Source organism: Eretmochelys imbricata, chromosome 5 (assembly GCF_965152235.1).
Source record: "Eretmochelys imbricata isolate rEreImb1 chromosome 5, rEreImb1.hap1, whole genome shotgun sequence".
NCBI lineage: Eukaryota > Metazoa > Chordata > Testudines > Cheloniidae > Eretmochelys > Eretmochelys imbricata.
The window spans coordinates 120,111,421-120,254,595 of record NC_135576.1 but is presented as its reverse complement, the minus strand read 5'-3'; the positions used below and the strand labels follow the sequence as shown (position 1 = coordinate 120,254,595).

At 44.8% G+C, this 143,175-nt stretch overlaps 3 protein-coding genes across 5 annotated transcripts; 2 read left to right on the top strand and 1 right to left on the bottom strand.

The window, feature by feature from the left end:
* Positions 1-2,978: 2,978 nt before the first annotated feature.
* On the bottom strand, positions 2,979-12,020 carry GNG10 (G protein subunit gamma 10). Its single transcript, XM_077817778.1, has 3 exons — positions 11,877-12,020; positions 6,574-6,705; positions 2,979-3,966 (listed from the first exon to the last, which is right to left on the bottom strand). Exons 1-2 carry the CDS (start codon positions 11,955-11,957, stop codon positions 6,580-6,582), a joined length of 207 nt encoding a protein of 68 aa, XP_077673904.1. The 5' UTR covers positions 11,958-12,020; the 3' UTR covers positions 2,979-3,966; positions 6,574-6,579.
* Positions 12,021-17,600: 5,580 nt separating this feature from the next.
* On the top strand, positions 17,601-31,117 carry DNAJC25 (DnaJ heat shock protein family (Hsp40) member C25). Its single transcript, XM_077818050.1, has 4 exons — positions 17,601-17,927; positions 25,370-25,522; positions 28,285-28,755; positions 30,817-31,117. The coding sequence occupies exons 1-4, from the start codon at positions 17,601-17,603 to the stop codon at positions 30,937-30,939; spliced, it is 1,074 nt and encodes a 357-aa protein (XP_077674176.1). The 3' UTR covers positions 30,940-31,117.
* Positions 31,118-48,070: 16,953 nt separating this feature from the next.
* Positions 48,071-139,193, top strand: ECPAS (Ecm29 proteasome adaptor and scaffold). 3 transcript variants are annotated; one of them, XM_077817776.1, is made up of 49 exons: positions 48,071-48,137; positions 60,203-60,333; positions 67,263-67,379; positions 71,095-71,213; positions 72,501-72,650; positions 75,895-76,066; positions 76,662-76,801; positions 79,203-79,284; positions 79,549-79,668; positions 79,851-79,936; positions 80,223-80,301; positions 83,112-83,161; positions 83,739-83,805; positions 83,898-84,020; positions 85,915-86,018; positions 86,824-86,947; positions 90,192-90,272; positions 91,012-91,243; positions 92,080-92,171; positions 94,820-94,954; positions 96,722-96,887; positions 97,364-97,536; positions 98,218-98,319; positions 100,030-100,153; positions 101,259-101,404; positions 102,559-102,613; positions 103,252-103,366; positions 104,469-104,534; positions 104,847-104,964; positions 107,057-107,224; positions 108,324-108,403; positions 110,564-110,669; positions 111,793-111,840; positions 112,666-112,787; positions 115,123-115,273; positions 115,942-116,007; positions 118,253-118,342; positions 118,574-118,640; positions 119,608-119,699; positions 119,804-119,870; positions 120,173-120,364; positions 127,679-127,887; positions 128,689-128,732; positions 129,701-129,893; positions 130,687-130,828; positions 131,552-131,657; positions 131,846-131,934; positions 135,144-135,215; positions 136,284-139,193. In XM_077817776.1, exons 1-49 carry the CDS (start codon positions 48,116-48,118, stop codon positions 136,421-136,423), a joined length of 5,535 nt encoding a protein of 1,844 aa, XP_077673902.1. In that variant the 5' UTR covers positions 48,071-48,115; the 3' UTR covers positions 136,424-139,193. The 3 variants fall into 3 exon arrangements, with proteins under 3 accessions (XP_077673902.1, XP_077673901.1, XP_077673903.1); XM_077817775.1 differs by lacking the exon at positions 48,071-48,137 and adding an exon at positions 48,502-48,662; XM_077817777.1 differs by lacking the exons at positions 48,071-48,137; positions 60,203-60,333 and having other exon boundaries at positions 67,261-67,379; positions 72,566-72,650.
* Positions 139,194-143,175: the final 3,982 nt, after the last annotated feature.

The window sequence follows — 143,175 nt, the reverse complement described above, 5'->3', positions numbered from 1 at the left end:
CTCAACAGTGACAATGCTACCAGCAGCTTTTAACTTAAAGTGGGATCCGAAATTGTTGTTATGCAAGTTGCCTGGGAAGGAGGGTTTAGAAAAGATCTTTCATATGCAGTATTCAAAATCATTATCTTCTGTAGAACTGCAAAACAAACCACCTCTCCCGCACTTTACCCAGAATAGGAGGTGGATTTAAATAGACATTGCAGTCCATTTGCTATTTCTAGCCCATTTTTGTGGTCACTTGACCAAACCACTTTCTTTCTATTTGCATCATAGATTAGGTAGTGTTTTTGAAAACTCTCCCCCAAACTGCTAAACTCAGGATTCTGTTGCTTCAGTGTAAGACTACAGTTCTGCAAAAACTGTCGTAGATAACCACAGGGATGGGAAAAATACAGCTTCTACTCCCTAGCCTGTATTTGTTCTTTCACACATACAAAACTTTAATGTGAACATACAAGAAAAGTTTGTACAGAACATTGACGGAGAACCTACAGTGGATAACTTTAAAAACAGATACAAGCATACACTGCCTTCAGTAGCCTAGTTGCGAAGGGAGTGTAACTTGCTGTCTGTATTCATTTTATGCTGGTCTAGAAAAAAGGGAATTACAAAGCTAGCTGCTGCAACATCTTAAATAAAAAGGAAAAACCCCAACACCCAGTGTTAAACTATTTGTCTTTGGCTCTCTCTCTCCCGCACACACAAATGCCCACACAGAGGCAGTATTACTCAAAAAAGACGACTTTCCCCATGAATTTAATATTAAGAAATATTAAATGCTTTTAGCTTCTAAAAGAGATGCATTTTTAAAAAAAAATCCCAGCATGTTAACACAGAATTCACTAGTGATTTTTTGGGCAACCCATGTTGCCCAACTCATCCTTGATGACTCTGTCCCTATTTTTCTTCCACTCGTGCAGAAAACACTTACCTCATGGCACCACACTGCATCTTTTTCTCTGAGCCTGTCACCTTGCAGTCAATACCACCAACCCTCAACCAAGTCGAATGGTCACAGTTCAATGATAGACCCAAGTAATTTGTAATTTGCTTACTTTCCAGGTGGAATATACCTGAGGACTGGCAAATTTCCTATCTTTCTATAGGCTATTGGGTTGTATCGTACAAAGGGGAGGCACTTGTTGGATCATATTAAAGAAGTTCTGTATTAAAATCACAAATGAGTTTGATTCCCTATCGTTTAAATTCCAGGGTATTATAATTAAGAGGTCTCTTGGTTCTTGGTCTCTTGGTTTTACTGTTTCTCTCCCTCTCTGTGTGAAACTTGCAAGCTGCTAATTGTGTTAGTACATCCTAAGACAGAGTCTGTTCTCAAAGCAATACTTTGTAACAACAACTGTTCACACAGGGAGACTCAGAGCGATACTTTGTCACGACAGAAACAGCACACAGAGACTCTCCGCCCTTTTGTTGTATTTATCTCGCTTTGTTAACAACTGTGATTAAAATAGAGATAGAGGATGTATGTGGATGGATGCTTGGTGTGGATAATAAATGATCAGGGAGGTGCCAGCCTAAGAATCCAGTGTCAATCAGCCGAAGAAGGCGTCAAGTGGAAACAACCAGAGGACCCCCCCGGAGGGCAGAGTGGAATCCACCCAACAGCCTCAAGGATGGGAGAACCGAAGAACAAGATAACATCTGGCAGCATGGAGCCGTCAGGAATGTGCCATCTGCTGATTGATTCAGCAACAGCATGATGAAGCAATTCCCACAGACTGGCATAGGAAGAAATTCCTATAAAAATGGACTCTAGAAACTGAGAACTTTGGGGTCTGATTCTGCAATCCAACTTCCAGGAGCATCAGATGTACATCTGAGAAGGCCCTGCTCTCTCCTCGTGTCCAGGCCGCCTGGCCAGTGGCTTGGCACGAGCAACTCTAAGGCTGGTTTCAGAGTAACAGCCGTGTTAGTCTGTATTCGCAAAAAGAAAAGGAGTCCTTGTGGCACCTTAGAGACTAACCAATTTATTTGAGCATGAGCTTTCGTGAGCTACAGCTCACTTCATCAGATGCATACCGTGGAAGGCTGGTAACAATGATAACAACCTTGAAGAACCTGTGTGTGTGTGTATGAATGAATGTGTGAATAAATATGAAATTGAATGGCATGTTATAGCTATAACTAACTGCTTACTATGATTCTTTCTGTATTCATAATAAATGTGGCATTTTGTCTTATTCCCTTTAATAAGATCCTGCTGGTTTTTATTTTTTTGGTATAACACACTGATGAGGAAGAATGGTCTTGTGAGGGTCCTGCTCCGTCACAAACTACCTAAATTTGAGCAAGTCACTTTTTCCCTCTGGGCCTCAGATATCCGTCTGCACAATGGGGATCATAGAATTTCCCTGCATTGCAGCAGCATTGTGAGGTATAGACACTAACAACTGTGAGTTGTTCAGGCGACCTAAAATAGATAAGAACAGAACGGAGCATCGTGGCTGGGAGTGGAAAGAAGTCCATAAATTCTCTCCTGTGGAAGGAAGCAGAGTTCACATTGGCAGGGCATATACATAGGCACTAAACTAGTACACTCCTCTTCCGTACCTCACCAGAATGAAGGTATTTGTGAAAGATTCAGGGTGAGATCCTATGGGATTTGGATGCCCAGTTCCCAGTGACATTAATTGGAAGTGAGTGTTCAAATCCCTTAGTCCCCTTTGAAAATTTCACTCTAAGGAATCATACGCACCTTTCATATGAAATACTCTGTGCACATTTCTTCTTATAAGTTGCGTTATGATGCCTTCCCTTATTCACACAAAGAAGTTAAACATCTATAACTACTGCTTTTCTATTAACAGGAGACAAACTTTTCTGGATTCCTGCACTAACCTATGCAGCCCTAAATGCCACGTAATTCATGAGCCCTCCTTCCCATATCTAAATCAGAAAATCCTCTGATGAACAAACAGGTCTCCTCTTCCTTATAATAAAACAAAGGTCAAAGGCAGTAGGGAAAAGAATTTTATTTCCAAGCTTCTAAAAGATTAATACGAACACTGGAGAGTAAACAAAATGAAAAACTATTAAAAAAAATAAGCAGGGTCTTGTAAAAGTGCTCTGTAAAAAACCAAAGGCACACAACCAACAACATTATACACTCATAGAGGCTTAATGAGTTGTGTATTTCAAGCCTTGATAATTCTGAGTGTGAACTCAATTTGCATTCTTGTTTTTCTAGTGTTCTGTGAATATTGTTAATCATATTTTAAACATCTGTTAAGAAAATTCCAACAAAGCAATATCTTGAGAAGCACAAATAAGAAAGAGAGTAAACAGGTTGGACATTCTGTAGTGAATGTGTCATAAGAATCAAGTCTGTGCTACATACTGTCAGGCAATTTCTATGAAAGACATCACATACTGATTTAAAGGCAGCTGGAAAGCAGTCTGAGTTAGCTCCCAAGTCTTAAAAATTTAAACAAAAAAACAAAAAAAAAAAAACAACCTTTCCATTTGGCAACACTGTTCTCTTACTAAAAGCGGGTTCTTGTGTATTTCAACGTGCACTTTGTGGGTGTCTGTTTAGAAAATGTAAATACCAAGCCTGGGTAACAGGAAGAGGCAATTTAATTTAAGTGTGTAGAAAAATCCTTAATCCAGGCATCACAATTATTAAGGGGGGAGGAAAGTTATTTGGTGAAATTTTTAAAATATTTTTCCTTTCTAAAATGTAAACAACCTCATCATTAAATAACCTTGTGTAGTAACTATGGAAACAATGTTAACTCAGTTATTAAGAGTGCTTTCTCATATAAAATACTTTACACATATTAGCAAAAGATCTAGTGAACTACTGATACACCAGAATACATTGATAAATATCTAGGAGATTGTTTTGGCCACAGAAAAAGTAGGGCACAGAGATAGTGTTTTCTTGAGAAGGAAAGGCAGCTGTTATTCATTTCATGCTTGAAGAAAACTCTCCACCGACGTTCCCTACAAAAGGAAAAAGAGTTTTATTAAAGGCTGTCTTTGGTTTTCTTCTTTAATAAATTCTTCTCACAAGCTGTAACACAGAACCCTCTTCACTGTGGGTTAGGTTAAATGAGCCACTGTTGGGTGCTAGCTTCCTGGAATACTGTAAAATTTGTCCTTGCCATTTTATCCTCATGAAGCAGTAACAAAAGTGCTATGAAATATTGGTCTATTAGCAAAAGAAGAAAGACATAAAACCCAGTACCCATTTATGTACTTCTGGGATGCTTGCAATAAATCATATACTGGGCTCTTACTCCTCAAACAGGAGAAAAATCCTGTATCTTGACAGGCCAATGTAACCATATGATACTTTATTTCTTAACTCAGATGGAGTCAAGTCCTAGAAACACATATACACAAGTAGAATGGCAACCTCATAAAAGGAACAGAAAATAAAAGAGTCACTGTCATCCTAAATATCACATTTGCAGGGACACCTAAGATTATTGTAACAAAGAGAAACGAAAAAATATTTTTCTGTTTGTGCATTTGATAGCATTTTGAGCCACCAGTTGCACTTTTTCCTCAGTCAATTTCCCCTCTTTCACCCAGATCCACAGAGGTGGGTTGGCTGAATGGTGAAGGTCGCAGGTTTGAGTCTCTCTCAATCTCACAATGAAAGGCCACCTCTAGTTCACCCACCTGCAAAATAGTGCCTGATCCATAGGGTTAGAGTAGCCAAAGATAGTCAGACATGATGCTGACCACACCACTCCCTTGTGTGCCACTGGCTATGAAACAGATGTGCCTTAACCATGTCAGCCCAATGACCCATTGGCTCCAGGAGCTTTTACTTTGACACAGCTCCAGCGGAGAAAACAAATATTTAAAAAAAATAGGAAAATGTAATTTTTAAAAGCACAAAATTTGGCAGAGGGACAAAAGTACCAATTAAACCAAATAGATTTCAAGTTGACAGTGTCCTCTAACAAAGAGCAAGTAAATGGGACTCTCATCAGTCCTCCTGTCGTGGTAATTTATTTACCCTCCCTACTAGGAGTTACCACCTTATTTGTCACTTTTAAAGAATTATGAGGATGGCTGCTCTTACATTAAACATGATGACTGTGCTATGTAAGATTTTTAGGCGAGACACAAAGGCTTGATCCTACAAAGAATTACTCACGCCCTTGTAGTACCAGGGCTGTCCATATGACTACGGATGGGAATAAACACATAGGTGAGAATACCTTTGCAGGATTGGACCCTAATGATTTGTCTGCACTCAGTTTTTTTCTTAATATTCCCACTGTTACTACCAGCAGGGCCGGCAATGCAGGGAGCACTAGTGTAGACAGCGTTCAGGTGAGTGAACCACATTGTTTAGACTTGCTCAGAGCAGGTCACCGATGACAGTGGTTACCAGTCTACACTAGGCCCTCCATTGCTGCCACCTCTCATGGAGCTGCGCCAGCTGTCACAATGGTGGGAAAAAGCCTAGTGTAGACAAAGCCTAAGTGAACTGCAATACAACATGCAAGTCGAAAAGTGTTGTAACATGCGGAGAGTTATTTAAATCAGTGCCAATTTGTTTCATTTGTTTCTTTCAAGCCGCGTGCAGCCTCTTTTGGGACTGTGTTAGTTAGCAAAGAAACTAATCAAGAATGCAGTTCCATTTGATGCACTACCAGGTCCATCATCAAAAGCTGAAGAGAGTTAAAGGGTGTGAAGTAACAGGAAAAACGGTATGTTTGAAAGACTGCAAATGGCATGGAACATGTTAAATGCCGTGCTTAAGTTAATTAGAAACTGGATGATCTATTATTGGGTCAACAGAATCAACCATGTATGCTTAAGTTTACTGCACAGTCAATCCTTCCTCTAAATTTCCCTCCTATCCCCAGATAACTGACCTGCTAAAATGGTACCTCATCATCAATGCAATATCTGCTGGAAGAAAGCACCCCCTGAAATCACTTCCTAGACAATATTCATTTCTAAACCACTGTGAATGTAATGTGAAGGCCACCTCCCATAGGGAGATGACTCAACTTTGGGGGAAGGGGAACTGGGTCCCTTACTGGCCATTTTGGTAGTACGTCATGCTCCTCTGGAGGGACAGTTTCCTACCCTCAAGTGGAGGTAGCTGCCTTTTCCCTGGTCACTGCCAATGGAGGAACGGGGATTGTGAGCACCGCTGAGTAGAAACAATCTACAGTGACAGCGGGAGAAGATAAAAGCTAACTTGGAAGTGTGCCATCGACGCCTGCTGCCTTTGATCTCTAAACCCTTCCCAGACTCCAAAATGAAGGAGGGTCTTATCTGAAGTGCAGAGAATCAAATCGATTATGCACCCAACATCCTGCTGTTGCTGAAGGCTCGTTTTAAAAATAGCTACAGACACCGTATCTGCCAACAAGCAAAAGAAGAGAAGAGGGACGTCCAGAGGGAGAAACATGTTTTAACTCTAGTGCCCAGAGGGCCAGAGTAGAAAAAAAGTAAGCACTTTGCTAGAAAAGAGGTATTATTGGTATGTATGTAAGAGAACCTAATGGAAACTTGTCATTTCTAGGGCTTTGGGTTTACAGCAGGTAGCATATACGACTTCTGTTGTTGCTACCATACCTGACTTCAGAGTAAAGCACAGGATCTAGGCTCCCGGAAAGGATTGCTCCCAGCAGGAACTCCTATGAGCAGGGCATCTTTGCAGGCGTTCTGCATACAATACTGCTGAAGTTCTGCGGCTGCCTGAGAGACCTGTACAAGGAAAAAGAAATACCCTCACACAGAGGAGAAACCAGTTCATTCCCTGACATCTACTACATAGTTCCTCTTTTTAGTAACCATTACCACACAGAGTGGGAAAGCAGCCAAGCCAGCTCCCAAAGCGAAAAGTGCCGATTAAAATAACACAGATTCAAACGCGCAAAGCTCTGGCGAGACAGACGCTACGTTTTACATCAACGAGTATTTTCAATTCTGAGCCACAGCAGCGTGTGGAACGTAGGTGTTGGTGCCACAGAATTCAAGTTCCATTGTGCCACACAGAGCAATTCAATTTTCCGGTGTACTTTATTACAAAATAGTCACATAGCAATGTACACAGCGCTTCCCACCATGGAAAACATCGTTCCCATCCCAAAGAGCTTACACGCTAAATAAGAGAAGACAAATCAGGCAAGACATAGGATAGCAGCAGGGGCAGAGTGAAGGGCTTAAAATTTGAACCTCCCTTAAAAAATGAAATTTATGTCAAAATTATCAAGCTTGGGTGCCTCAGGTTAATCTCCTAAATCTAGATATAGGCACCTGAAGAGGAGTGGCCTGACAGGTCTGAAGCAAGCTCAGGAGACGGAAGGTATTGAAGAGCCTGAGGCATCCATGCTACCATCTTAGACAACAGGCTGGTTAGCCTGTGCAACTTTTGGAGCTGGACAGAGAGAGATTCAAAAATCAGATGTCAAGGATGCAGACAGCAGCGTGGATCCAGGAAATGTTTAAGGACAGGGTGTCTGTCTGCCAGCCAGCCTGGTAGGATTTTAGTCCACCAAAGGGCGGTATTGGAGAACACTAACTGGAGTCCCCAATCACCAAGTGCGACGTCCTCACTTGAAGCTACCCACTAGGCCTTTTTCTGAGCTCAGGGAATATAGCTCTCGCTCTCTGTGCGGCGCCCCAGTGCTCCCAGACGAGGGGATTGGAGGGGTTTACTTGCGGGATTGGGACAGTGACCCACATCCACAGAGCCATCCTTAGGATTTAGGGGGCTCTATGCAGTATTATGAAACTGGTGCCCTGATGCCCAATGGCAGCCTGGGCTCGCGTGTGTATTTTAGATGCAGGTGGTCTTTTGAAGGATTTATTAAAAAAACTATATTCTGAAGATCCAAGCATTTAAGGCTAAAGATGAATACTCAGATTGTGCATCTAAAAATCTAGGCAAGGATTTTTTAAGAGATGTGATTTCATAATCTTCAGCAACACACTAATGAAATATTTTTAAAGCAAATTTTAAACTAAGGTCCTGTAGACTAACATGTTCTGAGTAAATATTATGGTAATGCACAACTGTTTTGGTCAGGAAATTCAGAAACTGACAGTATATACCTGGGGGTTGGCAAATGCCTGTTAAATGGCTTCACTACCGCTTGAATGGCTCTTTAAGTTTCAATGTTGAGCTAATAGGTCTGGCAGGCTGGAGGCTTTTTCATTTTTAACGACTAAATCCCCTCCAGAGGAAGATTCACCAGGCTGCAGCAGCCAGCCGTGGTGGGTGCCTGCAGGAAGGGTCAGAACAGGGACAGGAAGTTGCGGGAGGGTAGACACTAAGACCCACAGGTGCCCCAAATTTTCAGGTGCCCTATGCAGCTGCATGTGCCTAAGGACGGCCCTGACCGTCCATCCCTAGGGCCTGGTGAGCTTGCTGCCATTCTCAGACTGTCAGATCCAGCAGCATTCTCAAGCACACGGTGTGGCTTTTCTCTTTCCTCTTACTCAGTTCCCTTTTTGGGATCTGTTCTATTCATTGCCAGCCACCACTCCCCTACAATATTAATTTTTCTGAGTATCTCCTCCCACCACGCTGTGTTCAGAGATGCTTGAGGCAGCCTCACCCAAGAGGCAATGGAGAAGTGACTCTGACTGATTGCCATTCTCCCTGATCATGGAGACTCCCCTTCTGGAATGCCTGAAGGGTTTCTTATTCTTTCTCAGTCCCTTCCTGGGACCGGCCCCATCATTTCCGAGCCATGCCATTCTCTGGACTGCAGCACCAGTCGCTACTGAGAAGCCTGAAAACTGGACCCTTTCCTGTTGTGGCACCATGCACCCAAAGAACTAATTGGCCTATTTAAGTGCCCTATATCAATACCAAAGTGCAGAAGATAAGGGCAGGGCTACACAGTGCTCTACTATGGAGTAATTAGCAGAGTGTGTCCTGCATATGCCATGTTGTACAGTGCTCAGCACCACTCTGCAGCCCTCTTCTGCCTACCTTTGCTGACACAGGCAAACTTTGCAGCCAGCCGATGAGCAAGGAGCCATGTATATCCTACTGCTGTTGATAACTATGTCTGAAGGAGGCGCACACCTTGCGTGTGGCAACAGTGCAGTAGCAGTCTCTGTGACACAGGTTAGTAGTGTTCAGTAGCAGGGCCATCTGTCACTATGGCTTGTGCGTTCTCAATGCAAGCCAAATGTACATTTCCCCCCCTCACTCCCTAATCTATCACATTTCAGCAGATGGCAATAAGTGTGCTCAGCCCAGCCGCCCGCCTTGTGCACGTCCCTGTGCGTAGGTGTCACTTTCTGACCAGGCTCCTCCTTTGCGAAAGTCTTGCTCCCTGGGCACTCATCTGGAGAGGAGGGCAAAAACCCTACCAGAGCATGCAATCGTGGGGGTGCATTTCCCTCTGATAATTCATCACATACTCTGAACAGCCAAAAAAAGCTCTCTTTTCTCCCACACAGCTCAGCATCTTTTAAAATCCCCCTGCATGTTGTTTCATCATTATATTCTCTTCCTTGGTGTTTCCTCTTTTTGTGCCTATTTTACTGCTCTGTGATCAAAATATCTTGCTAAGAGAAAATTGGTCTGAATTTTTTTTTTAGAAGAAGTCCAACAAATAAAACCAGAGAGCCCAATAAACAAACCAAACATCTTCCAACAAAGAACAAGGCTGGAAATTTCTGCCTGGTGGGTTAATGTTATCGAGAGTTGAAAACAGAAAATTGGCATGGAAATGCTTAGGCACCTTCAACAGTAATAGACAATATTGCACTGCTACAATACAGAAGAACTGGGCACATCTGTACTGTTGACCAGGCTATTCATTGCAGATTCCCAAATGTAATGAATGAACATGCAAGCAAACAAATGATAAACTATGATCCCTGTTACTGAATCAGTCCACATGTACTTTGTCATTTTAACTACTATTGTTTAGTTTTAATTACTGATAAGCCTTCTTGGTTATATTAGTAAATGTATTAGAGAGAATGGTGCATTGATGTTAAAATACCACCTTACTTTCATCATGTAATTGTACAGGTCAGGGAGTTATGCACTTGCCATTTTCACTGCGAAGCAGATGAGCATAAATTAGAAAAATCTAGTCTCAGCTGTTTCTTATTTATAAAATAGCTGGCTAAACAGCTACCATTTAAAGTATTGAAGCTGTATTCAAATATGATTTCAAGATAAGCCTGTGTTTTATGAACTGGGCAGAGTAAGTTTGTGTGCACACTTGGGGTGATGAGAGAGGAGGAAAATCCTGGATGCAAATTAATTTGACTTTCATTGCTTTACAGCCTGAAACAGAGTTGGACTTTGCACATAGCTTGAAAGAGTTCCTTTATCAAAGCTGCTGTGGAACATGGAATTCTAAAATGATCACCAGCTATAAAACAAGTCTTTTTGTTGGCAGGATTTTATAAAAGAAATAATTATAAAAACAAACATACACACATCTAGGAATTGGCAGGCATCATTACAGCCTCTCTATTCAAGTCTAATTGGAAGTGGGTGAGATCATCAGGTTTGAGGTCTAGATTATCATGTTTGTGGATCAGCAACAAGAATTAATGAGGGTCTGCTATATTATTCATTATAGCCTTTTTTCCTGGGAAATGCTCTCCTGCCACACTGATGAGTTGGATTGGCAGACACCCCGCATGCTGCATCCAAGGCTCAGAACCTGTCCCCAGAAGTACATCATTCAATCACTCTCTCCCAGTCGTTTATCAAAATACCGCAAACTGAAGAAAATTAACTCCCTCTACCCCATGCAGATAAATAAAGGTAAGCTGGCACAGACTGCTGAAAGACCTCTCCGCCCCATAGCTTTCTCCAAGTTTGCTCTTCCCACCAGCCTGGGGCTTGGCCAAGTCCTTGCCTACTTCTGTCCTACTGAGCTAGCTCAGGAAGGGGCAGCTCATTTTATTTAACACCAAACCCTACGGAACAACAGAAAATAAGCCCATGTTAAAAAGCGCAATCAACTGATGGCTTTTTTCCCTTGCAAACCACCACAGATCTGGGGGGGTGAGGGCAACTGGGCCATTGGTTTGATGAGACTTCCATGCCAGCTGTTGGCGACGTTCTCTTTGTAACATAAACAGAAGCCACCAGACCTGAAGGTATTTCTCCAGATCCCAGATCAGAAGGCCCCCACCCTAGATGAGCCCACCCGCCTGGGAACCAAGTTGTGCCCAGAAGCAGCTAGCCCCTCGGCGGCCTTGTCGAACCTACAATCGCTGTAAGAAGGCCCTTTTTTGACCCCGCCAGGTGATGAAAGCCTGATCACAAAGCTCCAGCCCTGTCCCACCAACTGATCCTTGCAGTGCAGCAAGGCTGGGGAGCAGGGATCTCTTTCCCCACATGCCCCTGTCAGCTGAACAGAGGAGCTGCTGAGTTTGTGCTGCCCAAAGGAGCCGAGCCTGTTACAGAAGAGAACCTAGAGCCATAGGCCGAGACCAACAGCATCCCTAGGTTCCCACCCCTCACAGCTGCGTCCATCAGTGGCTCGCCCCCCCCCCCGATCTCTGCAGAGTTAGTCGTCATCGCCCTTTCCTCGCCTCTGGGTGCAGAGGCCGCTGCTGTCGGAGATTGGCATAGGGTGACCAGAGAGCGAGTGTGAAAAAAATCGGGACACTTCTTTTCTGGGAGGGGGAGGGTACAGAGTCTTATATCAGACAAAGCCCCTAATGTGGGGACCTCTGGCCACCCTAGGCTGGGTGGTGGGAGCTAGTAGAGTGGTGGCTGGACCCCCCCAGCCAAGTCCCAAAAGGGGACTGAGCCCCCCCAAACCAGAGCCACGCTGCTCGCCCGCTTTCCTTGCCACTGGCCTCCGGTTTCGCAGCGGGCCACCGGAGCCCAGCCCTCCCCACCCGCTTTGCGGGCAAGCCGCCCCCTTGCCGGGGGCTCTCACCTTGATCCTCTCCACCCCCGCCTCCAGCTTGAGCTGCTCCACCAGCCGCTGCATGCTGCTCAGGCTGGCGTTGGAAGACATGCTGGCGGCGAGCTCGGCACCCAGGCGAGCCCAGCAGCCCCGAGAGACGCAGGGCAGCAGGAACTGAGCTCAGAGGGGGAGGAGGCAGCCCCGCTCCGAGCTGCCAAGCAGCAGCCGGGGCCCCGAGCACCATCTAGAGGCCGCCGCGACGCGGCACGGCGCCGGGGCCGGGGGCAGGGCCCGATCCTGCGGAGCCACGCGTGCCCCTGCTCGTGCGTGGCCACCCGCGGCGTCAGCGCTCGCCCCGCAGTTCGGCTTGTAACTGCCCCCCCCCCGCCCGGCCCCCGGGGGACGCAGCGGGGAGGGTTTGGGGCCGTGCTCGCGAAGTTGCCACACGGCTTCAAGATTGCACTGACTGGGCCGCCCGCCTTGCAAAGGGCCAGACGCCTGATCCTTGCATGCTGGCCGCTCGTGAGGCAGGAAAAGAAAAGGCTTCCTTAATTAATCAGTGCCCCGATGATGGGAGGCCTCTCTTTGTTCCAGCTGCCTGCGAACGCGGGAGGACACTGGCCCTGCCTTCCATGGATCTCTCCGAAGAACCATGTCGCCCTGGCTGGGTGGAAGTGTTGCAAGATTCCTTTTGCACACGTGTGCTGCCCTTGCACTTGGAGGCTTTCCTTAACATATAACTCTGTGTATATAATGTCTTCTGCAGTTTCCACAGTATGCATCCGATGAAGTGAGCTGTAGCTCACGAAAGCTCATGCTCAAATAAATTGGTTAGTCTCTAAGGTGCCACAAGTACTCCTTTTCTTTTTGCGAATACAGACTAACACGGCTGTTACTCTGAAACTTAACATGAGTGTAAACATTCTCCTTATTTGCTAGGCACCGGTAGTGTTCATGGAACTGTTTCAAATAAAAACAGCGTCCCTGGCCTGAAGATCTTACAGCTTCAATCCTTAGGCCTGTAAGGGGACCCAGCCATACATGTGAATCTTTAGTCTTTAAGAAAAGGAGTACTTGTGGCACCTTAGAGACTAACCAATTTATTTGAGCATGAGCTTTCGTGAGCTACGGCTCACTTCATCGGATGCATGCTGTGGAAACTGCAGAAGACATTATATACACAGAGACCATGATACAGTACCTCCTCCCACCGGGCGCCTTGTTGTTTATGTGAATCTTTGGCATTGACTGAAAGCTGTTTAAAGTCAACAGGAGTCTTTGAGTTAGCTTCAGGGTTTCGGATTAGACTTTTTTGACTGTGTAGCACTGACCTCACAGAGGTTTGCTCACGTGGATCTTTTCAGGATCTGGGCTTAAATATGTACGTTGGGTGTAGAACAGTTGTACTGCAACCAGTAGACTTAGCTAAATTCTCCAGATAACAGCTAAACAAAAATATAAATATTGGCCCTACTCAGTGGCCAAACCTGCAGAGTCTTAAGATTAATAAACATCATAAAAAAACCCAGCCACACAGCAGTTAGAAATTGTCACCTGCAGATAGAACTTGAAAGTTCTTGCAGGTACCAGTGCTCAGAAGTTACAAACTATCCTGAGGCTAAATAGACCCAACATATAAGAAAAATCAACCCCCTGAAAGGCATCCAATTCCGCACTACTATCCATGTTTAGGCCTGGATCTACATGCATAGACACCGGTGTCTGTACAGAACCCCATTGAAGTCAAGTGAAAGCATCTGTCTACACTGATCCAAATGCAGGATCAGAGACTTACACCTGGTCTACACAAGAAAATTAGGCCAGCTTAACTACATTGCTCAGCACAGAGAAATGTCATGCCCTGTATAATGTAATTAAGTCAAACTAAACTCTGGTGCAGTGGAGACACCACTAGGACAATTTTCAGAGTAACAGCCGTGTTAGTCTGTATTCGCAAAAAGAAAAGGAGTACTTGTGGCACCTTAGAGACTAACCAATTTATTTGAGCATAAGCTTTCGTGAGCTACAGCTCACTTCATCGGATGCATAAAGTGGAAAATACAGTGAGATTTATATACACACAGACCATGAAAAAATGGGTGTTTATCATACACATTGTAAGGAGAGTGATCACTTAAAATGAGCTATTACCAGCAGGAGAGTGGGATTGTGGGAGAGAAAACCTTTTGAAGTAATAATCAGGGTGGGCCATTTCCAGGAGTTAACAAGAACGTCTGAGGACCAGTGGGGGGAGAGAGGAATAAACAAGGGGAAATAGTTTTACTTTGTATAATGACTCACCCACTCCCAGTCTCTATTCAAGCCTAAGTTAATTGTATCCAATTTGCAAATTAATTCCAATTCAGCAGTCTCTTGTTGGAGTCTGTTTTTGAAATTTTTTTGTTGAAGAATAGTCACTTTTATATCAGAAGTTGAGTGACCAGAGAGATTGAAGTGTTCTCCGACTGGTTTATGAATGTTATAATTCTTGACATCTGATTTGTGTCCATTTATTCTTTTACGTAGAGACTGTCCAGTCTGACCAATGTACATGGCAGAGGGGCATTGCTGGCACATGATGGCATATATCACATTGGTGGATGTGCAGGTGAACGAGCCTCTGATAGTGTGGCTGATGTTCCATCAAACTAGGTACCGCCTCTCACAGAGGTGGCTTTACCACAGTGACAGAAGAAACCCTTCTATTGCTGTGGTGAGTGTCTACACTACAGTGGCACAGAAGCAGGGGTGCTGCTGTAGTGTTTCTAGTGTAGATCCAGCCTAAAGCCTGGCCTACACCACACCGTTTTGTTGGAAAAAGGCAACTTTTGCAGACAAAATAGTGGAGGTGTACACACTATAATGCTACTTTTGTCACCAATACTCTCCTGTTTTGCCGACAACATAAAACCACCTTGATGAGAGGCATAGAGCTTTTTGCGGTGAAGTTAAAGCAACAAAGCGTCAGTTTAGACACTGCCATTTCGTTATGTTGCTATAACTGGCCTCCCCCAGTATCCCACAGTGTCCACCGTGACTGCTCACTGCTTTGAACTTGGCTGCACTGCATACAGCTATGCATGCACCCCTCCCCTTTCAAAGCTCCAGGAAATTTTGACAGCTGAGCATGTGGTTGCAAAACAGCAAATCATTGACCTGAAATCCTGCTCTCCCAGGGCAATAGGAACATAGCAGCAGGCAGGCTGCTGCTGGGGAGTGGTGGGCGGGGGGGATGCGGAAGGACTGCTGTTCCGTGGAGAGCCATAAGAACGGCCATACTGGGTCAGACCAAAGATCCATCAAGCCCAGTATCCTGTCCTCTGACAGTGGCCAATGCCAGGTGCCCCAGAGGGAATGAACAGACAGGTTATCATCAAGTGATCCATCCCCTGTCACCCAATCCCAGCTTCTGACAAACAGAGACTAGGGACACTTTTCCTGCCCATCCTGGCTAATAGCCATTGATGGATCTATCTTCCATGAATCTATCTAGCTCCCTTTTGAACCCCGTTATAGTCAGGGAGGGAGGCGATGGCTGATAGGGGGGTGTCCCCCTGCCTCAGGACTGGTTGCTTCTGGTCACTGTCTGAACTTAAAGAGACAGCATGCTGCTGACACACTCACTCTTCCCCAACACACACTCTCTCTCACAAACACACTCCCCCAACACACACTAGTCTTTGTCTCACTCCCCCCCCACACACACACTCCCTGTCACACACTCTCGCCTCCCCCATCCTCTTCAATTGAAAAGCAGCTGGCAATCTAGTATGATGCCCATGGAATATGGGATTGAGAAACCTGCATCATGTGATGCTGTACCTGCCCCATGAGGCATTGCAAACCCTTCCCAAAGCACCCTGCAGCCAGTTGCACAGTGGGATAGCTACCCACAGTGCACTGCTCTCTGTGTTGATGCAAGAGCTGCTACTGTGGATGTGCTCTGCTAACACAAGGAGAATAGTGTGGACAACCAACAGCGGTTTAAATAAAGCGATTTAATTAAAGTGGAATAACTTTTGTTGACAAAACTCTGTAGTGTAGACATAGCCTAAGGTTGTCTGCTCTTTTGGCCAATGACTGTTTTCCTCTGTGTATGGAAAGCACCTTGCACAATAACCATCTTGCTAACTCTTAGGCTATGTCTACACTACCCCCTGGATCGATGCTCCAGGGATCGATGCACCAGGGCTGATTTAGCGGGACTAGTGAAGACCTGCCAAATTGGCCGCAGATTGCTCCCCAAACGAGAAGAGTAAGGTAAGTCGACAGGAGAGTATCTCCCATCGACCCAGCATAGCATGGACCCTGCGGTAAGTCGACCTAAGCTACGTCAACTCTGGCTACGTGAATAACATAGCTGGAGTTGCGTAGCTTAGGTCAATTTACCGTGGAAGTGTAGACATAGTCTTAGGGCTCACTTTCACTGTGGTGTTAGCTGGAGGTATAATTTGAGTGTGGCCCTTACCCTGACTCCTGTCCACACATAAAAGTCTCTAGCTTAAGTTAGTTAGTGCTTTAAACTCCAGCTAGCAGGCCCATCAGGGGGTGTGGGTGAAAGCTTGAGTGCTGCGGACAGTCAAGCTAATAATGAAATGGAAATGCAGCCACTTGGTGCTGCTGATCAGCTCACTCTGTGCAACTTGAGTGTAATTTTGCAGTGTGACTGCTCTGACTCAAGCTAACTCTGCAGGGCAGATACATCCAGGATGACAGAACCATTCACCAGCAAAATACCATGTACTAGAAAGAATTCAGGTTTGCTGGATGTGTTTGGACTTGGGCACAGCTTCTGAAACTGCTTGTGTCCATTTTTCCTGTGCTGACTCCAGTGAAGGGGTGTTCCATTTGTCAGAGATTTACTTTTCTTTCACTAGAGAACAGGCTGTAAGACACTGTCACTTTAATAAAATTGTCCAGGAGGGTAAACACTCCTCCTGTTTCCTTTATGAAGTACCTAATGTCTTTTATATATATACAATATAGGGGTATTAAGAAGCATCTGTTCTGCTTAAAAACATTATTTTCAGGCGATAATGCTGAAAGGGCTCCTATGCTGTAATAAAAAAGTATGACTGAACAGAACTAGTGCATTGTGGGGCGCTGTCCCCTATTTCCCCAAAAATTCTCTTCGGGGCTGCCCATAAATTACATAAGGCAGTATCTATGCGGATCCCTAATTTTGTGTGTTTTCTTTCAGTGTTAGGAAGTGTTACAAGGGGTGGCCGGCTGGATCTTGCAAATCACCCCAAAATGTGTGGCGTGCTTTGTGGGCAGCCCCTGACGAGCCTTGAATGGAACCGGGCTTCCTAGTTCCCAGTGGGGCTGGAGGAAGAATTTTGCCCACCTGGGCACCTGGCCGAGGCTAAGGCGTCGGACGGGAGTCGGGGCGCGTCTCCACATCGGGAAGCCACGTTGTGATTCCCCCTGGCTCCACCCCCTCGCTTGGTTCCGCCCACTTCCCAGTACCCAATAGGGCCTCCCTCTGATAGCCCCGCCCCTATCTGGCTCCGCCCTCAACCTTCCCTTTGTTCCGCCCTCCCCGTACCTCAGGCCCCGTCCGCCCTCGTCACCAAACCCCGCCCCTTTACTTCCCTGGCTCCTCCCCTCTGGCGCTGGCGCCGGCCCCGCCCCGCCCCCGCGCCAGCTCCTCCAGCCTGCACCTCCTCCCCATGGCCACGTTCGTTGGCTTGGCCCCGCCCAGGGGCAGTGCGCGTGCGCGGCGCTGGCCCGCGGCGGTTTGCTCGGGCGGACATGGCGGCGGCGGCGGCGCGGGCGCTGTGGGGCGGCGCGCGGGGCCGGCGCTGGCTGCTGTGGTGGCTGCTGGCGGCGGCGGCGCTGGCCCCGCGGCCGGCCCGGGCCCTGATCGAGGGCCTGTACTGCGGGCGGCAGGTGTGCTACGACGTGCTGGGCGTCAGCCGGGCCGCGGGCAAGGCCGAGATCGCCCGCGCCTACCGGCAGCTCGCCCGCCAGTACCATCCGGACCGGCACCGCGGGGAGCCGGCCGGGCCCGGCGGCGAGACCCTGCAGACGGCGCACGAGAAGTTCCTGCTCATCGCCACCGCCTACGAGACCCTCAAGGTGAGAGAGCGGGACCGCTGCCCCGGCCGGAGCCGCTCCGGTAAGAGACACCGCGGGGGGCGAGCGGGAGGGGAGTCCTCGGGCGTGGGGGCTCCCCTGGGGGGGGCCGCCAGCCGAGGGGTCAGGCTGGGGAAAGCTGAGGGAGAAGGAGTAGGTGGTGGGAAGGGGTGGACCTGGGCGGTGGGGTGACACTTGCTGGGGGGCGGGGGAGAAGGGCTGGGGGGTTCCCCAGACTGAGGGAGTAGGGGGCTGGGCTGGGCTGGGGGAGAGGAGGGCAGTAAGAGGGAGGCGGCAGATGGTGGTGCAGGAGGTGGGGTGTGTCCCAGGCCGGAGGGGAGCGCCCCAGGTCAGGGGCCGGGGTGGTGCCAGGGGTCGCAGTGAGGTGTATGGGGATGGTGACCGGGTGGCTCTGGGACTTGGCTCACAGCTGGGGTCCGGCCCCGGTTGGTTGCGGCGGGGATCCTGTTCCCATCAGCAGGCCTGTCTGGTCCTGGGGCAGTGGCCGGGTATCAAAATCCAGCCTCTGCAATTGGCAGTAACTCACATCTTTGTTGGCATCCTCAGCAGAGAGGGGCTGAGTCACTGTCCACTAGCTGTGTCACAGCAGGTCAGGTCTGAGAAACGGGTGGGGCAACATGGTGGAAGCAGACAGAGTAGCTGCCCTGTTTTGTGGCTAGAAGACTAGGGCTCCACTAGAGTAAATTGATGTAAAGGATGGGGCTGGGCTGGGAGGAAACATGAGAAAAGTAAGTGTAGGTAAAGTAAAATAAGAGAGGAATCATTTTGTTAATATTAATCGCACTTTTGAAATAGCTGTTAGTATGGGGACCACATCGCAACTGTGTAAAGTAAAGATCACTTGCATCCTAACCCTTTTCAAAACATGTATCTTACAATTCTGCATTTCATACATAACTAATTTACAGTGATGAAAAAGTGGGACCCATAGCTTTGTGGGGTACAGTTAAACTTGGGTGTAAAATAAGGAGGCAGGTGCATGTTTGGTGCAGATATTACCTCCTAGATGACACGGTATCATAGGAGGCTAGTTTCTAGTTGTAGGGTACATTTAAAGCCTCATGCTCCGCTCCACATCTCTGGGCTGATAAGAGCCTTCGGGATGGGTAGATACAAGATGAGTGCTGCTTCTACCTCCCCACTCTGTAGGGTTCCCCATTTTGCCTTCTGCAGAGTATGAGGAGTTAGGGGGAGGGAGCCAGCTCCATTAATCCAGATATCACTCCTTCCGCCCCCCAAAGAAATCTACAGAAGAAAACTGCATACCTGACTGTCTTTTACCTGTGTCAGAGTAGCAGCCGTGTTAGTCTGCATCCGCAAAAAGAAAAGGAGTACTTGTGGCACTTTAGAGACTAACAAATTTATTTGAGCATAAGCTTTCGTGAGCTACAGCTCACTCACGAAAGCTTATGCTCAAATAAATTTGTTAGTCTCTAAGGTGCCACAAGTACTCCTTTTCTTTTTGCCTGTGTGACAGCTATAGTGGAAGAAATCCCTAGAAGAACAGCTCCTACAGAAGTTATGCTTTTCCTCTTTCCTGGGCAGGATATTCTCACCTAGTGGATGAAAGGGTACATGTGTGAAGAATGCATTGTGGTATTTTTCTCTTAGGGTATGATTTGTGCTGATTTGTCTGGATCTTATTTGCAGCAGCCTATTAATATAATTTCTTGTAATAGGAGATTCATCATAAGTATTTGTACATTCTTTGCTTTCTCAACAAATGATTAATCTGTGCAGCTGGGAGTGAAGACTCTCCATTTTCTCTTTTTCCCCCCCAGCCCATATAAATTCACCACAAAAGATCAAATAAGTAACAATCTATTTGGATGACCCCTAAACACTTTGGATAAATGGGGTTACGCTATAGTGCAAAGTATAACATTTTGTATCTGAAAGCTATAGAAAAAGGTGCATTTTAGACATTCCAATATAGCTGTCATTTTATAATCTTATGGGAGGAACAGCGGAGAGAAAAATTAAACATCCTTGTGTGTGGAGTGGGAGAGAAATGTCAAAGAAACCTGCCACAGTAGCATTTAACTTCAAAAAGGGCAACTACACAAAAATGAGGAGGCTAGTTAAATAGAAATTAAAAGGATCAGTCAGGAGTGAAATACCTGCAAGTTGCATGGAAACTTTTAAAAATACCATAATGGATGTTCAAGCTATATATGTACCACAAATAGGGAAGGAAAAAAAAGGAAGAGGACCAAAAAAATGCCAGCATCGCTAAACAGAGTAAAAGAGGTAGTTAGAGACAAAAGACATGCTTTAAAAATTGGAAGTCAAATCCAACTGAGGAAAATAGAACGGAATATAAACTCTGGCAAGTGAAGTGTAAAAGTAAAATTAGGCAGCCCAAAAAAGAATTTGAAGAGCAGCTAGTGAAAGACAAAACCTGACAGTAACAATTTTTTAAATACATTGGAAGCAGCTAGTCTGCCAAACAATCAGTGGGGCCACTGGATGATCAAGGCGCTAAAGGAGCACTCAGAGAAGACAAGATCATTGGGGAGAAGCTAAATGATTGCTTTGGTCTTCACTGCAGAGGATGTGAGGGAGATTCCCACGTCTGAGACATTCTGTTTAGGTAACACATCTGAGGAACTGTCCCAGTTTGAGGTGTCAGTAAGAGGAGGTTTTGTAACAAATGGATAGATTAAACAGTAATAGGTCCCCAAGACCAGATGGAATTCACCCAAGATTTCTGAAGGAGCTGATATGAAAATGCAGAACTACTAACTGTGGTATGTAACCTATCACTTAAATCAGCCTCTGTACCAGATGACTAGCAGATAGCTAATGTGATCCAATTTTTTTTTTTAAAAAGCTCCAGAGGCAATGCTGGGCAAAAGGCGCTAAACCTAACTGCAGTACCAGGCAAATTGGTTGAAACTATAGCAGGGATTGCTAACCTTTGGCACGTGGTCTGTCAGGGTAAGCCTCTGGCAGGCTGGGCGGTTTGTTTACCTGCTGCATCTGCAGGTTCAGCCGATCGCAGCTCCCACTGGCCACAGTTTGCTGCTCCAGGCCAATGGGGGCTGCAGGAAGGGCAGCCGGCACATCCCTTGGCCCGCGCCGCTTCCCGCAGTCCCCATTTGGCCTGGAGCGGCGTACCGCAGCCAGTGGGAGCTGCAATTGGCCAAACCTGCGGACGCAGCAGGTAAACAAACCGTCCCGGTCCGCCAGGGGCTTACCCTGATGGGTCACATGCCAAAGGTTGCGGATCCCTGAACTCTAGCAAAGAATAGAATATCAGACACACAGATGAACACAATATGTTGGGGAAGAGTCAACACTGCTTTTTGTAAAAGGGAAATCCTGCATCACCAATCTATTAGAATTCTTCAAGGGTTCAACAAATGTATGCACGAGAGTAATCCGGTGGATGTAGTATACTTGGACTTTCAGAAAGCCTTTGACAGGGTCCCTCAACAAAGGTTCTTAAGCAAAGTAAGGAGTCATAGGATAAGAGTGAAGGTCCTCTCATGGATCAGTAACTGGTTAAAAGATAGAAAACAAAGGGTTGGAGTAAATGGTCAGTTTTCACAGAAGAGAGAGGTGAACAGTGGGGTTCCTCAAGGATCTGTACTGGGACCAGTGATGTTATTCATATTCATAAACGATCTGGAAAAAGGGTAAACAGTGAGGTGGCAAAATTTGGAGATGATACAAAATTACTCAAGACTGTGAAGAGTTAAAAAGGACCTCACAAAACTGTGTGACAAAGTAGAAGATGAAATTGAATGTTGATAAATGCAAAGTAATGCATATTGGAAAACATAATTCCAACTATATATCAAAATGATGGGGTCTAAATTAGCTGTTACTACTCAAAGTGATCTTGGGGTGATTGTGGCTAGTTCTCTGCTAAATATGCAGCAGCAGTAAAAAAAAAAAAAAAATCTAACAATTAGGAAAAGGGATAGATAAGACAGAAAACATAATGCCACTATATAAATCCATGGTATGGCTACCCCTTGAATACTGCGTGCAGTTTTGGTTGCTCCATCTCAAAAAATATATATTAGAATTGGAAAAAGTACATTATTCGGGGTATGGAACAGCTTCCATATGAGGAGAGATGAAAGAGACTGGGACTGTTCATCTTGGAAAAGAGACAAATTGGGGGCTAGGGGGAGATAAGATAGAGGTCTATAAAATCATGAATGGTGTTGAGAAAGTGAATAAGGAAGTGTTGTTTACCCCTTCACATAATAGAAGACCCACGGGTCACCCAGTGAAATTAATAGGCAACAGATTTAAAACATAAGGAAGTACTAGACACACAACTCACAGTGAACCTGTGGGACTTGTTGCCAGAGGATGTTGTGAAGGCCAAAAGTAGAACTGGGTTAAAAAAAAAATTAGATTAATTCATAGACGATATGGCTATTATCCAAGACAGTCGACCTGTGTTCTGAGTGTCGCTAAACCTCTGGCTGCTAGAAGCAGGGACTGGACGATGAGGAATGGATCGCTTGATAAACTGCCCTGTTCTGTTCTGTTCGTTCTGAAGCATCTGGCGCTGGCCACTGTTGGAAGACAGGATACCGAGGTAGCTGGAGCATTGGTCTGACCCAGTATGGCCATTCTTATGGAAAAATGACCTTTGTTTCCGCTGTATTTTCCAGATTGTCACTTTGCCATATGCTATGTGACCATATAATAATCCTCATAGAGTGCTAGCATTCAGCAGTACAGAGTTAAAATTGTGATATAACCGTAACTCTTTGAACAAGCGTCAGGAAAATCAATGTAGTTTAACTTCATTTCCTTGTTCTGTACACTTACAGAATACTTAATGAAATATTTTTTAAGAAATTGACTATAAAAAATTTCAGTCCAAAGAGGAAGTGTTCCAAAAATGAAACAAACCAGAAGCAGGAGGGTAGAATGGAAGTGCCCTTTTAATTGTAACTGAAACTGTACTTTGTAATTTTTGTTTTTGTTTATTCCTGCCAATATTGACACTGCAGACTACAGAAGGGTATCCAAATAAGCAAGCATCAGATGGATTATTTATTTGTGAAGAGTCCATTGCTGAGAGAAATTCAAGGATCTTTGCTTGCAAAAGCAAATAGGGTTATCTATTAAGCTCAAAAGCAATGTGTTTTCTCTCAAAAATAGTACTACTTGAGGCCTGCATTGCAAACTGTACAGTCTCTTCCACACCTTTTTTTCCCCCTTTGGAAGGCTTCTTCATTCCATTACCAATAAAATGAGGCATATTCAGACTGGTAGCTCTGGTTTTGCAAATAAACTACAGTAGAACCTTTAAGATACGAACACCAGAGTTACGGATTTACCAATCAACCGGACACCCTGTGGAACCAGAAGTCATCAATTCGGCAGCAGCGTAGACCAAAAAAACAGCAAATACTGTACTGCCTCGGGACTGTAGCCCTGAGGCTCAGGGCTTCAGCCTCACAGGGGGTTGGGGCTGCAGTTGTGGGGGAGGGCGCGTCGGGGCCCCTGGCAGAGGGGTGTGTGTATGTGCGTGCTCACATGCACGCTTGGGGCTTCTGACCCTCAGGAGCACCAGGGCTCAGGGCTTTAGACTGTGCGGGGGGCAGGGGCTCAGGTCTTCAGCCCTGCAGGGGGTGCTGGGGCACTGGCCTTTATCAACGAGGGGAGCGGTGGTTTCAGCACTGGCACTCCCCCTGTAGCTTAAGCCCCAAGCACTGGTGCCACCTACCTCCCCCACCCCCTGCTGAAGCCAGGAGCAGAGCTGCTGGGCTGAAGCCCTGAGGGTCAGAAGCCCTCCCTCCCCTGCCTGGAACCCTGATAACCCCCTCCCTGCAGATGCAGCCCCAACCCCCTGTATGCCTGAAGTCTGTAACCTCTTCAGAGTTACGGACAACCTCTATTCCTGAGGTGTCCATAACTGAGGTTCTACTGTACTGTCTTTCAGTTGAAACTTCCAGTAACTCCTGTAATGTACTAATCCCTAGATCTATTGTGGACACATTTGCTATATCAATATTTGAGTTATATATCATTAGCTTTAAAGTTTTTAAGCTACTAACTGGGTGGCAAGGTAAAACGTTGCTTCTGAAGGAAAAAAAAATATGAACAATGTAGAGTAAAATGTGTAAGAGCTCTAAAGGGTATATAAACATCTTGTATTTTATCTGGAAATAGTCTCCATCTCCAATTGTAGCAAACTATATTCACTGGAGTCAATTAAATTAATCTCCTGTGCCCAACTTCCAGAAGCTTAGATCGTTGCATTTGGTATGTTCATACAGGTATCCTCTCAATTTAAAAATCACAGTTCTGAATTTTTTTTAATACTAACGTTACAAGTAGTGTCTGAGATTCTTATAACTGGAAGAAAGATGAGAGAAAAAATCTACTTTTACAGTTTGTTTACTTTGTGCTTTTGGAAACACTGCAGAATCAGCACTGCTTCCCCCTGTTTGGCTTTATTACCCAGCAGTAGGGAAGAGGAAGATAGTTTTTAAAAAAGGGTAAAATGTAATCATTCATAAATTAGCAGCGGGAATTGGGGAGGACAAGCATAGTATGTGAAATGACCCAACAACTTTTAAAAGTAACATTCCAGACTTTTCAAGTTAAGCATATTCGTTTAAAACAGTGAGCAAAGTAATGAATGCAGGATCAGAATGGCTGAAGGGATTTGTGAGGAAAGATTATAATGGCCAAAGAGGTGTAGCTGGGCTTAGCCTCAGCTAAGGGATAAGGAGTGTAATCTACAGATATTTTACTGGAGAAAGAAGAGAATTATGCGGGATGGCACAAAGGGTATAACTAAGACTAAACGTAATTCAGAGATGAGATGCTTAAGCTAAAAGTGAGATCTGTTGGGCCATGGAAATCTCCCAAAGGAAATGGTAGCAGCCCAGTCACTTGGTGCATTTAATATTAGACTGCCCCCAAAAAACTGGAAAACATACTCTGTATTTTAAGAGTGTGTATTTCAAAACAAAACAAAAAACCTCACCTTGCATTTACTATGACATGGATTAGAACCAATGAATACCATCTGTCTGATACTGTGTGCTTAGTATGTGACTGTCAAATGCTTAACTGTTTCAAAATGAAATTTCTTCAGACAAGGCCAAGTGTGCATTATTCAGTCAGGGCTACATATATGTTTTAGAATAAATCCGTTTAGATTACCAGAGTACAGGAAAAGATCTGAAGAATTTTCATAATGCCTGGAAAACAGAAGCTTACTACCGAATATTAAAAATTGAAGTTCTGTATCTTCCATATAGAAATTGGGCTAACACAGATTTGACAACAGTTTTGTGGTTAATGATGTAACACTAAAGTAATTTTGGTAAATAAAAATCACTTCACTACCAAGCCATCTTATGAAATGTTCTGTGACACTGATTAAAAGCTTAAGGATACGAACCTACAAAATTTTATTTTAACTGTTTTCTTGCCAGGATGAAGAAACACGTAAAGATTATGACTATATGTTGGATCATCCTGAAGAGTATTACAGCCATTATTATCACTATTACAGCAGGAGATTGGCACCTAAAGTGGACGTCAGAATAGTGATTCTAGTCACTGTATGTGCTATCTCCGTGTTTCAGGTAAAATATTTATGCTTATTATGACTATTCTTATATTGAATTTCTAAACTGGAGAATAGTAAAATCTGAAATCTAGATTTCTTTACCATTAGTCAGTTACTGAGTTTTTTTCTTTAATTGTACAATTAGAAGGCTCCACTGTTTCTATTTAAGTGTTGTCTACTGTCGCTGGTGTACTAGACAGGTATTCACCCAGTCATATAAATCTATATCCTGGACCATGGCCGGGCAGTTAGTGGTACTAACTTGTTCGTTCGGGGATTTTTTGGTACTATATATTTAAAGGATAAGAATCTTGTACTGCTAGAGAAATAATCTAGTTCCGTGGTTCAGAAAATTAAAGGCTGAACAGTCCATCTCCACATTAGGAGCTAGATTATTTGTCAGTGTTAGACTGAGTCAATTTCTCATTTTTATATTGGTGTTTTAAGAAGCTAATTTTGAAATTCTTCTTGAAAGAATGTTCATAATGACTGATGTATTAAAACAATCATCGTGCTCCTGATTTCATATTAGCCATTCAAATAAGAATTAGCATTGATCAATGAAGTCTTGCTCTTAAAATGCATGTATTTTGCTGTGTGGAAATTTGTAAATATTGTGTTTTGGGTAAGGTAATAACTTTGTATACATCTTTGAACAATTGTTTAAATAGAATAAATTTCTTAACTCTTTTCTTTAACACTTAACAAGTAACTCCAATATATGTAATGTTCAAGACTTTTATAAAAGATAAAATGTCCAATAGTTAATATTCTGTAGCTGAAGAAATTATTGAACCTTGCTATCTAATGGTCCAGATATGTGTCGAAGCATTTTCCCCCAAATAACCCAACTAGGGGCTTTTGATTCCTTAATGCTTATGGCACCATCTACAGATCAGTAGCTGTCCTAGAGTTCTTGCCCTCCAAGCTGTGTGCACTTGAACTGGTAGATCCCTAAAGGCTTATGCATATTCTACTTCTCCTCAAGTCCACTTGGTTCTGATGGCAAAGTTGCACCTGTCTCTCCTTCTTTTCCTTGGGTATAAATGGGGAGATTAGTTTTTGCCTGAAATTTTCTAAACTGGAAATAGTAAAATCTGAAGTCTAAATCCATTTGGCTTTCTTTGGCTCTCTACTGCCTCTGCTATAGCTATTGCCTTAATGCAAGAGTTGATCTTTCCATAAGTTGCACTTCACATCTTTCACTAAGGAAGTGTTGCCCCAGTAAGACTTTGGTAACTATTTGGGTGAATTAGGCAAAGAAAAGGTTGTTTTTTCTCATCTTGCTATCCTTGTTTTGTCTGTTGTCCCCTCCTAACTCCAGAATGAAGCAAGAGATGGAGGAGGATTGAGTCTCATAAAGCAAATCCTGTCAAGCTAATAAGATTGCCCTACATAAACTGTTTAATTAACCATTTAAAAGGGTTAGTGCCACTTATGATGTACTGTACTACTGCTTTAGTTGCAAATCCAAGATAATTAAAAATCTTTAAGAACATTTTTGTCTAGTACAAAACACTGCAAAAGTTTAACGTGACATTTTAAGCTAAGATATATTGTGTGCCAATCTAAACAGTAACTTATAGACCTGTAATACCAGAATGTGGACTAGCTACTGTGGGGAAATCTCCTGATACTGAACTGGAGAATTAGAATTAAGGTCCCAAATTATTTAATGAATTGAAGTTTGAAAACCATAATTCCATTTGTATCAAACTTCTGCTGATAGTGATGTTCGTATGTGGGAGAAATGATCTCACCATAATGGAGTTCTGTTGTACTGGACAAGTATAGAATTTCTGTCAAGCAGCAAACTCAAAATATATTCCCTATTGTGCCATCATTGCTTGTGGGAGTATTTAATGGGTAAAGAAATTCTGCACATTAATCAAACAAATGTATAAGCAGCTGAACCCCACAGTGCTTAAGTAAGGAAGAGAAGCATTTTCTTAACTATTGTCATTCTGTAGCAAGACATGATGCTTCTGGTAAATTAGTTTCTCGAATATGTCCTACAAGCTTTCCCCCATTGCTCTGTAATTTCTTTGTATCTCTGTAAGAATAAACATAACAGTTGCTAGTATACTGGGTTTCATTAGTAATGTGGGGTTAAAAACCTGTCACTGAGACAGAGAAAATCAGCAGGGAAGGTTGCTAATGTAATCCACGGGATAATCCTTCAGTATGAAAATAACTTCCATCTGATATAATAAATGATTATGAAAATTAATCCTGCACTATCTTAGAACTGTCGTAAACTCACTCTACCTGTCTCATTAAAAAGAATGAAATGAAACGTTATCAGATTCTTCTTTTCCTTGTACATTCTAGATTGTGAAATATGTTTTCTTTAGCGGAATGAGCACAGGGTTGGAGCCCAAGAAGTACAGAGTTCTAATCCTGGGTTTAACAATGCTAACACATTGTGGCATTTGTTCCCCATCCAGTAGCTGGCCCACAAAAAGGTTTGTGTCTGCAACTGGTGTTAAGCCAAGGGGACCTGGTCCTTCAGTTTAGGCAGGAAAATCACACTTCAGTCTTTTCAATCCCCACAGATGACCGTTTCAGGGCAGGGATGTTTTTACATGGGTGTTGCTACTGACTTGCTCTAAGACCTTGGGCAAGTCAGTTCACCCCTCTGCATCTATAAACTGGGGATACTACCTCTTTTACTAAATATGATTATTATGTAACAGAGGTAGTGGATTTTCTTATGTTCTGTGTTCTTTGTTAAAGCTACTGCTGGAACTAACAAGCTATTACTATTTTATATTTTAGTTCTTCAGCTGGTGGAGTAGCTACAATGAGGCCATCAACTACCTAGCTACAGTGCCAAAATATCGTATACAAGCATCTGAGATTGCCAGGCAACAAGGCCTACTGAACAGAGCTAAAGAAAAAGGCAAAAACAGACGGTCTAAGGAAGAAATCCGTGAGGAAGAGGAAGAAATAATCAAAGACATTATCAAAAATAAAATAGATATAAAAGGCGGCTATCAGAAGCCTAAAATATACGATATCCTTCTATTTCAAATCCTCTTAGCTCCTTTTTACTTGTGCAAGTATATAGCTTGGTATTGTTGGTGGATTTACTGTTTTAATATTAAAGGGCAAGAATATGGTGAGGAAGAGAAGCTGTATATCATACGCAGATACATGAAAATGTCACAGTCTCAGTTTGACAGTCTGGAAGATAATCAGAAAGAGACTTTTCTGGAACGGCAGCTATGGATAAGAGAGAACTATGAGGTGAGTAGTTGTGGCATGTTGTGAAAATTAACGTTAAATGCCCAATTTACCCAGCCTAAAAATCTGGTGTTCTCCCATGGTATCTACTGTGGTTGTGCTGCATGTAAGGCTATGATTCATTTCTAGATATCACTCATTAAGATAGAGATTTTTGGCAATGAGATTCAGGTTTTCTGACCAAAGACAGTCTTTGCTCATCTGTTAATGTGCTAGAATAGCACAGCAGAGTGGTGAGATTGGATCTTTCAAACAGTGCACCTGGGAATGCTCCCATAAACCCTCCAAAGCAGTGGTTCGTAAACTTTTGTACTGATGACTCCTTTCACAAGGCAAGCAACCCCCACTTATAAATTTAAAAACACTTTTTTAACACTACCATTATAAATGCTGGAGGCAAATCGGGGATTGGGGTGGAGGCTGACAGTTTGCAACTCCCCATGTAATAACCTCGCGACCCCCTGAGGGGTCCCAATCCCCAGTTTGAGAACCCCTGCTCCAAAGTAACTGTTTGTTTGTTTTGAATTGGTAGAGTGATAAAAAAAAAACAGCTAGTTCCTGACTCTGCCCTCTTTACCCTTCAGTAGTTCCTCTGACTTTTGGTAATCCAGGGTCTGACATACTTCTTGCGGGGCAGTGGCTGTTTTATTCCAGTATGGTGCTCCATTGCTCCAGATCAGAGACTCGACAGAATACACAAGTTCTGTGCTCTGGTCCTGGGGATGTTCCAGAGCCTATTACTTTGATTTAAGTACTGACTCTCCTTGTTGTTGTACAAGACGCAAGTGAAGGATTATCCTTGTCCCAAGGAATTTGTAAGTGAGAACACATTAGGAGCCCTTATAGTTCTTTAGCACAGTAAATCTGTATTTAAAAGTTTTCTGCCTTACTGTGTTGCAGTGATGATCTTATGACTATTGAGAGCAGTACTTCGTATTTTGTAATACTGTGTGCCACATAGTGTCTACAGTTAGCCAGTCTAGGGTGCAGAGTTCTTCAAATCTCTTGTGCAGAAAAACTTCAGTTACCATTGAGACACCCTGCAATTATCCACTGTTGGAGATCAGCCCTATTGACTGTATTACTAGAAAGAGGCTAGGAACTGAAAGAATCACAGTAACAGTGGTGCCAAATTTCAAACCTAGATAAGGCTTGAAAAAGTTTGTGAAGTCTTGATAATGGGGAAATTAACTGTACAGGTGACTTCCACATGGCATGGTGGCTTTCTCATAAAGTAATGGAGGGGAAATTTGTAGTCTAGACCCAACATTTACTGGTCCTTTGAAACTTGTCTGTTTTAGTACTGTTGTATCCTCTGAGGATATTATATTTTAAAGATTAGAGTGTTGAACTAGTGCTTCCCACCCACCCAGAAATAGCTATTAGCATTTGCTTAGAATTTCCTGGCAATTAAAATATCCAGTTATAATTCTAATCCTAATGCATCAAATGTGGTGATAAAAGCATTTACTTCCACAGCTAGACAGATAAAAAATAAAAAAATCATCAGGTTTAACCACATTCCAAAATTTGTCTAATTAGTCTTGACTACAGAAGGACACAAGTATGAAAACAACTGGAGGAAACAGTTAAGCCGGTGAATCTAGCTTCTACATTTAATATTTCCTGTATAGTAAAGGGTTTGCTTAGTGTCCTGAGTATTGCCTATCTTTGTTGCTGTGAATAGTACTGTCTCCTGCACAAGCAGGCATCTTTTAGCTGAAGTTCCTGTGTGTTTTACAATGCATTCTTGTAATTGCTTAATAAATTCGAGATAAAGCCGAAGTCTGCTCTTACACCACCATTGACCCTAAATCCAAAGTAACTCAACTGAAGTTAATGGAGCTATGGGCCAAATTCTGCATCCCACCAGCAATCTGAGACTGACCTGACTCTTGTGTAGAAACCTGGAGTGTGTGGTTTTAAAAAAAAAAAAAAAAAAAAGTCAGCAGTTTGATTCATTGTAATAGCTGAAATAGCTCTTGCCTCTAGTATGAGGCTCTCCTTGAGGGCTGACCTTTTCTTGGGCTTTATTTAAAGTCACTTTTTCTTCCTCCTATCCAGGTCTACAAGCAAGAACAAGAGGAAGAGCTAAAGAAGAAAATGGCTATGGACCCCCGATGGAAGAGATATAGGCGGTGGATGAGGAATGAAGGACCTGGAAGATTAACATTTATTGATGACTGAAGGCTGCTGAACAATGTACAGTACTGATAAACCTGACTTGCAAAAAATTTTCGTAACTAAATTTTCAGAGTTTTATCTGCTGTGCCTCGGCAGTCATCTAAAACTCAGGAATAATTTCATCAGGCAGGAAATTAGTACAAGTTTACCATTTTTTATAAATAAAAGTGAATCTGTTAAACAGAGACTTAGTTCATTGTTTATGTTCTACTTGCTTGTGAAGCTGGAGTTCACTGAAGTGTTTCACATGAAATCTGTAAGAACAAATACCAACCCAACTATACCTTACACCCTTCCAAAAATTTCTTGATGAAGGCTAACTGTATTCTTGTTTTGTCCCCCCTTTAAAACCATAAGGTTTGTACATTTGGTCATTAGGGGTGTGTAAACACTCCTGTAAAATTCTATAGGCAGGGCAATTTTATGGCTCTTTATCTATCTATTTTTCCTCTCTATCCTCACCCAAAAGCTTCCAAAATCTGAGTGATCTTGCCAAATAGTATATTTGATGCAGACTAAGCATAATGGACTTATACAGGGGTGGCCAACCTGTGGTGTCAGAGCCACATGCGGCTCTTCAGAAGTTAATATGCGGCTCCTTGTATAGGCACCGATTCCACGGCTGGAGCTACAGGTGCCAACTTTCCAGTGTGCTGGGGGATGCTCACTGCTCAACCCCGGCTCTGCCACAGGCCCTCACCCCACTCCACCCCTTCCCGTCCCCTGCCCTGAGCCTGCCATGCCCTCACTCCTCCTCCCCCCTCCTGAGCCTCCTGCATGCCACAAAACAGCTGATCAGGAGGTGTGGGGAGGGAGGGGGAGGCGCTGATTGGCGGGGCTGCTGGTGGCTGGGAAGCAGTGGGTGTGGGGAGCTGATGTGGGGGACTGCTGTCATATTACTGTGGCTTTTGGCAATGTACATTGGTAAATTCTGGCTCCTTCTCAGGGTCAGGTTGGCCACCCTGAGCTTATATATGCTTTTTTCCATGCCCTGTCCAGTTGGAATCGTAGTCTTTATTCATTCTGGTGCATGATTGTTCAGCAATGTGACACAAACAGGCCTTAATTTTTGTCTTTGTTCTGCAGAATGGTACATTAAGCAGATTTTGCTAGAATCTTAAGTTTGGGTTTTAATCTTTGTACACTGAACTATAGATACTTGTTTGGAAGAAGTGTACCAGTATTCTAATAAATGTGACACATTTCTTGCACCGTAGTATTGGTATAAGGGAAACTAATCCTTTTGTTTAAAAGGGGCAATTTGATGCCTTATGTAAATAAAAAAATAGTTTATTATATTACAACCCAATCCGTTTCAAATTCTAAAGCCAAATTAAAATTTATAAATAAAATATTCTCTTTAGCTCTTGTCTGACTCTTTTGAACGTAGCTACTTCACAAGTCATCTATGAAGGGAAAAAATGGGGTATGTTTCCCTCTTACTTCTCACTTATGAAGAAGGCATGGGAGAATTTTTCATCTCTTATCTGCTTGGGAAGGTTCTGTGGCCATATCTCCATTAAGGAACCTTACTTGTGGAAAGACCTAGTGTAGTCAAGGCTCAGGTTGCTTCCACCATTTAATACAGTGCACAAAACAGCTGATGTTAGTCACGTGTATGCTATGGCTCCCACTTACACCAGTGTCTGTTCAGCTGAACAGCTGCTGGCATCTGTTGGGGACTCCTTTAAAATTTTCTCATGCAGTTGAGGCTTTGGATGGCTGGAGAGCTAGTGAAAGCTGAACAATTGGGGGGTGGGGAGTCAAACTGGTAAATTCTGCTAATAGCTATTTAATTCCAATAGCTGTCCAGTATTTTGGAGAATTGAACTTTGTTCCAGCTTTAGCATCATCCAAACTTCAGTTATGATGCAACTCTGGCTAAGACGTAGCAAGTCTTGCCAGAGAACCAGGGAAGATCACGCTTGATATTTCAAAGGTTAAAAAACGGTGTGGAGTAAAGGGGAACAACTTGATTTTTTTTGCCTTTATACATCATAAAACAATAAAATGGTTATTTAAAATCCATTGAAGACCACTTTTAAAAGTCCCTCCTGTGAAGTGAAACTTCTTAATGAGTGTAAATTCGGACTCTTATGCTACCCCATTAACGATTTAATTTGCATATGTTAACTTCAAAAGAATTGCTTTGCCACTGGACAGTGCTGCTATAAACCTGACCCTCACTTTCTCAGGAACCTTTTAACATAAAATCTTGGGGGCCCCAGAGTGAGCTGTTCTGTGCTCCTATGAGGAAACGCTGGAGACATCATTTTTAGAGATCCTAGCAGGGACCGGGATGACTGCCAAATAAAGGTGTTCAAATATGGGGATGGGAGGAGCAGCTCCAGGAGTCCAGAACTCCAGGGAGCAGGGCAGGGAGGCGGGATACAAGACAAGAGTTTGCAGGAGACAGCGCAGACTCTCTCCCTGCGAAAAAAGCTATAGCTGCTGTGAGGGAGATGGAACAGAGGCAGGAAAAGTGAAGCTTCTGCCTTCCTTGCTCAGGAAGCAGTGGGAGTGGCAGGGTGGATTTGATTTAAATCAAATTGATTTAAATCACTAGTCAGGAAGACTCGATTTAATCACGGATTTCTACATAAAAGTGCATTCTTGTCAGTTGTTATAACCTTAATACATGTTCTTCATAACTCAGAAATAGATGTAGGTTTCATTTTTAGAAGGTACACACTATATATATTTTTAAGTGATTTATTTTGAAAATTTTTCAGATTAGTTTTATAGCTATATCAGAAAATGAATGATTGGTTATTTCATTTACCAAAGGTAATTGAAACAGATGTTTATGACGTCATTGGGAGATTAACTATCTCCGATTCAATAGGTTAATCATTAATATTTGGAGGGTTTTCTTGCCATGTTGTATTAGGAGGAGACCATCACCAGACAGACATTGAAATTGTTTTATTTAACTAAAACAACAACGTTATGTATTCTGGATTTTTTTCTTCAACTGCAAACATTTTATTTTAACAAAACAAGCATATGAATTTTTGAATTTAGTTAAACATTCAAGTTTTTTAAAGTCAGGTTTGGTTTTGTTAAAATTGTTAACTAAAATAGTTAAATGAAATATGTTAAAAAAAATTAAATCAACTATGTCAGCCAGGTCAACATGAGAAACTTAAAATATTGGCTTCTGTAGCTAACTCAGTCGTCTTCACCTTCATTTTCCTGCTTGTTCATAATCTGGAAAAGAAAAACCAGCTTTCCTGCTTTTTCAGGTCCCAAACAATTTCTCAGTTTGGTATGAATTAGTCCAAAGGATGAAAATATTCTTTCTACACCAACAGAAGAAGCTACTGCTGTTAAAAGTGAGATTATTACTTCAACTGAATCTAGGTGCTTAAGTGACTTCCACCAGTTCACTGGTGTGATTTTCTTTAAAACATCATCGGCAAATATGTATTTATTGAATGGTTCTTATTCCCAACTGGGTCTCTTTTACGGCCTGCTGCCTTTATAGGTTTTCCCTTCTAGTGAGAGAATGGTATGGTAGAATTCAAATCAATGAAGGCTACACTCAGAAAGACCTCAAGACTTCTGGAATATGCTGCTCAAACAGTTTCATTTTTGTTTCTACTGCCTGTCCTTCTCCCATCTCTAGACTTCTCCTTGTCCAGATTTATTCTGCCCCCAACAATCTTCTATGTTTGAACTTTCTGAAACTTTGAACTTTTAGAGGGAAATAAGGGATGACTCCGTGTACCCAAATTTGCAGAGGGACAATAGTGTTGAGGTCTGTTATTTCTCACCTCTATATATTTAAAAACAAACATTTTTGCTGTTAACAAGCATGTTATCTCTGGAGAACTGCAAAACTAAGCATCTCTGGTGGTATCTTCTAGACTGAGCACTGAGTTCCACTGGGTAGATAGAAAGATTAACCTAAATCTATACAGAAGCCCCTGGAACCCCATAACATTGGGTCCCGAATCCATGAACTATTGGAACTCATTTACAAACTTTTTCTTAAACATTACATGACTATATTCTCTAATACTATAGAATTAGAATTTATAATCCCTATTCCATGATGCAATATCTTTGAGCTATTATGTATCTTAAAACTATCTTTAGATAGGTTTTTTTCCCTCAAAAAGCATTTTATCAAAACAATCTGATTTTTTTGATTTTTTTAAAAAAAACATTGATTTTTATCCACCCTGGTGAGTGAGGAAGAGATGGAAGGAAGAAGCAGCAAATCCTAAAGAGCAGTGGTGCCTCATCTGATGAATGGGTGAGACTGGAGACAAACAGCAGGGGGAGCTACAGGTGCTTTTACAGTTAGGGTATATCTAGGCTGCAGTTAGACACCTGTGGCTGGCCTGTGCCAGCTGATTCAGGCTTGAGGGGCTCGGGCTAAGTGCCTGTTTAATTGCAGTGTAAATGCTTTGAGACCCTCCCACCTTGAGGGTCCCCGAGACCAGACTGCACTATGAGCCTGAACATCTGTACTGCAATTGAACAGCCCCTTAGCCCAAGCCTTGTGAACTTGAGTCAACTGGCATAGGCCACCCATTGGTTTTTATTTGCAGTGTAGACACTCCCTCGGTGGAAACAAGTTAGCTGTGCTCAGATCCCCCCCTACTGGCTGAACCTAGAGTTTCCATTTTCCTTTCCTGTGAAGGGAGTGGGCTTCAGCGAGGATCTACAGGGCCCTGCTGCCCTTGACCATGTCTTGGGAATAAAAGCCAGAAACAGCCCACTGGGAATTTGCAGTGTTCTGCTGTGTATAGTAGTAGCATCCCCAGTAGCTAAGGTTGCCTGAGCATTTCCAACCTAACATCCTATTTTAAGTTCACAAAATGCCACCACCACACATTTAAAAAAAAAATTCTTGGGGTGAAGGAGAGGGTGGGATGATTTGATGAGAGACTGATAGCAGGTGAGGGGGGGTCTGGGCATAAAAGGAAAATACCAACTTCTGTTGAAGTCAATGTAAACTGGATCTGGCCTTGGAATTCAAGTAAAAACATATTTTTACATTACAGAAAGAGATCCTTACAGAGTTGGGATCAGTTATTTCCCTCCCTTGTTCATAAGCACACTTGATAACAAGTCTACCAGTTAAAACAGAAAATTATCACAGGATCAGCAGCATCTGCTTTGAAAAGAAAAATTCCCTGCATCAGCACTTCATGCTCCTATGGAATTTTTCAAAGAAATAAAAAATATGTAGAAATATCGTCTTGACTTACAAGTAAGATATCTCCCAAGATTTTTCAATGCTGGGGTCTGATCCAGTGGCTACTGAGGTCAATGGGAGTCTCCATTGACTTCTGTGAGCTTTGGATCAGTTTGAATGTGTAAGTATGGTATAAAGCAATAATACTCAATTGTGTGCTTGCAAAAAATAGCGATGAGCTACAAAATATGTGTATGTCTGTGTGCAAATGCGGACTTGGCACACATTCAGTATTTTGAAGAACCAGAGATTTAGGATATTACATTGACCAAACATATTGTACCAAAAAGGTCCTGCTATTAAACGCCATCCTCCAAACCTCTGCATGATAAAATTATTTCAGCAGTCATCCAAATAATATATAGCTACAATACTTACACAATTTCAATCAGAACAATGTCACAGTTCCCTGCACCTCCCCTGGCTCAAAAGTTCTCAAACTTTTTCCTAGTGTGGACTGCATCTCAGTGAAGAGAGAGGGTTTTGTGGGTGGCCTTCTCTTCAATTCACAACCATACAGACCATCTCTCCGTCTGTTCATAGCCATATAACATTCTTGACACAGCTATAGTAACTATTTACATGAAATATTAAATATTTTAGCTGTCTTAAATAGGTGGAAACAAAGAGCAGAGTTAGCACTATGTGACTAGCCTGATGTCTGCTGACCACATGCTGATTGTCCTTGGACAAGTGCTCTGTTGGCATAAAGTAGCAACAAAGCAACTACAGGGTCCCCCATGGTGAATTTGCCCAACCACAAGGCAGGCGTAGTACCAAGTATATGAGCTTTGCTCTTCTGTAGCAGCAGCCCTGGGTGCAATGGACATCACTATGCCCCAGTGAATCCCTGCTAGTGCAATGCCCAAATGAATTATGGCCGGAGCGGGCACAGCTCTCCAGTTTCCACAACCTGCTGTGAGGGCTCATGCAGCCCCAGCACTGGGTAGGTGCAAAACCTCCCCTCTTGGTCCCTGTGTGATCTCTGTACCAGCAGAGGGACGAATTCCCCTCTAATGCTACAATTCTGCTCTTAGTTAGAAAGGTGTAACTCACATCAATATCATGACAGTTTGGGAGAAATTCAAAGTTGTTAATGTGACCAGGCTTTGCCACAAACTTCTTGTGTGGCCTTGGGCAGATTACAGTTTCTGTCTGCTTCCAACCTCTGGTCTTCACCATACACCCCTTGAGCCTTTCTTGATGCCAGGAGAAATATTACTCACCTACCCCTCAATTCAGGAAGATATTTAAACTTCCTCCTAACTTTTAGCACATGGTGCGTGTTCAGAGTTAGGAACTTGCTTAAGTATATTCCTGAATTGGGGCCCTAGGCCTTGTTTCTGCAAACACACACATGCTTAATTTGAAGTGTGTGAGTAATCCTGTTGCCTACTTAGAGATAAGTATGTGTGTAAGCGTTTGCAGAACTGGGGCCTATGTTATCAGTGTGCTCAAGCATGAGCCATTAAAGTCAGTGCAACTCCCCACAGGTGCAGGGGTCCTTGCACAATTTACTGCTCCTATTACATTTAAAGGGAGGTTGAAACATCCTGTTGGACATTGATTAGAGTTACTGTTCATGATTTTGAAGATTTACATATGTATTATAAAATTGTAGTATTTATTGATTATATTTTATATATATCTAGATCAGCGATACTCATCAGACGGAAGCTTGGGAACCTCAAGAGGCTCTTTGCAGCATATGATATTAAAACACTGTGATTTAGTTTTTAACCAATCTAAATGATCAATTATCAATTAATCATTTTGTTGTGAGAATAATATATCTATATCTATGTAGTAAATGAAGCAATGAGTTCACACTACTGTGGCTCTTTCAGAGGGGTGAAAGTAGGGCAGTACGGGCTGGTACGGTGTACTGGTAAAAAGTGGCCACCAATACCGGCCCCTACCACCTTACTTTAAAGTGCTGCCATGGCAGCTCTTTAAGTACCCTGCCCCTTTTGCCCCCCCAGGCTGCCAACAGGGAGGCGGGGGGCAAAAGGAGCAGCTGCCCCCGGGGCCTGCGATTTAAAAGGGCCCGGGGCTCTGGCCGCTGCTACAGTGTGGGACGCTGACCCCCACAGCCCTGCCCCTTCTGCCGGAGGCCCCGCCCCTTCTGGGGGGGCCGGAGCCGGCCCCGTACCGGTAAGTTTTCAATTTTACTTTCACCCCTGCTCTTTCGGGTAATGTTGATCGCTAATTTGGCTCCTGAACCACTGAAGTCTGAGTGTCACGCATCTAGATCTAAAGCTATACAGACACCTCGATTACTTGTATTACTGTAGCACCTAAAAAGCCTGGTCATGGATTAAGACAGCTGTTCTCAACCAGGGGTCTGTGGCCCCCTGGGGATCTGTGAGACCTTTCAGGGGGGCCACAGGAAACCCAGTGCCCCGAGCCCTGGCGCCCCCCCCCCCAAAGTTGGCAGCGGCACAGCACAGAAGCCTGGAGCCCTGGTGCCCCCTCTCACCCCCAGCCAGTCTGAAGCCAGGAGCAGCGTGTGCCCCCCCGCCCCAGTCTGAAGCCAGCAGTGGCATGGGGCAGAAGCCGTGATCCCTGGTGCCTCCTCCACCCCCCGCCAGGTATGAAGCCAGCAGTGGTGTGGGGCAGAAGCTGGGAGCCCTGGTGCCCCCCCGCTCAGGGCGCTCCCCCTGGGCTGAAGCCAGAAGCAGTGCAGGTCTGAAGCCCCGAGTCCCGGTGCTGTGCGCAGGCAGAAGTCCTGAGCCCATGGGCAGAGTTGGGGGGAGCACAAAGGTGTTGCCCCCACAAACGGCAGTGCCTTACCCAGAGTGGGGCAGCCCTGGGGGCAGTTCCAGCCCCTCTACCCCTCTCATCTCCACCAGTTCCCCTCAGGCCCCTCCCTTTGGCCAGGTTGTGGGTGGGAAGCCGGAGCCAGGCAGTGTGGGAGGGCTGCTCTTTGGCTGGTGGTGCCATGGAGAGGACAGCTGTGGCTTTCCCCACATCTGCGGCTGGTGCCCAGGGTTGCGGCTGCTCCTAGCCCCCTTTGACTGCTCATGTAGCTGGTAAAGGCCGCCTGGGTAGGGGGACCCAGCTCCGGGGCTGCAGAGCCTGCGCGGAGCAGCCACCGCAAGGGGAGCCCTCCCGGCACACAGCCCCTAGCCACCCCCTCCCTGCATTCTGAACTACCCCCTTGCCCGCCCGCACACAGCCCCTAGCAACCCCCTTCCCGTACCCTGAGCTATCTCCAGCCTGCACCCTGAGCTACCCCCTGCCCACACACAGCCCCTAGCAACCCCCTTCCCACACCCTGAGCTATTCCCGCCTGCACCCTGAGCTACCCCCTGCCCACACACAGCCCCTAACTACCCCCTTCCCGCACCCTGAGCTACCCCCTGCCCGCACACAGCCCCTAGCCACCCGCTCCCTGCATTCTGAACTACCCCCTTGCCCGCCCGCACACAGCCCCTAGCAACCCCCTTCCCGTACCCTGAGCTATCTCCAGCCTGCACCCTGAGCTACCCCCTGCCCACACACAGCCCCTAGCAACCCCCTTCCCACACCCTGAGCTATTCCCGCCTGCACCCTGAGCTACCCCCTGCCCACGCACAGCCCCTAGCAACCCCCTTCCCTCACCCTGAGCCACCTCCTGCCCGCACACAGCCCCTAGCTACCCCGTGCCCACACACAGCCCCTAACTACCCCCTTCCCGCACCCTGAGCTACCCCCTGCCCGCACACAGCCCCTAGCTACCCCCTGCCCACACACAGCCCCTAACTACCCCCTTCCCGCACCCTGAGCTAGCCCCTGCCCGCACACAGCCCCTAGCTACCCCCTGCCTGCACCCTGAGATCCCCCTGCCCACACACAGCCCCTAGCTAACCTGTGTCTGCACCCTGAGCTACCCCCCTGCCTGCACACAGCCCCTAGACACCCCTTCCCTGCATTCTGAGCTATCCCCATGCCCACACACAGCTCCTAGCAACGCTCTTCCCGCGCACATCCCCTAGCTACCCCCTGCCTGCACCCTGAGCTACCCCCTGCCCCACACATCCCCTAGCTAACCCCTGCCCACACACAGCTCCGAGCTACCCCCTCTCTGCACCCTGAGCTACCCCCTGCCTGCACACAGCCCCTAGCAACACCCTTCCCGCACCCTAAGCTACCCCCTTCCCGCACACATCCCCTAGCCACCCCCTGCCTGCACCCTGAGCTACCCTCTGCCTGCACCGAGTTACCCCCTGCCCACACACATCCCCTGCCCACACACAGCCCCTAACTATCCCCTGCCTGTACCCTGAGCTACCCCCTGCCTGCACACAACCCTTAGCTACCCCCCTCCCAGCACCGAGCACTTTTCAAACTTTTTGAACCGAGCCCCCGCTTTGAGTTATAATTTTTGGTTGCGTTCCCCCTGGGTGGCCTGTTGAGGTGAGTCAGGGGGTGGAGGTGTGCTCCCTCCCTGGACTCCACTGTGTGGAGCTGGCCTGAGCCCCACCAGCCCTTGCCCCCCTCCTCCCAAATAAAAGTCAAACTATGCCTATGCCCAAGGCCCGCACCTCACTGGCCCGGAGCCCTGAGTCCCCCACTCCCTCACCCCACTGGGTCCTGGAGTTTCTATAGCATGTTGAGGGGGGCCTCAAGGGGAAAAAGGTTCAGAACCCCTGGACTAAGACACCATCATTCTAGGTGTTATACAAACCCAACAAAAGGATGGTCTGGTTTGATTTTTGCCCTTGTTCTATACTGGTGTTGGAAAATTAGTAACTAGGGCTGTCAATTAATCGCAGTTAACTCACTCAATTAACTCAAAAAAAAATCACGATTAAAAAAACTAACCATGATTAATCGCAGTTTTAATTGCACTTTTAAACAATAGAATACCAATTGAAATATACTAAATATTTTGGATGTTTTTCTACATTTTCATATTAATTGTATTCTGTGTTGTAATTTAAATCAAAGTGTATGTTATTTTTGATTACTAATATTTGCACTGTAAAAATGATAAAAAAAATAGTATGTTTCAATTCACCTCGTAGAGGTGCTGTGGTGCAATCTCTTTGTCATGAAAGTGCAACTTAAAAATTTAGATTTTTTTGTTGTTACATAACTGCACTCAAAAACAAAACAATGCAAAACTTCAGAGCCTACAAGGCCACTCAGTCCTACTTCTTGTTCAGCCAATCGCTAAGACAAACAAGTTTGTTTACATTTACAGGAGATAATGGTGCCCTCTTCTTATTTACATTGTCACCAGAAAGTGAGAACAGGCATTTGCATGGCAGTTTTGTAGCTGGCATTGCAAAGTAGTTATGTGCTAGATATGCTAAACATTCGTATGTCCCTTCATGCTTTGGCCACCATTCCAGAGGACGTGCTTCCATGCTGATGATACGCATTAAATTTAAATTCCTTGGGGAGAGTAGTATGTCCCCTGCTCTGTTTTACCTGCATTCTGCCATATATTTCATGTTATAGCAGTCTCAGATGATGACCCAGCACATGTTGTTAATTTTAAGGACACTTTTCCTGTGGAGTTCACAAAATGCAAAGAAGGAATCAATGTGAGATTTCTTAACTGACCCAAGGTTTAAGAATCTAAAGTCCCTTCCAAAATCTGAGAGGGATGAGGTCTGGAGCATCTTTTCAGAAGTCTTAAAAGAGCAACACTCCAGTGCAGGAACTACAGAACCAGAACCACCAAAAAAGAAAATCAACCTTCTGCTGGTGGGATCTGACTCAGATGATGAAAATGAACATGTGCTGGTCCACACCGCTTTGGATTGTTATCTATTAGAACCTGTCATCAGCATGGACGCATGTCCCCTGGAATGGTGGTTGAAGCATGAAGGGACATATAAATCTTTAGCACATTTGGCACGTAAATATCTTGTGACACCGGCTACAACAGTGCCATGTGAATACCTGTTCTCACTTTCAGGTGACATTGTAAATAAGAAGCAGGCAGCATTATCTCCTGCAAATGTAAACAAACTTGTTTGTCTGAGCAATTGGCTGAACAAGAAGTAGGACTGAGTGGACTTGCAGGCTCTGAAGTTTTGCATTGTTTTATTTTTGAAACCAGTTTTTTTCTACATCATTCTACATTTGTAAGTTCAACTTTTATGATAAAGAGATTGCACTACAGTACTTGTATTAGGTGAATTGAAAAATACTATTTCTTTTGGTTTTTTTACAGTGCAAATACTTGTAATCAAAAATAAATATAAAGTGAGCACTGTACACTTTGTATTCTGTGCTGTAATTGAAATCAATATATTTGAAAATGTAGAAAACATCCAAAAATATTTAAATAAATGGTATTCTATTATTGTTTAACAGTGCGATTAATCGCGATTAATTTTTTTAATCGCTTGACAACTCTTTTAGTAACAAAAATATTTAAAAGAGAAAATATACAGGGAACCATTTTTAATGGTTGCTGGGGCAGGACTTGAAAGCAAGATGGGCTTCTGATAGTGTGCAGGACCTTTTTATTTGGCAGCTGGGGATTGCCTGAGGGGGTTAGGACTTGGGAGAGCTGTCAGGGCTGGAAAGCTTGTAATTGGTGTTGTGTGGGAGAGTTTAATTTCTGGGAGGAGGGTTCAGAAGCATTAGTCCTAGGGAGAGGACTGAGAGGAAGTCTTTGCTACCATACTATGTTAACCTTGCCTTGGGCAGTCTGGCATTGCTGTTGGATTAGGATTATGTTGAGACACTTGGAACCATAAATCAGGAAGTTGGAATGCACAGAGATAAGGAGCAAATTACAAGGGCATCCTTTAGAGACAGGTTTCAGAGTAACAGCCGTGTTAGTCTGTATTCGCAAAAAGAAAAGGAGTCCTTGTGGCACCTTAGAGACTAACCAATTTATTTGAGCATAAGCTTTCGTGAGCTACAGCTCACTTCATCGGATGAAGTGCCACAAGTACTCCTTTTCTTTAGAGACAGCCACAGCCACAATTAGATGCAAAACGCAGTAGAATTGATAAGAAAGCTTCTTATTGAAAGATGGCAGTAAGTAGTCCCTCCTCCCTGCCTTTAAGAAATGTGATATACCGAGTGGAATAGAGGGGAGGGGCATGATAAAGGAAAACCAAATTGAACTGTAGTTCTTAGATGTCTGTAGAGCCTTTGTGCCCAACCTAACAGTCATGATGGGAGGGAAAGGCAGGAATTACAACATCTTTAGTTGAAATATATTATTCAGCCACTAGATGTCTCATATGTTATAGACAGGTTTCAGAGTAACAGCCGTGTTAGTCTGTATTCGCAAAAAGAAAAGGAGGACTTGTGGCACCTTAGAGACTAACCAATTTATTTAAATCTAAGATGCCACAAGTACTCCTTTTCTTTATGTTATATAGAGTTCCAGCCAGGGTATGGTCCCTTGTATACAAGGGTGACAAAGCAGGTGCTCAAACTGCGTAGAAACCCATTGTTTCTTTGTAATAATAGTTGTTTTCTTTAATAAACACCTCCTGATTAAGAAGATGGTTTATTTCATTCCTCATGACAGTGAGGACCTTGCTGGGCTGTTTTTTTCAATTGTTGGCTTTCTTTAGGGGTCTGAAACCAGAAACTAATTTTCAGTCCTTTGTACCCTTTCTGAATTCAAAGCAATGGAAATTTCACTTTAAAATCTCTTATGATTTAAAATCCTCATGATTCTGATCTACTGGTTGTGTGGGGGGTAATGCTAACACCGACACTCATTTTCCATACTAGGGATCTGAAGACCACACTTCCTTGATTGGGATTAACCTGGTGTGGAGAACTGGGAAACTTCTGACTTTTGTAATGAAAGAGTATATGTGTGACTCAGTTTCCCCTCTCACCTGGTATTGTGGTTACCTGCTGGGTGTAAAGAGGTTAATTTCTTTCTTGGAACAGAGCAAGCAATGAAGTGACGGGGGCGGGGAGGGGGATGTTGCTAAGTGTGAATGAACAATAAAAACCTAAAATCACTGGGGGGGGTGGAGGGGAGGGAGGAATTGATGCAATTCCCTAGACAGATATACAAATCTGTAGAAGTATCACTTCCTTGGGGGAAATTGTGTGTACTGGTTTTGACAGGGTTCAAGAAGCCCAGCAAACAATGACCTAAGAATTGCTTAAAGAGTCCAGCCGGATATAAATAGGGTGTGAGGACGTGTCACTCTCACTAGATGCAAGAACTGAAATGACTCTGTGACTGAGAGAGCCAGAGCCTGCAGAAAGGGTTTGAAGGACTTTGAACCCTACCAGGGTCTCCATGTGGATGATGGGTGACACCTGGCAAGACAGTCATGCATATAAATTGTTTATTGTTTTCAAGGTATGTTATCTCTGCAATGGTTTTGATCTAAATAAATACTTTGCCTTATGAAGGCTGGGTGGTCACTGGTAAACCCTGTCATAGACCCTGGGAGAGAACAGTATGACAAGTGCTGAACTAAAAACAGACTTGCTAAGGTGATCACAATGAGTTTCAGGAAGAAATTGCAGCCTAAAATCCTTGGTGTAGAAGGGGAAGAACATACGTTACTGCCCCAAGAAAGATGATAGCTAAGAGGCCTGAGGGAGGGTGCCTCGAGGAGGCCATGGAGGCCTCAGGAATAGTGACAGCTGGCTTTCCACTTTTTTTCTTTGCTGCAGTCCTTAATCTCCCAATTCCAGCTACTTGCACATCAGCCCCAGCCAACAAATCTGCTATTCCCTCCCACCCCTTCTTTTCCGTTTTTGCAGCTTGGCTCCCTAGGATCTTGTCAGTTTTCACTCCCCTGCTATTTTCTCTAGTCTCCACTAGGGGTAGAAGCACCTCTGCCGCACATGCTCACCTAATTGACTAGGATGAAGAAAGACTCCACCCTTAGGCTTGCTTTCTTTGTACTTTCACTGTCCAGTCACTTAGGTAAACTTTCCTGTCACTTTCAGTTGTGTGGTTTATGTGTTTCGTTTGCTAATGAAACTGAGGCAGGGCTAGAGCACATCCTTTCATTTCCAATCTGCTTTTCTGATTTCTTAAAGCTCTGAACTCTCAAAACTGTTTATAAAGCTTAGAGTCTAACCAATTTATTTGAGCATAAGCTTTCGTGAGCTACATGCATCCGATGAAGTGAGCTGTAGCTCATGAAAGCTTATGCTTAAATAAATTGGCTAGTCTCTAAGGTGCCACAAGTACTCCTTTTCTTTTTGAGAAGACAGACTAACACGGCTGTTACTTTGAAACCTTTATAAAGCTTGTGGTGTCAGAACACGGCCAAAACACTGGAGGGAAAAAAATCATTTAAAACTTAAAAAAAAAAAACCCCTCCGAATTCCACAAACTAGTGTTGATCTGGAATTAAAAAAAACCCTGATCAGTGAAAAATGTCCTCCTGAGCCCCAGAAAGGGTAGTCAGCTGCTTCCAAGCATTAAAATGGTTAATATTCCTTTATCATCTTGAATTTCTGATAAATATGTAATGCAGGAATACTTTTTGCCTGTGCCTTCTCCTCAGTAATTCTATTCCATCTATTCACTACTCTCTTTGCAACATAAGGCCTCTTTAAATTATCCCTGCATATGTCCTGGAATCTGATATATACCTGGTCTTGTGGGATTTATAGCCCTTTACAATCCACTGTGTATTAGAGCAAAGGGGTTTGCCACCAAGTAGATTTAAATTGATATAGAGACTAACCCTTGATTTTGGTAGAATTGGCAGGGGCTTTTTCTTAAAATCAGGTCATTTCCAGTAAATTGGGATCTAATCACTCTGTGCAGGAAATTATGTCATAAAAATACCCTCCATATTAATTTGAGCTGTGATGCTTTCGTCCACTGAAACTGTAGTCCCACCATGGTTTTTCTCACTTAGGCTTCCTACAGATTTCTTTGTCTCTTTTCTGCATTAGCAAATACTCTTGCTTGCTTCTTCCCATATCCTTAAATCCTTTTCTTGGTAGATGAACACAACCATCTCTTTTCAACCCTTTCTTTGATAGACTTGACTCTCACTGCAGGGTGATGACGTTTCACTTGTTTGGTTTGTTGCACCTCGCGACAAAAACAAAAGAGCTCGCTTGCCATTTGGCTTTTTCAATCTGAGCTGGAATCTTCTCCTTCACTTCTTTATTGCCTTTAGTCACTTTGTGCAGGAGGAAATTACTGTTGGCATTGTGAATGGGTTTCACCTAATCTCAATTTTAACTCCTGTCCTATAGCCATTCTGATTAGGGCTTGAAGCAGTATGGTGTCCATGTTGTCTTCTTGGTGGCAGCAGGCCAACTGATCGTGCGTACACACTCACTAACCCACCCGACTCCTCCTGGTACGGGATCAGTATTTGGTGTTCCAGCCACCTACTCTCCACTCCCAACTGGACTCATGTAGAGCAAACTGCAACTTCTGCTAACACCGGCAACCCTGACAAAGAAAAGCAGAACAAATTGATAGGTTATGGGTCAATGCCAGGATATTTCCAAACCATTTGTTCCTCGGTCAGTAAGGAAACAGCTGACCCAACTTTCAAGAATCAGACAAGCTGCAGCGATTATTATTTAAAAAAAGCTGACAATTGGGCACTGCTGTAAATTATGCTATGGAGAGAGATACAAAGGGTATTGCCCAAATTTTTTGGAATCCTTGGTCAATACCATCCTGTCAGATGACTAAGTTAGGTGGGGGAAGGGTGTTTGGAGAAGCATGGAAGACTAATATTTTTGCTAGGTCTTTGGTTTTCTATTACAGCAATTCAACCTTACGTTTAAATTTGCTTAGAATTAACATTTGCCTCCTCTGTTAACAGGGTTTGAAAATAATATCTCAGTGAGAATAACCTCCTGCTAAAAAAAAGCTTTCATTATGAAACTTCAATTCCTTCCCAAATATTTATTTGCAGTTTTTTAAAATATGGCCGCAGGAGGGTTGGAGACAGAGTTATTCCTTGGAGGATGTCAGTTATACCTGACACGCCATGATGCTGATACCCATTCGGGGCCAAAGCACTAAATAAGGAGTGGTGATAATGTCTTTCTTTAAAGGAGTATTTATAAACTAGAAGCACTGAGAGGAGTGGAAGCCTTATGGAGAGTGCTTTATTCCCTATAGTTTAACACACTGGAATACACTAATTTGGAATAAGGTACTCTTATTCTGGAATACGAGTGTCCACACCTGAAAAGTAATCTGGAATATGGTAGGATGTGAATTTAAAGTTGCCTAACTATTCCTGATTAAGTCCCTGTGTGGACACTCTTATTCCGGCATAGGCCAGATGAGTGTATTCCAGTGGATTAAGCTAATTCAGAATAAAGCACTCTTATTCTGGAATAAGAACATTTACACATGGAGTTTTCAGGATTAGCTATTAGGGAATAACTCCCCATGTAAACAGGTTTCAGAGTAACAGCCGTGTTAGTCTGTATTCACAAAAAGAAAAGGAGTACTTGTGGCACCTTAGAGACTAACCAATTTATTTGAGCATAAGCTTTCATGTATGCATCCGATGAAGTGAGCTGTAGCTCAGGAAAGCTCATGCTCAAATAAATTGGTTAGTCTCTAAGGTGCCACTAGTACTCCTTTTCTTTTTGCAAATACAGACTAACACGGCTGCTACTCTGAAAGCTATCAAATACATCTGTTAGTCTCTAAGGTGCCACAAATACTCCTTTTCTTTTTTCCCCCATGTAAACAAGCCCTAAATTAGATTGTAAAGAAACACTGAAGTAAGGGAGGGAAATCCCTCCCGCAGCTGTTTGAGTGTTTTGGACAGGAGCCTGGTAGCAGTGGAAGGACAGCTGGGAGGAAGTGGCACCCCCTCTGGGGGTGTTTCACACTTCCTCTAAATCTGTACCTGGCCAGCATTGGCTCCAAATCCCCGGCAGCACCTTCCCCAGTCGGAAACCCTCCAGCCTGCTACAAGCACCTACCACAGATAGGGGGAGAAAGGCAGCCGTCTTGCGGCTGAGGGACCCGTTTCTCTCCCCCCGCCCCGACCCCCTTCGAAGCGAAGCAAAGGAAGCGCCTCCTCAGCCATGGAGGTCAGCCTGGACTCAGGTCAGTTGCCCTGCCCGGGGGCAGCGGCAGGAAGAGGGGGGCAGGCGGCAGGGAAGGAGCCCGCGGACGCTGAGCACATGGGCAGCCGGCGAGGGCTGCTGGCTCGGGGCTCGCCCCTTGCAGCCCGGCGGGGCGGGGAGCCCCCGGGGCAGGGGGTTTCTCAGGAGCAGGCCGCGCCGGGGCGGGGGGGAGCAATAGGCGAGGGAGCGCGGGGCTGAGGCGATGGCTCAGCTCTTTCTAAATATAACACTGAAGCGAAGCGAGGGAGGCTGGGCTGGGGGCGGGCGCCGGAGCCGCGGGCTGCGGGGCGGGGGGGAAGCTGCGGCGCTCGCACGGTGGCCGGCGCTGGGGAGCGGCCCCGCGGCCGGGCCGAGGGGGCGCGCGGAGAGCAGGGGAGGGACCCCACCCCGGGTGACGGGATTGCTCCGCCGCCGCCGCTGCTGCTGCTCCTCCTCCTCCCTCCCCCCGCGGCGGCGGCGGCTGGCAACATGGCCGCGGCCGCCTCGGCTGCCCAGGATGAGCTGAGTAAGTGATACCGACACAGGCCCCGGGGCGGGGGGAGTTTATTGAGGGGGGGGGGGGCTCTGGGTTGACAGGACCCCTCCCCCCGCGTGTGGGTCTGTCCTTGGGGCGGGGCCGGGTCCCCTCTGTCTGAGGGGGCGGGGAGCTGGGAAAGGGGGTGGGGGGAGGCTGGTTTCTTCGCCCCGTGTGTCCCGGGGCGCCCCGGGCGAGGGGCGGGAGGGGGCCGGGGCTAGGCCTCGGCTGTGCGCAGTCACGGTGTGACATGGAAACCACAGCCTGGGGCCGGGGGTTCCCCGCCAGTCTCCGCCCGCAGCCCCCCGGGGCAGGGTCCCCTGGCGGGGGGGCTCTGCCAGGCCGGGCCTGCTGGGGACACCCGCCTCAGCCAGCGGCGCCTGGGGGCAGGGGCTGAATGTCCCGCTCCCCCCCGCCTTCCCCCGGGGATGGGCCCCAAGCCGGGCAGGCCGCAGTGACTCTGCTTTCCAGCCCCCACTGGAGACGGGGGGAGCCCCCCCCAGCAGCGGCAGGGCCGGCCCTGGGCGCTTGGCCCCGCGGGGAGGGTGGGGCTGGCTGAGCAGGGCGGGCCCCCGCTGTGGGGTGTTCCCCCCCCCCCCCCGTTTAATGCCCCCACCGGGGTGGCTGTCCCTGCACGGCGCCTGGGCCCTGCTGCGGGCGGGGTGAGTTTCTGGGCCCGGGGCCCGGAGCAGGAACTGTCCGCAGCCCGTGACCCGGGTGCCGGCTGGGAAATGTAGTTCGCAGGCCTAGCAAGCGGCTGGTGGGCGTCAGCCGAGGCTGGCTCCCGTGGTGAGAGCAGGTGCCGTCCCTGCTCGGTCATTACAGCGGGGGGTCTCTGGCTCATCTCGCCAACCTGCTCGCTGTGTGACCTTGGGCAAGTCCCTTCCTGGCTCCGTGACTCAGTTTCTCCACCTGTGAACTGCGGTTCGTTATGCTCCCTTATCAGAGGAGGGTATTGTGAAGCTTAATGATTGCAGAGTGCGTGGAGATGCTGGGATCAGAAGTGCTGCAGAGGTGCAAAGTATTTTAAAGGTCTGGTCGTTTATATTCCATCTCCAGAGTAGCGTCTGATAGATATGAATAATCCTTCGCTCTTTTCATATTTTTTCTTGTAATAATAAGTGCATATATACAAGCTCTCCCCTTCCCGAGCTTGGTATGTTTTGTTTGAATTTAAAGTCGGAATCTAGTATAAGAATAAAATATGTCGGAAAATACATTTTAATCATTTCTTCTGTTCTGCAAATGATGCCCCTGATCCAGCATTAAGAACTTCATGGCAGATCCTATGCCCGTGCACTTCTCAGTGCTGATCAGGATGGTAGTCAGAATCTGAGTGACGGAGTTCAAATTTAGATATTTCTTATTTGGAGGGAAAGGATGCCCAGTTGTGGGTGTTTTTTAAACTTCAAATCTATTGCTGAATCTGGTGCAGTACATAATAGATCTGTCTCTGAAGAAGTATAAAATGTTAAGGGAGTGTTTTCTTGTCTTGTTGCTGCATCTCCTGAGATATAACAAAACTAGTTTTCAGACAACCTTGATGAATTAATAACAACGTGATGTATAACCCAGTTGGAGGAACTGTGATCCTGATCCATGGGAGAAATCAGTGGGCTGAGGAAAGTGGTGTTTTAGACTTGGCTTGACTGTGGAATTGATTTCACCACCAGAAACTCAGCAGAAGGAAGAAAGGTTTTAATGCAGACTTTCAAGCTCCAGGCTGTCAGATTTAAACCATGCATTACTGCTTAATGTTTAACTTAATTCTTCTGTCCTCTCTTTGGAGAAAACCCCTTTAGCCTGCTTAGTTTCTACAAACTAATGCAGCAGTTCTCAAACTTCATTGGACTGTGACGCCCTTCTGACAATAAAAATTACTACACAACCGCAGGAGGAGGGACTGAAGCCTGAGCCCACCGAAGCCCTGCTGCCCCAGGTGGGGGAGCCAAAGCCTGAGCCCTACCTCCTCAGGCAAGGGAACTAAAGTCAAAGCCCAACCTGAGCCTTGCTGCCCAGGGCTGAAGCCCTCGGGCTTTAACTTTGGCCCCGGGCCCCAGCAAGTCTAAACCAGCCTTGGTGACCCCATTTTAATGGGGTCCCGACCCACAGTTTGAGAATCGCTGAACTATTGGATGAGGTGAATAGACTGCGGAACACCGAAATACTGGTGGTGGCCCTGATGCCACCAAAGAACCATAATTTCATGTAGGAATAAGAAAAACCTACAGAACTCACTGATTCTAAGGTCGGAGACAAATCTCAACATACTTATTTCAGTGACAGTTGGGATGAATCATTGTCATGACCACTGTAGTCTAGAAAAATTGATCAGACTCCATGATCACCATCAGCCATGAAATTAGTCCTGTACAGTCAACTGTACATCACCAGTGTTCCCTTCACTTGCAGACCTTGTAAAACTACTCAGGCCTGGTCTAAACTACATAGTTAGGTTGACGTAAGGCAGCTTATGTAGACCTAATTATATCAGTGTACACAGTACAGCCTTGTCCCGCTAATGTAAGTGCCCTACTACACATAAGCGGCAAAGAGTCCTGTGGCACCTTATAGACTAACAGATGTATTGGAGCATAAGCTTTTGTGGGTGAATACCCACTTCATTGGATGCATATACATAATAACTCCACCTCCATGAGAGGCTTAGGGCTTATGTTAATGTAGTTAGGGTGATGCAGTCTCAGACACTGTATTACTTACATCAGCTGTTGGTTGTCTTGTCAATTTCAGGGCTCCAGACTGGAGCCGTGAAATTGACAAGAAAGTTGGGCAGCCAGAGCCTGGCTGCCACTGGGTCCCCAATCCCAGCCAGGCTGTGTCCACCTGGCTCCCCGCTCCCAGCTAGGCTGCCCCGCCTGGATCCCTGCTCAGGAGGTGAGAACCTCAAGTGTCTGGCCCCAGCAGGGAATGGGGAGCAGAGCAGAGCTGAGAGCCTTGGCTCTCAGTCCCCCACACTGCCCCTCTCCAGTCGGCAGAAGCGCTCCTGGTAATTACTTCAGTGACTGTAAGTTGACCTAACATAGGTTGATTTAAGTCTAGCGTAGACATGCCCTCAGTGGAAGAGTTCCTGCTTGCAGACACAGCTTTATTCAATCTATGGATTGCTAGTTTCCCCCACCTACAAACTGAATGTAACTGTTGCCTGTTTTTGGCAAGGTGTCCTGTGGCTATATTGTCACTGGGTTTGCAGTCACATTTGCATTTAATCCAAGCTTGGAAGAGGGGAAAGAAGAATGTCTTACAGGGTACAGTCCAGTTTAGCAGTTTGATGTCACCCTTATCAGATGTCTCAAACTATGTAAACTATGACTTACTGGTCAGCTGTACCACTAGAGAGTGTATAGTACCACCCTTCTGACTTGAGGGTGGTGGGTTTTTTTGTGGAGAGGGAGGATGGTGATTTTTCCAGTGCCGGCTCTATGAATAAATGGAAGAGCTGTACAGTCAAAGATGAACTTTAACAGGAAGCATAAGAAATTCAGAGTGGTAAAATTGGGCAGACTTCTCAGGTAGAAGTGTGCGAGAGACTAAAATTAAATGCATCAAATTATATTTTGAAAGGAACCTGGTCTGTAGGATAATGAGCCTCCTGAAGGAGTAATTAAAATTTTCTTTTAGATCAGAAAACCAATTTGTCTCTGTTTTGTAAGCATGTAGTGATAAGAAACTTTGATCTGTAGCAGCATTCAAATAGATGAGCTGTTACTCCTTTTTGTTGTTGTTGAGAAAAGAGTGCTCGCTTAAACTTTTTATGAAGATGCTTATAATTTGATGGATGAATAATTTAAACAGTGATAGCTTGACTCCTAATTTAAAATCAGTACATTGGGCCTAGAGTGGTATGTGATCAGAAAGAAAGAAAAGCCATTTTCAAAGAGAACGGGTAATAATCTGAAGGGAATCTAAACCTGACACACTGCACATGGAAATCCAAATTTTGGCATTTCAAATCTGTATCTAAACTTTTCTCTGGTATGGAGGAATATGATGAAAACACAAAAATACATTCCCATTGTAAAAGACCATTTTTTATAAACTTGAGTAGTGACTAGGACAGGTCCCTTGTGGTGCTCCCTTAAAGTCATTTGAGATTGCGGTAGAGCCATGAATAGTACCTCCAAACCCTGACTCCTGGTCTGCTGCTATAACCACTCTAGATGTACGTTCCCCAAGTCAGAATACAATTCCAGCAAGAATTTGCCTGGTGTTTTAATGGAAGCATAATTCAAGTAGATCAGAGTTGGACTCCCAAACTGGGTATCTTGCTCCTCCAGTGCAGAGTGGTGCAGAATCAGTTGTTTAGCTTCTGGAGAAATGAACACCTCATTTTGCTTTCTGTTCTTTTAATGTTTGCCTCAGTCTCCCCTTTTTTCCCCTGAATCATCCCGGGAATGAAGTTGACTGACTGTATCCAGGTAGAAGTAAGCACTTATTTGACATGGGGCCTTTTGGAGGAAAATTCCAGGATATGTGCACAAAATAACTTCTATAAAATGGTCTTAGTGCAGTAACAGTAAGCTGTTTTTAAGGATGTGTACGTCCTCTAGAATGGCTTTAATATTAAGATCATAGTGCTCTTGCCATAAAGTGGAGTTTAGGTTGGGGAAGATGAAGAAGGTAGCTGCCTGCATCCTCTCACGGAAAGTTACTGTCACAATTCCTGGAGTTCTGTTGTGTTCCAGGCTCAGACTGTATGGCTGGGTTCCCTAGGATACTGTTGTGCTAACTAGATCTGTTGTGAAGTACATCTGGTTTGACATGTCCCAGCCTTAATAGTCCCTCAAATCCACTTTCATAAATAGAAGTATGCACCTCATGCTTGATATTCTCTTCTTACACGAATACACATCACAGAGTTCTGTAAAGAACAGCTGACATGCTGTTTACAATGGCTATAAATGCCACTGGGAGCTAATTCTTTAGTATAAGAGGAAGGGAGGAGAAACTGGACACACAAAAAATAGCATTTGAACTGAGAGCTGACTTCTTTGAATAGATGGATAAACAATGAGCTACAATGATGAGGCTGAACATCCAGAAGGGTTTATTTTGTTATTTTATTGAAGAAATAAGAGATGGGTGACAAAACTGTCTTTTAAAAGGTGCAGTATAGTAAACTTTTAAAAAATCTTCTCTTCCCCTCCCTTTCCACTATTTCTTATGGCAAATGACCATATAAGAGAACCAGAGCAAAGGCCCAATCAATCTCCTATTGGATTTTTGCTATTAACTTCAGTGGCTGAAGGGTCCAGCTCTAAGGCTACAGAGATTTAGGGGGCTACTAAACAGCATGATGTAAAGTCTGATCAGAGATCACTGTGGTACATATGGGAGACTGGGGGTCATAGAATCATAGGGTTAGAAGGAACTGCAAGGGTCCTCTAGTCTAACTCCCTGCCAAGATTTGTTGTGTCTAAACTATCCAAGACAGATGGCTATCCAGCCTGCTTTTGAAAACCTCCAGTGAAGGAGCTCCCATAACTTCCCTAATCACTTACAGTTTGTGGTTCAGGGCCTTGCCATTAATCTGGCTTTGCTATAAAAAAATGTTTATACTCGCTTGATGGCTTAAAAAGAAAGATAATACTTGTGGTTTTATACAATATGTAGTATCTGCAATTTGAAAGATATTGTTCTTTCTCCTGGCGAGATGTAGTATTTACATCAGTTCTGAAACCAATATTCTTTCACATACTTTTATCGTATAGATTGGAAAAGAACCAGAAGGGGTTAGAAATGGCATTAGAAATCCTTAAGTTACCATGGAAATGCTGTTACCTACTTGCGAGAAATTATTTCTGCTTCTAAAAATATCATCTAGCTATATACACAAATTGACCCTGGTGCTGTAAGCAACAGTCTAAAGATTTCTTCAGCTTCTCTACTTTCTTGATTCCTTAGTGCAAAATGAATGAATATGAAAGGACACACCTGAAATCTGATCAATTTTGTAAAATTAGTTCTAAAGTAGTTTCAGATATTATACCTGCTCCTGAATCCCCCACCCAATCTTTGTGGTTTTACAAACATATTTTCTTAAAACTCTCCCCCTGTTACTGAGCAAAAGATCCTACAGTAGTAGGAAAAAACAAAGCTGCAATCTTGCAAACACCTACACACATCAATAGCTCCATTGAGTTATGCGTGAGTGTTTGCGGCATTGAGACCTAACTTACTATACTGGGGGACAGAGTAGAACTGACTATAAAAAGCTATGTTAATTGCACACAGTATACAAACTGCAATGAGAGGGAAAACTGTACACACAGTTTCTTATAGTAATAGGTAAAACATTTGCAGGCTGATTTTTTTGAAAACTAACAGTTCATGTAATGATTCTGGTTTTTACTGCTTTAAAATAATCAAGCCTGTTTTAATCTTGTCATGCTACTGTTTATGCTTGTGTTTTTAATTTATTTTTGATAAATAGCCAGTGGTTATCGTTAACTGGAGCACAATTGGAAAAGGTTACACACATTGGGCCCAACTTCTGGGTTACATGGTGACTAGATTTCATCTGAAAAAACAAACTGTTTCTAGTCCTCATGGTTGGGAAGAAAAGCTTGAAAAAAGTGTCCCAAGGGTAACTAATGCCGTGATGTCTGCCGAGCATCCTAAACAATAACTCTGATTGGTGGACTGCGTCATTAATCCTAGAGGGCTGTTAATTCTGAAACCAACTGCTGGGAGAGGCCCAGCTGATACCACCCCAGCAGAGGATTGTGTGTGTCCCCTCATTGCCATGACACCATTGTGGCTGTGCGAGGGTGGTGTTGGCAGAGAGAGAGAGACGCACACACACACACTCTCTCCTTTGCTCAGGAAGGGTGGGGCTGAGACATCCCTTCTCTAGGATGGACTCCAGCCCACCTGAAGACAGGGAAGAGATGGCACATGGAGAGGGAAGGAGGAGTGGTGGTAGAGTCCCCTGCCAGCCAAACAGACCGCTCTTGTGCGGGAGGTCTCTTGCCACTTCACTCCAAACAGGGGTCATGGCCACAGTGTGGGTAATGGCCATGGAATGAACCTAGGGACCTGGAGTAACTTAGTTAATAGTCTGGGCAGACTTATATTTGAGAGGATGGTTAAAAGCTATAGAAGAGAAAAGTTATTTCTCGGACTGACTTAATACGTGATCTGGCTCCGTTAAGCAATTCTAGCTGCATCTCCTATGAATCCCTCTTTTGTTTCCTCCCCACCCACCCCCTCCTTTTTTTTTTTTTTTTTAAAAAAGACCATATTACCCTCTTGAAAAGGACAGTCCATTTTAGTCGTTTGGTCGAGTTAAATTTAATCCCAGACCTCGATCAACATTCTCTTTCCAGTGTCACTATGTGTACCAAAGAATTAGAGACATTAGACATACTGAGTACGCAAGTCAGTCCTTTATGTTAACCAGCTAGTATAATGTGTATTATAGTTGCAAACATGGGGCTAAGGGAGCAGCATATTTTTATGATCCTAAATCTGGAATGTGAGCCTGGATTTGAGATCTCGGAAATAGTCAGGTGTAGAATCTCAGAACAGTTCTCCACATGTAACTTGCATTTCAGTGATGGATGAAATGATGCTTAATTAACTTCCATACCATCATTGTAATCTTCATCCAAGGATTGCAAAATACTTTACAAATTAATACTAATAAAACACTGAGTTAACCGACCCATCAAAATAACAGTTTACAGAAAGCATATATGTCAATAGACCTGAATTAAAACCTTTAGTCTTGGTTAGCAGGGGCACAGATTACATGTCAAAGGTGTTTACTTTTTATTTATTTAATTTAATTTTATTTTTGGCTGGTGGGCTTTTTGTTTTAATTTATATATCTTACGGTCCAGTTGTGAGAAGACACTTTGTGGAGCAGATCACAGCAGTATGGAACTGCCAAGGCTAATCCAAAATGGATCCGATTACTAGGGCTGTCAAACGATTAAAAAAAATTAATCATGATTAATCACGCGATTAAAAAAATTATGATTAATCACACTTAGACTACCATTTATTTAAATATTTTGGATGTTTTCTACATTTTCAAATATATTGATTTCAGTTACAACACAGAATACAAAGTGTACAGTGCTCACTTCATATTTATTTTTGATTACAAGTATTTGCACTGTAAAAAAACAAAAGAAATAGTATAAAATGTTAAGGGAGTGTTTTCTTGTCTTGTTGCTGCATCTCCTGAGATATTATGAAACAGTTTTCAAACAACCTTGATGAATTAATAACAACGTGATGTATAACCCAGCTGGAGGAACTGTGATCCTGATCCATGGGAGAAATCAGTGGGCTGAGTGTTTTAGACTTGGCTTGAATGTGGAATTGGTTTCACCAACAGCGGTTGGTCCAACAAAAGATATTACCTCACCACCGTGTCTGTCCAATACCCTGGGACCAACATGGCTACACCAACGCAGCAAACAACTTGAGAAGTGGTCAATTTAGATAATTAAAAGTAGTTTCAGGTGATACAGGTGTCAGGGTTTGTGGCTTTACAATGACACTTGTTTTTATTAAAATGTTTTTCGTCTTCCCTGTTGCCATGTGACAAGCCCACACCAACAACAGAGGAAACTGACTCAAGCCATAATCCTGTAAACACCTATGTGCTTAACTTCAAGCATGTGAGTAGTTCCATTGCAATCAATGGGATTACTCCAGGTTTAAAGTTAAACAACTGAGTCAGCATTTGCGAGACTGGAACTTCACTGACCATACAGAGGAAACCTGTGAAAATAATGTACATGCCAAACACACAATGTAAATTCATTGGACAGAGAGGAAATCGTTCTCTTTCTCCACACTCTTTCATCTTATCATAGTAGTCTTGGGTGCTACTTATACCATTAGCAGAGGAAAAAATTGGAAAAGCAGTATACTTTTTTTGTTGTTGACCCTTCCCCTTTAAAATACCTTTTGCTTGACTGCTGCTTCACAGAATTGCTATATTTCCTGTGGCTTCTACTCTATATCTGTGCTTTTGAAAATATATATCTTTAGCTGAAGGTTACAATAAATAAACTTATCTTCTTTGCATTCACTGCAATCAAGTCCTATTCTCTACCACAGTGACCCTGGGAAGGTCTCCCAGATGTGGAGTTTGGGTGCACTGCAGCCAGTGGTGAGCACAGACACTGCAGGCATTGTTGACGGCTCTGTTAAGGTTACAGAATGCCGTAAGTGTTGTGCGTGCCCAGTGGCTCTCATTACCCCATGCTGCCCAATTCGTGAAGCATCGGAGAGTTCTCAGAAGGCAGATACTTTAGGGAAATGAAATATGACAGAAAAAGACAGGACATGAGAGAAGCTTTTTAAAAATTAGGTGGGAAGAATGTATCTTGGTTTCCTGAGGCAGCTGATAGCATGAGAAAGCAAGAAAAATCCCCATAAGACGAGAGATTCACTGACAAGTACAATATGCATTGGAGGAGCTGCTGAATTTTGACTTGTAATTCAGCTGGCATTAAAATTTTATAGTCATTTTGTCTTTTCAACTGCTTACCCTGTTTAGTTCAACCGGAAACAAAATGTTGGGAGGGAGGTGTGTACACTTGGTCTGCTGCCTGCAGAGAGATGATACTGTGGCTAAGAGGTCTACACTACCACCTTATGTCGGTATGCCTACGTCGCTCCAGGGTGGTGGAGTACCTATGCCGACAGGAGACCTTCTCCCATCGGCATCTTCGCTAAGTGCTAAAGTGGCACAGCTGTGCTGCTGCAGCGCTGCAAGCATAGACAAGCCCTGTGAGGGCTTTAACAATGGGATGGGAAAAGTTGAGATGACAGAGCATCGTTTCCAAAGGCCTTCCTATCTGAATAGTGAGTGTTCAGAAGTCACTTGAAATCTGCAGGTACAGTATTTGTACTTAAACGTCCGTGTTGCCCGTTGAGGGACTGATTCCCTCCATCCCTTGTATATCCATCCAAAACCCACTGACTTCCGTGGGAGCTTTGGGTTCCCAAGGAATACAGGGTTAAACCTTTGTGACAGGAGGGCCTCTCCCTCTCCCAAGTCTGAGCAGCCCATCCCTCAACCCATCAAAGTCCTCCTCTTAGGGTATAACCAAAGTTAAAAGAAACATTCTCTCCTTTTGGGTGTTTCAAGCAGAATCTGTAAGGGTTTTAGCTTCCCCTTGTTTTAGGCTGCGTTTTTGTTTGTAATCTCCCAATTGGATTGACCCTGTTAGCAATCCATTGTAGATCAGGTGTGCATAGTGAAGCTGCGGAGAAGAGAAGGGAACACTCCTGCCCTTGTGTATCAGAACCATCCTGCCCCCATCCCAAGCTGTGAAAGTGCTGTTGAGGTGTCTTGCCACCCATGTGGCGGTCTGCTTTTCTTCTAGTTTAGCCATCAGGTCAGCTAGATCCTAGTGATTAAAACAGTGACTTCTACATTTATTAGCCTAAAGACAGGTGGTCTTCAAGCCAATTGCTTGCGTTGTCGACAGAGGATTTTGATCTTTTTGATATTCCTAAAAGGATCCTTTCCTAGTTCATACAGGGAACAGATGCATGCTTTTTTATCTCTTCCTCCCATCCTGATCTTGTATCGTTTGCAACTCCTATGTCCTTACTGACATTCATACTGTTGTTTTATACTCCTTCCTGGGTGGGTGGTATTGAGAGGTGGTGAGAGGGATAGAGAAATGAGATTGTCAGAACATTCCAACACGTTCATGTGGGTGATAGGACCTTCACAGTCTTTTGCATTTTAAGTTATGTCAAAATATTGTTACTTTTCTGACACCCCCATTTAATTCCTATTGGTGATGACAGTCTCGCTTGAAAATTGGGTTAACAAATAATAGCAAATCCAGATAGTTCGTTCAGCTTCATAAATGCTTTTCTGATGGTGGCTCAGTGGTTTGGTAACAGAGCATAGTGCCTTTCCTCGCTAGGTTGGTGGATCAAATCCATCCCTCGTTACACTGTAAGCTCTTGGTGTGGGCCATGTATAGCACAAGGGGGTCCTAGTTCATGACAACAATATAAATAATAATAGACCAAAAGTTGTTGCCATTCAGTGGCTGTCTAGAGGCCTTTGTTATGGTCTTAGTCCAGAGTCCAGCAGACAGATGTCTGTATCTCAAAAACGACCACCACAATTGACACTTCAGTTGGCAGTCAGAGCAGCGAGGCCAAAGGATTACTAGATACGGAGGCTGAAGTACTGTCTCAGCCATGGTGGTGTTCCAGATTAGGGCTGAGGCCCATAAGTGGGGCAGTGTGTGGAAGTTTGAGCTACTTCTGTCCATGCTGAACCTGATCTGTGGATAAATGAGGGTTGAAGGCCATCAATCCAGCATCTTTCAGCAATGGAAAGTGTGCATGCAGTTTTAAAAATAGAAGAGCATGCTTTGTTGAGAGCTTTGATTGAAGATGCTCAGTCCTTACCATACTTTCATCCCAGCTGCTGTATTACAAACCCATACGGGTAGGAAAAGATTTGTCTGCTGTTTGGGTTTCTAACTCCAAATTAACTATTTATTTTTTTTAAACTACAGATCAACTTGAACGTGTATTCTTACGTCTTGGCCATGCAGAAACAGATGAGCAGTTACAGAATATTATATCCAAATTCCTACCCCCTGTCCTGCTCAAACTGTCCAGCACGCAGGAAGGAGTGCGTAAAAAGGTAAGGGTGCAGTTGTAGACTTTCCAGTCACTGGAGATGTAGACATCCATGATGTATCAATGATTTGGTGTTACTAGCTGCTTTCCACAAGAGAGAATATTCTGTGAAATGTTCATGTGATGTATAGAATGTTCATGCGATGTTACCGTGATGTATAGAGTCACTCCTCTTTGCTGTCAGACTAGGATACTTGCAGTAGTCATTGCTATCGTTTACTTAACTGGTTGTGTGTCAGTTCAGGGCACCTGCACCTGTATTTCCCCCCTTGGTGGTCCCCCCCACTCATAGGCTCCCTGCTCCTCAGCTGTCATGTCTCATAGGCAGAGACCCACGTCTCCCCCCTCCTGACTGGAGTTTTTTCAGGCTGCACAACTCCCTGCCTTACACTGTGAGTTTCCCAGTAAGTCCAATGGCCTTAATGGCCTGCGCCTACACTTTGCTTTCTCCTTGGAGGCTATACCTAGTGTAATTGCCCCCAGATATACCACACAGCCCTTCCTAAGTAAGCACGTTTGTTCTTCGGATGAAAGCAATACCGAGAAAACATTAAAGACAAAAGAAGCTACACCTATGCTAATAAGCTTACTGGAAATCACCCCCAACTCCAGCAAGGGCACTAGTAGGACTCAAAAAGAAAAGGAGTACTAGTGGCACCTTAGAGACTAACAAATTTATTTGAGCATAAGCTTTCGTGAGCTACAGCTCACTTAATCAGATGCATTCAGTGGAAAATACAGTGCGGAGATTTATATACATAGAGAACATAAAAAAATGGGTGTTACCATACACAATGTAACAAGAGTGATCACTTAAGGTGAGCTATTACCAGCAGCAGAGCTGGGTGGGGGGTACCTTTTGTAGTGATGATCAAGGTGGGCCATTTCCAGCAGTTGACAGAACATCTGAGGAACAGTGGGGAGGGGGGGAATAAACATAGGGAAATAGTTTTACTTTGTGTAGTGACCCATCCACTCCCAGTCTTTATTCAAGCCTAAGTTAATTGTATCCAGTTTGCAAATTAATTCCAATTCAGCCGTCTCTCATTGGAGTCTGTTTTTGAAGTCTTTTTGTTGAAGAATTGCCATTTTTAGGTCTGTAATCGAGTGACCAAAGAGATTGAAGTGTTCTCCGACTGGTTTTTGAATGTTATAATTCTTGACGTCTGATTTGTGTCCATTTATTCTTTTACGTAGAGACTGTCCAGTTTGGCCAATGTACATGGCAGAGGGGCATTGCTGGCACATGATGGCATATATCACATTGGTAGATGTGCAAGTGAACGAGCCTCTGATAGTGTGGCTGATGTGATTAGGCCCTATAATGGTGTCCCCTGAATAGATATGTGGACACAGTTGGCAATGGGCTTTGTTGCAAGGATAGATTCCTGGGTTAGTGTTGTGTGGTGTGTGGTTGCTGGTGAGCATTTGCTTCAGGTTGGAGGGTTGTCTGTAAGCAAGGACTGGCCTGTCTCCCAAGATCTGTGAGAGTGATGGGTCGTCCTTCAGGATAGGTTGTAGGTCCTTGGAGAGGTTTTAATTGGGGGCTGAAGGTGACGGCTAGTGGCGTTCTGTTATTTTCTTTGTTGGGCCTGTCCTGTAGTAGGTGACTTCTGGGAACTCTTCTGGCTCTGTCAATCTGTTTCTTCACTTCCGCAGGTGGGTATTGTAGTTGTAAGAATGCTTGATAGAGATCTTGTAGGTGTTTCTCTGTCTGAGGGGTTGGAACAAATGTGGTTGTATCGTAGAGCTTGGCTGTAGACAATGGATCGTGTGGTGTGGTCAGGGTGAAAGCTGGAGGCATGTAGGTAGGAATAGTGGTCAATAGGTTTCCGGTATAGGGTGGTGTTTATGTGGACCATCGCTTAGCACAGTAGTGTCCAGGAAGTGGATCTCTTGTGTGGACTGGTCCAGGCTGAGGTTGATAGTGGGATGGAAATTGTTGAAATCATGGTGGAATTCCTCAAGGGCTTCTTTTCCATGGGTCCAGATAATGAAGATGTCATCAATGAAGCACAAGTAGAGTAGGGCATTAGGGGAGGAGAGCTGAGGAAGCATTGTTCTAAGTCAGCCATAAAAATATTGGCATATTGTGGGGCCATGCGGGTACCCATAGCAGTGCCGCTGATTTGAAGGTATACATTATCCCCAAATGTGAAATAGTTATGGGTGAGGACAAAGTCACAAAGTTCAGCCACCAGGTTTGCTGTGACATTATTGGGGATACTGTTCCTGACGGCTTGTAGTCCATCTTTGTGTGGAATGTTGGTGTACAGGGCTTCTACATCCACAGTGGCCAGGATGGTGTTTTCAGGAAGATCACGGATGGATTATAGTTTCCTCAGGAAGTCAGTGGTGTCTCGAAGATAGCTGGGAGTGCTGGTAGCGTAGGGCCTGAGGAGGGAGTCTACATAGCCAGACAATCCTGCTGTCAGGGTGCCAATGCCTGAGATGATGGGGCGCCCAGGATTTCCAGGTTTATGGATCTTGGGTAGTAGATAGAATATCCCAGGTCGGCGTTCCAGGGGTGTGTCTGTGCGGATTTGTTCTTGTGCTTTTTCAGGGAGTTTCTTGAGCAAATGCTGTAGTTTCTTTTGGTAACTCTCAGTGGGATCAGAGGGTAATGGCTTGTAGAAAGTGGTGTTGGAGAGCTGCCTAGCAGCCTCTTGTTCATATTCCGACCTATTCATGATGACAGCACCTCCTTTGTCAGCCTTTTTGATTATGATGTCAGAGTTGTTTCTGAGGCTGTGCATGGCATTGTGTTCTGCATGGCTGAGGTTATGGGGCAAGTGATGCTGCTTTTCCACAATTTCAGCCCGTGCACATCGGCGGAAGCGCTCTATGTAGAAGCCCAGGCTGTTGTTTCAACCTTCAGGAGGAGTCCATCCAGAATCCTTCTTTTTGTAGTCTTGGTAGGAAGCTTTCTGTGGGTTAGTATGTTGTTCAGAGGTATGTTGGAAATATTCCTTGAGTCGGAGACGTCAAAAATAGGATTCTAGGTCCCCACAGAACTGTGTCATGTTCGTGGGGATGAAGGGGCAGAAGGAGAGGCCCCGAGATAGGACGGATTCTTCTGCTGGGCTAAGAGTATAGTTGGATAGATTAACAATATTTCTGGGTGGGTTAAGGGAACCACTGTTGTGGCCCCTTGTGGCATGTAGTAGTTTAGATAGTTTAGTGTCCTTTTTCTTTTGTAGAGAAGCAAAGTGTGTGTTTTTGTAAAGTCCAGCCATGAGGAAGTTTGTGTGGAAGGTTGTTTTTTTATGAGAGTATCCAGTTTTGAGAGCTCATTCTTAATCTTTCCCTGTTTGCTGTAGAGGATGTTGATCAGGTGGTTCCGCAGTTTCTTTGAGAGTGTGTGGCACAATCTGTCAACATAGTCTGTGTGGTATGTAGATTGTAATGGATTTTTTACCTTCAGTCCTTTTGGTACGATGTCCATCTGTTTGCATTTGGAAAGGAAGATGATGTCTGACTGTATCTGTACGAGTTTTTTCATGAAATTGATAGATTTCTACTCCATGCGGCTAAATTCAGTGCCTTGCATAATGACAGGTTTCAGAGTAGCAGCTGTGTTAGTCTGTATTCACAAAAAGAAAAGGATTACTTGTGGCACCTTAGAGACTAACCAATTTATTTGAGCATAAGCTTTTGTGAGCTACAGCTCACTTCATCGGATGCGTTCAGTGGAAAATACAGTGGTGAGATTTATATACATAGAGAACATGAAACAATGGGTGTTACCATACACACTGTAACGAGAGTGATCACTTAAGGTGAGGGATTCTTCTGTGGTTACAAGTTCCTAACAGCTGGTAGCTCAGAATAGGCTCCCCCAAATATCTATATAAAGTCACTCCTTTATATAGTTTGGGCCTTTGATCTTGGGGGACAGTCACCCCCCTTCAGGGCAAAAGGCTGGTTTTTTGCATAATTGGGGATGGGGAATTTGCATTCATCTCCCTCCTAGATGTTTCCTGGGAAATCCACTTCACATGTATTGTCCCAAGAGTTGATACTTATCTACCACATTGTGCGTTATAGTCTGTTGATCATCAAGGCCCCCAGTAATACATAATCTTTGCATTTAATACAATGGACTCCAAAGATACTTAAATTTAATTCAATATCTCCCAAAGATACTGCAGGAAACTGCCATATCTGTTACAGAGTGCACTAGAAATCTGGGAATAGCCCATCTCTCAGTTGCTATTGTGGAATTTCAAAGTTATTTTTTAATCTGCCGACCTCCCCCATCCCTACCCCAATGTTATAAATCTTCTACAAGTGGGGAAACTATTTCTCCACTATGGCCCAAGTTTTCTAAAAAGCTCGACACCTACAGTCGAGGCCAGATTTTCAAAAGAGCTCAGCTCCCATTTAAGTACCAAAACCTGGTCCCAGTTGTGGGTGCTGAACACTTGAAAATCTGGCACTAGATGTGTATTGTTGTCAACATGCTGAAGGACAAACATTTGACACAACAGGGTGTATAGTGTCAAATACACACAGCTCTGGTACACTTAGTGTTGTGAGAGAAAGCATCCGGCTAGCTAGTCTGGGTATGTGATGTGTTTTCTTCTTTCAAGTTGGAATTTGTTAACCAGATTCAACTGAATCTTGGTAGGAAAAGGCCAAAAACTGCAATTTTTAAAAATCTTATGTAATTTAAGGAAGAAACCTTTTAAAATGACAAGTGAATATTTTTATTTCGGTGTGGGCTTAACATTAGATTGTAAACCAAAAAATCTTACTCGCTTTACTTTCCTGTCTAGACCAAAGTTTGATATTTTCCATTCAAAAGCTATCATGAACATAATCTATCATTTTCCTGTGCTCCCAAGTGTTTGTAAGGTCAGCTCTCAGCAGGGAAATACAGAATCCTGAATGTTGTTCTTGACAAAAGGTGGTGGGGGAGGAATTGACTCTTCCAGTATTTTTGTTTTGAAAATTTTAAATCCCGATTTACAGATTATTCTGTTGTTGGTTTTTAATTACGTTTACGGTTCTAATCTTAAACATACGTACAGGAAAATTATTCTAAATTAAGTGTTTAGCAGCCAATCAATGGTGATTAAAAATTAATTGACCTCTCGTAAACCTCAGCAGAGATCTAATATGCACTATGCATTTGTGCAGAGAAACCTGTTCAACACAAGCTCTGCTTTTGATGCATTATTTACTTCAAAGCTTTGCTTTTCATTCTGCTGCCTCACTTTAGTCTCACTCCTAAACTACCACAAGAGACTGAGAAATATGGCACGTTTTCAGATACTGACAACTTTTCAAAATATACCGAATGGCATGCTAACGTTGGCTCTGATTCAGCAAAGAACATTGGCCTCCCTGTTCAGCGAAGCACTTAAACACATTTGAAGTCAATGGGAGCTAAGCACAAGCTTAACTTTAAGCACATGCCTAAGTGCTTCCTGAATTGTGGCCTAGATTTTTATCCCTACAAGCCCATACAATGAGAGGCTAAGTTAGATCAAAATCAGCAGCTGGAATTGCAATAAACTGAAGTGCTAATTGTCGTCAGCTCCAGCTGACTTCTGTGGATCTTTGGGGGTACTCAGCTAGCCAGTGCAGTCTCTAGAGCATAGGTATATTAGTATTTCTCACAGAAAGCATACAGGCAGACAACTGCTTTCTGCACCAGCTGAAACATCTGTTACGTCTTCAGGAGTAGCCCCAAATACAGCACATTGCAGTAATCCCCTCTGGTAGTAATGAAGGTGCGGGTAACCAAGGTGAGCTCCACATCAAAAAGAAAAGGGTTGCAACTTTCATGCCAGGCTAGATGGGAGAAAAAGCACTCGTGGCCACTGCTGCTATCTGCAGCTCCAGATGTAGCAGAGATTTTAACAAGTTATCCAAGTTGCTAACTTGGGTAACAAAAGATGTGTAGGCTCTCCCGGCTGAGATAGCACAGGTCATCTCTGCTATTTCCTCCAGTCGTTTTCCCCTAGCCGGCTGTCACTGGCTCTGTGTTCTCCATGCTGAGCTTCAGCTACCTAACTCTCATCCAAAGCCCAGTCTCAGCTAGACACCAGGAAGACTCATAGTGTATATTGGGTAGATTGTGCCCAGGTGCTTCGGGAATGGAGTTGACTGTGTGCAGTCTGGAGTGTTTGACCATGCTGGACCAGATGAGGCACTTGGCAGGGGAGGAGGTGATATACAAACAGAGCCGTCTCTTGGGTAGGGCGAATTGGGGTGACCGCTCCGAGCCCCGCGCTTTGGGGGGCCCTGTGGGCTGGTGCGATTGGCTGGCGCAGTTGGTCCTGGAAGAGACACATCCGTCACTTCCGCCCCGGGCCCCACACAATTTGCTGGTGCAGTCGATCCCGGAAGAGAGGAATCAGTCACTTCCACCCCAGGCCCTGCACCCTCCTAGGGACATCCCTGAATACAAATGTTCTAGCTCAATTTAATTACTGTCTTTTAATGTGGACCCTTTTTCTTTTCTCAGACTGATTTGGCAACTCGCACAAGTGCTAGATTTTCAGTACTAGAATCATCCTCTGTCCACAGGGTACAGCACTGATAGCGCATTGCAACCTTCCCCACATCAGTCTGCCAGCATTCCTCCATCTTGAGATGCAGCAGCCAACTATATAGAGAGACAAGTTAACTCTCCATAATCATTCCTTCCTTGACATCTCTTCCAATACTGCTAACAAGAGCACCGCTTGTGGCGGATGGTTTTGTGATGTGGATGACAGTCCGCTAGAAAGTGTCTGGAGACCACCAATGCATTTCATGCAAGCTAATGGATAATATGAGAAATGATGGCAGCCATCTTGTCAAAGAGTTGGGAACTATGTCCTGCAGAACTCTTTGGCCTGTTCTGTGTTTAATGGACCATATTGTATGTTGGGAACATATTGAACCCAAAGCTGAAGTTAATGTTTTTTTCTCCCCCACCAGGTCATGGAGCTCTTAGTTCACTTGAATAAACGCATCAAAAGTCGTCCAAAAATTCAACTTCCAGTAGAGACTTTACTAGTCCAATACCAAGATCCTGCTGCAGTTTCCTTTGTCACCGTAAGTACTGTTCTTCCAAGAACATTACCTGATTTGTATAAAGGTGAGCTCTTTCTATTCTTTAGAGGCTCCTTGTGGTGCTTATCTGTCCGTTCCCTTCAGAAACATATTATTGTGATGAGAGAGATGCTTTAAAGTGACTTAAAAATAAACAACTATATGCCACCAGCACGGGTGAAAGTAGTAGTTTTATGGCAGGTTTCAGAGTAGCAGCCGTGTTAGTCTGTATTCGCAAAAAGAAAAGGAGGACTTGTGGCACCTTAGAGACTAACCCATTTATCTGAGTATAAGCTTCCGTGAGCTACAGCTCACTTCATCGCTAAATTACTGACAACTTTTTGTGAGACCACTTCAATTATTCTCCAACTGTCATGAATACTTGAATTGACAGATTTGTTGTTTGTATTAGTCGCACATAGAGGCCCCATTGTGCCAGGTGCAGAACCAGCACCTACTGAGTGAGTCCCTGCCCTGAAGAGGTTACGGTTTAGAGCCCTGATCCTGCAAATATATAAACGTGTGTTTGCCTTTGTGTGTATGAGTAGTATGTGTAAGTGTTTTCAGGATCAGGGCCTTAATAGATGAGACAAAGCAGGAGAAAGGGAATAATATCCCCATTTTTCAGAAGGGAAACTTTATCAGATTAATTCATTTGATTTTTTTTTTTTTTTTAAAGACTAAAAACTACTAACCGCTTTGTGAAACTAGTGAAGGCAATTCTTAGCTGAACTGTAGTGTGTGTATTACAAATACCGATACCGGTTTCATGGAAAAGACTTCAGAACATTGGAAAAGACCTGTCTTCCCTCTCATTGCTCTGGTGCTAACTCATGCATGTTCTTAATGAAAAATAACACCGTGGGAGCAGAGATGGAAATGTTTAGAGTGACAGTTAAACTCATTAAGTAGAATTCACTTCCGCTGGAGCCCTGGAACCAGCTGATGGTCCAAAAGCAAGAGCTAACAATGGGAGAAATTGTACATGAGCTTTCCCTTGGATGAGGCCAAGGATTTACAAGATGTTCATATTTTGTAGAACACTGAGAAAAACATCTTGTGTGAAGGTAAACTTGAAAAACAGCTTTGTGTGCCATTGTTGTTGTCTATGGCAAAAGTCTGCTGACCATCCTATACTGAAGTGATATATGCTGTTTCTCGTAGTGTAGTCAGTTTCACAATGTTTTAATAAATACCTTGCCTACAAAGAAACATAGCACAGCTCACCTCTGCTTTGTGTTGGTCTGCTTCACAGTGCTACTTCCTTTCCATTGCGAATCACTGCTTATATTTAGTTACTGAAAATTTGCAATAAATACCACAGAGGTCACCTCAGAATGGTCTTTTGCTAACTTCACACAATGGTTTGATCTTTTAAAAAAATTATTAATCAGATTAAACTAGTCACGGTCATGTGGATGTGCAAGTTTGAGAACTGTAACCATTTCAGAAGATGATAGTAATTTAGTAGGTCCGTGCTTAACTTAATCCAGTTGGAGTAACATGGTTAGATAATTGTTGATACATATAACAAAGCCTTCAAATTTTTATGAGACACCTGGACTTAGTTTTTAGCTACCCTTTGTCATAAAAATCGTACTTGGCTCAACAAATCTTCAGCCAGGGCTCAAAATTCATGTTCACGCAGATAGAGTCCTTACTTATCCACAGATCAAATGTACTGATCCCATTATTACCCAGCCGTTACAACTAAGCTTTGACTTTGAATGACTACCTCTACACGCTAGAGCAGAAGTGGGCAAACTACGGGCCACATCCGGCCTGCGGGGCCGTCCTGCCCGGCCCCTGAGCTCCAGGCCCGGGAGGCTCGCCCCGGCCCCTCTCCTGCTGTTCGCCCTACCCCGCAGCCTCACTTCGCCGTGCCGCCAGCACAATGCTCTGGGTGGCGGGGCTGCAGAGCCCGGCCTGACCCGGTGCTTGGAGCTGCGTTGCGCAGCGCAGCTGCTGTCCTGGTGCAGCTGCCCCCCAGCCACCGGCGCTCTAGGCAGCGCGGTACAGGGGCAGGGAGCTGGGGGTGGTTGGATAGAGGGCAGGGGAGTTCAGGGGGTGGTCAGGGGCGTGGATGGGGGTTGAGGCGGTCAGAGGGCGGGGAACAGGGGGGTTGAATGGGGGCAGGGGTCCCGGGGGGGCAGTCAGGAAGGAGAGGAGGGGTTGGATGGGGCGGCGGGGGGCAGTTAGGGGCGAGGGGTCCAGGGGCAGTCAGGGAGAAGGGGTGGTTGGATGGGGCAGGGGTCCCGGGGGGGGCAGTCAGAAAGGAGTGGGGGGGTTGGATGGGGTGGCGGGGGGTCCGGGGGCGGTCAGGGGACTGAGAGCAGGGGGGTTGGATGGGGCAGGAGTCGCGGGGGGGCCGTCAGGGGGTGAGAAGCGGGGGGTCGGATGGGGTTGGGGGCCAGGCCATGCCATGCCTGGCTCTTTGGGCACTTGTGCACTGGGAATTGGATTGACTCCTGCCCCCGAACATAAAAGTTTTAACCATTAAGTTATTGAACAGCCAGCAGGTAACCATTCTACATCACTACAAACCTGAGCTGGATTTGAACCAGCACTTTAGCAGTGCAAGGGGTTCCTCTCCTGTTATCAGCCTCTTGTGCTGTCCTATCCCACAGCTCTGTATTTTTAATTTTATTTGCAGCTTTTAACAAGGAGCGTTTAGAAATGTTTTCAAAGGACCTCTTGCTTATGTTGCAGAACTCCATAGTTACCCGATAGTTCAGTTTTATTTCCTTTCAGAAATAGGGACCTGAGAAAGTGAGAGAGAGAGGGGCATCCTCCTAAGTGCCTGTCCTGGGGTGCACTCACCGCAGGTGGCGCCCCTCCTTGGTTGCGCTGGAGATTAGCTCGGGCGAGGCATTACGCCATCCTCTGGTGCTGTCTCTCTCGTCATCCTCTCAGCCTGTGGACCCAGGAACTGCAGCGTCATCTTTGTGACTTGGCCCTCTGGCTGGGTCACTACATGGTTCCCCTTCTTGAGGGCGGAGTAAAGTCTGTCCTGGAACAAATAGTTCCAGGTGGTCCACTGTCCTCTGCCTGGTATGTGCCGTGTCCCCAGTGGCTGGTAGGGGAACCCGGGCCCGCCCTCTACTTTGGGTTCCAGCCCAGGGGCCCTCTCTTCAGCAACCAAGTCTGGTCTCCTATTCCTTGCTGCTCTTCCCCTGAGCCTTCTCCTACCTTCCTGTCCCCCGGTTTGCCAGCCTCCCAACTCCCTCCTCCCAGGGAGTGACCATGGACTACCCTCTATAGTCCTGAACATACCTCTCTCCTCCCAGGGAATAACTGCAGCCTTCTTCCCTGCAGCCCCCTTCTGTGGCCAGCTATCTGACTTTATGCAGGACCTCCTGTTCTTGTCCAGCTGAGCTTCATGTCTGATTAATCTATCCCTGCTCCCTGGCTCCTCCTCCGAGTGCCACCTATGGGTTAATTGTGCCTAATTTACTCTCTTAGGGCCAGTGTGGGGAGTACACTCCATCACAGTGCCTTACTCCCATTGAAGTCAGCAGTGAAAAAGAGCGGAATAGGTGCTGAACCTGCCAGTAGAAAACTGTCAGTTAATCATCGTTAGCCCTGGAAATAATTGCTTAGTCTTTCAGACCCTCAGTTGTCATATACAACGTCAGAAACATACCATATGGGGCTAGTTTAACAAAATTGATTTTTCTTTTGTATTGATGCTACATATATTTTTTTTTTACCCTTGCAGAATTTTACTATAATTTATGTTAAGATGGGTTACCCTCGTTTGCCTGTGGAAAAACAGTGTGAGTTGGCACCTACTCTCCTCACTGCAATGGAAGGGAAACCGCAACCACAGCAAGACAGGTATGACTATGTACAGTTGGAATGAAAGAAGCTTATATTGTAAGAATAAAATGAAATGCACTTTTTCTTGGTGATCATTTGATTACCTAGCAAGACTTGCACGTTGGATTATATATGCAGAAATCCAGCTTCGCTTCCTGACCATTAGTTAGCATGGAGGACGCATCAGAGCAGGGATTGTCTCATATGTTGAATCTACATAATACCCAGCACACCAGGGCCTCAATTTGATGGGGGTGCGGGGTCTCTAGATGGTACTATAGTACAGCTATGTCTAAACTTTCAAAAGCAGCTGGTGATTTGGGGTGCCCGACTTGAGACACCTTAAAGAAACCTGACCTTCACAGAGTGCAGAGCACTGGCCCTCTGAGAACTGGGCCCTTTTAAGTGTGTCACGTTGGGCACCCAAAAATTGAGGCATCCAAACTCATGTCACATTTGGAAATTTATCATAATAGTTAAGATACTGACAATTACAGGCCAGGTATAGGAGCTGCTGTGTGCCAAGCGTTTCTGGCAGTGTAAAGGGGCCCTAAAATTAGTGTAAATTACATTTCCACTTACTTGAAGGTGCCTTTATGCTACCAGAGTGGCACAAAGTGGTTTAATTATCAACGAGAATCAGGGTAAAATCTTCGTCTTGTTGAAGTCCGTGGCAAAATTTTGGTTAACTACAGTGGGGCCAGTATTTCAACATAGGTGTGTAAGTGGGAACTGTTGGGTGCTGAGGCCTTTTGGAAATCTGGCTGTACATGTACAGAAAATGGACATGGTGTATGTATGCTTCATAACTCTGGGTCTGATCCCATGAGGTGCTAATCTCCCTCTACTCCAGTTAATTTCAATGGGACTATGAGGATGCTCAGCCCTGTGCAGGATCAGAGCCCAAGTTTTGAACAAGAGGTGTTCTCTGTGAGTCTCTCTTTGGTTGCAGTTTCTGAAGCTAGATTTTCTGTGTGTGTGTGTGTGTAAATGAATTCACATAAGTACAACGTAGTAATGTTCTTAAAAATGTGGACATAGATAATTAATTCTTATCCTTGGTTGTGGGTTTGTATTGTATTTTGTTTTGTTTAAACACAACCCCCCAATTTGCTTCCTGCCTCCCATTGTTAGGCATGTTGGGTATCAAATGAAAGCTGCCAGAATAAGATTCGGTGGATTTTCACTTAAAAAACAAAAAACAAAAAACCTTGCCTAAATCTCTGCTATACAGTTTGTGTGTGGAATGCGAAGAATCAAAAGGTGTTTTTGTAAATAGTTGCACTAAATGTAATTGTTTTTCAGCCTAATGCATCTTCTAATACCAGCCCTTTTTCACATGAAATATCCTGTGGAACCATCGAAAGCAGCTTCTCCATTTAATCTTGCTGAAAAACCAAAGACTGTACAGCTGCTCTTGGACTTTATGTTGGATGTGCTCCTCATGCCTTATGGGTAAGTGAGGGCGAGCTGCAGCAAAATCCTGTAACACTTGGAGTATCTTGTGTATGATGGATGATCAGAAGTGTGCACAAAAGAGACTTCTTTAAAGTGTGCTCCTTTACCTCTTTTTCCCAATAAAGTTGATGAGGCCCTAGGTACTTAAACAGAAACCTTATTTTAAGCTTGTGAGTAATCCCATCCCTATTCAGCAAAAGGCTTAAGTGCTTTATTGAATCTGTGTCTTACAAATCTCTCATTAACTTCCGTTGGGAGCAGGATTTAAAACTGTGGTTTTAAATACTCATGCATTTACAATAAAATAAACATCAAATTGCTTTATCATCTTCCCCCTGCACCTCCCCATTTCTGTGCTTGGTCTGTTTGGGCCCAGTCACCCAAGGTTCTGAGCACTCTCAACTGCTCTAGATCAAAATTGGCAATGAGGGCTCATATCTCACAGGATCGGCCCTGTAGTGACACGAGATTTATGTTGCGACTTTCTGCTCATTACAGATGTCGTAATCTTGATTAACAGCTGGTGTCGGTGTGTGCATCAGCTCCCAGAGCAAGTTTGTGTACACTCATTATTTATAGTGCCGTTGGGTTTTACTGATCTTGCCCTTTTGCATATTTAAACAATACTTTTCAAAAGCCACTTCCCATCTGACTCTGTGTTTGTCACTCCTTTATATTGTTCTGGAAGCATTCACTTGGAAGGACATTGGAAATTATTTTAAAAGCAGGACTCCTCCTCCACTGTCCCACTTGACTGTCACTTGACTGCAGGTGAAAGCTGGGATATTCTAATGCACCTGCGTGAGTTAGGAGGACACGCCCTTTTGTAGTACAGTGAGACTAGTGCTCTTGGTGCACTTTGGGTAGGATTTTCAAAAGCGCCAAAGAGCTCAGGCCAAGATTTTCAAAAGTGACCAGTGATTTTGGGTGCCTGACTTGAGACATCTTTAAGAGGCCTGATTTTTGGAAAGTGCTAAGAGGGTATCTCAGCATGAGCATCCAGAATCACTGGCCATCTTTGAAAACCTTGGTGTCTGTGTGGAAACTATGCATAACCTGTTGTCAAGAAGGGTAAATCAAAGTTACATAAAATTGCTCGGTGGAACTTGCTCTATGATTATGCTTCACGGGTTGGATTTGGGCCACGTGTACTGAAGCCATGATGTTGGTAAATCTATCAGGAATGAGTGCTCTCTAAATAGACCCTTATTACGTTCTGCTGTATTTAGTGGTACAGCCTGGAGGGGGAAGGAGTATCCTGGTATAAGGCTATGGCTGTTGATCAGGCAGTAGAAGGACCTGTATTCCTGTTCTGTAGGTGATATTTTGTTACAAGCTATTTTCTTTATTATGTTCTGATCTGAACTTCTGCTGGAACTGATCCTTGGAGTGAATTCCCAGGTCTGATCTCTGTTCCCAGTAGCCTACTGCATAGTTGCTTGATTGTTTTGTCTCCTTAAATTTTAGTGCTAAATCTTACTGTAAGCTGGAGCCTCCAAGAAAGATTTTAAAGGAGGGTTTAAAAGCCCAAATCACACAGTTGTTTAAACTCTGTGTGTGAAAGATTATTCTCTAGAGTTGGGATGAGCATTCGCTTGCATTCCTGAGATTTTCTGCCTCTGTGGTCTGTATGCTGAACACACATTGTTCAGAGCAAGAGCAAATTGCTCAGATAGGTCTCTGTGCCACAGTTCTCATGTTCTGATAGGTTTAGCTGGCTCGGCAGCACACGGGAGAGCGGCTGTTACTCTGGACCCTAGGCGTGCGTGTGGGTGCTCGCAGAAAAGCATGGCTGGTCACTTTCTGAGGATACGTGAACACTGGAGCTGGAGGTGTAACTTCCAGGGCAGGTAGACGTACGTGTGCTAACTGATGGAGCTAGCATGATACAAATAGCAGTGCAGCCATGGCCGCGCAGGTGCTGGGATGGGCTAGCTGCCCGAGTGAGTACCTTGGTCCTGGGTGTGAGTGTACTCGGTGGCCAGCTACGCTGCTATTGTTAGCATACAAGCTCCATCAGAGCTGGTGCAGGAAGGTTTACCCGAGCTGGCGTCAGTACACCTACCCACGCTGGAAATGAACCCTCCAGTTCCAATATCGATGTACCCTATGAAGACCGGCGCCTGAGCCCCCAAATGCCGAGTGCCTGAGAATTTGAATTCTGTTGCCTGTCTCCACTATCAACACTGCAGAGATGGGCTGTTTCCAAGGGGTATTTGTTTTTTTACCACAGCTCTCCCCTCCCTTCACATCCCGGGATTGCCCCCTGAGCAGAAAGGGGCCTGCTTTGCTGCCTTCTCTGTATTTTCATGCATCCCAGCCTCCTCTTTGAAACTGAGGGAATCACAGAATCATAGAAGATCAGGGTTGGAAGAGACCTCAGGAGGTCATCTAGTCCAGCACCCCTCATACAGGCTCCAGTTAGTACTTGTATAAGAGTTTATCGAATACAGTGTTTAATGTGTGTTGATTTCTAACACAGCAGAACCTCATTAATTCTTAATTTACTGACCCACTAACCTGCTAACGCTCACCAAAAAGCCCTGCCATCCCTCTCCTCTCTCAACAAACATTTAATAGCAGAGCGTTATTGGGAAACCTGGAGTTACTGGGCCTTTGTTCCTTTTGTAGCCTTTACGGTAGCAGACCGACTGGTATACTGAGAAGTATCGTCTGAGCTACTCACTCAATAAACTAACTACATTTTGTGACGCACTGTTGTGTTTGCTTACAGGCTAACTTGCAATGGGTCTCCCTGTCAGTAATGCAACTTGGCAAGGCTCTGCAGTGTGTTTAAATAGTCTGTCTTATGTATATATGTGACGTTGCACTCCATATGTTTTATGGAAATATGTTTAAGTGTGAATATGGTGTACCTGGAATATGCTTCATGCAAAAGGTCTCTTGTAAGGTATCGTTACAAAGCTTATAATCTACTGAGTGTGCTCATCCTATTTGTATGAATGTATCATTCTCGTTTTGAAGCTAGAAATATGAAGTATTACTCTGAAGTCCCAAGCTGGCAGGGAAGACAGGCTCAGAGGTAGTTTCAGCACTTCAGGTGACAGTCCCAAGGGGGTCTCTGTGACCGAACCCATCACAATGTGGTCAAAAAATAATATTTGAGGGGGAGGGAGGAGTGATATTTATTTTGATCTCTTCAGTGCCTGTAATGAGGAATTGACTTCAGTTCATAGGGTAGTTTAATAAGTCCACTCACGTGTTCCTTTTTTCCTTCCAGATATGTACTGAATGAATCCCAGAGTCGCCAAAATGTGCCATCGGCACAGGGCTCTTCTGCATCCAGTAGTGCTGGAAGTTCGGGGATCCCTCAACCTCCTCCAGGGATGAGCTTTTACGCAGCCAAACGGGTAATTGGAGATAGCCCATGGACACCTGAACAGCTGGAACAGGTAATGCAAATCACTTGGGCTATGCAGGGTATGAAATGGGAACTTCAGTAAAATGACTTGGTGGGTACAACATGCAAGGAATGCACAGTGTGGAAGTAAATGAAGAATTCACTCCAAAAAATGGCTTGCCCAGCTTGTATATAAAGCACACGATGCCTGAGTAGGTCTCTGTAGTCTATGTGCATGTTATTTTGAAACCTGCACTTCATGCATTAAAGCACCTACAAATTATTAGAGTGAGACAGAGGTCTAAGGCTGCCACTGTTGATCTGTCAACAATTTTTCCATCTAACTTTAAAACATATTTTCAGAACTTGCTAATAAATGCACAGCTGAGCTCTGTCCTTGCCTGTGTCTTTCTCTTTGATGTAATAGAGTTTCTGAACTCTTCTTTCAGTTATGTTAAACCTCCACTGCAAATGAACTTTTTGCCACCTAGAAAGCTTAGCTTCTCAGTTGAGGAGATGGAAAGAGTGAGAGTTTCCCTCTTTTTAGGATTACAAAAGGCCCAGATTTCAGTCTGCTAAACCTTGACATTAATGTAGCACGTCGTCTGGTCACTAATTTTTACTTTCTCTTCTACGTTGCTGAGCAGTGTAAACTGGGAATAGTAAAGTTCATTGAAGCTGAGCAGGTACCAGAGCTTGAAGCTGTCATACACCTGGTAATAGCCTCCAGCGACACGCGACACAGTGTAGCAACTGCAGCAGACCTGGAACTGAAAAGCAAACAAAGGTAATGGCTTCTGTTTAAGAACTGGGCACTGGCATGTCTAATAATAATAGTTGTAATTGATGTAGTGATCCAGAAAGGTTACACGCTGAGAGGGGACAGCAACTCCTCTGAGTGGTTGTGCTGCTGTCCTCTTAGCTCATTCATGTGGGGGGAGGCATAGCTCAGGGGTTTAAGCATTGGCCTGCTAAATCCAGGGTTGTGAGTTCAATGCTTGAGGGGGCCATTTAGGGATCTGGGGCAAAAATTGGTGATTGGTCCTGCTTTGAGCAGGGGGTTGGACTAGATGACCTCCTGAGGTCCCTTCCAACCCTGATATTCTATGATTCTATGAATACTTTTTTAGTGGGACCCAGCGTAGTTTATCAAATGGGAAAGCCACACCGCTCTCTGACAATGCATATTTATCCTGCTGGTTAATCACTTCAACATTACCCTGTGCTGTCCTCTTCCACAACAGCAGCAGCAAGGTTTTTTGCAGGATGACTGTCTCCTCCCCAGCCAGTGCTGGGTGGAAATAATGCTTCTCCTGGAGGAAAATCTGCGATTTTTGCCTCAGGCTAGCCAATATAGTTGCTATTGCCATTTCCTGAGTCACTTGCTAAGCAGAGGCTACTCCGTTCATACAGGAGGTGGCCTGGTGTTCATGCAGCTTGTGGTTAGAGCATGCACAAACTGACTTCCTTATTATTGGAGCTGGATTAGCCAGTCTTTTGAATGTGTGGGTGAATTCTGTACTGCTGATAGTGTGGGGCTAAATAGTATTGGTTTGAGCCAAGCACAGCATAAGCAAGTGACCTGATGCCTTCTCCAGTGCACCTCAGTCATGGCCAGAGAGATTATTTTAATTCATTGGAATAATTTGGTGGAGGAAATGACTCTCTGTTCTTTAGAGCCTGGTTGTTCACTCCCCTTTTGGTTGTATTGTGAGCCCTAAGAACTACCTCGGCATAAAACATGTTTGTTTAAACACATCTTACATTATGTATGCAGCTGCTAAATGTCCCATATGTTAACCCCATGTTTAGGGCTCAGTTGTTACAGGCAAAAATGTTTGTGCCCTCCTTCTTGATTACTCCGTGCCCCCCCCCCCCATTATTTTTTTGGCTCACTTGGCTGTGGACACTACTGTTCAAAGGACAACATAGGACACTGGGGTGAAAGGTCCTAGGTTAGTGATTCAAGCCCAGCTCAGGTCTACAGTGACCAAGTTGCTCTGATCAGCTGGCTGTTTGTTGGCCTGTGTTAAACAGGTTTAGACTAAATCCATTTCCCAGCTAACAAGGGTCCCTATTGCTAAAACCACCATAGTGATTGCCCTCCTGGTTGACAGTCTCATCAGAGAAGCCAAGGATGTATGGGCCTGGAGCTTGAAATATCTTCTCTCCTGTAGGAGTGTCCCACCCGGGTCAGAGTCAAGGTGCAATGGTAAGAAGCTTGTGGTCCCTGGTGCCCATGCCTGACCAGTTTTGTGGATAAGTAGGTCTTTGTATTCCAGGGCAGTCACTTGGGCTGAAAGTGATTTCCCCCACACTAAATTCACATCCCCCACACTTCAATGGGAAAGGAAGAGAAGGAAACAACTTTGGGTTTTTTCACTGCTTATTTGGGAAGTAAAAATTCATCTGTGGAGTACCTGGATGTGAGGACTTACTCTGAAGGAAATTACAAGCAACAGCCGTGTTAGTCTGTATTCGCAAAAAGAAAAGGAGTACTTGTGGCACCTTAGAGACTAACCAATTTATTTGAGCATGAGCTTTCGTGAGCTACAGCTCACTTCATCGGATGCATACCGTGGAAACTGCAGAAGACATTATATACACACAGAGACCATGAAACAATACCTCCTCCCACCCCACTGTCCTGCTGGTAATAGCTTATCTAAAGTGATCATCAAGTTGGGCCATTTCCAGCACAAATCCAGGTTTTCTCACCCTCCGCCCCCCCCCCCCCAAACTGTGTGTGTTTGGGGGGGGGGGCGGAGGGTGAGAAAACCTGGATTTGTGCTGGAAATGGCCCAACTTGATGATCACTTTAGATAAGCTATTACCAGCAGGACAGTGGGGTGGGAGGAGGTATTGTTTCATGGTCTCTGTGTGTATATAATGTCTTCTGCAGTTTCCACGGTATGCATCCGATGAAGTGAGCTGTAGCTCACGAAAGCTCAATTTATTTGAGCATGGTTAGTCTCTAAGGTGCCACAAGTACTCCTTTTCTTTTTGTAATTTTTTGTAATTCTTTATCTCATGACTGCAGATTATATGTGGGGTGAGGGTGAAATTAGGCTGCACTTGAAGCTAATTAGATTTAGATTTTTTTTTTTCACAACATTACACAGTGCTGTAAAATATATTTGTAAATAATTAAGGCATAATTTTAACATGTTGCTTTTACAATTCTTTAGCTTAATTGACTGGAATAATCCTATTATCATCAACAAAATGTACAAAGTGTACCTTGGGGATATACCACTGAAAACTAAAGAGGTAAGACTTGCGTCCAGTGCTGTGTTCCTGCTTTATTCATGAGGATCTTATTTTATTTGCCTTGGTTTGTTTGCTGGACAAAGCATCCATTTTTAGTTTGTCACTTCCTTTGATCTGTGTTTTTTGCCAGACAGTTGCTGTTGAGTAAATATTTTTTTTCTTTTTTGAAAAAAAATACACACTTTCGTGAGTTATTAACAGTAGTTAGCAGTCAAGTAGTAGTAGCTACATCCAAAGAAATATCTTTCACCTTGTTCCTGACAGGGAGTTGTTCTGAAGCCAGAACTGAAACGAGATCCAGTCAGCACCCGGGTTAAATTAAAGATCGTTCCTCATCTTCTGCGTTCCAGACAAGCTGCAGAAACATTCCCAGCTAATATTCAGGTAACGTCTTCACTCCACAGCAGCTATTCATAACACGTCTACTGTTTGTATCATTCCTCCAGTGCCTAGGAAAATGCTGAAACTTAACTACTGCATGTGATAGCTAGTGAAGGAAGGCAGTGCAAATAATATTCAAAAATTAAACCAGTCACTGTATCCAATCGTCTCGTGCTTCCCACCAGGTGGTGTATGATGGGCTCTTTGGTGCAAATACGAACACGAAACTGAGAACTCTGTCCCTGCAGTTTGTACATCATATTTGTATAAGGTAAGCCACTTACATGGTTTATGGTAATAGATGCAAAACTATTTCAAGCAATTTACGGAGACAACTTTGTATGGTAAATATGCTGTTGTGCTGAAGGCAAAGAATATTTAATTCTATTGCACATGGGTTTTTTTAAAATATTGTATAACTTTTTGTATGCTAAGCTGTAATATTGGCAGAACAGAGATGATGATGATGATGATGATGGCAGTTATAGAAAGCAATTGGTTTTTGGTAGTAGGAGGTGCAAAGAATATATTTTAACATGTTTTCTTTTAAATTCCAGTTGTCCAGAAAGTAAAATAAAGCCACTAGGCCCAATGCTTTTAAATGGACTTACGAAACTGATTAATGAATACAAAGAGGTGAGTTGAAAGGTTCTTTGTTGTAGAATCACATTTATTTATTTAGAGAGACAAGGTGGTGGGGAAATACCTTTATTGGACCAACTTTTGCTGAAGGTATTACCTCACCCAGTGCTGTCCCTAGGGTGGTTCGGGTCCCGGGACAAATCAGCCTCCCTGCTACTCTCCTCGCAGTCTGCCCACCCACTTGGTTACTGCTCACCTCCTCATCCCCCACCCTTCTGCCTGCTGTTTGCCTCCTCACCTCGCTTGCCCTCCTGCCTCACTTTCCTGCCCGCCTCCTCACCTGAATATCGGGACAAATGGCATCCTGATCTTAAATCGGTCGGGACACAGGCTAAATATCGTGACAGTCCCGATTTTATCGAAGTGCTGGGACCCTTGAAGCGCAGGCCCCGGGGCAGTCACCCTGATTGGCTCCTACCCAAGGGATGGCTCTTACCTCACCCACCATGTCTCTCTAATATCCTGGGACCATCATGGCTACAGCAACACTGCAAGGGTTGATTTGTTTAGATTTATAAAAAAGAAAAAAATGATTGGTCTGATTTGAACTGATCTGATTCTTATACCTCATTACTCTTGCATGATGTTTATTTTAAAAGAAAGTATAAGGAAATATTTTCAGCAGATAGGTCAGAGAGAGGAAAGGTGATCTCTTGGTACTGAACTGTGACCCAAGAGGCCTGGTCTACATTCCCCACTCTTCCATAAATTTCCTGTATGACCTTTGGCAAGTCATTTGGCTCCCAGTCTTGCAAACACTTATGCACATGCACGTGAGTAGTCATGTTGATTGCAAGACTTCAATGGGACTATTCATGTACTTGAAGTTAGCACATGCGTAACTGTTTGTTTGCAGGACTGGGACTTTATTCTCTGATGCCCAGATCCAGGGAGGTACTTAAGCCCATGTATAACTTTAAGTATGACCTTGGTGTCTTTCACTGCCTGATGAAACTTCCATGTAGTGGTCTTCAGGCGTAGTCCCAAGCAGAGTGCACTGCAGTTGTTTAATACAGAAGTATACAATCGCTTAATACAAAGCATTGGTTAGTGTGTGCAATCTGCATCGGAGGGGATAAAGTCCAACTTTCTACCCTAACAAAGGCAGAAGACTGCACGTAGCCACAATTGTAGCTTACCTCCCAGGAGCAGCTAATGGGCCAAACTTAGATTGTAGACCATGTTGCAAGGGTATGTCCATCTCTTGCCAACGGTGGGAGCGGAAACCACTTTTATCAGATCCTCTGGATGCTTCTCCATTGTGCATCAGCAACGTGTCACTCCTCTCTGGGTTGAACTTGCAAAGGGAAAGCTGAGGCTGTAACAAGCGAAGTTGAACCAGACACATTTAATAACCTTCTGATTCGGGGTGTTTTTGTTAACTACCAATTTAAACGTCAAAAGCCTCACAGATGGAGGTGGGGGTGGGGGTGGTGAGGACAGGAAAATAACAGGGGAGTAGGGCAGGGAGGCAGTGAGAGGAGTAGGTGAGGGGATGTAGGAATGTAAATGTTGCTGAGACATGAGGGAGTTTGGTAAACAAAGGAAAATAGCATTAGATGCACGTTACGTAAAGAAAGCAAGGAGGAAACAGGGTGAGAGGGGTGCTAGTAAATGCTGGGTGTATAATTAAAATCTCTCTCCCTTGTGTAAGGTGCATTGATAGTGTTTGTAGAGTCTTTAGTGGACCATAGTGCTGAAGTTCCAATCAGTGGTGATGGGCCAGGGTAACCTTGCAGCGATTTGTTATTCACTCCTGGTATTGTGAAAGGAGCCGAAGTCATGGACCTAGACCCCTTCGTGCTAGGCGCTGCACGGGCCTGATTGTGATACCCTGACTCAGGCTGAGGGCTTATGTAGGTGAACACTCAGTACGTGGCAGACGGGTGCAAATCTACCCCACACTAGCCTGCTGCACACTAACTGGCCGCGTGGGTCCTGCTGCTGCATGCTAGAAGTTCCTTTATGCTCAGCGGCAGGGTCTACGCGGCCAGTTACTGTGGAGCAGGCGAGTTTGATTGACACCCCAGCTTGTCATGCACTAGATGTTCCTCTAGACCTTCCCTGAGTAATGCCTTCCTCCATGTGAAGTCAGTGGGACCTAAGGCGGGGTAGGGATGGTATCATTTCAACAGGTACTACCAGCCATAACTAAGGGTGTCGTACTCTGGCCCAAAACACAATGCAGGTTTTCCCAGTGTCATTTCATAAAGCAAACTTGTGATTTTTTTAAAGCACGTTACCAATGCCTGATCATGCAAACCCTTTCCTAGTCCCAGTGACTCCAATAAGGCTGTCAGGAAAGGTGTACCGATAGGAGGAGGGATGGGCCTTTCCTTTCCTTATGAAGGGTGTGGTGGGTATGCATTTAAGAAATGGTTGGATGAGTGCTACCGGAGCCAAGCGTTTAAATAATTGTTTGCCTGGGGACCCTGAACCTGTTGTGTGACGGGTGAGAGGCTCTGTGGCAAGGTGGTTGGGCTCAGTGAAAGGTGTCTGTCACTTGCTGACCATTTCACAGACCTATCAAATCCCATCAGCTTTTCTTTCTTGAAAGATTAAGGCAGCTTTTTTGGTGTCATTTTTCGTTTCTGTGGGAAGAGTGTAACACATCTGTTCTTCATTTACAAGGTGCTTAGCTCTGGGATTTGATTATTTTTTTTGTTCTCGATGTCTCCGGAACATGTTTCAAAGGTTAGGAGACAGGATGTAAAGTAAAGGCATAATTGTAAGGGATAGGTATCTGTGTTTTTCTCTCTCCTGGCTCTCTGCTGACTGGGCTTTTTATTGTTTTATAATTCAAGGACCCCAAACTGCTGTCAATGGCCTATTCAGCTGTTGGAAAACTCTCCAGGTAACTAAAGTGTATTTTAAGTAACGGGATGTTGGATATTTTTTCCAAAGCAATTTGTAACTCTGTCAGCAGGCTGGCGCGTTAGTGTCGTGCCACGTGGCCATTTGCAACAGAGCACAGCGTGTGGAGAAGCACTGTCTTGTGTCATCTCTGCATCTGTAAAATGAAGCATGTTGGTGATTGATCATTATGCTAGGAATGACTGATGGTAGTTCGTGGAAGCATGTAGAGAGGATCTAAAAATGGTTCGCTTCTCTAGATTGCTGCAGGTTTGTTCATTTATGACTTTTAGCGGAGGTTAGCACGCATGAACTCTGTGAGCTGTGTGTTCAAAAGTGGACCTCCACACTGGCTATCAAATTGACTGTTTCATAGAATGTCTTGATTTCTGAGCCATGCTGAGCGGTTGTTAATGGGAATAATTGCCCAGTGGTGGAGGTGGATAATTTAGAACATGAGATGATGCTTGGAGGTAGAGGTGAGTTGTAAAGAGATGAGGGAAGTGAAATGCAGAGTGTGGATATGGCTTTGCTCTCAAATTCTTTTTAAAAAACCTTCTCAAATGATTCTATTTCAGTCGAATGCCTCAGCTGTTTACCAAGGACATAGCTCTTGTCCAGCAGTTTTTTGAAGCTTTGTGCAAGGTAGGTGATCACGTGGGTTTGGGAGAAGGTTATTATTTAATGTTTGGGGGACATGCTGGAGAGTAACGAATCCTCTTGTGTTCATATTGCAGGAAGAGCCCGATACCAGGCTGGCTATTCAGGAGGCCTTGTCTATGATGGTTGGAGCATACAGTAGTTTGGAAGGAGCACAACGTACGCTTATGGAGGCTCTTGTGGCTTCATACCTAATAAAGGTATTTTATTAGGGATAAAACTATCATTTTTTAAAGAAGAGAGATCTGCGTGGTATCTCCTGTAGAGCGAAGAAAATATTTTTCAGTTAGTAGACATTTTCACTAAAAATGCATTTTTCAGGGCTCTGAATCCATTTGTGAGTCGGGGAATAGTTTTGGCCAGAAAAAAAGTTTTGTTTTTTTTTTTTTTCCAGAAGCATTGAAACATTTTGTTTAGAAAATGTGGTCATTTCAGGTTGACATTTGAAACATTTCATTTGATCCAAATACTTTTTTGTTTTTTGTTTTTTTTAAATTTCTTCAAGGAAACCTTCTACACCCCCCCTCTCACCCTCCCCACCCAAATTCTGTTTTCGGCTTGAAACTAACCAAAAAAAAATCAGTGATTCACTCAGCTCTAACCTCTAACACTGTCTCTGCTGTGTCTTGTTAGAGAGGTTCGCTCTTCCATTTTCCTTGTGCTGTTACATCTATGCAGAGGCTTTCCATGTAATGAAGTGAAACAATCTGAAAATGTTCTAGCGACTGGAATCATGATATCAGTGCACCTTTCTTCCCTCTCCTCCCCCCCCCCCCCCCGCGAAAAAAATTTCCCTGTCTAGGCCTATCTTTTCAGAATTGCTTGTAGCTGTGCAGCTAATGTGTACATGGAGGTTCTGCAATTGTAGGGATAGTTGTGCATGCATTTCCTGTGATATACACATTTACCTGTGCAAAACTAGGTGTACAAATACGTGACAGTTTTGCCCTTGCAATTCTAGATATCTGAGCCTCAAGAGAGTATTCTTTTAAGAAAGAACCTGTCCTACATCTGGAGATGCTATCCAGACCTTGTAGAGAGGCTGGGACTCACTGAGCTAATAGTTCTTTTTTTCATCTCTGGCTACTGTGATCCTATCTGCAGTTCTATTTATTATGGTCTAATCCTGCAAGTTCTTGTTTTTTAACTGCTTAGATGATTAAGGTTTGAGATCGTGGCCCATGATGCCTAATAGTAAGAGAGTGAGAGTGTGTGTGCGTAATTACATATTTAACTATTCACACTGTGCTTACTGCAAAAACTGGTGGTGTTTTTTCTGTGTCTTGCTGCACCAAGAATTGGTTTAGAGAGGTGGCCTTGAATTGTCAAAGTAGGGGTTGAGACACAGTAGTGTACCAGATAAGAACACTGTTAATGCTGGTCAATTTCAAGTACAATAACCTTTTCAGTGTTAATTTGAGTAGCTACTTCAGTGCTGTGTTCTTTTCACTTCAGTAACAGTTGAGGATTGGAACCTTCACAGGACCCTGTTTGTTCCTCTGGGGCAGAAGTAACACAGAATGGTGTGTAACATAATAGAAGGAAGAATTATGACCTCTTCTGATCTTGAAGAAAATGTTTAAATCCCCAGCACAGCCACTGTGTTCCATAGGAATTGTCACAAAATGTCTATGAAAAAGGATGTTGCTAAAAACATTTATGGTGGTTGCTGTGACTAGATGTGTTTCCAAATGCACTTCCATGTTTCCTTGCACCTCCATAATTACTTTTGGCTTAATTGGATCAGATCTAAAGTGAAGATGGTTTAGATATCTGTTTGCATGCATACCACATAGAAATCCTTTGTTTTTGGCTGCAAATTATTGTTTGCATTATAGTAGAAACTAGAGGTCCCAACCAAGATCAAGACCCACTGTGGCAGATACTGTACAGGCACATACATCTAATTTGTCTGGATCTGTAACTTATAGGGGCAAAACAATTATTTCCTTTTCCAACTGAAGTAAACTTTTTTTATTGTTGAAACAACTATTTAGGTTCATCTTAAGGTTTTTCTTTCATGCAATTGCCTTGGTTTAAAAAGCTTTCTGTTGTGATGGGCTAATGATTTTTATTTATTTTATTTTTTTTAAGCCTGAAGTCCAAGTACGTCAGGTGGCTGTGAAATTTGCAAGCACAGTGTTCCCGTCAGATCACATTCCTTCCAGATACTTACTGCTTTTAGCTGCAGGAGATCCGTAAGTTTCAGGAGGTGTTAACTTTGCATCTGGGTTAAAATAAATAAATACATTCAATTCAGTTGTTTGGAAATTGGCCATTGTGTTGCCATTGTAATGGCAGACTTGCAGAGACATGTAGCTCTGCCTTATCTTGGCAAACTAGGGAGGAAGAGGAGAAATCAAAATCTTTCAGAGGGTACTTTTGTCTTTTAGTTTAAACCAGAAAAACAATGTGGGGTGAAGGATGGGAAAACAACACTTTAACCATGGGTAAGGATGGACTGACAATGTCAAAACTTGAAGTGCTCAAGTTTTGATTTACCAACCCATCATATAATTAAATCAAGCTAAGTAAATCCGTTGCAGCTAGCATGTCTTGCACGGCATTGGGTTAGTGATACCTGGGGAACTGCTGGTTCAGATAAGTACTTTGTGAGAGGACTAGCAATGGGTCAGCTAAGGGCAGGCATAAAATGGGGAAAAAGAAGAGGTGAAGAGAGGGAAAACAAAACTTCATGGTGGGGGAGTAGAAAGACTGGAAACTGAAGGCAGTTTGTATAGGTTGGTTAAGATGCTAGCCTGGTAAGCTTGAGAACACTGTGATATGTAAGCCAAGAAAGTCTTTTATCATCCAGTCTCCTTTCTTCCAGAATCAAAAGGCTGTTTATATTCTGTAACCTGGAGCTGGTTCTCTGCAGTGTTTAAAAAAGCTTCTTTCCTTAAAAGCCCTCTCTCTCCCCAAGAAATTCACTTGTTCGTTAAATAACATTCGTTCTGTGCTCATGTGCAAATGACTTTCCTTTCTCATTTTTCCCCTTGAAAGACGGGAGGAGGTGCATGGAGAAGCTCAGCGTGTACTGAGAATGTTTCCTGGTAAAAATGAAAAGGAAAGTGCTGGTAAACAGATGCCTTCCTTCCCAGAAATGGTCCATTACATTCAAGACAAGGTACATTACCGCAGCACGGGTGATGACGGCAGCATGGCTTGTAATGATTGCAGGCTTTTTTACCCCCAAGGCAGTGGTGTTAGCTGAAGTTCGAGTAAAGAGCAGATTTGAGATTGCAAGAACTTCCCTCTCAGTTGGTCCTAATAGGCACCATTATTGGCCACCTTGGCAAAGAAACTAAAGGTTAAACAGGGCTATGGAAACTGATCCTTTGAAATAACCGCTTTAGGTCAGCGGGGAAAGCTTGAACTGCTGCGGCTTGTGCTGAATCAGTTATGTGGGGAGAGTTCAATGTCCGGGGCCCGTCATCCAGCACCTTACACAAGCAGTTACTTCACACACACAATTCTTAAAGGAACAAAGACCATGTATTGTCTGGCCCAGAGAAAGGGAGGAATATATTGTATAGCATGTAAAAGCATTACAATATATGGAGAGAGAAAATGGAACAAATGAAGGAGGTTGCTATTAACTCAAAGGATTAATTACTCATCTTCATACTAACTCAGTGGAAAAATGAAAATGACATTGTGTGAGTCCTACAATGTGAGATGCCCCAGGGCCTGACGTGATATACTGCTCTAGCAGTTTGTTCCCCTCCATGTGCACTTAAAGGTGACCTGTACGGATTTAAATAATGGGCTTGTGCCCTTCTTTGCTTTTCTTATGAAATATAAAGTCTGAAATGACTTGTTTTAAAAGGGTTTTTTTTCTGCATGTTTTTTTTCTTCCTTAGGAATATCAGGGATGTCAAATTGGAACTTAACTGCCTTTCTAGCAGGACCTCTGGGAGGTCTCAGGGATGTTTATTGTGACAACTGATACTTCAATGTCGTAGTCATAGAGTTTAAGGCCAGAAGGGATCCCAGGTCATCTAGTCTGAGCTTCTGTATACCACTGGTTATCAACGCCAGCACGCTAAACCCAACAAATGGAATTAGACAAAAGTATTGTAGCCCACAGGAAACTAATCTATATTATGTGCCCCAGGCAAAGCACGGGAGGGACTGAGATGTGCTAGTGCCCAAGGTCCCTGTAATGGCAGGGAAACGATTGAGATGTATCCAGATAATCCCTGCAAATGACCCGCTGCAGAAGAAGGCAAAAACCCCTAAGGTCACTGCCAGTTCAACCTGGGGGAAATTCCTTCCTGACCCCACAGATGGTGATCAGATCCTGAGCAAGTAAGCAAGAACCAGTTAGCCAAGTAGCTGAGAGAGAGAATGCTTGGTGCCACCTCAGAGCCCTGGCGCATCCTGTCCAGTGGCCCATCTCCAACCCTGGCCAACTCTGATGCTTCAGAGGAAGGAGATTAAAATAAATCCGGAATGCACTGAGGGAAAATTCCTTCCTGACCCCCTGCAGGTGACTGGCAGAAGTCCTGAAGCATGAGATTTAGGCACATAAGATAAATTCATGGCTATGAATTTATACACATTTGTTCTTGTATCAGCATTGTCCTTTAAGTTAAATAGCTCTTCACTCTCCCTGATGTATTTTTAGAGAGCAGTCATATCCCCTCTCAGCACCATTTGCTAAGCTAAACAAGCCAAACTCTTCCAGTCTCGTCTCATAAGTTAGATCCTTCATTGGCCTTGATCATTCTACTTGCTCTTCTCTGCACCTGCTCCAGTTTGAATTCATCTTTCTTGAACACGGGTGAACAAAATTGTACCCTGTATTCCAAATGGGTCCTACCAGTGCCTTGTACAATGGCATTAATGCTTCCCTATCCCCACTGGAAATGCCTCTCCTGATACATCCTAGAATCCCGTTTGCCTTTTTCATAACTGCATCACATTGGTTGCACATAGTCATCCTGTAATTGACCATTACACCTAGGTCACTCTCCTCCTCTGTCACTTCCAACTGAAGAATTTCTGCTACAAGCTGGTGGTTCATATTAGACACTAAGCACTTTGTGCTATTGAATTTCATCCCATTTCTGTTTCTCCAGTCTTCAAGGTCCTGCTGTATAATATTACGATCCGCCTGTGTATGGATAATACCCCCCAACTTTGTGTCCTCAGCAAATGTCATTGAACTGAGGGGAGATGGTGGTGTTGAATTTCTAGCAAGAACTTCCTTTATCCGGAATAGGAGTCGTTCCAGTTAAATAGGTGTTTAAAAAAACCCCAGAATTTTCATCAATGTGACTAAAAATCCCTTTCAGTTCACTTTTTTGTTCTCGTGGCTCTTGTGATGTCACTAGTTCACTCAGGATCGCAGAGTCCTTCAGCTTAGACACAACCTGAATTTCTAGTGTGAAAAACAAACAGGAGAACCCCCTGTCCACACCCCCATCATTATTCAGGTCTGTCTTTAACAGAAGCATCAAGACCAAGTTTTCCCCTTTGCTGAGACACCTTTACGTGTTTGTTTTTCATATGCAAGTGGTGAATAATAAATGTGTGCTGGAGCTGGTCCATGTAAGGAACACTTTACGGCCAGGATCAGTGTGCAAAATGACTTCCCTACGTAAATGAGCTTAACTCTTGTCTTCAAAATCTAGAGAACTAAATTTAAAGGAGGAGTAAGATCCAGTGTTTCGAGAGTCTTGAGTCGTGGACTCTGATCCAAAGTCTTCCACTCATTCGCTCATTTGACTTCGGATGCTTGCTTAAGCTGTCTGTGCCTTGTTAGGGCCCCAATTAAGCAAAGAATTTGAAGACATAATGGACTCCACAATTGTTGAATCCAGGCCTAGAGCCATCGTACATGCTGATAAACTAATATCTGCCTACCTTACTGGGGTGTTGAAAGTAGGGCTGGTTGGAAGCTGTCTGACGGAACCTTTTACTCTTGAAAGATGTTGAATTGTTGGAATTGAAACATTCTGTGGGAATGTGTTGATTTTGATGAGTTTCCCTGGGAAACCAGGCAGGTTTCCTGCTGGTTCCTAAGCTTCCTGGCTTCTTGCCAGCCTGAGCTGGCAGTCTCGGAAGACTTTTTGGAATTTAGTTTGAAATTTTTGAAATTAAATGGTGTTTTTTCAATAATTTGGTTTGAAATTTTGAGGAAGAAAATTCCAGCTCCAGTTGTGAGGCTTAATTAATTATTCTGAAGCACTTTTGAGATCTTCTGGTTAAATGCATTATGCAAATGCACAGTGTTTTGTTTATAATTACATTTGCTGAATGGAAGATAGTGGTACAATTAGTTGCAGCAGAAAATATTATTACTAAGTATATACCATTTACAGTCTGGAGTGTACCCCTGCTAAATCTATGTGTTTGTTATTTAGGCCTCTCACCGAATGAAAACTCCTGCTAAATACATGACCGGAACTGCAGTCCTGCCTTTCAATCCTGCTACATTTGGAGAGGTAATTGTGTCTGTCTCATGGCAATAGCGATACATTCTTACATGTCGTTATTTAACCTATGGGACACTGGGAGAACAGTGATGATAGCATGTAGGGCACTAACCTGGGACTCGGGCAATCTGGGTTCAGTTCTTTAAGGAATTCTGGGGACTTTACTTGACTGACTTTGCCACAACCTCCTCCATAATCTTCCTTAAAAAGGGAGATTTGAGTTAGCTCGGTAGTTGGTGTGTCACTGGCAAGGGATGGTTTTCTGAGGAGAATATTTTGACAGTGCCTCCTTGAACACACCTAGCATCCTAACCTCTCAAGAGAAGGCACTGATGGTCTCCCCCAACTGTGGGAAATCAAAGACCGAAGACGCCGCACCCCCGAGACATTGCTCTACCTGCTACCAAGCTATAAGGGTGGTCCTGATGTCAATGATGAGCCTTAGACTCCATGAACCAAATTCAGAGGTGATGTGTTACTTACACAATGTGGGCTAAGGGATGCTAAATTGGTGTAACTTACATGCTGAGAAAAGATGCAAGTTACACCAGTTTAGAAGCACCTTTTTATTTGACCCATATGACTTAATCCAGCAGTTTTCAAACTTTTTTGAGCTGAGCACACCCTTTGAGTTACAATTTTTGGTTGTCCCCCCGCCCAGAGGACTGACGACTGGGGCGCCTGCTGGATCTGACTCCTGTTTCCCTGTGAAATACCTTAACCCTATCTTGTTCTCTTATCTGTTTAGATAGTCTTGTACCTGCGAATGTGTCTTGCTCATAGTGCAGGCGTGGTACCAGCCTCTCAGAGCTTAGCTGACATGCAAGACCATGCTCCGGCAATTGGCCGTTATGTCAGGAACCTCCTGTCTGGCAACTTCATATCTTCCTCGTCATCTTCCACTTCCTCAAAAAGTGGAGAAACCAACCCAGTGCAAATCTATATTGGCCTTCTTCAGCAGCTGTTGTCTGGTGTTGGAGGTGAGGAACCATAGGCCATGGTGCTGAGGAAAGAAGAAAAGCTCTTTCTAGAACTTCTGAATGAGCATTGGCCAAGCATACTCAGTACCCTGAACTTTGCTTCAGTGACCATAGGTTGTAACGAGAACTAACCCAAACTGTCTTAGGCCAGTTTGTGGTTTAGAGTTATTCCCTCGCACACAATTGTGAAAGGGATTAAGGAGAGAGAGCGCCATGACATTATTTATTAGATTGGGGTGTCAGAATTTTCAGGCCATCGTCAGTGTTTATTACAGTCTTTGCACACCTGAACAGTTCCCGTGTACAAAGACGCCAACTCTGTGGGTGCTCTGGGGCTCAAGCACCCACTGAAAAAAGTAGAGGGTGCTCATCACCCACAGGGCCGGATTCATCTTTTGTTTGCCCCAGTGCCTGGACTGTGGCCCGGCCCCCCGAGGCCCTGCCCTTGCCCCTGCCCCGCCTCTTCCCTCTGAGGCCCCACTCACATGGGAAGGGAGAGGAGCCAACACCCACTGGCAAAAACAAAAGTCCATGCCTGTGCCCTTGTGGAATGACACTCTTCATCAGATATCTGAGGCAATTTAAAGTTTCATCACAAACTGCTTGTGTACCTTTAAAACAGTTTACTAGAAATACGCATATTTGCCTGTCTGACGTCCATAAGAGAGAGAGTACTCAGAAATAATACGGAAAGTCAAAGTCATAACTTTATCTGGGATCTTTAAATTTGCATTAAACTGCTTGATGTGGCATCATTTGCCTGTTTTTACTATTAGTTGTAAATAGAAAAAATTGCATTTCATTTTCCTTGACTTGATTCTTTAATTACTCTTTAGGTTTGCCAGTAATGTACTGTCTTCTAGAAGTTGTTTCGGTGTATCCAGAAAAACTAGCAACCAGATTTGCAGACAAAATAGATTGGATAAAGGTACGTTGCACACATGTGGATTTTTTTTCTGTTCACCTTCGCAAAATCTGGCATTTTAAGACCTAATAATTTTCCAGGTAGCTGATTAGCTGATCAGTAATCTTGAGGAGTGGAAAGATTCTTTTTTGCAATATTTTTATTTTCTAAGTCTGTTGCGGGTTTAGTTCGCACTGTTCTCTCTCTTTCTCTGCTTCATTACTCTGTGATCTGGTATATGTTTGTTAGATCATAGTTTTAGACTGATGTTACTAAGTGTACATCTACACTGCAGCTGGGAGTGTGCTTCCCTGCGTGGGCTGATAGTCTCGTGGTCGCTCTGCTTGAGCTAACATGGTAAAATTAGCATTGTGGCTGGGGATAGCACTGGTGGTGGCTGGGGATAGCCACTCAAGTGCATACCCAGGGAGCTAGCCCAAGCTGATGCCCATGCTACCCCCAGCTACATGGCTGTTTTTAGTGTGCTAGAACAAGCAGAGGTAGCGTATGTCTGTCTGTCTACTTGTGCTGGGGAGTGTTTCTCAAAATTGGGCCAGCTAGTAAGCTTAGGGAAGACTAATGACCTACCAGAGTTTGGCAGAAAGCAGCATGTTTATTATACTGATAGCTAAGCTCAAAAGAAGAGTGGGCGGTCACACTCGCATACTCACGCTCCCAGGACAGGCACGGCACTGGCGATGTCAGGATCCTTCAAGGTAAGTGTCCTACAGCGCAGCGATGGATGGTGCGATGAAGGTCAGTCTTCCCGAGGCACAATGGAATGCAATGTGGCGAACCACTGGCCACGTGGTCCGGGCGAAGGGCCTTCATGGGAGCTACAAGCTTGTGAGTGCACTCCTGTGCAGATGGCCCCTTCCCCTTTTAAGGACCTGCTCCTCATGGCCCGCAACTAGAGATGACTTGGCTGCGTGTGGTTGGTCACTCTCCACCTCGGGCAGTGTCCATACACTGGGCGTGCGATTGCTGCCTAATCAGAGTCCCAGACCCCTTGTCTACCTGGGAGCTCTTCCGATCTTCCAGCTATTCAACCAGCCCATTCATCCCACAAGCATTCCAGGAGGGAGGGGGAAGGGGAAAGCCACTTCACAGGTATTCAAAGAGGGAGAGGAGAAAAAAAAAGGGTGGGGGGCGGGGGACCTCTTGAACATACAGGTTATACAGAGCATACAGATCACTGCTGCCCCTACAACAGGGAGCATGTTCCCAACTGCAGTGTAGACATACCCTATATTCCCTCACATTGGTAGACTCTGAGGGGTATGTCTACACAGCAGTTAAACAGCTATGGCTCGCCTGTGATAGCTGACTCAGGCTTGGGCTACAGGGCTGTTTAACTGCAGTGTAGACATTTTATGCTTGCACCGGAGCCCAGGCTCTGGGACCCTCCCCACTCATGGGTTCCAAATCCCAGCCTAAAGCCCAAGCCAGACATCTACACTGCAATTAAACAGCCCCATAGCCAGAGACCTGCAAGCCCAAGTCACCTGACGTGGGGCAGCTGCCGGTGTCTTAGTGCAGTATAGACATACCCTGAGGGCCAGATCTTTCACTTCTATCAATCAGAGCAGTTCCATTCTTTGGTAGTTCACGGGTAGGAGGACTTCCCCGTCTAAGAATCTACCAGTGAGAGGAGCTGCTCTGGCAGCTCTCTTGGGGTGGGTGGGTGAAGGGCAGTCTAATATACTGATGTAAGTTTTGAATCAAGCTATATAACTCCATTGGCAGTATTCTGGTGGTGATAAACCTCTTTTGTTTTTTCCTGATGATCTCAGGTCACCTGAATCCTTCAGTCTGAAGTGTGTATGTGTGTGTATTTACACACACACACAATTCGAACTGAAGGGTTCTGGTGACCTGAGAATGTTGTTTAAGTTTATAACCCTACTTTTTGCATTTATCGCTCTCTACACACACACAAGCGCGCACGTGTGTGTGTGTGTGTGTGTGTGTAGAGTTAAATGCAAAGAGTAAGGTTATAAACTTAAAAACACAAGTTAGGAAACAAATGTTTATATTATGTTTGTTATGCTAACACTGCCATAATAACCAGACCTTTTTAACAGTCTAGGTAATAAAAAATACTCCATACAAATAACATGGGTGAATTAATGTTGCTGAGAGAACTGTGACTTTTCCATTTCTTGACTTCTGTGTCTGTTACATTTGCAGCCTTCGCATTAAGTAGGTTTAATCTCTTCAGCTTTTTTTCCTTTATCAAGTGAGGAGGAAAGAGCAAACGAAAGGAAAATGTACTCTGTGGCACTATGGAATTGTACAAGACAGGAATTTTGTCTCATACAATTCCATGGCGTTTTTAGCTCCCCGGGGCTGGGGAACATGAAATTTCTTTTTTTAATACCCGATTCAGCAAAGCATTTAAGCATCACGCTAACTGTAAACATGAGAGTAGCCCCCTTGAGGGCAACAGGACTATTCATGCTTAAACCTAAGCACGAGTGCTTTGCTGAACTGGGTCCTAAGCAAGTTACTCAATGTTGTTAATTATATTCCAAGGGTAAAAAAGAGGTTAGAGTAAAATATGGAGTGTAGGTGGGTAGTTGCATCTGAACGGTGGCTAATGTATTAAAGCTAGACCATCAATGAAGTATGTTCCATCTTTGTTGTTTGTTTTTGGTTTTTAAAACGTACAGAGTCTGATGAATACAAACAAGGAAGAGATGCGTGAGCTGGCTGCACTGTTGTATTCTGTAGTGTTGTCTACAATGTCTGGAAATGAACTGAAGTCCTCTGTACAGCAACTGATCAAGACAGCAAAAGACAATCATGTAATTACATTCTCTTTATCCATTTCTTGTATTATTTTTAATTGCAACATTTTAATTGAAGATGTTAATCTTATAGCAGTCCAGAATGTATTACTTAGTGATTTTTTTTTTTTTTTAATATGGAAAAGCACCATTGAATTAGTCAGTTATTTGTTGGAGGTAGGAAAAAACGTTGCTATATTTGTGTAGAACAATTTTTCTAAGTAAATACATAATTGAAACTGTACTCAGTCAGTATTTGACATTTCTCCTAAGCACAACCAGGACCGTTAGGAACCATTATTAAGAAGTTTAGTCAGTTAAATAGTCGTCATCCTATTGCATGATAATGGGTTGCACCAGCTACCTCAGGCAGTTATAAGTTTTTGTTTTTATTGATGAGCAATTAAAGGTAAGCACAGATTTTAGAAAGTATTTAGCTGGTCACCCATTGCCTTTCCCCTGGCTAAGCCATAGCTCCCTCCCTTCACCGCAGGCCAGTGAAAGCTTTCTCCTACCCAGGAGCCTTTGCTAGGTAGGGCATGGTTTTAAGGGTCCACAGCCTTCACCTCCTATGACTGTTATCACAACTGGATGGGGCTTCCTTCCCTCCCTCTGAGCCCCTCTTCTCCTCTCATTATTCATATCTCTGGAGCTTACCTGAGTTCCTTGACTAATAGGATTGCAAACAATGAGGAATTCAAACCTTCCCTCCCCTCCTTAAAGAAACCAGGCAAATAATTTTCTTGATGCGACTCACCTACCGCAGTCTAAGGAAAGAGTTAGCTCCCTAAGATATGTTTCCCCAAAGAACTAATTTGATTTTAATCTCTACATAGATCTCAGTAATCTGCTATTTTACTAGTACCTTAACACCATGTTCTTTTTGAAGTCAAATGGGACTACTCCCATGTTTAAAGCTAAGCTGAGCCATTAGAAACAAAATAGTCTTTATTTTACTCAGTCTTCTCTTAAAAGAAATAGTTTTTGCGAGAACTTTCATTACCTCTTTGAGATCTTCCAGTCCCCCCTAGATCTACTCTTTTTCCCTTCCTTCTTAGAGTAATATGTTGAGGATCAAACAAAAACATTAAAAAAAAAAAAAAGAAGAAAAAGCAATTCTGTTTGCTTCTTTTAAATCTTGAAGCCTTATTCCTGCAGAGTATCCTTTCAAATGAATCCAGACTACTGGATAAACACATTAACTAATTAACTATACATTTCTAATTCAAAGATCAACACTGAAATAATTAATGTTCTTGCTTTAACCTCATCTAGAACGACTGGACCAGATTGTGCACTCGCTTGTGAATTCTGAGTAACTGAATTGAAGGGATTTTATCTGGAGTACACAAGAGCAGAACTTGTCTCCTTGTTTCAGTCTCTTGTGTGTGTAAACTGGGGAAGACAGCACTGCTCACATGCAGAAGGATATATTTATAAACTAAAGGATTACAGATGGCTTTTTTCTCCTGGTAACTTGAGGGGGAGGCTTTCAAAAAATCCTAAGCAATTTAGGAGCAGAGTGATCTTCTGTGACCTTCTGTGGGTCTTCTGCTCCTAAATCCCTTAGCTATTGAAAATCTCCCCTGGAAGCCTAAATGGTGCAGAAAACATTGACAGTATTGACAACCTATGGAGAGCCCCATAGGCTTGGCAATAGCTCATAATTTTCGTGCTGTACCTTTCCAGCGGGCCTACCTATACATCTGTCTTTTCATGTACGCTTTATGTAAAACACATGATTGTGTCTATGTAGATTTCCTACCATGTTGGTATTGTCTGTAGAACCCGGAGATCCAACATGGATCCTTGTTGGCTTTGGGATTCACTGTAGGAAGGTACCTGGCCAAAAGGAAAACCAGGATGATGGAGATGCGTGACATTGAAGAGCCAAATATTGTTGTCATGCCAGAACAAGACCAGCTCATAAAGACCACAACAGAAACAATAGGTAATTTTGCTCTTGGCTATTATATTGCACCTTGGCACTGTTGGTTCTTGACATGAGAATTTATGTAAGCATAGTTTCCAGTCACAACTGGTTCAGGATGTGTCTCAGGTTGGCTGCATCTACTGATAGTGGCCTTGATGCTGAATAACACCTGTCTGATGGATTTGCCGGTCTTTAAGAATGTCTCCATCACTGTTGTCTGATCAGATGTAAACAATGTTCACTACTCCAATATTAATTAAGAAATAGACTCCCATGTGAGAGACGAGCAGATGCACACAGATGTACCTTTGTGGTATATTCTTCTCTCATTTAAATTGGTTTTACTCCATTGTAACTCTGATTTCATTCCTGATTCTCTCTGTTATACAGGAGAGCAAAACCTGGCCTCTTGTTTAAAAAAAAAAAAAATTGTACTTCTGACTGCATTCAGGTTGTAGGGACAAAAACCAAGTCATCCTGTTGGTTCTCTGTAGGTTTCTTTTTGGACAGCACCTCTCCGCTTCTGGCAGTTGCTGCTTGTACAGCACTGGGGGAAATTGGCAGGAACGGCCCCTTGCCAATTCCCAGCGAAGGCACTGGGTTTACAAAGCTGCATCTTGTTGAAAGTTTATTGACCAGAATCCCTTCTGGCAAGGAAACAAATAAGGTAAGATTTGTTGGTTTGTTAATTTTGTTTCTGGCATATTTTCTCTCCATATTTGTTCTTGTTTGTTTTGGGTTAAACTGAGGCTAACGTGATTACCTATCAAGCTAAGAGAGACATCACCCTTACAGCCTTGGTGATGACATTTTCAAAAAGCACTCAGCCTTGGTTTAACTCTGCTCCCACTGAAGTCAATAGGAGTTTTACCCTTGGCTTCAGTGTAGGAGAGTTAGGTCAAAGGCTGTTAGAAAATCCCTTGAATAAATAATAATATTTGTTGTGGTTTTTATCTTCTTGGGATGAAACTAAGAAAATAGGATATTGTGGCTGAAAATCAGGAAGAACTTCCCTAACAGTACTGCGTGAAAGGGACTAGGCCCTGGACTGGACCCCAAATGGAATGAGGGGAAACGCCACCACTTGAGACATTTTCCAGTGGGTTTTTTTGTCCAGCTCGTGCTGTGCTGTAGGGAAAAGTTATGCACTGGCAGGAGGATGTATTGCATGACCTAGTAGGTTTTCCCCATCTCTGATTTCTAGGAATCTATGACTGCTGGTGATTAAACTCAGTGGGAAGGTGTGAAAGAGTAATAATAAAAGCTCTGGGTTTCAAATTAGGAGGCATCTATGTTGAAAAAGTGCCTGCTGGGTTTATGAGTAAAATCTTGTGATTCTGTTTTTAAGATGAAAGAGCGAGCAATACAAACGCTGGGTTACTTTCCAGTGGGAGATGGAGACTTTCCCCACCAGAAACTACTGCTGCAAGGACTAATGGATTCTGTGGAGGTAAGGCAGTAACATTATCCCTTACACTTCAGTGAGTGTTCCAATTTGTATTAGCCTTCTGAATACTTTGGGCCACATTTACAAAGGGAAAAGGGAGCTGCTCTTTGAAGTGACTCATTCCATTTTTCAGATCTGTTCTTTCTGTTTGCAAAGCAGGCTGGTAGAGGGTGAGGAGAAGTTTTGTGCATGTAAAACCTGTGGCCTCAGTTTTAGCTCCCAGTCTTGTGCCCACTTACATACATATTGTCCATGGGATTGCTTATGTCTGTAAAATTAAGCACAGGTGTAAGTGCTTGTGTTAACGGGCCCTTTTAGAGGCCACTTCTGAAAATCTGCTCTTTTAAAATGTACTAAATATACACATTGAATGTCAAAATATCTTGGTCCTGTGACAAATTTTAAACAAAGGACAGAAATTGTATTGGAAAGACGTTGAGTGGTGTAGCTCGGTTAAATTAATCATTTTAGAAAAAATCAGCAATATTTTTTTTTGTTAATCGCGGAACTCTGCTCTATGTTGGAAATGTATTTTGTTCCATCCTGTACAGTATTTCAGAGTTGCTAATTTACTGAATGAGATGCTGGAAGGAAGAATGAAAAACTCCTTCCACATTAGGGTAGTGTTCTACATTTGCAGGTTGGCTTTCCCTTTCTCAGTTGATCATAATCACATTTAGCATTTAGCAAATTCAGAGGTGACTAGTGAATATCAGATCTGCTGCTGTGGCCAAGCCCTGTAATATGACATGATCATAAAATCAACAATAATGACATTTGTATCTTCAAAGTGGGTCTTTCAAAAGGCCGCACTTCTCTTCCTAGAACTTCTCAGAGGACTGGAGAGCTTCCTGTATAAAATGTTTATTTGAGCACAAGGATTTATCTGAGCTTGCAGGAAACTAATTTTGAAAGACTGTAAGCTGAGGGACTGATTCTGCTAAGAACTGAGACGCTGTTGCTCTAATTGAAGTCAGTGGGAACTGTAGGTGCTCAGCAGCTTTGAAAATTAGGCCTTAGTGCTACAGGTAATAGTAAAAAATTATGTATATATAAATTAAACTAGTAGCAAAGTTCAGTGCCTGCTCCACTCCTGATGCAGGTAAAAGGAATAGAGAGGAAGTGGTAGAGGGACACAGAACAAAGCTAAATCTTACTTGCGTGTCCCTTGTGAGGGGAAAAGAATTTCTTTCCATCTCTTGAAGTTAGAATGTGCTGCTCAGCTTTTCAGTGTGTCTGGGTAGAACATTTAACAGCAGTTTGTTCCCTGAAGTGGTGGGTAGGGGAATCTTTTATTTTACTTCTGCCTAGTACAATAAAACCTCAGTGTTTCACACGAATGACTGTGAGAGCTGAATGAAGGGAATAAACCTTTTGTTGTTCAGTCAAGGACGCTGCATCACCTTTGTTCCCTGGTTTGGACAAACGCAGAACAGTTGTAATGACTTCCAGGAATACTTTATAGCAGGCTGTCAAATAGTCCATAAAGCATTTTGTAAAAGTAAAGGCCTGAGGTTTTCAAAGTTGCCCTGGGGGTTTGTACCCTGAATTGCCATCAATTTTAACGGTGGCTGAGCATCCAAACTAGGGAGCTTTGAAAATCTCTGCAAAATGCCACTTGACTGTGCTGCTCTACTCGGAACTGGAGTGAGAATTGTTGGGGTCAGTCAGTAACAAGGTGATTATTTAGCAAGGACCTATTGTATTTTTCAGGCCAAGCAAATAGAACTTCAGTTCACCGTTGGTGAAGCCATTACCAGTGCTGCAATAGGAACCAGCTCAGTGGCTGCCCGTGATGCTTGGATGGTCACCGAGGAAGAGTATATTCCTCCTGCAGGTATACATTGTTGATGTGGGAGATTTGGAGGTGGAATGAAGAACCTGAGGGCCCTGTCCTGCATGGAGCTGAGCACTTCTGGGACACTGATTCTAATTAATGGGAGTTAGAGGCTCTTAGCAGTTCCCAGGTGGTGCTCAGTACCTTGCAGGTTTGGTCCCTTCACCAATCAGTTTGCCTGTTTTTTACTATTTAGTGGCTCCCCCCCCCCCCACCCCCCGTTTGACCAATCTGAAAAATATCGAGAGACAATAAAAAGATTTTCGAAGTGTGTGCTGTTTAAATCGGCTTCTTACTAATATACAATTAACTGCCTTTTGCTTTGATCATTTATTATGCTCTCCCATGCTCATTTCATATCTAATATGTATAAGTCCTTTAAAACAGTTAGAGCCAAATTTCCCAAAGCAGACTTTAAAACAGAATCTTCGGTTTTTCTTGCCAGAGGTTTTGTACACAAACGCTTGGATTGCTATGAACAAACTGCATTTGTGTGTGCATGGACTTGGATATCTACCCGATTTTATGCACCCAGGTGCACATTTTGTTTGCTAGTCGTATTTTTGGATATGGACGAAAGTGAGCATGAAAAATGCTGCGTACAAAAACCATAGGTTCAATCTTAGGCCCCATTCCTGCAAACGCTCACAGTCATGCTTAACTTTATAGGCATGAGTAGTCCTGTTGATCTCAATTGTGCCTAGTGTTAAGCACATGTATATGTGTTTGCAGGATCAGGTAGAAGCTAGCTTGAGTCTCTCTCGGGAATTTGGTACTCAGAAAACCCTAAAACGTTCAGTCATAGTCTGCACCATTCATATTAGTCCAAGGACTGTTTTCAAACCTGTACCAGATGTTCAGAGTCTTGGCCAAGGATATTTTAAGACTGGCCAAGAGGTGCCTATTCAACACTCCTTACTCATTCAAAACTCCCATTGACTCCTGCAGGGCTTTTCCTGAGTAAGCAGTTTGACGGTGAAGGGTGAGTGCTTGCACCACTGTGAAGAGCTATCAATGAGTTGATTGACTGCATTAAGTGACAATAAGCATGTGTGTGTTTCAGTGTCGATGTAATGGTCCTTATCTCCTTCTTCCATCCAAACAGACGTGAAAGTGAATGATGTGGTCCCTTGGGTTTTGGACCTCGTTTTGAATAAGCACATTGTCAGCCCTAACCCCCACGTCAGGCAGGCAGCCTGCATCTGGCTTTTGTCGCTGGTGAAGAAGCTGAATACGCACAAAGAAATTAAGGTGAAAACCTGCCTCTGCCTTGCTTTGCTGCCTTCTTTCTCTCTCCTCGCCGCTCTTGCCTCTTTCCTTCCTTATGGACTCGCTGAGATCTTCATGTGACCCCTGCATAACCCATGGGATGACACTGCTCCTACAGTCCTACAGCCTTAATAGGCTTCTTAACTTCCACTGAAGTCAGTGTGGGTTTTGTTTCCATAAGGACTGCAGGATACGGCCCCAAAGACATGTTCCCTTAGGCGAAGGGGGTTGGTGTCACTGGCATTTTAAAGGATTTCTCTTTGCAGAACGCTAAATCTCTAAGAATAAATCAGGTTTGGATTTTCCAGACTACTTGGAACCACAGGGTCAGTTCTGCCCTGCAAAGGCAGATAGGCTGATATTGTGTTTGGGATCTTTTGGATGGGACCTTAAAACTGAGGGCCTATCCACTCTGTATGACCACTAAAGATCCCCTGGTCCTCTGCCTAAGTACAGGAGTTTACCCCAGTGGTTTTGGCCAAAATTTCCTCTCCCCACCACTCTGATGCAATAGGCAATGATGATCCAGTTGGCTGCCACCTTCCAACCCAAGGTGGATGAATTTCAGCAGCAGTGTGCCTGTACATAGTTGACAAAATGCTTTGGGATGAAAGATGCTACATAGGTTTAAACTATTACTAAATTTTAAACTCGCACAGTTGCCCCACATCAGGTTATTTTTGCAGAGTTCTCATCTAAATAATGGGTCTTCAAGGAGGCAGTACGATCTTCTGATGAGGACAGGGGCTAGGAGTTTGGAGATATGGGTTCTCTTTCTGACTTACTCAGTTTGTAGCCTTGGACAAGTTACTTGACACTCCCCCTCTCCCTGCCCCCCGCAAAAAATCCTTTCTTTCCCCATCTGAAAAAAGGGAGTAACACTTACGTTACTTAGTAAATTGCTTTGAGGTTGGAGGCAAGATGTTGGATGAATGCAAAGTATTATAATCTCAGAACTTCAGATGGCCTGTTTCTAATTTCTCAGGAAATGAGTGCAGTTCTTGTAATGTCTGTTTGAACTACGATTGTGACAGCAGTAAAATAGTCTGAATGTATCTGCTAGACCCTGTTAGATGAAATTGAATGGAGGTAAAAACCCAGAATAATAAAAGACATGTTCTTCTTTCATCTTTCAGTCTCATCTCAAGGAGATTCAAAGTGCATTTGTTTCAGTTCTGTCTGATAATGATGGTAAGTAATACCATATCTATGTGCTTTGTCTTTGAACAAACAGTTTCTTAACAGAGGGGAGAGAATTTTTGCTATTCAGTGTAGTTACATAAAACCATTTAAACCTTTATTGTTCAGCCCTGCGAGACGTTTGTAGAAATATAATTTTTACTGGAAAATGGACACATTTGCATGCTGTTGTTTGCAGAAATGTCAAATGAAACATTTCTCTCTCCCTTAACCTGTTTGCATCAACATTTCCATTGGAAGGCAGGCTTTCCCCGTCTCCTGGGATTATAGTGTCGTGGAGACCAGTGGGGCTCCCCTGTTTGGTTTGTGTACCAGGGCTCCAACCGTGCAGTTGGATCCGCATGGGCAAGACCTTTGGCTGTGCCCCATTTAAATCCTTACAGGGGTCCGCCTGCATAGGTCCAGTTGAAGAAATGGTGCCTAGGGGGCTAAACAAAAGCCCAAAGAAATCAGTAGGGGGAGTCTTTCTGTTCATTTCCCTGGGCTTTGGCTTAGGCCCCAGCACCTTTGATGTCATTTAACTATGTCATAGATCCCATTTTTTTAGCTCCTATTTTAATTGTCTGTCTTCATTGGTATTTTTCTTACTACTTACACACTTGGCTTTTATTGTATGAAATCTGTTGCAGAACTTAGCCAAGATGTTGCTTCAAAAGGCCTTGGGCTAGTGTATGAACTAGGTAGTGAACAAGATCAACAGGAGCTGGTCACCACGCTTGTTGATACGCTTATGACTGGGAAAAGGTATGGTGAGCACAGAACTTGCAGTGTGTGTAACCACTTTGGAAGTAAGTGTGTGTGTGTGTGTGTGTGTGTGTGTGTGTGTGTGTGTGTGTGTGTGAGAGAGAGAGAGAGAGACCTGTGGAGAGAGGTTTCTTAGGATTAGAATGGTGGAAGTCAACTTTCACCTACTCCCCATGTTTCTGACAGTGTGATAACTAAGTACAACGAACTCTAGCCTATTGAGCTGTGCTGAATGGTTGAAATATTAAAAAGGTGTTTTGGGGTTTGCCTTGTGGGTCAAATGCATCTTGTGCTGATCAAGTTTTAACGAAGAACTATTTCTTTTTTGTGCAAAAGAGTCCAATGTCCTTTCTGCTTTGGGTTATTTACAGCCCCAGCAGCTCTCTGCAGGGGAGTTTCCTTGCTTGCTTGGTGCTACGAATAATGGCTGGAAATTAAATTTTGCTGTTATATTTCTAATATTTTTGATATTTTAAAAAATGTTTGATTATAGCTAAAATGACCACATAGCAAGCATTGATGGTTCTGCGGTAGAGTGGATAGCTCTCCTGCTGAGAGGACGAAGCAGTTAGGTTAGACAAAGGTTAGAAAAACTCCCACAGAAATCAATGGGAGTGTTGCCACTAACTTCAGAGGACCATAAATTAGGAGAGTGGGGCAATATAGGGAAAATTCCAGTGGTAGCTGGGACTAAGAGGCAGATGAAAATTGTATTTTGCCCTTTGGAATGGGATAGAGACCTTGTCTAAATATGTGTTTGGATCCTTGGCCCCAGTGAATGGGAACAGATACAGTAAAAAGTAAAAAGCAGCCGTTTATATACGTTGCATCTTTTAACTTGGACTTGAACAGTAAGACCCTGACCTTTCAAAGACTTAAACAGGTGTGTAATGTTCTGCCTCGCTGGAGTCAGCGGGACTCCTTGCAGTGTATGAGGTTAAGCATGCACAGAAGTCTGCATGATCGGGACCCAAAGAAGAAGAATTTACCAGGCAAATACAGCAAAACAAATTCATTGGTATTCGAATGTACAGCATGTGAATGATAGCCTGTTCCCGGACAGTGCACGGAAAAGCTAATGCTGGGCCTGTTTTACCACCAGGGTCAAACACGAAGTGACTGGAGAAACAGTGGTGTTCCAGGGAGCCCTTGGCAAAACCCCAGATGGGTAGGTTTAGTGATGACTTTTCCATGAGACAGGTGCAATTCTGCGCCGAACTGCTGTTACAGAGCTATATGCTCCTCTTGTAAATGCTCCCTTCCTGGGATTTTATTTGTCTAGAATTTTGATTATGTTACTCTTGTTGCCTCTCTAATGGTTACTGTAGCTCTTTCTCTGCAGTACTGATTGGACACATGTTTATATCTTAGCTGAATTACTTACTAAATTCTGCTCCAGGGTATGACTTGATTCAGTGGGAGTTATAGCGCTGTCTGTGACTGAAAAGCTACACTAATTTTTCCTTTCTGCCTTCCCAAGTCAGGGTCTCTCTACCTACAAGGAGCTTTGTTCACTGGCTAGTGACCTCAGCCAACCAGACCTGGTGTACAAATTCATGAATCTGGCCAACCACCATGCCATGTGGAACTCGCGCAAGGTAACTTGATACAACAATGCAAATACCTATGTGAGTTGTACACCCCCCCCCCCCCGCCCAAAAAAAAACCCACCAAAAAAACAATAATTGCATTATTCCTCTTCTAACAATTGGTGTGCAATTTCTGGCCATAGATACTGTGTTCTAGTGTGACTCTACCAGCATGTGAAGTGGTGAATTACAGATTTCTTCAAATTATTGCAACAAATCTTAATACTATTTGTATTGCTTGAATCCACATTCCACTGTGTAATTAATTATAGTTGTTGTTATTTATTATTTGTACTGTGGTAACAAATAGGGGCTGGGGCCCAGTGTGGTAGCTTCTGTACAAATATTTAACAAGAAGAGCTCAAATCCTAAATTTAAGGCAAAAAACAGGTGGATTTGACAAAAAGGAAGTGGAGCACAAGGTAGCAGTGAGACGACTGTGATAAGCACTGGTCACAGCACACCAGCTGTTTTAATCACTGTCCTTGAAATAATGCTCTTAATTTTATTTACCAAAAGATCAACTACTCACATTCTTCAGCCATTATACCCTTTATCGAAGCCAAAATGTGACTTGTCATGCTTCCTGAAGTCAAATAACCATAATTCCTATTCATTCTAACTAATTTAAAAAAATATTTTTGTTTATTTTAACATTTTTAAATTAAGATTTTATTAATGTGATATCCTTTTTCATTAGCCCATTTGAAATACAAAATAAGCTGTTTTAATAACCAAGCAGGCAGTGCTCCTGTATGCTTCAAATACCCTGTCTGCTCTGCACAGGTTCACCACTTGCTCCCTTACTGTGATTTGGCTTTATTGGAAACTCCACTTTAAGCAGACCGTAAGCCTCTGCCTAAGCTTTCTTCCAAAGCTTGACTAGTCACAGTGTTTTCTGCAGGACCTCCCTATCTCTGGCCTTCGATTCCTATAACCAGAGGGTCACACCTTTCTCTTGTAGCCTGGTGGAGTTAACAAGCTGCACCTGCTGTAATGAGTCAGCAGAATTTACACAGCAACTTTATGCTGGATTCTAATGTCTGCTAACAGAAGAGCACTCCATCCTCAGTGGGGTTGTAGATTCTGCCACCCTGTTACAGTAGCCTTATGATTTGCCACTGATCTTAGATCCCTGCCACAGTAGGGGAAATGAAGACGGAGTTTCTTTGTATTTACTTGCCATGCTTTTTAAAAAAAATTGTGACACAAGATTCTCTCTGTAGCTAAATGCCAGCTATGATACAGTACGGACTGTAGCAATGCTAACAATCGTCACTGTGGGCTAGACTCTGAACCTCTTACTTCAGCTGCTGAGCCGTTACTTTGCTTGGTTACACTGATGTTACTGGGACTACTTGGGTGAATAGCTACACGTCAGCCTAGGGGTTGACAGTCCCGCTTTCCGACTGCAGTAGGGCTGATGAAGTAGTGCCATCTGAGTTCCTCTAAACCCTGATGAATACAAAGCAGTAATCCCAAGCATCTTAAAGAAATGCAGAGAAGTGCTCGCTCGCGTGCGCTCTCTCTCTCTCCTTATAACCTGAGATTTTTTTTAAAATTTTTTTTAAAGTCCCTGTTTTTATAAATGCAACACAGTGTGTGTGCAGGGAAAACTCCGACCTGGCCAATCCTTTTGGGAACACGTTTTCTTTGGAAAATCTGCTGCTTATTGTAATGCTCACTACTGCACAGATGTATACCCCCCTCACTCACCATCTCTAGATCAGAGGGCTGAGGAGATGCCTCAAAATGAAAGAAGAGTGAGGGAGAGAGAATATGTGATATGTCATTAAGTTATCCTCCCTTCGCTGCACATACACTGCATTACCTGTTGGGAGGCTGACTGTGTGGGTCAAAGCTGTGGGATTGGTCCTTAAAGTCAGTATTTGGCTTCACTTTTATACTAACCAGATAACATAGGGAACGTAACTGAGCAATGACAAATCAGGGGTGCAACAGGGATCTGATCCTACATTGCTTATCTCTGTGGAAGCTTTGCCGTTGACTTCAGTGGGCTCAGGATTGGGCCCTAAACAAGTAATATAGATGCACTTGTCCGCTGAAATGAATCAAATACATCCATTCTTCCTCCTTTTAGGGAGCAGCGTTCGGTTTCAACGTGATTGCTACAAAGGCTGGCGAGCAGCTAGCTCCGTTTTTGCCCCAGCTGGTCCCCCGTCTCTATCGTTACCAGTTTGATCCCAACATGGGCATTCGACAGGCTATGACCAGCATTTGGAACGCGCTTGTCACCGACAAATCTGCAGTGAGTGAGCATGAGTTCTCGTGTCCCATTTGGGTCTGTAGGGTGTTGGAGTGCAAAACTACGTGCTTGAGCATCTCAACGGGATTCTCGGCAAGAAGTAGCTGAGGAGCATTTTGTGAAAGGCACTGATGATCTGTGCTGTATGAGGAGGAGGAAACCTGTCACTGTGTAGAGTAGGTCCTAAAATAGCCAAGTAGAACTGGGGATGTGGAATTTATTGGGAGAAATGGAAGATGCATAGATGTCTCCACCCTCCCTGTTATGCACGGAAGGACCTTCCTGAGCTCATCTGCAAGGGCCACGTTCAAGCTCTGATGCCCCATAAAGAAGGGGGTTGCAGCACTTCCTGCCTTTCTTATGAGAAGCCCCTAGGGGCCCCTGCTGCTTTGTGAGGGTACAGTTCACCCATCAGTGGCTGAAGAGGGCTCTGGGGTTGTGGCAGCCAAAGATCAGCTGATCAGCTTCCCTGAAGTGGCGAGGAGGTGGCTCATTGGAAGAGGCAGATGCTGACTCAGTGGAAGAAGCTGTCCCCAAGCTACAGGAGGTAGGAGAGCTCAGTACTAGGCTCCTGAAACTCTGGAATAGATTAGTGAGTTTTCTTAGCCCCAATCCTATCTCTCCCCATAAGAAACTCCATAAGCAGATTCAGAGGCTCTAGAGACCTGTTTATTTCTGCTTACAAACCTCTCCATAACAAAAGGGCTGGAGGGCTCTAGCCTTTCCCTCCTCCACATGGCTAATGTGGCTCCCCTCAGCCTTGGGCTCGGAACCAGCAGAGGGGAAGTCCCTTCCAAACTGGAACAAGAGAGCCAGCCCGAGCAGAACAGGCTCATGCAAGGTCAGCTCTGACCTTTCCCAGTTGATCAGGATTTGCTGTACTTTGGCTGGTATCTCTGGGGGCACTGTCTCTCGTCCACAAAGACCTTTCTTAGAAAGGTGGAAAATCTTGGCAGGTACTAGCTAAAGACCTGGACTTTTGCTTGCTACGGTCCCAATCATGCAGTCACACCCGTGTATGTGGATCCAGTTCCAAGGCCAGAGCCTTGGTGGGAAGCTGCAGGCTGCTCCTTGTCTATGATTTTTTCTTTTCTTCCACCAGGTTGATAAATACATGAAGGAGATTCTGGATGATCTGCTCAACAATCTGACCAGCAACATGTGGAGGATCAGAGAATCCAGGTATAGTTGAACAGTGACCTCTTCCTCTTTAAACAAAACTGCCAGCAAGTCTTTAGAAATTTTAGTGGATTTAGAAAGGAGAAGGGCTGAGGGGTGGGGAGGAGGAAGGAGGCAGAACGGAACCCACCACCAGAATAGAGTCGTGCTGCGGTAGGATGTACCGCAACGCCTTGTGTTTCAGTGTTGGATCCCATTCAGCCCTGCTGCGATACTGGGCTAAAGGCTCTGAAGAAAAGGGTCTTCTGATTGCAAAGTTCTTGGGGGTCCCAGAGCCTGAAAAGTTTCAGGGTATGTCTACTCTGCAAACTAAAACCTGCAGCAGTGTTGCATGAGTGCAGCCATGTGCAGCCATGTTTCAGAGCCTGGGCTCCAGCCAGAGCATGTACATGGCTGTTTTTAGCCCTGCAGCACAAGCCCAAGTCAGCTGACCCCAGTTCTGAGCCGACTTGGGCTTGTGCTGCAGGGCTAAAAACAGCTATGTACATGCTCTGGCTGGAGCCCAGGCTCTGAAACATGGCGAGCAGGGAGCAACTCCGAGCCCAGGCTCCAGCCCAAGCAGAAATGTCTGCACTGCTTTTTTTTTAGCTCCGTAGCATGAGCCCGAGTCAGTTGACCTGGGCTCTGAGGCTCTGAGGGTTGGGTTTTGGGAGGGGTTTTGAGGTGTGGATGTATCCTATGTCATGGTCAGAGTCTATGGACAATCCATTTATCAGTGTGTAGTATAAGGACTTGGTGATAGGAGGGTGCAGTTAGATACATGAGCTGCTGTTAGTTAAACATTTTTTGACATAGCTCATCAGTAAACCAGCATAAATATCGAATCTGTGCTCCAAACCTGATCCATCTAATGCCTCCGTTCCACCTCCCCACCCAGACTTAGAGGGACTTATTAGAATATCATACTCTGGCTAGAAAATAAACCTAGAGCTGGATTACAGCAGCTGTAATTAAGGTTGCTTAAGCATTTCCATTATAAACCATCTTTTTCAGTTGCTCATAACTTTCTCCAGTTTTCACTTTTCTGGCTGAAGTTTTCCAGAGCTGGTCTCTGCCAAAGTCTGCATTCTTATTGTTAAAAGTTGGACCCAAACTAGTTCAGCAGTTCTGGAGAATTACAGGAGTGGGGAGAATAAAATGCTGTCCTCATTGTTTAAGGAAAAAAGATTGCTGTCTTTATGTGAAGAGCGTTAGTACTGCCTCATGTGGACACTCAGACCCCTCATAAGGAGCGGTGTCTCCCCTGCAGTGAAAGTTCAGTGACGGGACTGGGTCAGCTGACTCAGGCTCTGGGGTTCAGGCTATAAAACATCAGGTTAGACATTCAGGCTTTGCCTGAAGTCTGGGCTCTGACACCCAGCGAGGAGGATGAAGCCTGAATCAGCTGACCCAGATTCTGAGACTCGGTGCTGTGGGGTCTTTTATTGCAGCATATAATGTACTGTTGGTGTCTGGATGAAAACTGGTTTTGATCCAGGTGAGTTACAAGGATTTGAAACCAAATTGCATTTATGGTAGTTTCTTTAATTACCATCTGCCTGTGTTGTATAGGGAAGCAGGTTGCAATGTGTGGGCTTTTGTGTTGTACTTTGGTATATACACATTTTTTTAAATGTGCAATGAAGCAGATCCATACTGAATGAGGAAGCCGGCTTGTCGGAGAAGGTGGTGAGTAGCAGTTATCGGGTGTGATTCACCACTTCCTTAATCTAGTTTTATGCCAGTGTCACTCCTCCAAAATCAAATGTAGTCAAGCTGGAGGAAAGCAGTGGTGAATCAGGGCCGGGAAATATAATGAAGGTATCTGTTGAAGGAGATAGAGCTTCATGAGCCTACTGCTTTATTCTGGAGACAGAGGGGCCTGATTCTCATCTACACAAAGGTCATGTTGCATCTTTCTGACAGTGTAAAGGGGCTTTTTAGTAGGTGTGTGTGACATTTTCATTGACTCTCAGGCCCCTTTACACTGCCAAAATGATGCAAAGTGGCTTTAATGTAAATGAAAGTCAGACCCAGAGGTCTTTCCTGCCAAGGACGGCCTGCCTTTGGAAGTAAGTTTAGATGAGAATAATGTGTGGTGGGGCTTTTTGTGGTGTTTTGGCTTTTAGTATTTTATTTCTGTATTGTATTGTATCCCTGTCTGAAACAAAACTGTGTTTGCAGCTGTCTAGCACTGAATGACTTATTAAGAGGTCGACCACTGGATGACATTATTGACAAACTTCCAGAAATCTGGGAAACCCTATTCCGAGTGCAAGATGATATTAAGGTAATAGAGCTTCCTGTTAAATTGTCAGCTCTTACAAAAAGTGTAATTATCAAATCTGGAGGGAATATCCCATCTGCTGCAAGTTTAGAAAAGTATCTCTGCGAAGTATCAGTTACTAGCTAGGGGCAGGTCCTGAGAGCATCCCCAGCTCCCACTGAAGCCAATGGAAGTCATAGGTGCTCGCCACAATTCAGGTCCCAGTGAGTAAAATGCTTGGGAAATTCTTCATATGGTTTCTTTATAGTGTTGGGATTCCTTCTGAGAGCTTTTCCACTCGGCTTATCCAGAGCACCTTGTGCAGTTCTGGGAGAGCAAGTAGGTTTGGGGGTGCGGATACAGCACACACTGTTTTCCATTTCTCTTATGCTCAATCTTGCAAAGTGCTGAGCTGTCTGGCCCTGACCCAGCATAACACTTAAGCAAATGCTTAACTTCAAGCACATGGGTAGTCCAACTGGGATCGCTCACGTGTGAAAGTGAAGCACACGCTTAAGTGTTTCTGCAGGCCAGTATGTTCAGCGTCCTACAGGATCAATCCTTGTATTTTCTAACATCCAGCTTTGCCTGTTCAAGCAGGGCTAAAGCTTCTTTGCATCTGAAATTGTGCTGTGATTGAAGGTGTGGAGGTTAGGCCTTGTCACTTTCACAAACTCAGCTGGAACTGCATCATTTTTGCTGTGTAGTGAAAGGCCAAATAAAACCAGTCCTAAATATGATGTTGGTAAAAACAGCATATAACCGAATTCCTCAGCAATGCTTCTGAGTAGAGAATAAAGCATACAGGAGAGATTTTATGCTTCCTTTTGGAAAAGGACAGATCCTCTAATGTTAGTGGCATGGAGGAACAAAGCATGGGAACTCCTTTAAATGGAAAAATGACAGCCAGCCATAAATCAGGATCAAATTGATTTCATAGCGCATGGTTCCCATTTTTTGGAATCTGAACAAAGTAAATACACAAATAGTGATAAGAGGTTGACCATACATAAACAGATCTTTTAAACGTAACCTACAGGTTATGAATCAGATTAGTCAATACTTGTTTGGACTTTCCAGACAGGTCAGTAATGATAAAGTAAAAAGTTTAAATAAAATATTAATGGAATTTTAACTTCTTCTGTAGGAGTCTGTACGAAAAGCAGCAGAACTAGCCTTGAAAACTTTAAGTAAGGTAAAATTGAACTTCTTCATTGCAGACTGTGTATGCGGTGGGTGTGTTGTATGTGGTGGTGTGTAATAGTTCATTTCCACCTGTCCAAGAATGGCCTTTGATTATAAATTACTCTCATATAAACTACCCTGGTACTAAGGTACAGTGTTAAGTTATAGCCCAGTGGAGATAAATATAGGTGTGATCCTGCATCCCGTACACACTGATAACCCCTGTTGAAATCAATGTGAAACGTTGGAGGAAGACATCTGAAATCTACTTCCCTGTGTGCCCTTCTTTTTCTAGAGGGTTAAAGAGTGGTGGTATGTACAGTATATAGTGCACATAGAAATAGAGCTGACTAAACAGGGTTTAGCTGCCCTTCCTGGCGTTTGAGACTCTCCTAATTTGGCACCTACTGTTGCGGCCATTGACCATTTGGGCCAATCTGGCTGCACAGCAGCCATGTTTCCATTCTGACCGTTACTAGATCCAATTGTTGAGGGCCAGGGCGATGCCATGCCTGGGTTTGGAGGACGGCACGGTTCGTGTCTCCATGTCCCCATTCAGGAGCAAATATCGGGATACCACTGAGCTGGAATTTGGCTGAGCGTGTAATCCCCCATACAAAAATAATGGTGATATAACGGGCAAACCCAGACCTGACATGATCAGGCACAACTGTGTTGACTTCAGTGGGCTGCACCTACGTACACCAAGTCTGAATGTGACCCAGTCTCCTGGCTCTGGTTCCTCTGTAACTTTTCCCGTTGCACGCGGGAAGGCTCTGGGTTAAGTCTGAGGAAAGATTTAGCAGTTTGTGACGTCAACTCTATTTATCCTTAGGTGTGTGTGAAGATGTGCGACCCCTCCAAAGGTGCAGCGGGCCAGAGAACGATAGCAGTGTTGCTTCCCTGCCTGCTGGACAAAGGGATGATGAGCACAGTGACTGAAGTTCGGGCTCTGAGGTTTGTTTTACATCCTGTGAATTCCCTTGGGATTGGGCTTGTGTTTGTTCCAAGGGGATTCGGTTTATTCACCTGAACTGCAGCGTGTCCAGTAATCAGTTCCCATTTTAATCCCCTCTCCCCCTCCCCAGAAAAAAACCCTCTCACCTCCCCCTGCTTTCATCCAGTTAAAACAGCAGCTCAGAGAATTCTAGTTGTTTCCTAGAGTGCAATTTCTTTAACTAAACAGAGGGCTGGTGCAATGGTGTAAGTATCAAATTCAGAATATCTAGCCTCTCTGCACCTATTGAGTTCCTGGGGGCATCCAAAGGCCCCCTCCCCTTTGGTCTAAGGAGAGGAGCTACTGAATCCAGGGCTCAAGTAAAATCTGGGGACAACAAATTAAAGACTCTGCAGTTGCACAGGTTCACATCTCAGCAGGAGTCAATACAGCTTTCCATATTTCAAGCAGCAAGTAAACTGACCCCCATGCAGTTTGTAGTATGTGAGACTCTTCTATGGGTCTTCACAAGCTGATGATGTGTCTGCTCTGTGTGCACATGTAAAATGCTCATGAAAAGGCATTTACCCTTGTGTCTCCTTGGCCAACATTTCTCCACTGCTCCCTCTTCATCGCTCTTTTTCAGCATTCTTTGTGCTGGTTGTGCACACTCCAGAGGTGGCTGCATTTCAGTGGTCCTGAATACAAATATTTTACTTTCTGTATCCCTTTAGGATCCTTTGAGATGAAAGAATGGCACATATTGCCATTGATTATTATTTTGTAATCCTTTTGCTAGTGAAGTAAATGAAGCAGTAACCAAGGTTCTGAAGTTAGCTAAAAGCTGAAGTGAAGCGGTCTGAAATAATATGATCCCATTAACATTATGTTGCAGAGCTCTGACCTTGTCCCCATGGGTCTCGTGCTTTCAGGTGGTTTATGCTAGCCTCAGAGGCTCACTGCGACCCTCCACATAGCCCTTCTCTCTCTAGGGCCAGGGTACAGTCTACTGAGCTCTTTTCATCATAAGCCAGCAAGGAGGTTGGTGAGAGAACTCCCACAGTCTCTGTTGTCCCTATGGATTATTGAAGAACAGTTTAGCCTCCTGTCCTGACAGGGGTCTGTCTTCCCCCAGAAGGTGTTTCTGTAGTGGCGGGTTGAGTGGAACCCGGGCCTGCCCTCTACTCTGGGTTCTGGCCCAGGGACCCTAATGGCAGTAGCTGTTGGCAGCTGAGCTTTCACCGTCAGAGTTGCTACATTTCCCTGGGCCACTTCCCCACAGCTCCCCCACTTCTCTCTCTTAGTGCCTTCTTCACCCTTACCTTGGGGCTCCCCTTCCAGTGGTTTGAGGATGTCTTCATTATCCAGCCCTTCAGCCACACTTCCTCTCCTCTGGCTCCCTGACTCTCTTCAACCTGACTGGAGTGAGCCCTTTTATACTAGCAGAAGGGCCTTAATTAGAGTCAGGTGTTCAAATTAGCTTAACAGTCTCACCTGACTCTGTGCAGGTTAATTGGAGTCAGGTGTTCTCATTAGCCTAACGGCTTCAACTGACTCTTTGCAGGCTAATTGGAGTCATATGTCCACCCTAGCCCGGAGCAGCCCCTGCTCTGGTCAGTCAGGGAACAGAAAACTGCTTCTCCAGTGGCCAATATATCTGCCTTCTACTACTCTGCTGTACCCAACTGGCATGGGTCTATCACAGTTATTATCCAGCAAGATTAAAAAACAACAAACCATAACAAATCTCTCACGAATTGTTTTCTTCCTTGTGAGAGTCTGAAAGTACTTTGTTGCCTTCCTGATTTTCAAGTGACAGTCCATGAGCACACGTCTTGAGCCAATAATTGTTTGAGGGAGGGTATAACAAATGGAATGTGTGTGAGAGAAGCAGCCTGTGTGGAATGGAGTGATGCGGTTGAACATACTGTTTTAAACGGTGGAGGTTTCACTTGTGCAGAGATGACTGAAGTCCCTGAGCTGATTTTACATAGTGTCTCTTAATCTAATAATTTAGCTGCTTCCTGTTTCTGTGTTCAAATGTGTCTAAATAATATTATCTTTGCAACACACTGGATATGCCAGGCAATCTGGACAAGAGGATAAAATAGCCTGAACAATGTGTGAGTATCAGTAGAGACTCTAGGCAAGATTCTGGTCTCCATTAAATAAAAAAGACACAGGAAAATTACATTCACAGACATACTCCAGATTCCTACCGAGGCAGCAGATCTGAATCTGGTGGTGTGTCAGAACAGAGTTACTACGGATACCAGCTACCCTTGGAGAAAAGGTTTTTGTAAACGATTAAGTTGTACAGGCTCTGTGATGACATGAGCTTCAATTTTTTTCCAGCATTAACACTCTTGTGAAGATCAGTAAAAGTGCTGGTGTTATGCTGAAGCCTCATGCACCAAAGCTCATTCCAGCTTTGTTGGAGTCGTTAAGTGTGTTGGAACCCCAGGTTCTCAATTATTTGAGTCTCCGTGCTACGGATCAGGAGAAAGTAAGTGTAACAACCATGGAGGACGTTTTCACAGCTGTTTCACAAGGATTTAGAGCTTCAAGACTCCCACAGACATAACAAAACAAAGCAGCGACTCTCCATGAGAGGCATCCCAGGGTGTTAAAGGAATTAGCTAATGTATCTACTGAACTGTTATCTGTTGTTTGTGTATGACACAGAGAACCATGGAGTTACTGGAGGATTTTTTTAAATGCCCTGTGTGCCCCCAATCTTTCATAAAGGGAAAAAAGCAATCCTGACAATAACTGTTAGTAAATCTGACTTCAGCCCTGAGTAAAAGGTTCTGGAACAGCCAGAGACCTCTGTAAGTATGTAGGCTGCATCTACACTAACAAACCTGGCACCTGTTTCCCAGAAATGCTACCTCTGAAGCACCGTTGCTAGTTATAGTGTAAACTCCAGTGTAGATGAGATTGGGGTGTTTTCAGCACTGTCATTAAACCCTGGGCTTTCCTAATGGAGAGGGGTATTAGACTACTGTGATCTCCCAAGGCCCCATTGCTGACATCTGCTACTTGCCTGTATTTATCCGAAAACATGCCCGAGTCAGAGTTTGTGGGGAAACACGTTCCATTTGATGCTGAGATTTGGTGGCTTTTTCCACTGCCTTCAGATTAAGTCTGTTTTGTTTGTTTGGTTTCCTTTAGGCTGCAATGGATAGTGCAAGACTTAGTGCTGCTAAATCGTCTCCCATGATGGAAACAATTAATATGGTAGGTATTTGATTTAGGAAAGGTCCTAAAGTAGACTTGTGGGAGGGTGGATAATGATCAAAGTGGTAACATGGTGGGGAACTTCTCTTCAGGCTTTTATCAGACAACCATTCATTTGATTGTCAGAGTTCCACAGGTATGGGCTCTTGTCCACCTCTTCATTCGGTTAATGCCTTCTCCCCCCACCCCCTCAATACCTCATCCAGGAGGCTACTGGCCTTCCTTCTGCATCATAGCAACTGCCATGCGGACACATGGGGTGATCCACATCTGATGTCCCTTGTCATGGTTCCATGGAGGTCAGTAGAGCTGCGAGAGTTGGCGCCAGCTGAGGAGCTGCCCAGGATGTGGTGAAGAGCATAGGGAGTGTTTGTTTTGTTCTTAAGGGTGACAACTAATGTTGCTCCGTGGGAGACCCAACAATTTCAGGGGGATGCTGAATGCTAGCATGGAGGGACTCCTCCACTTCTTTAAGAGTCGAAATGCTTCTCCTCTGTAGTTAGCCTTGTCTCCACTTGCCCGAGGATCTGCACCCTAATTTGTTCCCAGCTTGGGTCCACAGGAGGCAGTGTGAGGGAATTGCTCTTGGACACCAGCTCAGAGCTCTGTTGTTTTTCCCTTTCTTCTGTCCTACCAGTGGTTTTTAGTGCTTTAGACATTTAGATCTGGGTCAGGACAGTACTTCAGTGGGAAACCTTTGGGGAAAATCCAGCTGCTGTTGAAATGGTGTAGGTTATTCAGTATTCCACACCTGTTTTTCCTGAGTTCAGCCTTCACTGGTGCCCAGGCACGCTGTCATGGGATGCTGTTCTGCTGGAGGAGCTGCCGTCTGAGTGAAAAGTACAGCTGTGGCCTCTTCTTCGGTTTGAACTCTATGGCTGTCTTCAGAAGGGATAGGGCTGTGACCGCCACGCTTTACCCAGCCTGTGACATGAAGGCAGACAGGAATATAAACACCGGCGCTGGCGGCTGTCCCAGTTGTTCTTAATAAAACCTCCGTTGTGCGAGGTGCTGTGGCTGTTCCGTGCCATTGTGCGCTCGGTGATGTGGTCTCTAAAGCACCTGTGGATAAAGGCTGTATGTGACATTGTATGCGCTGGTGCCCTAAAGACTTCAGCGGCTGCTGCAGTCTCCCCCGGCTGGGAGAGAAGAGGCGGCTGGTGGTGGTGTCTTCTCACCTCCTCCCAAAGGCCTGTGTGACTGTGCTGCCCCCTGCCGTGGGTGCTCTCTCGGTCTCACCGAGACCGCAGTACTCCCTGCAGTAGTCAGGCACAGGCCCCACAAAGACAGGCTCTGCTCCCAGCACAGCCATCTAGTGTAAAGAAATGAAGCCATCTTGTCTTCTGTGCATCCCCTGCTCATGTGGACGTAATTTCATGTGGCTCGGGGAAGCAGACTCCCTGGTAAAGGGCAATAGCAAATTGCTCACAGGATATATTGGCCTTGGAGGGCTGTCCGTGAGACACAAGGCCTGCAGCTGACGCACCACGCTTGGGCTCCACCTAATGGCTCAGTCTTACCTTTGGTGACAATGTTGCCAAACGTCCTAATAATCTCAGGGTTTCTGTACTGTCAGCATAACTCCATGAGCAATGTAACTTGGAATGGGAATGCTTGTTTTTTTATTACTGACTTAAATCTATAGAAACCCTAGGAAGGAAGCGGAGGAAAGTGCTATGCTTTTGATGGGGTTTCTGGTGTTCCAGAGACATGATTGTTTAAAAAATCATGGTTTTCAGAAGAGAAATTTCCTTCCATTTGCTATTAACATCTTAGATGATTGAGGTTGGAAATAATCTCAGCATTGTCTGGTTCTGATGTGTTAGTGCTGCAGTGTTGAGGTTTCACGTGGCTGCTGGGGAATGTTTATGTCCCCGCCAAAATTTACACCCACAAATTTATTTACACCCACAAATTTATTTACTTGGTAGCGGTTTTATTTTATATAGTCTTAAAAATACAAAGGGCCCAATTCAGCACTTCGATGCACCAGCTCTACAACGGGGCAACTGTTGGTTTCAGTGGGGTCGCCCAAGTGTACAACGGGTGTAACTGCGTGATGAATCAGGCTGCTAATCTGTATTTGGGGCCTGACAGTGTCCCTTTAAAATGAGTGCTGCACGCTACAGTAAGCTCCCAAGTGCAGTGAAGAACAAGCAGATTGCATCTTTTCTGTTTATGGCACAGACCTGGCTTCAGTGTCTTCGCCTCAAGGTTTACTCTTTCATCCCTTCCCTTTCCATAGTGCTTGCAGTATCTGGATGTGTCTGTCCTGGGTGAGCTGGTTCCTAGGCTGTGTGAGCTGATCAGAAGTGGAATAGGCCTGGGCACTAAGGTATGTGTGCAGCATTACTAATACTTGGGCAGTGGGGGAGGCAAAATGCTGCAACGGCAACCTTATGATGTGCTTGTAATAGCCGAAAACTGCACCTTTCCGATCGGGATTCCTGTCCACCCACGTTACTTGTTTCTCTACATGTGTACTAATAAACTCACCTTTGTTGTGCAGCTGGTGGATTCTGTAGGATAAGCTAATAACCTTGATTTTTCTCTTGCAACCTTTCAGGGAGGCTGTGCTAGCGTCATTGTGTCCCTGACCACTCAGTGTCCCCAGGACTTAACGCCGTACTCAGGTAAGGTTCGCTTTCAGATGCGTTTAGACTCTTTTCTGAATAGCCTGGTTTCCACTGTCCCTATTTGCTGCCAGCACAGAGTGCTCTTTGTGTTCCCTGGCCCTCCCTTGGAGCTGCTTCACGCAGAAAAGGGTTGTAGGATAAGCCCTAAAAGGGGTTGAGGGCATGGCTCAGCAATGGGCCTAGGGCCTCTCCCTGCCATGTCTGACGCCGACTAGCGATAGCTGTGTTTTAACTGCAGTTGCGAGCACATTTTCCTTCACCAGCATGACCAGGGATTAAGGGTATAACAGGGCTGTCCCCCTACACAGCTAGAGCACGTTTCCGCCCTGGAATGGGACTTCAGCAGTGCTGCCCAACTTTGCGAAAATCTTGTTTAATGCACTGGCCAGCAGTGGCTTTGTTCTGCTGTAGGGACTCGCTCATGCTTTTAAGTCTGCTACTGCCTTCAAGCTGATGGAGTTGCTTCTTCAGCTCAGGAAGTAGGGGCTCATGCTGTTAGACCTGAAAGCCTTGTGTTCAGCCCCTACTGGCCACCTAATGAGGGACACAGCTACTGTTGGAGCATCCAAGGCTTTATCACGATTTGGGAGCCTTGGGCAGGTCTCGTCTACGTTACGAGAAGGAAATATAGTTGAATGGGTTGGGGGACAATGGTGCTGAAACCAGATGCCCTTGTAGATCAGCTATGGCTATGCGTGTCACTAGCTACAGAACAGCAGTATTGTCCTCCTGGCTACGCTCCCGTGACAGCTGTTCCAACCGGTTTCAGTTTTGCGTGTTTACATGGGGCCAGATGGAGTTTTAGCATCCTGTTAAAGGACACTTTTTCATGCATAATTAACAAACTAAAGAAAGTGACTGATGCAGAAACAGAAATGATGTAATAAAATACAGGCACCCTAACCCATAGCAGTACAAGTCCAAGTTTGCGTTAGCAGAATCAATCCTGTCTCTTTTCAAACAGGCAAACTCATGAGTGCTTTACTCAGTGGGCTGACTGATCGCAACAGCGTGGTGCAGAAGTCTTTTGCATTTGCTATGGGGCATCTAGTTCGGGTGAGCTGGTGTCTTTTAATTGTATTTATTATATTGTTTTTTTGGGGAGGGGGATGGTTACGTGTATTTAAATGATTTGAGTCTCTCTCTGACTTTTTTTAAAGACCTCCCGGGATAGTAGCACTGAGAAACTACTGCAGAAGCTCAACAGCTGGTACATGGAGAAGGAAGGTATGTGGTTTTTGGTGGTATTTCAGGCTTACCATATGATGCAGGGAACCAGCTCCTGGGTGTGGGAGATGCTGGTCGAGGCGTGTTCTAGTATTTTTCATCCCCATTCATGCAGTGCACTAATGTGTAAATTTACTAGATGAATAACTAATAGAAAACATAATGCTGCTCCTCTCCTATACACCCGTGTGACTCCCTCCCCTGCTTCCGTGGAGTCACTCTGGATTCTCACCAGCGAGGGAGAGAAGTCTCTGGCTCCAAATGACCAAACTGTGTCATTGTTTTCTCCCCTTGTCCTTCAGAACCGATCTATAGGATAGGCTGTGCTTTAACTGTTCATGCCATCGGGCGCTACAGCCCGGATGTGTTGAAGAACCATGCCAAACAGGTCTTGCCTCTGGCATTTCTGGGCATGCATGAGGTCCCAGATGAAGAGAAAGGAGAGAAGGATGATTCTAATCTGTGGACCGAAGTGTGGCAGGAAAATGTACCTGGTAAGTTGACGGGGAGATGGGTAGACACTTGCTTATTGCTGGGAATCTAGAGGAAACATCATCCATAAAATATGCGAAAAATTTAACCTTTAATTCTAATTCAAGTTCCTGCTCATGTCCATTCCATGGTAGGTGTGTGTGTGCTCGCCACATGCACCAGTGCCAGAAGTTTTTCCCTCCGTGGTATCCGTAGTGGACCAGCTCTGATGCCCCCTGGAGCGGTGCGCACATGCCGTGGTATAAGGGGCGCCGCCAGCTCCCCCCACCCTCAGTTCCTTCTTGCTGCCAGTGATGGTGCTGGAACGTCTGCTGCTTTGGTTAGCTTTTCGCTTTGTTCAATGTGTCTCACGAACGTTTTTTCCTGTAGAAAAGTTGTATATAGTTAATAGTTACCCTTAGTGTTAGTTAGGGTGACCCGATTTTATAGGGACAGTCTCCATTTTTGGGTCTTTTTCTTATATCGGCTCCTATTACCCCCCACCCCCGTCCCAATTTTTCACACGTGCTGTCTGGTTACCCCACTGTTAGTTCTAGTTAGTTGGTCCCAGACAGGACTCAGCCTAGGGCCGGGGCATGCCCTGGTCCCCGGCCCGGTCCCCAGGCTTTAAGTCATGTGATCATTGTAAGCAGCCGATGCCCATCAGCGACCCGCATGGTAATTGGTTAAGGTGTCTAGGCGAAAGACACATAAGCAACAAGTGTCGCATCTGTAAATCATTTAAACCCTGAACAAAAAGGGGGAGAGACATCCATCTCAGGACACTCCTGATAGAGTTGATGTTGACCTTGGCACCGGAGCACAGGTCTGACTTAGCCCCAAGAACTGCAGCGTTGGTGCGGAGCGCCCCGCTGGTGCCATCTACAAGCTGGCACCGATCCCTGTCCCCGGCCAAGAAGCCCAAGAGGATCGTGAGGGAAACATCTCCCACTTCCCGTAAGGGAAAGGAGAGGGCCAGAGGAGAGCCAAGACTCATGCTGGGCAGCTCAACACCTCCATCAGGGAGTCAGTCCCCAGCTCCATTCGAGCGGTCTAGCCCATCCCGTACTATGCTTGCCACACCAGACTGTGATGAGGGCCTTTGTCAACTCGAAGTTCCGTCGACGCCCAAGGACCTGCAGGCAGCGCAGGAGATCCTGACGCTACCGGTGCCGCTCACACTGGCTCTGGCGGTACCCAAGCCCAGGGCTAAACCGACTTTGGGACCATTCTGCATGTCCCCGCTTCAGCGGCTCCACTCCCCATCGTGGGAGACGTCCCGCCAGCACTCACCCGCACGGGGCCATCATGCCCCGGAAATAGGGAGGCAGGCTCAGAGAAGCCCTCTTCGGTCTCCGGAGCCTGGGCACCGACAGCAGGATTCAAGGCGCGGCTTGCCAGTGACCTGGCACAGACCTTCAGAGACATGCACTCCGCGGCATGACCGTCAAGACTGACCCTTCATGTCTCCAATGCCTTGGCACCGATCACGCGACCGATTGGTTGAGCGGGGTGGCTCGGTTCGGGGCTGTCCCTGACCTGCCAGGACTGGGGAGAAGTGCCTCTCCCCCCCCGCCCCACAGCCCAGGTGCTGCTGTGGGGAGAAACAGTTGGGGGAAGTCCTGCACCCCAAACCCCTCATTCCCGGCCACACCCCATCCCCAGCCAGAACCCTCACCCCCCCCCCCCACCATCTTCACCCTGCATCCCAGCCCCGAGCTTCTCATCCCCAGCCCCACCCTAAAGCACACACTCCCAGCCAGTGTCACACATCACCTCCATATTGGTGCACATAACAGAATTCATTCCACACATGGTTGGGAAAAATTAGAGGGCACACTGCTGCCAGGGTGGCTTTACCCCATATGAGGAGGTATTGAAAATTATTAATACCCTATGGCAAACCCCCTCCTCCCTGGCACTCATTTCAAAAAGAGCTGAGCACAAATATTTTGTGCCAGCTAAAGGCCACGAGTATCTCTATACTCACCTGGCCACAAACTCCGTCGTAGTTGAGGCAGTTAACCAGAGGGAGAGGCAGGGTCAACTCAGGGCTATGCCCAAGAATAAAGACTTGAAGAGACTGGGTCTGTTTGTGCGAAAACTTGATTCGTCTTCCAGTCTTCAGTTGAGAGTGGCCAACCACCAAGCTCTCCTTAGTCGCTGTGACTACAAAATGTGGCAGGCCATGGCCAAATTCAAGCTCTTGCTGCCCGAAGGGTCCAGGAAGGAATTCCGGGCGATCCTCGAGGAGGGCATGGCTGTGGCCAGAGCAGCCCTCCAGGCAGCTTCGGACACAGCGGACTCCATGGCTTGCACCATGGCCTCTGCCATCTCCATGCAGAGGGCATCCTGGCTGCTCCTCTCAGGTCTGTCGACTGAGGCTCAGCAGTTGATGCAGGACCTCCCCTTCGACGGCCAGGCCCTGTTTGCAGAGCAGATGGACCAAAGCTGCATGGACCGAAAGACACCGAAAGCACTACCCTGAAAACTCCAGGGCTGTACGTCCCTGGTCCAGCCCGTAAGTGGCTCAAACCACAGCCATCTCAGGGTCAAGGGAGCCCACCCCGGCAGGAGTCACCCCACAAAAAGAGCAGGGGCTACAAGCGCTGCCCGAGCCACCCACCACCCCCCTTTGCCCAATTGGGCTCGACCCGCAATAATCGGGGGGGCAAGTGGGCATTTTTAGGGTGCGTCCGAGGGCGACCTACCAGACTATAGCCCAGATCTGTCTTTCCTGCTGTTCTCCAACCGCCTTTTCTTTTTTCCTCCCCGCATGGACCTCTATAACTTCGAACTGCTGGATCCTCAATACTGTGGTACAGGGTTATATCCTCCAGTTTCTTTCTAGCCCCCCTTCCCCATCCCTCTTCAGGGACACCTCTCACAAGAGTCTTCTTGCACGGGAGGTAGAAGGGTTGCCGCAGTTGGGTGCGGTCGAAAAGGTTCCTCGTGAGTACAGGAGCAAAGGGTTCTATTCCCGGTACTTTCTAATCCCGAAGGCCAAAGGTGGTCTATGGCCCATCCTGAACCTGCAAAACCTCAACAAATACTTGAAGAAGCTGACGTTCCACGTGGTCTCCCTGGCCTCAATCATCCCGTCCCTGGATCTGTGAGACTGATATGCCGCCCTCAAATTGAAGGACGCATATTTCCACATAGCGATCTTTCAAGGTCACAGAAGCTTCCTACGTTTCACAGTGGGACCCGACAACTATCAGTTCGCATTCCTCCCATTCAGTCTCGCGTCAGCACCAAGGGTGTTCTTCAAGTGCATGTCGGTATTAGCCGCTTACCTCAGACGTCGAGGTGTCCAGATCTACCTGTACCTCAACGACTGGCTCGTCAAAGGCCGCTCAAAGTCCCAAGTCCAAAGGGATGTTGCAGTGCTGCAGGCCGCTTGCCGATCCCTGGGCCTGCTGGTAAACAACTAAAAGTCGACGTTAGTTCCAGTGCAGAGGATAGAATTCATTGGAGCGGTGCTCAACTCTATCTGTGCAGTGTGTTCCTGCCGCAGGAGAGGTTCCAAGCATTGGTGAACCTCATCGTGGGAGTCTCCGCGTTTCCCTGACCACGGCCAGGGTTTGCCTGAGCCTGTTGTCCCCCATGGCAGCGTGCACATACGTTGTCCCCCATGCCAGGCTCCGGATGCGGCCCTTACAGCAGTGACTGGCGACGGTCTATTCTCAGTCTAGAGATCACTTCGAAAAGGTCATTACCATCCCACTGACAATACTTACCTCGCTACAATGGTGAAATAACGCCAGGACGGTCCTGGAAGGAGTTCCATTTGACAACCCTTGTCACATAATTGAGTTGATATCGGACGCCTTGGACTTCGGCTGGGGAGTGCATCTTGGTGGCCTCCAGATCCAGGGCATATGGTCCCCAGAGGACGTTGCATATAATTGTCAAAGAGCTCAGAGCAGTACACTTGGCCTGCGGAGTCTTTCTACCGCACCTGGCGGGCAAGGTGGTGAGAGTGTTGATGGACAGTACAGCCTCGATGCTGTACATCAACAGGCAGGGGGGAGCATGCTTTTCGGCGCTCTGCCAAGAGGCTCTCAGATTGTGGGATTTCTGCATCGACCACACGATCCACCTGGAAGCCTGTCGCTCCCCGGTGTCAGGAACACGCTGACAGATTGCCTCAGTGGGTCTTTTCTTTCACCATGAGTGGTTGCTTGATCCAGAGGTAGCCCAGACACTCTTCCAGAGGTGGGGAACTCCCCGAGTGGATCTGTTCGCCACCAGACAGAACAGGAAATGTCATCTCTTCTGTTCCCTGCAGGGCCTGGGCAAGTGCTCCCTCTCCGACACCTTCCTTCTGTCATGGTCGGAGGAAACTGATGTACGTGTTCCCTCCAATCCCAGTCATCAGCAGAGTCCTGTCAAAGGTCAAGAGAGCCGAAGTCATCATGGTCACCCTGGCATGGCCAACATTGGTTTGGCACACTGATGGACCTGGTGGTGGCCACTCCCTGGCCCCTTCCCGACTGACCAGATCTGCTCTCCCAGGATCACGGGCATCTCGTTCACCCCAACCTCGCCCCCCTCCACCTCACAGCGTGGATGTTGCATGGTTGAACTCGGAGGAGTGGACCTGCTCTAACGTGGTCCAGCACGTCCTCCCGGAAAGCGGGAAGCCTTCCATTAGAGCAACCTACCCGGCTAAGTGGATGAGGTTCTCCCACTGAGTGTCTGAGCGTAGCATCTCTCCGTCGTGCTCCTTCTTACAATCTATCTTAGATTACCTGCTCCATTTTAAGAACCAGGGGCTGGCCCTCTCTTCCATCAGGGTGCATCTTGCTACTATCTCCGCTTTTCATTCACTGATCGAGTATCAGATGGTGTTCTCACAAGACATGTCTGTCCAATTCCTGAGAGGCCTCGAGAGACTCTTCCCACCGACGCGGGCGCCTGTCCCACAGTGGAACCTTAACTTGGTTCTTTCTAGGCTCACGGGCCAGCCCTTTGAACCTATCGGCTCCTGCTCCCTCTCCCACCAGTCATGGAAGGACACATTCCTTGTGGCCATAACATCCGCGAGGCAAGTGTCAGAGCTTAAAACCCAGATATTGGAGCCACCATATACGGTATTCTACAAGGACAAAGTCCATCCAGCCTTTCTGCCAAAGCTGGTGTCCTGATTAACATGGAAGGCAGACATCTTCCTCCCAGTGTTTTGTCCCAAGCCACACACCATTAGCGAGAAAAGGAGGCTGCACGCCCTGGACGTCAGACGTTCCCTGGCATCTTACCTGGAGTGTGCCAAGCTTTTCCGCAGGTTGATGCAGCTCTTCGTCGCGACAGCGGACAGGGTAAAGGGCCTTCTGGGGTCCTCACAGAGGATTTCCAGCTGGATCACCTCTGGCATCTAGACTGTTACGAGCTGGCACAGGTCCCACTTCTGCCGCTGATTGTGAGGACCCCCTTGACCAGAGCTCAGGCGTCCTCGGCAGCCTTCCTGGCACACGTTCCCATCCAGGACGTTTCCAGGGCTGTGACGTGGTCCTTGGTTCACACGTTCACGGCGCGTTATGCCATCACGCAGCAGGCCAGGGATGACGCTTGGTTCGGCAGGACTGTGTTGCAATCTACTCATCCGTGAACTCCTACCCGGTGCCTCTGTTGGCACTGCTTGGGAGTCACCTAACGTGGAATGGACCTGAGCAAGCACTCGAAGAAGGAAAGACAGTTACGTTTTCCGTAACTGGTGTTCTTCGAGATGTGTTGCTCGTGTCCATTCCACAACCCGCCCTCTTTTCCCACTGTTGGAGTTTCCGGCAAGAAGGAACTGAGAGTTGGGGGAGCTGGCGGCGCCCCTTATACCACGGCATGTGTGCACCGCTCCAGGGGGTGCCAGAGCCATCCACTGCAGATACCACGGAGGGAGAAACTTATGGCACCAGTGTATATGGCAAGCGCACACACCTCGTGTGGCATGGACATCAGCAACACATCTCGAAGAACCCACCAGTTTCGGAAAACGGTAACTGTCTTCTCTGCAGAAAATTTTTGAAAAGTGTGTGAAAATTTGCAGGGTTATTTTTAACCAATTGATATCAAAACACATGAAAACACTAATATTGTATCTTTAGGGACCTGTTTTAATAGGACTTGCTGGTCACCCTAACTATGCTTTTTTTAATTAAATTTTTTTTATTTTAAAACCAAACCCAACCAAACCTTCATTTCCTACCAGAGACCCTGCCCACCTTTCGCACTTTCCAGATATTGTAGGGAGGGATGGGTGACAAGATGGCTTCAGCGGGAGTTGCTAGGTGCCAATGCTTGTTCCAAAAAAAAAAGAAAAATCAAGCTGCTTATTTAGGTGCTTAAATCAGGGTGTAGGCTATTATCTTTCGGCCGCCTTTTTATCAAGAAGGATGACTCAATGATTACAGCTGTAGCCTCGGGTCTGGGAGATGCCTGTTTAGTTCCCTGCTCTACCACACAAAACCTGTGTGACCTTGGGCAAGTCACTTAGCCTCTTTGTGCCTCAGTTTCCCATATGCAAAGTGGGGACAACACGTGATGGATATACATGAATTACAGGTTGTGAGGCGCTGGATGCTATTGTAATGGGGGATACCGTAGATATTTTTGAAAATCTCAGCCCCAGCATTCAAAAGCTTCATAGAATGAAATTTGCTCTCGCTGCAGGTACTGATGGAGGGAGGGGTATTAAGGCTGATGCCCAGTACCTGTGCTAGCCTGATTGAAATTGGAGATCTCTTTTGGTTTGGGGTCTAGTAGGTGGTGCTCATAGTATTAACTCCAAAGAGTGGGTGTTACCCAATAGGAGGGCTCTGGATACCAGTTTCAACAGCTTTATGTCCTGGGATGAAGGACGATGCAGCTGTGTAATTTGCCCCTTGTGAGTGACTTGCGTGCTCTTTCTCTGCTGTTTAGTGATCTGGTTTCAAAAGTCCCAACCAGTCAGTAGGTTACTGTTGCAGACCTCTTCCCTAGGACCTGAGGAACTGCAGCCATCAAATTTAGTAAGGGATATGGTTTTTGAAGAAAAATAAAATGTCCCTGGAAATTGACAAGAGAAATACCCCAATCCTCACAAGATCAAGGGATGGAGATTGGCTCTCCTGTTCAATTGTGTATTAAAGACCCTCTTAAATCAGTTCTGAAGGATTTAGCAAACATGGTGAGGAGGAGCTGGAAAGACTCCCAGTTACTTGGCTCTACGATGAGTCATCTGGAGGTTACTGTGGTGACTCAGCTCACAGCCAGAAGAGGAGAATCCTTTTACTACTTGAGGATCAGCTTTTTTTTCCTTGGATGTCCTAAAATTACAGCTTTTCTCTGTGTTTGATACACAGGCACTTATGGTGGCATTAGGTTGTATATGCAGGAGTTGATCGCCATTACCCAGAAGGCTCTGCAGTCCCCGTCTTGGAAGATGAAAGCCCAGGGAGCAGCTGCCATGGCATCTATTGCCAAACAAACTGGTTCCCTGGTGCCGCCCCATTTGGGAATGGTGGTTGGTGCATTGTTGCAAGGTCTATCTGGAAGAACGTGGACAGGAAAGGTAAACAAGTGGGGCCAAGTGGATTGAGAGAGGCTCAGGTGTTCAGTCCCTTAGCCCAGAAATGGAACATAGCGAGCCATAAACATTCCCATCCCTGCAGGGAGTGTGATTCCAAATGTATCTTGCTTTGGTTGATGGACCGTTCCTGTCCTGTGTGTTCCTATGATACAAAGAGGGGCACTGAGGTTTTCTGGCCTGAGCATGTGGCTGTTTAATAGATCAGATACTCAAACTGCTTTGTTCCTGTTTGATTTAGAGCGAGTGGGACTTGTGCATGTTTTTAAATGACGAGGCATGGAACCAGAGGAATTAAAGGTGGTGGAAATGGGAAAACTCTGGCTATGCCCAGTCGGTAATGGAAATAAGTGCACCAAGTAGCATACGTAAGCACATGGAGTTAAAAAAAACCTTAACGTAAATGAGAATCTGGTTCTTCAGACTACTTTCTATTCCTCTGGCAGCACGCATTTAGACACACTTTAAGGCCCAGTTCTGCAGCCAGGACAGTGTGAGTGAGAACCCGGCTGTGTCATGTTTTTGGAATGTAGGCATCTAGTCAGCTAGTTTTCTGCGGGAAGAATGAGTGAGTGGGGAGGATGAGATTAAAACAGTGCAGTTTATAGTGGCGTGATGGAAAGAATGTGCCCCTTGTAGAGGTGAGTGGCATTTGGATGCTTCTCCAGCATCTGAGTCTGAGCCACAGAGTTAGGGATACCAGTGAAAACCGTGCAGGAGGAAAGCACTGTCTCACCGTGAAGTTGTTCTCATGAGCCCATTTCACTTTTGTTTTAATGCTCATAGGAGGAGCTGCTGAAAGCGATCGCCAGTGTTGTCTCTGCATGCAGGTAACCGGAACTGGATGCCACCCTAATCTCCCCCTGGACATAGACTCTTTATCTCCTCTCCCCTCTGATCTCAGGCTGGGGGCTGTTGGGCAGAAGCCGGAGTTGGCAGCAGAGCTCCTCAGTGGATGTAGGGACAGGATGGGAGAAGTGGGATGGTGACGGTGGTGAATGGATGGGCGAGTGGATTACAGGGGTGGGAAAGACAGAGGGATGGGGGACGGAGGAGGAAATGACATGATGGTTGTATTGAAAGTGTGAGGAGGAAGAACACAGGAAGTGGGAAAAGTGTGAGGAAGAAGAGGGAACAACAGATACTGCAAGACTGAGGAAGAGCTCAGGTACAGAAATGTACTTATGGGAAGGAAGGGAGAGAGAATGAAGCCACAGAGAGTGAAACATTGCCCTTAGAACGGAGGGTGCGTGTATGTACGCTGGTGAACGCTGGGAGAAGGATTTCCTTGCCTCTGGTGGAGATTTGCACACTCTGGAGCTAACGGGCTTACTTTCGTTCATTGAGATTCTCCTGGACAGCATTTTTCCCATTTGCAAATGCCCTAGACTCCACCAAATGACAAGGAACCCCTCCCTCTTCCAAGAAAAACTTCCCAGAGGAGAGTGCCATTAGAACGCACCTCCAAGGGCTGCATCTTCTCCAGGCAAATTACTGGATGTTTTTGGGGATGGCCAGAAGATCTTGTCTAGAGCACTGTGAACCAACCATGCCCCTTAGGCCTAGAAAAGGGCCCGATCAGGCTCTGAGCTCTTCACTGGCACCAGTAAGACTCTGTGTGTTTGGAATAACCCATTTTATTTAACCTGTATTAAAATAAAAAGGATGGAAAGTCTGTGAATTGTGGCAGTAAAGGGTGTGGGGTCCTGGGTTCAAGATGTCGGAGCTGCTTACTTAACATACAGCCTCAGGGGGGTGTAACTTGTGTTTGACCTTCCATGTGCTTCTGGTGTTTCAGTGTAGAGTTGCAGATGTCTGTGCCTAATCAGCCCAGCGTCAATGATGTTGTCCAGGCTGTCCTGAAAGAGTGTCGCAAAGAGAACCTCAAGTACAAGATGGTAGCTCTCAGATGTACGGCAGATGTGCTGAAAGCAACAAAGGAAGACCGGTTCCAGGAGCTGGCGGACATCGTCTTTCCGATGATAAAGAAGGTGACGCTTCAGCTTTTTGATTTACTTTGTTTTTAAAACCAGCTGGCGGTCGTAGGCCTGCCCGGGTGAAGTCATGTCCATGGGGCTCTTTTTCTCCTCAGGGCTGATGGTTTGAAAAGCTCTCCCCATTCAGACTGGTCCAGTACAGGTGTGAACGTCTCCCACTTGTAATCTCACAAGTTTCTCCTTGTCCCCACTTTTTTGATTTGTCTAGACTTAGTTTCTAGGAAGGGTGAGGGGCTAAACTGGAGTTCTGCGTGGTTTCTGGCGTGCCGTGCCGTGCCGTGCGGTGCTTCTCCAGAAAGACATTAAAACCCAAGTCCCTGGCTGCTCTGCTGGAAACTAAAGATCCCATGACACTGTCTCAAACCACAGGGATTTGCCCACTGTGTTTGCATAGCATTTCTCCTCCAAACCCACTGTTGGGCAGTGCGGTGTCTGCTGGTTGCAGCCCCCCCTTCTGAATCCTGAAGAGTGTGATTTTTTTCAAGTGCTGAGCGTCTGCAGGTTGGGCTGAAGTCAATGGGAACTACAAACATGCTGCCCCTGTGAAAATTCAGCCCTGTGTTGTTAAAGCACTTTGGGGTCCTTCCGGATGAAAGACAGCATAGAAATTAGTAATATTTCTGTAGCTTTTCCTGATGGCAACAGAACGTCAGTGAATTGAGGTTCTCTAACTGTGTGGTGTGGGTGGATTATATAATGACTAGATACAAGGGCTGTTTGTTAGGAAAGCGTCCTGTGGAATAAACAAAGCATAATATCCTTCCCCCCGTTACTGGTACCTCTCCAGAATTCTCATGAGAGCGTAGGAGCCGGTTCACCAAAGAATGATGATGACGAGAACGAAAAAGAAAAAGAGCTTCAGATGGAATCTCTGCTCTGTGCCTTTGAGAGTTTGGGCAAGGCCTGGCCTAGGAATCTGGAGACGCAGCGTAAGTTGGATCAGACAAATAATGAGCAAAGCTGGCAGTGTGTGGATCAAAGAGTATTTGCTTTAAAAAGGGACTCGACCAGAAAGCACGCTGAGGGATGCGGAGGAATGTCCAGGGCTTTCAAGAGCCATTTGCTTGAGCAGTGGGGTCAGTTGCTGCAATCCTGGCAGTAATTTACAGTAACTGGGGAAGATGCTCTGTCTTTCGCACTCCAACAAATGTACACTGCACAGTCTGTCTTTGCCCAGTCCAACCCCTGAAGAGTCCTTACAAGTGCACTCAGTGCCATATACCAGGCTGTTTTGAAGGCGTAGAGTGATGTGATGGGATGTGTAGGCCAATGTTTCCTAACTGGGGGTGTCTGAAGCAAGACAGCTAAATAAGTGGTCTGGTTTTCCCAGATGCTGAGCACCCACTGTTTCCACTAATGTCAACAGGAACTTCAGGGGCTCAGCATCTCTGAATGATCAGGCCCTTTTTTACTGAGATGACAGAATGTGGATTTGGTTGCCTGTGATTAGGCCTCCATGTATGGAAGTGTTGCCCCGTCAGGATCAACCAGGGTTTCAGGGTCCTTTGTGGGAGGAGGATGTTTTGAGCTCCTTGCAGTGACTGATCTAATTTGGAGCATGGGCATAGACAACGATATTAGTGTGAAGTAGGGAAAGTACACATCTGCCTTCCCCTTATTAATGTAATGCCACCCTAATTTGTTGTTTTCAGGCTGCTATTGGCAAGAGCTGTGCAAATTAATGTGTGAGCGTCTGAAACTCAGTACGTGGAAAGTGCAGCTTGGAGTGCTACAGGCCATGAACGCCTATTTTCAAGGGTAATTTTCCTGCTTGTACTTCACTTTTATTTCCTGCCTTCACTCAGGCATTTCGTCCTTTTCATGAAATTGTGACAAATGCACTATTACATTGGCTGTAATGATTCCTCAGAGTCAGCCAAGCGGATCCTTAGAGTGGCTTGTTTCCTTCGGCACAATGAGTCTCACACTGCTTTTAAATTTGCTAGGTTAATGCTTTTTGAAGAGGCGCACTCAGACCCCGGGGCTTTGACAGAAATCCTGTTGGAAACCTGCTCATCTATCACACACTCATTAGGTAAATATATTTTCCCAGCAGGTGGCTGGTGATGAACAGCTTGTTTAAATGCTCGTCTTCTGGGAGCTGGCTGGTGAATGTATTTGAACCTCTCTCTCTTGGGACACGTTCAGTGAAGTGTAATCTGTAACGTTATCGCCCACAACCTTGAGTTCCCTTTAATCTCCCTCCCTTGGGTTGGCTGTTGAAGACAGTATTGCCCATGACGCTTTGACCAGAAGTGTCAGACTCCTTTAAAGCAGGCACACCCCTTCGTCTCCGCTACTAAATACCTTGATTTTGGAGGTGGTAGATTGCTGTGTGGCTCTTTCCAGGACTGTACTTTCTACAAATCCATAACTTCCCCCATAAGAGTTCTCCTTGCAGAAGATGAGTCACGTAGGACTGGAGAACTGAATGAAACATAATTTTCCCAGTCTCTTCATTCAGACTTTTTATAGCTTGGCCAAGTTCACACCTGAAACAATAGCCATGTTTATCTCTGATGTAGTTCCCTCAAAGTCAATGGAGTTGTACCAGAGACTATTTTGGCCCTATATATCCATGATCATTGTCTAGGATGGAAATTTTCTTACCCAAGAATTTCCTTTCTGCTAGCAGCGTCTCCCATAATTCTAATATGTCTGGGTTGCTCCTCTGCACTCTGCAGTTTCTGGAGGCAGTTCAAAGCTGCAGTGCAATGTGTGCTGGCCATCAGATGAGTCATTTCAAAGCTGTATAGAAAGTCACATGCAGTGTTGTTTTAGCCACGTTGGTCCCAGGATATTAGAGAGCCAAGGTGGATGAGGTAAGATCTTTTATTGGACCAACTTCTGTTGGCGAGAGACAAGCATTCAAGCTTACACGGGGCTCTTTTTCGGGTCTGGGAAATATCACAGCTAAATACAAGGCGGAACAGATTGTTTAGCAGGAGTTAATACATATTTCAAGGGACCATTCAAGGAAAAGTGGCCCATGAACACACTTCTCCGGTCATAAGGGGGCGGGGAAGAAGCTAGAGGGTAGGATAGTTTAGTGGGTTATAGATTGTTGTAATAAGCCATAAATCCACTGTTTATTCAGTTCGGGATTTTTCATGTTAAAGTTATGAAGTTAAGCTTAAAAATCAAGAACTAAAAATCATGGCTTCCACTCTCCTGTCTGTTAGGTCCTTAGGGAACAATTCCCCTTCTTAAGGAATAACCATGTCCCTAGCTAGGGAGGTTTCTGTGGCATTGGTCTTTTGGGCTTCAGTGAGAGCATTCTCTGGTTCTTGCAGCTAATAGAACCAAAGGTCGTGATCGCTGCTACATTTAACCTGTGTCAGACTTGTCCCTGATTATGTCTTGCCTCGGGGGAGGATTTGGAGGGAAGGTATTTGCTTTTAGGTTCATCCTCTGAAGCCTGTTCAGGTTCGATCTGGACTGTGGCCGCAACCTTTTTGCACAGGGCCTCAAACTTCTCAGAGGGAAAAAAAAATTGTTGCATTTTTTTCCCAAGTCTTGCGCAGATTTGGAGCCCGGAAGCTCTCCTTCCTCGGCAGAGGAGGAATAGTCTGACTCAGAGGAGGTGTCTCTTCTGGATTATTTTGTTCTTTTTCCTCCCACTTTTTATTCCTTGTGGACTTTTTTGACTTTCTGGTGAGATTTGCTGGAGATGGTGACCAGAGTGCAACCCAGACGTGGCTTGCTTTGTGCAGAGCCCGGAGAAATTTCTCCCTAGCTGTGTGCTCCTTCAGGATCCCATTCTTCTTGAGCAGGAGATGGGATCTCATTATCACCATTTTCTGACTCGAACTGGGGGTGGCGGGAAGGCTGGATATAAGCCCTGAGGGTGCTCAAGGCCCATTCCCAGATTTACCCCTGGGTCATCTAGATGAAGTCCTCCTCAGAGCCTCTCCCTGTTCTGCCTTGGGTCTCCTGGTCAGGCTTTTCGGGGTGGAGTCGTGGGGAGGGATCCTAGCTTGTCTGTCTGACTCAGAGCCTCACGCCCATGCGGGCGCTAGGGTTGGTTGCATGGGAGGAGGCTGGGCATAATTCGCCCTCTGCTGATCCTGGGAAGGCTCCCTCATGGGCAGAGCACTGTTTGGATCTCCCCTGGCCTTCGTGCAGCTGCTGTGCCATGCCAGTAAGGGGGAAAAGGAGCTCAGCAGAAAGGCATTGCAGTGGAGGCTCCAGGGGCTGGAGCTGCACAGACCCCCACCAAGGAAGGAGGAGGGAGGCTTGAGATCAGAGAAAAGGCCCACTGCTGCCCGAAAAGGGCAGGAAACAGTAAAGAGATTGGAGCAAATGAACTGTCACTTCACTGCTGCAGAGGTAGGAGATCTGGCAGCAAGTGGGAGGAAGGGGCATGGCCAGCCGTGAAGCACCTCCAGGACCTGCAGAGTGAAGGGGAGCAGCCCCTTCCCAGACCTCTCAGAATGGTGGGAGATGATGGGCTGCAAAAGGAAACCAGAGATGCGAGTCTGTGGTGCACCTTTTAAGAGAGGCCATGTTTGTGCCCTCCCAGTCCTGCTATGCTTCCAACACGCCTCTCCTGCACCCAACCCCATGGCCAAGGAAGGCGCCCTAAGGCTGTCTGCAGTGTCTGTGTTGGGGAATCGACCCCTGGGCAGATATAGGGCTCTTAGGGCCCCTTTATGCCACTTCTGTCCTTTTATGTGGCTCAAAGGGGCCAGTGTGGGGATAAGGATGTCACCCCAGGGGCTGAGGACCATGGAAGTGCTTGTGCGAGTTATGGTCACAGGAAAACAACTTAGTCTCTGGTGACGCTGGGTGAAAGCCCATATAACCTAATACCCTGTTGATTTAGGAAATACCCGGATAGTTATTTTAAGCATTACCAAGCCACAAGTTTATTGAAAGGAGACTCCTCTACATAAAGAGTTGTTTCTCAAGGACTCTGATGTAGGAATATGACTATTAAAATTTCACCGGTGTTTGTTAGCCTCCAATTCCTCTTTAACATGTGGAACAGTTGCACTGTGTGTATTGTACCAGAAGGCGATGCATGATGCTTTTCTAACATGGTGGGGGAGTCTGTGTATTTGCGGACTCTCTGCTATTAATACACCTGACTATCCGTGGGGATTTCTGAGCTGGCCATCTGATGGACAGAAGTGTTCGGAGCTACAAAAGCTAAAGTACTTTGTGGCAACAAATGGCTAAAGCTGTATTTGTGCCACTGATGTATACTCAGCTTTGAAAGTCGGCTGCATTCTTTCTCCATAGAAAATAGGAGCTACACCTCCATCAGAACAGAAGCATTGTCTGTGATAGAACTGCTGCTCACCAGACTTAAAGGTGAGGTTCTTTGTCTGCTTATCATGTGGAAGATCCGAGTCTGAGATTCCAGCTGTGTGTGTGGCCCCAAGGCCTGGAAGGGCAGAGAAGGCGATGTCTTTTGTTGCTCTGCATTTACTCTGCTGGGTGATTTAGGAGCAACGTCGATTCGCTGCATGTAGCCCTTCTCACCTGGAAGGACCGCGCAGCACTGACATGGGGTGGAGGCGGGAAAAGTGGGAGGGAGAAATTCTGAGTTATGGTTGGAGAAGCTGTGGATGAATCCAAGGTTGCGAATCCAAGGTATGCCCCCCCCTTGGTATGAGAACCCTTCAAGACGGAGAGTTAGGTGGAGAGAGCACAGGCCTGGGAGTCAGGATATTGAGGTTCTTTCTCCAGCTCTGTCTCAGACTCAAGGTGTCAGATTTTGCATTGTGCTCTGGCCCTTCTGTGCTGCTCCATGGCTGGCATTGGTAGAAATGCTGCCTGCCCCCTGGAGGGCTGGAGGAGGCTTTGCTGTGCAGGAAGTGCTTCTCCTCTTCTTGTAACATCTGTGCTGAATTTAGCCTGTCAGTTTGGGGTTCCATCCCCTTTAAGGCCTAAACAGGTGTGTTCCTTCAAGCGTCCTACATGGCTGCAGTTGCTCTTTATTTAGTGAACTTTCTCCTGTTGAGCCTTTACGTTCCTGCTCTAGCTCCATGTGTCTCCTTTAGTGGAAGAGGGCTGTGTATTCCTTTTTCCTGCTGCTCTTCTGGCTTCTCCGTGATACACTTGGAGCAACCATGAAGTGAGAAAGAAATGCCCCCCAAGCCCTTCTTTCCCTCATGCTGAGCCCTGTGAACCACATTTAGCCAGGCCTTGGTGGGCACAGCTCCTGTTGAAGTCCATGGGACTTGCATCTGTGTAAGGCAGGCTGAACTTTCCCCATGTGGTTGATAATCCTGCAGGATCTCCTCCCTGAATAGCGATTTGGATCATGCATAGAACTCGAAGCGGTTCCTGTTTTATGATGTCCGGGGGCCTAGTTACTTTGCATCATTCGGGTATTCATTTGAAAATGCAGCTGCTTGTCTCCTTTTATCCACGCAGAGTCTAAACAATGGGACAGCCTGCCGCTGGAAAGCAGAGAGCTCCTCATTGGCTCCCTTACTACCATGGTATTGGACAGCAGACCTGAGCTGCAAGAGAAAGCATCTTTTTTGAAGAAAACACTTGAAAACCTTGACTAAATTGTAAAACACCAACAGCAAAGTGCCATGTAAAACAAAAACAAGTGCAGTGTGATCTGAAAACCAAGTGGGGAAATGAAGATTAATCTGTAGCATGCATCATTCCTTGGCCAAAATAAAAAAATGCCTTAAATTCTGTTCCCCATTAACTGTATTTTTACTGTTTTAAGCAGCTGGTTAGTAAACAACTTTTAAGTTGTGGAAAAAAATAGTTGGATCAGTAAATACCTCTAATGATGTGCCCTAAAAGACTTATAGGTGTGTAACCTAAAAGAAGTATTAAGGGCAAGAAGCATCTGATTCTTAAAATAGGCAAAGGATGTAACTTAATTTACTCTGGATCCCAAATGCCCCTGTAAAGAATTGTTGAAGGTGGCTGAAGAACCAACAGCTCTGGAAAGTTTAAACGCTTATTTTCTTTTCACCGTACCTTGCATGTGGAGGCTTAATACTTGGTGCCCAAATAGTGATTCTTTAAGTCTCTCCAGGAGATCGGGAGCAACTAATATTTGTATTAACAAGGGTTGAAACCCTGCCTCCATTAACAAGGGTTGAACCCCCATTGACTTCACTGGGGGCAAAATTTCATCCCAGAACTCCCATCTCACTGCTAGCCCAATCTGGTCCTCCCTGGCACACGCTCCCACCCTTTGTGAAATGTGAAAGGCAGAATATTGTTGACTTATTTCCTCCATCTCTGACTTCAGAGTGGATTTAGCAAATCCATGCCCCCCTTCACAGCTAATGGATCCCTGCTTCCCACATTTTAAACAACAATGATTTTCTCCAAAAGTATGCACGTGAAAGAGCACTTTAATGAACTGTCTGGGGCTGAGGTGGTTTGGATCTATAAGACAGGACAGGTAGGGAACACTGCTCTTCTCAAAGTTGTTTTGCATGACACTCCTTAACTGCAGCAAAAAATGACACTCTCCCCACCCCCAAACTTTTTCTAGAAAAAATGTTTTTCCAGAGTGTTCAGTTTGCCATGATGGAAATTTTTATAGTAGTAGTTTTTTTTTTGTTTTGTTTTTTTTCATGTTTGTAACTCTGTTCTTGCTTTGGAAAGCTGTAACAATGTAGACTTCTCAATGTTTGTAACAAACTGAATAATCTATCAGGCGCCAGCTCACACTGGTTTCTAGAAAATACTTTTAATTTGCACTTAATAAGAAAGACCATATCTGCATTAACATGGAGTAAAAATTCTATTTGATTAAATGGCCACGCTACCCTGTCCCCGCTCTTTCTCTTCTCAGACAAAAGGCGGAAACCTGGATGCTGTGACGACAGGCTTTAGAAATGTAAAATGACCCCTGTAACCTTAGCATGGGTAGGGCACCGCGGTGGTGATTATGAAATAAAATCATGAGTGTTGGCAACCTCACAGCCATGGATTTCAGCAGAGAAAGTCTTGTTGTTTTCTTAAGGACTCCTTCCCATCCCTTTCTGACTTAACCTACAGGGGGAGAGAATCTTGCAAATAACCTTGCCAACAGTCATTGCTCCGGGTTGCTGGCACAGTCAGGATTGAGCGTTCAGTACCTGCCTTTCCCTCAGGTCTGTGCTAATTCACGTTCAATGGTTTTGCTACTGGATTAGCTTAATAGTCTGACGTGGTACCTAGGGGAAGGGGCAGTGCAGTCCATACTCCTCTGATCAGAAAATTTCAGCCAACGGTGGGGTAAGCCTCTTATGGCACTTCTGTATCTGAGACCTCAGCCAGTGCTACTGCGTCTTGTGTTAGCACACATTAGGCAATCCCTCGGAGCTGGTGCTAAAACATTTGATCTATGACTTAGCGGCAGGGAGCTGCTGTTTGTTTACATTGTTTGGATTACCAAGCACATTTGTAAATTTTAAAAGCTTATTGGGCAAATCACTTGCATAAGATGGTACCATTTAAACAACTGGCCTTCCATGAAATCTTTTCACAAGAGCTCATTTTTGTAGGAATGAGAATTCCCCTTGTTGCTTTGCCGTCACCGTTGTTTGTCTGACTTATTCTTTTTCATATAGTTCAAAGCAACAGACGGTTACGGTAAACCAAGCACTCCCAGTCTCTTGATTTCAGCAGGGACATGTGTATTGTGAGGAAGTACCTAAGATTGTTATGTAGCTATAGGTAGAGCAACTGGGCTAGCTGCCATATGCTGCTAGGGGTGCATAGTTCATAGAAGAACAGGTTCTAGAAATTCTATTGATGGCTGGGGCCAGGATTATTGGGAAGCTGGAGATGGAGTATTCGAATCTCTGACTCATAAAGCAATATGTTTTTAATGATCAAAAGTACAGATTCAGAATTCTTCTAAAGCATGTGCCTATATACAGAACCTACCTGCACAGAAGTTGATAATGAATTTAAACCAAGGTCTGAGGCCTGATTTCACCCCCCCTTTTCATTTATAAACTTGACAGGAAAAAAGAACAAACAGATGTGGCCTTCCTGGAGTTTTTCCTCTGAAAGTGATTGCACTGCGTAAACCGCACTGTACTTTGCCCAAGGTGGGCATTTCTTGTGCTGCTGAAATGCTGCTTTGTATACCAAGAGTGAGCTGGGCAAGTCTGCCACTAGTGCTCGTTCTAACCTGCAAGCTCTTGCTTAAATGGATGTATGTTAAGAAACGTTTTCTCATGTTGCAAGGTCTCCATCGAATTCAGTGCGATCGGTACTTGGATGTTGACGTATGTAAATGGACTGATTGAAAGAAAACCCTCCCACTTACCAAAAAGGTAACATTAAATAAAGGTGCATGACCTGTTCTTGGAAGCAACTGGTAATTTTTTCCCTATTGCTGTGTCAAAATTTCAACTATCCAGCACTTTCCAACCTTCAAAGCTGGCATTAATGTTATGCACGAGTCATATATGACTGGTGTCCTCGCTCTGTCCCCAACCCAACGGAGCAGTTCAAGCCCCTGTCTCATCCTTCAGCTCTGGGTTACTGCCAGTTAGTATAGACTGCACTGATGGCCATTTCTGGCCTGCTGGGGTCAGCAGGGTTGCATGAATGTCAGCAAAGGCAGGACTGGGCTGTGAGGCTGAAAGTTACATAATAAGCAGTGTTCAAAAGTCTCATCTTTTGAGCTATTTATCAAAGCCACCAAAGTGCACAGGAAACCCTCCCAGTGTACAATGCTGGGCAGCTCACTGCCTAAGCTTTGGTAGAGGGCAGAAACCATAAGGAATAGCAAGAGTTCACTAAGGCCATGTTGGGGTTTTTTTTTTCTTCTGAAATAAAGTGCACTGCACACACAACTGCACCTTGTACAAATAAGCTATGTCAATACCTACATGCGCACTAAGTGTGGTGGTGTAGTAATGATTAGGGCTGTCAATCACAGTTAACTTATGATTACTCAAAAAAAATGAATCCTGACTAATCACCATTGCAGTTAAATAAGACTACTGACTGAAATTTATTAAATATGTTGGATGGTCTACATTTTCATATGTATTGTATTCTGTGGTGTAACTAAAATCAGCATGTATTATTTTTGCTTACAAATATTTGCACGGTAAAAATAAGAAATAGTATTTTTCTATTCACCTCATACAGGTACTGTGGTACAATCTCTTTATTGTGAAAGTGCAACTTACAAATGTAGATTTTTTTTGTTACATAACTGCACTCAAAAACAAAACAATGTAAAACTTCAGAGCCTACAAGTCCACTCAGTCCTACTTCATGTTCAGCCACTCGCTGAGACAAATACATTTGTTTACATTGACTGGAGATAATGCTGCCGGCTTCTTGTTTACAATGTCACCTGAACATTAGACCAGGTATTTGCATGGCACTTTTGTAGCTAGCATTTGCAAGGTATTTACATGCCAGAGATGCTAAACATTCATAGGCCCCCAATATGCTTCCATGCTGATGACACTCATTTAAAAAAAAATGTGTTAATTGAATTTCTGACTGAACTCCTTGGGGGAAAATTGTATGTCCCCTGCTCTGCCGTATATTTCCTGTTTTAGCAGTCTTGGATGATGACCTACCACATGTTCATTTTAAGAACACTTTCACTGCAGAGTTGACAAAACACAAAGAAGGTAGCAGTGTGAGATTTCTAAAGATAGCGACAGCACTTGACTCACAGTTTAAGAATCTGAAGCGCCTTCCAAAATCTGAGAGGGATGAGGTGTGGCACATGCTTTTGGGAGTCTTAAAAGATAAACAATCTGATGTGGAAACTACAGAATCTGAACCACCAAAAAGGAAAATCAACCTTCTGCTGGTGGCATGACTCGGATAATGAAAATGAACATGCATCGGTCTGCGCTGCTTTGGATCATTATCCAGCATGTCTCCTGGAACAGTGGTTGAAGCATCAAGGGACATATGAATCTTTAGTGCATCTGGCACATAAATATCTTGCGACGCCGGCTATAACAGTGCCATGTGAATGTCTGTTCTCACTTTCAGGTGACACTGTAAACAAGAAGCAGGCAGCATTATCTCCTGCAAATGTGAACAAACTTGTTTGTCTGAGTGACTGACTGAACAAGAAGTAGGACTGATTGGACTTGCAGGCTATAAAATTTTACATTGTATTATTTTTAAATGCAGGGGTTTTTGTACATAATTCTACATTTTCAAGTTCAACTTTCACAATAAAGAGATTGCACTACAGTACTTTAACTATCTTGTTTTTTTACAGTAAATACATTTACAGTGCTCACTTTATTTTTTGATTACACTTTGTGTTGTGTTTAATTGAAATCAATATTTGAAAACATAGAAAACATCAAATTTTAATAAATTGTATTCTATTATTGTTTAATAGTGCAATTAATCATGATTTAATCACTTGATTAATTGCAATAAATTTTTTTAAATTGCTTGACAGCCCTAGTAATTATATCACTCATTACAGTACCATACAGTTTGTGTGTGACAAGTTCTAAAGGGCTATACTGCTTGACAAACCAGCATGGCAAACTGAACTGGTATTTAGTTCAGTCTATCTTAAAAAGGGACCCAGAATGACACTGCTTCAACAGGAGAGGGTGAGGGAGCTCTACATCCGATCGCCCCATAGCTCAGGGGTTGGCCCACGCTGCTGTAAAGTGAGAGAGCCACCTCTTCAAATACTTTCTCCCACTTTGGCAGAGAAGGGGGAATTGAACCTGGGTCTTCCACATCTCCAGCAAGTGCTCTAACCCCTGGGCTAAAACTTAAGCCAACAGCAGCAGCACCTCATCGACCTGATTTCAGAGGGTGGGTTGTGGCTCACTAAACAGAGCTAGACAACTTCCTGCAACCTGGATTGATTTAGGACACACCGCATCTCACATGAGGTAGCTTTGGCAGCTCCCTGCATTCTAAGGCACCTCTCTGTCACAGTTCACTGTATAGGGAACCTTGTCCATTATCACAGTGTTGTTCCTGTGCTTTCCTAGGTACCTAAAACGTTAGGTGTTGCAATGTGAAGTATCACAGCACCTAAATTGCTGCTTGGTAGCTGGTTCTCAGATTTCTAACTTTCAAAGAAACAAGATGACAGGTCTTTTTACTGTGTCAGCTAGTGCAGAATTACTTGCTCCAGCGGGCTGCTTATTGTCTTCAATGAGCCATGAGGCATCACCTGCTTCGTTTGCCATGCTAGTAGACAGGGGTGATCTTTGTTCAATGTCAATCAACTTCTAGTTCTAGCTCTTTAAGCATTACAAACCATTCCTTTCAGGGAGAACTCTGTATCCCTTACTTGTTACCCTCCACACTGCACCTAACATCAAAAACGTTAAAGAGTGGGAGAAAGTCTGTATTATGGCAAATGAAGGATTGGTTTAAGGGAGATGAGGATAGCAATGGTTTGTACCATACAAAAAAAAATTAAGAAGGCCCTGCTGTAGAACTGAGCTAGTGCACATTTACCTGGCCAGAAACAGGCCTAATAGGTGCAGGTGAGGGTCCTTTTCTATATGCATGTAACTGGGAGCTACTCATTGAGGAACAGATCATTTTCAGGTCATAATACAAGATGACTAAGTGCCATTAGTAACTTGGTAAACGCACAGCCAAATTGCTGCTGGAAGTGCCCTTTGCCCACAGGTGTTCCAGACAGTCAACTAGGACACACTGTTATAAGCTGAGACAGCTCCTACGACGAGGAAGCAAATCACAGGCAGACTTGCATTGTTTTCCCCCACACGAGCCACAATGGATTTCTAAAACTCCACTCACTAAACAACACAATGATCAGTAAAATGGAACTATTGGAAAACCAGATTAGGGCCCAACAAGAGGTGGACTGGGATTTCAGGAAGAGCAAATGAAAAAAGTTCAAAACTTGTTCCAGCTAGGTACTGCACTTTTGAAGATGCATTGACAGCATATCCAATTAAAAGGAATCACTGCTGGGACTGATACAATGCAGCATCTGGTTTTTTACTGTTCTGTTTCTGAGGTAACAAGAGAATTTGTCCACTGCAAGGGAACATATCTACTGATCTCCTTTCCAGATCCAGCATCTATACACAAAAAGCTCCAGAAACAACTTTAAGGGACTTAGAAGAAAACCAGATTTCAGAGTAGCAGCCGTGTTAGTCTGTATCCACAAAAAGAACAGGAGTACTTGTGGCACCTTAGAGACTAACATTTATTTGAGCATAAGGTCTTATGCCTCCCTGGCAAAGCTCCAGGTAAATTCTGATGGAGGGAACACCTCTTTTGAGCAGTAGTTTGCCATCCGAAGAATTCTGATGAAAGTCAGCAAGATTGTTTGATCCAGAATCAAACGATTCCT

Bases quoted from the DNA above. Each gene is read 5' to 3' on its own strand.
- GNG10 (XM_077817778.1), bottom strand. From the start codon at position 11,957: ATGTCTTCCAACGCCAGCCTGAGCAGCATGCAGCGGCTGGTGGAGCAG. The intron at 6,706-11,876 runs GTGAGAGCCCCC...TTCCTTGTACAG, and splicing joins CGGGGGTGGAGAGGATCAAG to GTCTCTCAGGCAGCCGCAGA.
- ECPAS (XM_077817775.1), top strand. From the start codon at position 48,626: ATGGCCGCGGCCGCCTCGGCTGCCCAGGATGAGCTGA. The intron at 120,365-127,678 runs GTAAGTTGACGG...TTTGATACACAG, and splicing joins GTGGCAGGAAAATGTACCTG to GCACTTATGGTGGCATTAGG. The intron at 135,216-136,283 runs GTGAGGTTCTTT...TTATCCACGCAG, and splicing joins GCTGCTCACCAGACTTAAAG to AGTCTAAACAATGGGACAGC.
- DNAJC25 (XM_077818050.1), top strand. From the start codon at position 17,601: ATGGCGGCGGCGGCGGCGCGGGCGCTGTGGGGCGGCGCGCGGGGCCGG. The intron at 17,928-25,369 runs GTGAGAGAGCGG...TTTTCTTGCCAG, and splicing joins CCGCCTACGAGACCCTCAAG to GATGAAGAAACACGTAAAGA. The intron at 25,523-28,284 runs GTAAAATATTTA...TTTATATTTTAG, and splicing joins GTGCTATCTCCGTGTTTCAG to TTCTTCAGCTGGTGGAGTAG.